Source organism: Cervus elaphus, chromosome 26 (genome assembly GCF_910594005.1).
Source record: "Cervus elaphus chromosome 26, mCerEla1.1, whole genome shotgun sequence".
In the NCBI taxonomy this organism is placed as follows: Eukaryota; Metazoa; Chordata; class Mammalia; order Artiodactyla; family Cervidae; genus Cervus; species Cervus elaphus.
In genome coordinates this window covers 3,277,848-3,422,026 of record NC_057840.1, presented here as the reverse complement: position 1 = coordinate 3,422,026, position 144,179 = coordinate 3,277,848, and positions in this window count along the sequence as shown.

The window sequence follows — 144,179 nt, the reverse complement described above, 5'->3', positions numbered from 1 at the left end:
AGGAGGCTTCTCTCAGCTCTAGGTATGTGAGAGGGACACTGAGTTTGCGGCCTCAAGTGGAATGGACACCGCGATGCCCTGACTCGAAATAAGGCCGTATATCCCTGCAGTGACTTGAAGGCAGGCTCGTCTTGCATCTCCCAAGACGAAAGAATGTCTGAATCCCCTGTGGAGACCAAAGAGAAAGACCTAGTTCCCCACCTCATCGCGACCGGAGGCCTCACATCCTTTGAAATCTCCAGAGGTACGCGGAGATCAGTGCCTCCAAAGGAGACAATGCCTGACTCCTCGTGAAACTTGATAGGAGTCCCAGGATTCCTGTGGCACGTGGAAAGGGACCCTTGGTCTCCCGCCTCAGCTGGAGAGGCGTCCCAATTGCCCTGCCAAGCCTCGAGGAGAATCCCGAGTTGTCCCTCGCAACTAGGCAGGAGTCCTGACGTCGCTGAACAAACACGTGGGTGGAAGGGCCATCCCCGTCGTAACTCGACAATATACCCCAGGTTCCCGCCGCAACTCGAGAAAAACCATGAGACTTCCCCCTCGCCGCGAGATGAGGCCCGATTCCACTGCACAGCGTGCAGAGCAATTCCGTGTTGCACATCACACATGAAAGGAGCCTTGATTTCCTTGATGGCACTCCAGAGAAACCCCAAGAACACTGTTTCAAGGCTAGAGGGATCCTGAGGTCACTGTAGCAACACGAAAGAGCTCCGTGGACCAAAAATCAACTCGAGATGAGAGGGTAGTCCCTGGCTTCGACTCCAGAGGAATACCACCTTACCACAAGCACCTCAAGAGGAGGCTTCTCTCATCTCTAGCTATGTGAGAGGGACCCTGAGTTTGTGGCCTCAAGTGGAATGGACACCGCGATGCCTTGACGTGAAATAAGGCCGGATATCCCTGCAGTGACTTGAATGCAGGCAGGTCTTGCATCTCCCAAGACTAAAGGATGTCTGAATCCCCTGTAGAGACCACAGAGAACGACCTAGTTCCCCACCTCATCACGACCGGAGGCCTCACATCCTTTGAAAACTCCAGAGGTAGGCGGAGATCAGTGCCTCCAAAGGAGACGATGCCTGACTCCTCGTGAAACTTGATAGGAGTTCCAGGATTCCTGTGGCACGTGGAAAGGGACCCTTGGTCTCCCGCCTCAGCTGGTGAGGCGTCCCTGTTGCCCTGCCAAGCCTCGAGGAGAATCCCGAGTTGTCCCTCGCAACTAGGCAGGAGTCCTGACGTCGCTGAACAAACACGTGTGTGGAAGGGCGATCCCCGTCGTAACTGGAGAATATACCCCAGGTTCCCACCGCAGCTCTAGAAAAACCATGAGACGTCCCCCTCGCCGCGAGATCAGGCCTGATTCCCCTGCAGTGCGTGCAGAGCAATTCCGTGCTGCAGATCACACATGAAAGGAGCCTTGATTTCCTTGATGGCACTCCAGAGAAACCTCAAGAACACTGTTTCAAGGCTAGAGGGATCCTGAGGTCACTGTAGCAACACGAAAGAGCTCCGTGGACCAAAAATCAACTCGAGATGAGAGGTTCGTCCCTGCCTTCGACTCCAGAGGAAACCACCTTACCACAAGCACCTCAAGAGGAGGCTTCTCTCAGCTCTAGGTATGTGAGAGGGTCCCTGAGTTTGCGGCCTCAAGTGGAAAGGACGCCGCGATGCCCTGACTCGAAATAAGGCCGGATATCCGTGCAGTGACTTGAATGCAGGCTCGTCTTGCATCTCCCAAGACGAAAGGATGTCTGAATCCCCTGTGGAGACCACAGAGAAAGACCTAGTTCCCCACCTCATCGCGACCGGAGGCCTCACATTCTTTGAAAACTCCAGAGGTACGCGGAGATCAGTGCCTCCAAAGGAGGCGATGCCTGACTTCTCGGGAAACTTGATAGGAGTCCCAGGATTCCTGTGGCACTTGGAAAGGGAAACTTGGTCTCCCGCCTCAGCTGGAGAGGCGTCCCAATTGCCCTGCCAAGCCTCGAGGAGAATCCCGAGTTGTCCCTCGCAACTAGGCAGGAGTCCTGACGTCGCTGAACAAACACGTGGGTGGAAGGGCCATCCCCGTCCTAACTCGTGAATATAGCCCACGTTCCCGCCGCAACTCGAGAAAAACCATGAGACTTCCCCCTCGCCGCAAGATGAGGCCCGATTCCCCTGCACTGCATTCAAAGCAATTCCGTATTGCACATCATACATGAAAGGAGCCTTGCTTTCCTTGATGGCACTCCAGAGAAACCCCAAGAACACTGTTTCAAGGCTAGAGGGATCCTGAGGTCACTGTAGCACCACAAAGGAGCTCCGTGGGCCAAAAATCAACTCGAGATGAGAGGTTAGTCCCTGGCTTCGACTCCAGAGGAATACCACCTTAACACAAGCACCTCAAGAGGAGGCTTCTCTCAGCTCTAGGTATGTGAGAGGGACCCTGAGTTTGCGGCCTCAAGTGGAATGGACACCTCGATGCCCTGACTCGAAATAAGGCCGGATATCCCTGCAGTGACTTGAATGCAGGCTCTTCTTGCATCTCCCAAGATGAAAGGATGTCTGAATCCCCTGTGGAGACCACAGAGAAAGACCTAGTTCCCCACCTCATCGCGACCGGAGGCCTCACATCCTTTGAAAACTCCAGAGGTAGGCGGAGATCAGTGGCTCCAAAGGAGACGATGCCTGACTCGTCGTGAAACTTGATAGGAGTCCCAGGATTCCTGTGGCACGTGGAAAGGGACCCTTGGTCTCCCGCCTCAGCTGGAGAGGCGTCCCAATTGCCCTGCCAAGCCTCGAGGAGAATCCCAAGTTGTCCCTCGCAAGTAGGCTGGAATCCTGACGAGGCTGAACAAACACGTCGGTGGAAGGGCCATCCCCGTCGTAACTCGAGAATGTACCCCAGGGTCCCGCAGCAACTCGATAAAAACAATGAGACTTCCCCCTCGCCGCGAGATGAGGCCCGATTCCCCTGCACTGCATGCAGAGCAATTCCGTGTTGCACATCACGCATGAAAGGAGCTTTGATTTCCTTGATGGCACTCCAGAAAAATCCCAAGAACACTGTTTCAAGGCTAGAGGGATCCTGAAGTCACTGTAGCAACACGAAAGAGCTCCGTGGACCAAAAATCAATTCGAGATGAGAGGTTAGTCCCTGTCTTTGACTGCAGAGAACTACCACCTTACCACAAGCACCTCAAGAGGAGGCTTCTCTCAGCTCTAGGTATGGGAGAGGGACCCTGAGTTTGCGGCCTCAAGTGGAATGGACACCACGATGCCCTGACTCGAAATAAGGCCAGATATCTCTGCAGTGACTTGAATACCAGCTCGTCTTGCATCTCCCAAGACGAAAGGATGTCTGAATCCCCTGTGGAGACCACAGAGAAAGACCTAGTTCCCCACCTCATCGCGACCGGAGGCCTCACATCCTTTGAAAACTCCAGAGGTACGCGGAGACCAGTGCCTCCAAAGGAGACGATGCCTGACTCCTCGTGAAACTTGATAGGAGTCCCAGGATTCCTGTGGCACGTGAAAAGGGACCCTTGGTCTCCCGCATCAGCTGGAGAGGCGTCCCAATTGCCCTGCCAAGCCTCGAGGAGAATCCCGAGTTGTCCCTCGCAAGTAGGCAGCAGTCCTTTCGTCACGGAACAAACACGTGTGTGGAAGGGCCATCCCCGTCGTAACTCGAGAATATACCCCAGGTTCCCGCCGCAACTCGAGAAAAACCATGAGACTTCCCCCTCGCCGCGAGATGAGGCCCGATTCCCCTGCACTGCGTGCAGAGCAATTCCGTGTTGCACATCACACATGAAAGGAGCCTTGATTTCCTTGATGGCACTCCAGAGAAACCCCAAGAACACTGTTTCAAGGCTAGAGGGATCCTGAGGTCAGTGTAGCTACACGAAAGACTTCCGTGGACCAAAAATCAACTCAAAATGAGAGGTTAGTCCCCATCTTCGACTCCAGAGGAAATCACCTTAACACAAGCACCTCAAGAGGAGGCTTCTCTCAGCTCTAGGTATGTGAGAGGGACCCTGAGTTTGCGGCCTCAAGTGGAATGGACGCCGCGATGCCCTGACTCGAAATAAGGCCGGATATCCCTGCAGTGACTTGAATGCAGGCTCGTCTTGCATCTCCCAAGACGAAAGGATGTCTGAATCCCCTGTGGAGACCACAGAGAAAGACCTAGTTCCCCACCTCATCGCGACCGGAGGCCTCACATTTGAAAACTCCAGAGGTACGCGGAGATCAGTGCCTCCAAAGGAGGCGATGCCTGACTCCTCGGGAAACTTGATAGGAGTCCCAGGATTCCTGTGGCACGTGGAAAGGGACCCTTGGTCTCCTGCCTCGGATGGAGAGGCGTCCCAATTTCCCTGCCAAGCCTCGAGGAGAATCCCGAGTTGTCCCTCGCAACTAGGCAGGAGTCCTGCCGTCACTGAACAAACACGTGGGTGGAAGGGCCATCCCCGTCGTAACTCGAGAATATACCCCAGGTTCCCGCCGCAACTCGAGAAAAACCATGAGAGTTACCCCTCGCCGCGAGATGAGGCCCGATTCCCCTGCACTGCGTGCAGAGCAATTCCGTGTTGCACATCACACATGAAAGGAGCCTTGATTCCCTTGATGGCACTCCAGAGAAACCCCAAGAACACTCTTTCAAGGCTAGAGGGATCCTGAGGTCACTGTAGCAACACGAAAGAGCTCCGTGGACCAAAAATCAACTCGAGATGAGAGGGTAGTCCCTGGCTTCGACTCCAGAGGAATACCACCTTACCACAAGCACCTCAAGAGGAGGCTTCTCTCATCTCTAGCTATGTGAGAGGGAAACTGAGTTTGTGGCCTCAAGTGGAAAGGACACCGCGATGCCTTGACGTGAAATAAGGCCGGATATCCCTGCAGTGACTTGAATGCAGGCTCGTCTTGCATCTCCCAAGACGAAAGGATGTCTGAATCCCCTGTAGAGACCACAGAGAACGACCTAGTTCCCCACCTCATCACGACCGGAGGCCTCACATCCTTTGAAAACTCCAGAGGTAGGCGGAGATCAGTGCCTCCAAAGGAGACGATGCCTGACTCCTCGTGAAACTTGATAGGAGTCCCAGGATTCCTGTGGCACGTGGAAAGGGACCCTTGGTCTCCAGCCTCAGCTGGTGAGGCGTCCCAATTGCCCTGCCAAGCCTCGAGGAGAATCCCGAGTTTTCCCTCGCAACTAGGCAGGAGTCCTGACGTCGCTGAACAAACACGTGTGTGGAAGGGCCATCCCCGTCGTAACTCGAGAATATACCCCAGGTTCCCGCCGCAACTCGAGAAAAACCATGAGACTTCCCCCTCGCCGCGAGATGAGGCCCGATTCCCCTGCACTGCGTGCAGAGCAATTCCGTGTTGCACATCACACATGAAAGGAGCCTTGATTTCCTTGATGGCACTCCAGAGAAACCCCAAGAACACTGTTTCAAGGCTAGAGGAATCCTGAGGTCACTGTAGCCACACAAAAGAGCTCCATGGACGAAAAATCAACTCGAGATGAGAGGTTAGTCCCAGACTTCGACTTCAGAGGAATACCACCTTACCACAAGCACCTCAAGAGGAGGCTTCTCTCAGCTCTAGGTATGTGAGAGGGACCCTGAGTTTGCGGCCTCAAGTGGAATGGACACCGCGATGCCCTGGCTCGAAATAAGGCCGGATATCCCTGCAGTGACTTGAATGCAGGCTCGTCTTGCATCTCCCAAGACGAAAGGATGTCTGAATCCCCTGTGGAGACCACAGAGAAAGACCTAGTTCCCCATCTCATCGCGACCGGAGGCCTCACATCCTTTGAAAACTCCAGAGGTACGCGGAGATCAGTGCCTCCAAAGGAGATGATGCCTGACTCCTCGTGAAACTTGATAGGAGTCCCAGGATTCCTGTGGCACATTGAAAGGGAGCCTTGGTCTCCCGCCTCAGCTGGAGAGGCGTCCCAATTGCCCTGCCAAGCCTCGAGGAGAATCCCGAGTTGTCCCTCGCAACTAGGCAGGAGTCCTGCCGTCGCTGAACAAACACGTGTGTGGAAGGGCCATCCCCGTCGTAACTCGAGAATATACCCCAGGTTCCCGCCGCAACTCGAGAAAAACCATGAGACTTCCCCCTCGCCGCGAGATGAGGCCCGATTCCCCTGCACTGCGTGCAGAGCAATTCCGTGTTGCACATCACACATGAAAGGAGCCTTGATTTCCTTGATGGCACTCCAGAGAAACCCCAAGAACACTGTTTCAAGGCTAGAGGGATCCTGAGGTCACTGTAGCAACACGAAAGAGCTCCGTGGACGAAAAATCAACTCGAGATGAGAGGTTAGTCCCTGGCTTCGACTCCAGAGGAATACCACCTTACCACAAGCACCTCAAGAGGAGGCTTCTCTCAGCTCTAGGTATGTGCGAGGGACCCTGAGTTTGCGGCCTCAAGTGGAATGGACACCGCGATGCCCTGGCTCGAAATAAGGCCGGATATCCCTGCAGTGACTTGAATGCAGGCTCGTCTTGCATCTCCCAAGAAGAAAGGATGTCTGAATCCCCTGTGGAGACCACAGAGAAAGACCTAGTTCCCCACCTCATCGCGACCGGAGGCCTCACATCCTTTGAAAACTCCAGAGGTACGCGGATATCACTGCCTCCAAAGGAGACGATGCCTGACTCCTCGTGAAACTTGATAGGAGTCCCAGGATTCCTGTGCACGTGGATAGGGACCCTTGGTCTCCCGCCTCAGCTGGAGAGGCGTCCCAATTGCCCTGCCAAGCCTCGAGGAGAATCCCGAGTTGTCCCTCGCAACTAGGCAGGAGTCCTGACGTCGCTAAACAAACACGTGGTTGAAACGGCCATCCCCGTCGTACCTCGAGAATATACCCCAGGTTCCCGCCGCAACTCGAGAAAAACAATGAGACTTCCCCCTCGCTGCGAGATGAGGCCCGATTCCCCTGCACTGCGTGCAGAGCAATTCCGTTTTGCACATCAAACATGAAAGGAACCTTGATTTCCTTGGTGGCACTCCAGAGAAACCCCAAGAACACTGTTTCAAGGATAGAGGGATCCTGAGGTCACTGTAGCAACACGAAAGAGCTCCGTGGACCACAAATCAACTGGAGATGAGAGGTTAGTCCCTGGCTTCGACTCCAGAGGAATACCACCTTAACACAAGCACCTCAAGAGGAGGCTTCTCTCAGCTCTAGGTATGTGAGAGGGACCCTGAGTTTGCGGCCTCAAGTGGAATGGACACCGCGATGCCCTGACTCGAAATGAGGCTGGATATCCCTGCAGTGACTTCAATGTAGGCTCGTCTTGCATCTCCCAAGAGGAAAGGATGTCTGAAACCCCTGTGTAGACCACAGAGAAAGACATATTTCCCCACCTCATCGCGACCGGAGGCCTCACATCCTTTGAAAACTCCAGAGGTATGCGGAGATCAGTGCCTCCAAAGGAGACAATGCCTGACTCCTCGTGAAACTTGATAGGAGTCCCAGGATTCCTGTGGCACGTGGAAAGGGACACTTGGTCTCCCGCCTCAGCTGGAGAGGTGTCCCAATTGCCCTGCCAAGCCTCGAGGAGAATCCCGAGTTGTCCCTCGCAACTAGACAGGAGTCCTGACATCGCTGAACAAACACGTGTGTGGAAGGGCCATCCCCGTCGTAACTCGAGAATATACCCCAGGTTCCCGCCGCAACTCGAGAAAAACCATGAGACTTCCCCCTCGCCGCGAGATGAGGCCCGATTCCCCTGCACTGCGTGCAGAGCAATTCCGTGTTGCACATCACACATGAAAGGAGCCTTGATTTCCTTGATGGCATTCCAGAGACACCCCAAGAACACTGTTTCAAGGCTAGAGGGATCCTGAGGTCACTGTAGCAACACGAAAGAGCTCCGTGGACCACAAATCAACTCGAGATGAGAGGTTAGTCCCTGGCTTCGACTCCAGAGGAATACCACCTTACCACAAGCACCTCAAGAGGAGGCTTCTCTCAGCTCTAGGTATGTGAGAGGGACCCTGAGTTTGCGGCCTCAAGTGGAATGGACACCGCGATGCCCTGGCTCGAAATAAGGCCGGATATCCCTGCAGTGACTTGAATGCAGGCTCGTCTTGCATCTCCCACGACGAAAGGATGTCTGAATCCCCTGTGGAGACCACAGAGAAAGACCTAGTTCCCCACCTCATTGCGACCGGAGGCCTCACATCCTTTGAAAACTCCAGAGGTACGCGGATATCAGTGCCTCCAAAGGAGATGAAGCCTGACTCCTCGTGAAACTTGATAGGAGTCCCAGGATTCCTGTGCACGTGGATAGGGACCCTTGGTCTCCCGCCTCAGCTGGAGAGGCGTCCCTATTGCCCTGCCAAGCCTCGAGGAGAATCCCGAGTTGTCCCTCACAACTAGGCAGGAGTCCTGACGTCGCTAAACAAACATGTGGTTGAAAGGGCCATCCCCGTCGTAACTCGACAATATACCCCAGGTTCCCGCCGCAACTCGAGAAAAACCATGAGACTTCCCCCTCGCTGCGAGATGAGGCCCGATTCCCCTGCACTGCATGCAGAGCAATTCCGTGTTGCACATCACACATGAAAGGAGCCTTGATTTCCTTGGTGGCACTCCAGAGAAACCCCAAGAACACTGTTTCAAGGATAGAGGGATCCTGAGGTCACTGTAGCAACACGAAAGAGCTCCGTGGACCACAAATCAACTGGAGATGAGAGGTTAGTCCCTGGCTTCGACTCCAGAGGAATACCACCTTAACACAAGCACCTCAAGAGGAGGCTTCTCTCAGCTCTAGGTATGTGAGAGGGACCCTGAGTTTGCGGCCTCAAGTGGAATGGACACCGCGATGCCCTGACTCGAAATGAGGCTGGATATCCCTGCAGTGACTTCAATGTAGGCTCGTCTTGCATCTCCCAAGAGGAAAGGATGTCTGAAACCCCTGTGTAGACCACAGAGAAAGACATATTTCCCCACCTCATCGCGACCGGAGGCGTCACATCCTTTGAAAACTCCAGAGGTATGCGGAGATCAGTGCCTCCAAAGGAGACGATGCCTGACTTCTCCTGAAACTTGATAGGAGTCCCAGGATTCCTGTGGCACGTGGAAAGGGACACTTGGTCTCCCGCCTCAGCTGGAGAGGCGTCCCAATTGCCCTGCCAAGCCTCGAGGAGAATCCCGAGTTGTCCCTCGCACCTAGGCAGGAGTCCTGACATCGCTGAACAAACACGTGTGTGGAAGGGCCATCCCCGTCGTAACTCGAGAATATACCCCAGGTTCCCGCCGCAACTCGAGAAAAACCATGAGACTTCCCCCTCGCCGCGAGATGAGGCCCGATTCCCCTGCACTGCGTGCAGAGCAATTCCGTGTTGCACATCACACATGAAAGGAGCCTTGATTTCCTTGATGGCACTCCAGAGACACCCGAAGAACACTGTTTCAAGGCTAGAGGGATCCTGAGGTCACTGTAGCAACACGAAAGAGCTGCGTGGACGAAAAATCAACTCGAGATGAGAGGTTAGTCCCTGGCTTCGACTCCAGAGGAATACCACCTTACCACAAGCACCTCAAGAGGAGGCTTCTCTCAGCTCTAGGTATGTGAGAGGGACCCTGAGTTTGCGGCCTCAAGTGGAATGGACACCGCGATGCCCTGACTCGAAATGAGGCCGGATGTCCCTGCAGTGACTTGAATGCAGGCTCGTCTTGCATCTCCCAAGACGAAAGGATGTCTGAATCCCCTGTGTAGACCACAGAGTAAGACATAGTTCCCCACCTCATCGCGACCGGAGGCCTCACATCCTTTGAATACTCCAGAGGTACGCGGAGATCAGTGCCTCCAAAGGAGACGATGCCTGACTCCTCGTGAAACTTGATAGGAGTCCCAGGATTCCTGTGGCACGTGGAAAGGGACCCTTGGTCTCCCGCCTCAGCTGGAGAGGCGTCCCAATTGCCCTGCCAAGCCTCGAGGAGAATCCCGAGTTGTCCCTCGCAACTAGTCAGGAGTCCTGACGTCGCTAAACAAACACGTGGTTGAAAGGGCCATTCCCGTCGTAACTCGAGAATATACCCCAGGTTCCCGCCGCAACTCGAGAAAAACCATGAGACTTCCCCCTCGCTGCGAGATGAGGCCCGATTCAACTGCACTACGTGCAGAGCAATTCCGTGTTGCACATCACACATGAAAGGAGCCTTGATTTCCTTGATGGCACTCCAGAGAAACCCCAAGAACACTGTTTCAAGGCTAGAGGGATCCTGAAGTCACTGTAGCAACACGAAAGAGCTCCGTGGACCACAAATCAACTGGAGATGAGAGGTTAGTCCCTGGCTTCGACTCCAGAGGAATACCACCTTACCACAAGCACCTCAAGAGGAGGCTTCTCTCAGCTCTATGTATGTGAAGGGACACTGAGTTTGCGGCCTCAAGTGGAATGAACACCGCGATGCCCTGACTCGAAATAAGGCCGGATATCCCTGCAGTGACTTGAATGTAGGCTCGTCTTGCATCTCCCAAGACGAAAGGATGTCTGAATCCCCTGTGGAGACCACAGAGAAAGACATAGTACCCCACCTCATGGCGACCGGAGGCCTCACATCCTTTGAAAACTCCAGAGGTACGCGGAGATTAGTGCCTCCAAAGGAGACGATGCCTGACTCCTCGTGAAACTTGATAGGAGTCCCAGGATTCCTTTGGCACGTGGAAAGGGACCCTTGGTCTCCCGCCTCAGCTGGAGAGGCGTCCCAATTGCCCTGCCAAGCCTCGAGGAGAATCCCGAGTTGTCCCTCGCAACTAGGCAGGAGTCCTGCCGTCGCTGAACAAACACGTGTGTGGAAGGTCCATCCCCGTCGTAACTCGAGAATATACCCCAGGTTCCCGCCGCAACTCGAGAAAAACCATGAGACTTCCCCCTCGCTGCGAGATGAGGCCCGATTCCCCTGCACTGCGTGCAGAGCAATTCCGTGTTGCACATCACACATGAAAGGAGCCTTGATTTTCTTGATGGCACTCCAGAGAAACCCCAAGAACACTGTTTCAAGGCTAGAGGGATCCTGAGGTCACTGTAGCAACACGAAAGAGCTCCGTGGACGAAAAATCAACTCGAGATGAGAGGTTAGTCCCTGGCTTCGACTCCAGAGGAATACCACCTTACCACAAGCACCTCAAGAGGAGGCTTCTCTCAGCTCTAGGTATGTGAGAGGGACCCTGAGTTTGCGGCCTCAAGTGGAATGGACACCGCGATGCCCTGACTCGAAATAAGGCCGTATATCCCTGCAGTGACTTGAATGCAGGCTCGTCTTGCATCTCCCAAGACGAAAGGATGTCTGAATCCCCTGTGGAGACCAAAGAGAAAGACCTAGTTCCCCACCTCATCGCGACCGGAGGCCTCACATCCTTTGAAATCTCCAGAGGTACGCGGAGATCAGTGCCTCCAAAGGAGACAATGCCTGACTCCTCAGAAACTTGATAGGAGTCCCAGGATTCCTGTGGCACGTGGAAAGGGACCCTTGGTCTCCCGCCTCAGCTGGAGAGGCGTCCCAATTGCCCTGCCAAGCCTCGAGGAGAATCCCGAGTTGTCCCTCGCAACTAGGCAGGAGTCCTGACGTCGCTGAACAAACACGTGGGTGGAAGGGCCATCCCCGTCGTAACTCGAGAATATACCCCAGGTTCCCGCCGCAACTCGAGAAAAACCATGAGACTTCCCCCTCGCCGCGAGATGAGGCCCGATTCCACTGCACAGCGTGCAGAGCAATTCCGTGTTGCACATCACACATGAAAGGAGCCTTGATTTCCTTGATGGCACTCCAGAGAAACCCCAAGAACACTGTTTCTAGGCTAGAGGGATCCTGAGGTCACTGTAGCAACACGAAAGTGCTGCGTGGACGAAAAATCAACTCGAGATAAGAGGTTAGTCCCTGGCTTCGACTCCAGAGGAATACCACCTTACCACAAGCACCTCAAGAGGAGGCTTCTCTCATCTCTAGCTATGTGAGAGGGACCCTGAGTTTGTGGCCTCAAGTGGAATGGACACCGCGATGCCTTGACGTGAAATAAGGCCGGATATCCCTGCAGTGACTTGAATGCAGGCAGGTCTTGCATCTCCCAAGACGAAAGGATGTCTGAATCCCCTGTAGAGACCACAGAGAACGACCTAGTTCCCCACCTCATCACGACCGGAGGCCTCACATCCTTTGAAAACTCCAGAGGTAGGCGGAGATCAGTGCCTCCAAAGGAGACGATGCCTGACTCCTCGTGAAACTTGATAGGAGTTCCAGGATTCCTGTGGCACGTGGAAAGGGACCCTTGGTCTCCCGCCTCAGCTGGTGAGGCGTCCCTGTTGCCCTGCCAAGCCTCGAGGAGAATCCCGAGTTGTCCCTCGCAACTAGGCAGGAGTCCTGACGTCGCTGAACAAACACGTGTGTGGAAGGGCGATCCCCGTCGTAACTGGAGAATATACCCCAGGTTCCCGCCGCAGCTCTAGAAAAACCATGAGACGTCCCCCTCGCCGCGAGATCAGGCCTGATTCCCCTGCAGTGCGTGCAGAGCAATTCCGTGCTGCAGATCACACATGAAAGGAGCCTTGATTTCCTTGATGGCACTCCAGAGAAACCTCAAGAACACTGTTTCAAGGCTAGAGGGATCCTGAGGTCACTGTAGCAACACGAAAGAGCTCCGTGGACCAAAAATCAACTCGAGATGAGAGGTTCGTCCCTGCCTTCGACTCCAGAGGAAACCACCTTACCACAAGCACCTCAAGAGGAGGCTTCTCTCAGCTCTAGGTATGTGAGAGGGACCCTGAGTTTGCGGCCTCAAGTGGAAAGGACGCCGCGATGCCCTGACTCGAAATAAGGCCGGATATCCCTGCAGTGACTTGAATGCAGGCTCGTCTTGCATCTCCCAAGACGAAAGGATGTCTGAATCCCCTGTGGAGACCACAGAGAAAGACCTAGTTCCCCACCTCATCGCGACCGGAGGCCTCACATTCTTTGAAAACTCCAGAGGTACGCGGAGATCAGTGCCTCCAAAGGAGGCGATGCCTGACTTCTCGGGAAACTTGATAGGAGTCCCAGGATTCCTGTGGCACGTGGAAAGGGACCCTTGGTCTCCCGCCTCAGCTGGAGAGGCGTCCCAATTGCCCTGCCAAGCCTCGAGGAGAATCCCGAGTTGTCCCTCGCAACTAGGCAGGAGTCCTGACGTCGCTGAACAAACACGTGGGTGGAAGGGCCATCCCCGTCCTAACTCGTGAATATAGCCCACGTTCCCGCCGCAACTCGAGAAAAACCATGAGACTTCCCCCTCGCCGCAAGATGAGGCCCGATTCCCCTGCACTGCATTCAAAGCAATCCCGTATTGCACATCATACATGAAAGGAGCCTTGCTTTCCTTGATGGCACTCCAGAGAAACCCCAAGAACACTGTTTCAAGGCTAGAGGGATCCTGAGGTCACTGTAGCACCACAAAGGAGCTCCGTGGGCCAAAAATCAACTCGAGATGAGAGGTTAGTCCCTGGCTTCGACTCCAGAGGAATACCACCTTAACACAAGCACCTCAAGAGGAGGCTTCTCTCAGCTCTAGGTATGTGAGAGGGACCCTGAGTTTGCGGCCTCAAGTGGAATGGACACCTCGATGCCCTGACTCGAAATCAGGCCGGATATCCCTGCAGTGACTTGAATGCAGGCTCTTCTTGCATCTCCCAAGATGAAAGGATGTCTGAATCCCCTGTGGAGACCACAGAGAAAGACCTAGTTCCCCACCTCATCGCGACCGGAGGCCTCACATCCTTTGAAAACTCCAGAGGTAGGCGGAGATCAGTGGCTCCAAAGGAGACGATGCCTGACTCGTCGTGAAACTTGATAGGAGTCCCAGGATTCCTGTGGCACGTGGAAAGGGACCCTTGGTCTCCCGCCTCAGCTGGAGAGGCGTCCCAATTGCCCTGCCAAGCCTCGAGGAGAATCCCAAGTTGTCCCTCGCAACTAGGCTGGAATCCTGACGAGGCTGAACAAACACGTCGGTGGAAGGGCCATCCCCGTCGTAACTCGAGAATGTACCCCAGGGTCCCGCAGCAACTCGAGAAAAACAATGAGACTTCCCCCTCGCCGCGAGATGAGGCCCGATTCCCCTGCACTGCATGCAGAGCAATTCCGTGTTGCACATCACGCATGAAAGGAGCTTTGATTTCCTTGATGGCACTCCAGAAAAATCCCAAGAACACTGTTTCAAGGCTAGAGGGATCCTGAAGTCACTGTAGCAACACGAAAGAGCTCCGTGGACCAAAAATCAATTCGAGATGAGAGGTTAGTCCCTGTCTTTGACTGCAGAGAACTACCACCTTACCACAAGCACCTCAAGAGGAGGCTTCTCTCAGCTCTAGGTATGGGAGAGGGACCCTGAGTTTGCGGCCTCAAGTGGAATGGACACCACGATGCCCTGACTCGAAATAAGGCCAGATATCTCTGCAGTGACTTGAATACCAGCTCGTCTTGCATCTCCCAAGACGAAAGGATGTCTGAATCCCCTGTGGAGACCACAGAGAAAGACCTAGTTCCCCACCTCATCGCGACCGGAGGCCTCACATCCTTTGAAAACTCCAGAGGTACGCGGAGACCAGTGCCTCCAAAGGAGACGATGCCTGACTCATCGTGAAACTTGATAGGAGTCCCAGGATTCCTGTGGCACGTGAAAAGGGACCCTTGGTCTCCCGCATCAGTTGGAGAGGCGTCCCAATTGCCCTGCCAAGCCTCGAGGAGAATCCCGAGTTGTCCCTCGCAAGTAGGCAGCAGTCCTTTCGTCACGGAACAAACACGTGTGTGGAAGGGCCATTCCCGTCGTAACTCGAGAATATACCCCAGGTTCCCGCCGCAACTCGAGAAAAACCATGAGACTTCCCCCTCGCCGCGAGATGAGGCCCGATTCCCCTGCACTGCGTGCAGAGCAATTCCGTGTTGCACATCACACATGAAAGGAGCCTTGATTTCCTTGATGGCACTCCAGAGAAACCCCAAGAACACTGTTTCAAGGCTAGAGGGATCCTGAGGTCAGTGTAGCTACACGAAAGACTTCCGTGGACCAAAAATCAACTCAAAATGAGAGGTTAGTCCCCATCTTCGACTCCAGAGGAAATCACCTTAACACAAGCACCTCAAGAGGAGGCTTCTCTCAGCTCTAGGTATGTGAGAGGGACCCTGAGTTTGCGGCCTCAAGTGGAATGGACGCCGCGATGCCCTGACTCGAAATAAGGCCGGATATCCCTGCAGTGACTTGAATGCATGCTCGTCTTGCATCTCCCAAGACGAAAGGATGTCTGAATCCCCTGTGGAGACCACAGAGAAAGACCTAGTTCCCCACCTCATCGCGACCGGAGGCCTCACATTTGAAAACTCCAGAGGTACGCGGAGATCAGTGCCTCCAAAGGAGGCGATGCCTGACTCCTCGGGAAACTTGATAGGAGTCCCAGGATTCCTGTGGCACGTGGAAAGGGACCCTTGGTCTCCTGCCTCGGATGGAGAGGCGTCCCAATTTCCCTGCCAAGCCTCGAGGAGAATCCCGAGTTGTCCCTCGCAACTAGGCAGGAGTCCTGCCGTCACTGAACAAACACGTGGGTGGAAGGGCCATCCCCGTCGTAACTCGAGAATATACCCCAGGTTCCCGCCGCAACTCGAGAAAAACCATGAGAGTTACCCCTCGCCGCGAGATGAGGCCCGATTCCCCTGCACTGCGTGCAGAGCAATTCCGTGTTGCACATCACACATGAAAGGAGCCTTGATTCCCTTGATGGCACTCCAGAGAAACCCCAAGAACACTCTTTCAAGGCTAGAGGGATCCTGAGGGCACTGTAGCAACACGAAAGAGCTCCGTGGACCAAAAATCAACTCGAGATGAGAGGGTAGTCCCTGGCTTCGACTCCAGAGGAATACCACCTTACCACAAGCACCTCAAGAGGAGGCTTCTCTCATCTCTAGCTATGTGAGAGGGAAACTGAGTTTGTGGCCTCAAGTGGAAAGGACACCGCGATGCCTTGACGTGAAATAAGGCCGGATATCCCTGCAGTGACTTGAATGCAGGCTCGTCTTGCATCTCCCAAGACGAAAGGATGTCTGAATCCCCTGTAGAGACCACAGAGAACGACCTAGTTCCCCACCTCATCACGACCGGAGGCCTCACATCCTTTGAAAACTCCAGAGGTAGGCGGAGATCAGTGCCTCCAAAGGAGACGATGCCTGACTCCTCGTGAAACTTGATAGGAGTCCCAGGATTCCTGTGGCACGTGGAAAGGGACCCTTGGTCTCCAGCCTCAGCTGGTGAGGCGTCCCAATTGCCCTGCCAAGCCTCGAGGAGAATCCCGAGTTGTCCCTCGCAACTAGGCAGGAGTCCTGACGTCGCTGAACAAACACGTGTGTGGAAGGGCCATCCCCGTCGTAACTCGAGAATATACCCCAGGTTCCCGCCGCAACTCGAGAAAAACCATGAGACTTCCCCCTCGCCGCGAGATGAGGCCCGATTCCCCTGCACTGCGTGCAGAGCAATTCCGTGTTGCACATCACACATGAAAGGAGCCTTGATTTCCTTGATGGCACTCCAGAGAAACCCCAAGAACACTGTTTCAAGGCTAGAGGAATCCTGAGGTCACTGTAGCCACACAAAAGAGCTCCATGGACGAAAAATCAACTCGAGATGAGAGGTTAGTCCCAGACTTCGACTTCAGAGGAATACCACCTTACCACAAGCACCTCAAGAGGAGGCTTCTCTCAGCTCTAGGTATGTGAGAGGGACCCTGAGTTTGCGGCCTCAAGTGGAATGGACACCGCGATGCCCTGGCTCGAAATAAGGCCGGATATCCCTGCAGTGACTTGAATGCAGGCTCGTCTTGCATCTCCCAAGACGAAAGGATGTCTGAATCCCCTGTGGAGACCACAGAGAAAGACCTAGTTCCCCATCTCATCGCGACCGGAGGCCTCACATCCTTTGAAAACTCCAGAGGTACGCGGAGATCAGTGCCTCCAAAGGAGATGATGCCTGACTCCTCGTGAAACTTGATAGGAGTCCCAGGATTCCTGTGGCACATTGAAAGGGAGCCTTGGTCTTCCGCCTCAGCTGGAGAGGCGTCCCAATTGCCCTGCCAAGCCTCGAGGAGAATCCCGAGTTGTCCCTCGCAACTAGGCAGGAGTCCTGCCGTCGCTGAACAAACACGTGTGTGGAAGGGCCATCCCCGTCGTAACTCGAGAATATACCCCAGGTTCCCGCCGCAACTCGAGAAAAACCATGAGACTTCCCCCTCGCCGCGAGATGAGGCCCGATTCCCCTGCACTGCGTGCAGAGCAATTCCGTGTTGCACATCACACATGAAAGGAGCCTTGATTTCCTTGATGGCCCTCCAGAGAAACCCCAAGAACACTGTTTCAAGGCTAGAGGGATCCTGAGGTCACTGTAGCAACACGAAAGAGCTCCGTGGAAGAAAAATCAACTCGAGATGAGAGGTTAGTCCCTGGCTTCGAATCCAGAGGAATACCACCTTACCACAAGCACCTCAAGAGGAGGCTTCTCTCAGCTCTAGGTATGTGCGAGGGACCCTGAGTTTGCGGCCTCAAGTGGAATGGACACCGCGATGCCCTGGCTCGAAATAAGGCCGGATATCCCTGCAGTGACTTGAATGCAGGCTCGTCTTGCATCTCCCAAGAAGAAAGGATGTCTGAATCCCCTGTGGAGACCACAGAGAAAGACCTAGTTCCCCACCTCATCGCGACCGGAGGCCTCACATCCTTTGAAAACTCCAGAGGTACGCGGATATCACTGCCTCCAAAGGAGACGATGCCTGACTCCTCGTGAAACTTGATAGGAGTCCCAGGATTCCTGTGCACGTGGATAGGGACCCTTGGTCTCCCGCCTCAGCTGGAGAGGCGTCCCAATTGCCCTGCCAAGCCTCGAGGAGAATCCCGAGTTGTCCCTCGCAACTAGGCAGGAGTCCTGACGTCGCTAAACAAACACGTGGTTGAAACGGCCATCCCCGTCGTACCTCGAGAATATACCCCAGGTTCCCGCCGCAACTCGAGAAAAACAATGAGACTTCCCCCTCGCTGCGAGATGAGGCCCGATTCCCCTGCACTGCGTGCAGAGCAATTCCGTGTTGCACATCACACATGAAAGGAGCCTTGATTCCCTTGATGGCACTCCAGAGAAACCCCAAGAACACTGTTTCAAGGATAGAGGGATCCTGAGGTCACTGTAGCAACACGAAAGAGCTCCGTGGACCACAAATCAACTGGAGATGAGAGGTTAGTCCCTGGCTTCGACTCCAGAGGAATACCACCTTAACACAAGCACCTCAAGAGGAGGCTTCTCTCAGCTCTAGGTATGTGAGAGGGACCCTGAGTTTGCGGCCTCAAGTGGAATGGACACCGCGATGCCCTGACTCGAAATGAGGCTGGATATCCCTGCAGTGACTTCAATGTAGGCTCGTCTTGCATCTCCCAAGAGGAAAGGATGTCTGAAACCCCTGTGTAGACCACAGAGAAAGACATATTTCCCCACCTCATCGCGACCGGAGGCCTCACATCCTTTGAAAACTCCAGAGGTATGCGGAGATCAGTGCCTCCAAAGGAGACAAGGCCTGACTCCTCGTGAAACTTGATAGGAGTCCCAGGATTCCTGTGGCAAGTGGAAAGGGACACTTGGTCTCCCGCCTCAGCTGGAGAGGCGTCCCAATTGCCCTGCCAAGCCTCGAGGAGAATCCCGAGTTGTCCCTCGCAACTAGGCAGGAGTCCTGACATCGCTGAACAAACACGTGTGTGGAAGGGCCATCCCCGTCGTAACTCGAGAATATACCCCAGGTTCCCGCCGCAACTCGAGAAAAACCATGAGACTTCCCCCTCGCCGCGAGATGAGGCCCGATTCCCCTGCACTGCGTGCAGAGCAATTCCGTGTTGCACATCACACATGAAAGGAGCCTTGATTTCCTTGATGGCACTCCAGAGACACCCCAAGAACACTGTTTCAAGGCTAGAGGGATCCTGAGGTCACTGTAGCAACACGAAAGAGCTGCGTGGACGAAAAATCAACTCGAGATGAGAGGTTAGTCCCTGGCTTCGACTCCAGAGGAATACCACCTTACCACAAGCACCTCAAGAGGACGCTTCTCTCAGCTCTAGGTATGTGAGAGGGACCCTGAGTTTGCGGCCTCAAGTGGAATGGACACCGCGATGCCCTGGCTCGAAATAAGGCCGGATATCCCTGCAGTGACTTGAATGCAGGCTCGTCTTGCATCTCCCAAGACGAAAGGATGTCTGAATCCCCTGTGGAGACCACAGAGAAAGACCTAGTTCCCCACCTCATCGCGACCGGAGGCCTCACATCCTTTGAAAACTCCAGAGGTACGCGGATATCAGTGCCTCCAAAGGAGATGAAGCCTGACTCCTCGTGAAACTTGATAGGAGTCCCAGGATTCCTGTGCACGTGGATAGGGACACTTGGTCTCCCGCCTCAGCTGGAGAGGCGTCCCTATTGCCCTGCCAAGCCTCGAGGAGAATCCCGAGTTGTCCCTCACAACTAGGCAGGAGTCCTGACGTCGCTAAACAAACATGTGGTTGAAAGGGCCATCCCCGTCGTAACTCGAGAATATACCCCAGGTTCCCGCCGCAACTCGAGAAAAACCATGAGACTTCCCCCTCGCTGCGAGATGAGGCCCGATTCCCCTGCACTGCATGCAGAGCAATTCCGTGTTGCACATCACACATGAAAGGAGCCTTGATTTCCTTGGTGGCACTTCAGAGAAACCCCAAGAACACTGTTTCAAGGATAGAGGGATCCTGAGGTCACTGTAGCAACACGAAAGAGCTCCGTGGACCACAAATCAACTGGAGATGAGAGGTTAGTCCCTGGCTTCGACTCCAGAGGAATACCACCTTAACACAAGCACCTCAAGAGGAGGCTTCTCTCAGCTCTAGGTATGTGAGAGGGACCCTGAGTTTGCGGCCTCAAGTGGAATGGACACCGCGATGCCCTGACTCGAAATGAGGCTGGATATCCCTGCAGTGACTTCAATGTAGGCTCGTCTTGCATCTCCCAAGAGGAAAGGATGTCTGAAACCCCTGTGTAGACCACAGAGAAAGACATATTTCCCCACCTCATCGCGACCGGAGGCCTCACATCCTTTGAAAACTCCAGAGGTATGCGGAGATCAGTGCCTCCAAAGGAGACGATGCCTGACTTCTCGTGAAACTTGATAGGAGTCCCAGGATTCCTGTGGCACGTGGAAAGGGACACTTGGTCTCCCGCCTCAGCTGGAGAGGCGTCCCAATTGCCCTGCCAAGCCTCGAGGAGAATCCCGAGTTGTCCCTCGCAACTAGGCAGGAGTCCTGACATCGCTGAACAAACACGTGTGTGGAAGGGCCATCCCCGTCGTAACTCGAGAATATACCCCAGGTTCCCGCCGCAACTCGAGAAAAACCATGAGACTTCCCCCTCGCCGCGAGATGAGGCCCGATTCCCCTGCACTGCGTGCAGAGCAATTCCGTGTTGCACATCACACATGAAAGGAGCCTTGATTTCCTTGATGGCACTCCAGAGACACCCCAAGAACACTGTTTCAAGGCTAGAGGGATCCTGAGGTCACTGTAGCAACACGAAAGAGCTGCGTGGACGAAAAATCAACTCGAGATGAGAGGTTAGTCCCTGGCTTCGACTCCAGAGGAATACCACCTTACCACAAGCACCTCAAGAGGAGGCTTCTCTCAGCTCTAGGTATGTGAGAGGGACCCTGAGTTTGCGGCCTCAAGTGGAATGGACACCGCGATGCCCTGGCTCGAAATAAGGCCGGATATCCCTGCAGTGACTTGAATGCAGGCTCGTCTTGCATCTCCCAAGACGAAAGGATGTCTGAATCCCCTGTGGAGACCACAGAGAAAGACCTAGTTCCCCACCTCATCGCGACCGGAGGCCTCACATCCTTTGAAAACTCCAGAGGTACGCGGATATCAGTGCCTCCAAAGGAGATGAAGCCTGACTCCTCGTGAAACTTGATAGGAGTCCCAGGATTCCTGTGCACGTGGATAGGGACCCTTGGTCTCCCGCCTCAGCTGGAGAGGCGTCCCTATTGCTCTGCCAAGCCTCGAGGAGAATCCCGAGTTGTCCCTCACAACTAGGCAGGAGTCCTGACGTCGCTAAACAAACACGTGGTTGAAAGGGCCATCCCCGTCGTAACTCGAGAATATACCCCAGGTTCCCGCCGCAACTCGAGAAAAACCATGAGACTTCCCCCTCGCTGCGAGATGAGGCCCGATTCCCCTGCACTGCGTGCAGAGCAATTCCGTGTTGCACATCACACATGAAAGGAGCCTTGATTTCCTTGGTGGCACTCCAGAGAAATCCCAAGAACACTGTTTCAAGGCTAGAGGGATCCGGAGGTCACTGTAGCAACACGAAAGAGCTCCGTGGACCACAAATCAACTGGAGATGAGAGGTTAGTCCCTGGCTTCTACTCCAGAGGAATATCACCTTAACACAAGCACCTCAAGAGGAGGCTTCTCTCAGCTCTAGGTATGTGAGAGGGACCCTGAGTTTGCGGCCTCAAGTGGAATGGACACCGCGATGCCCTGACTCGAAATGAGGCCGGATGTCCCTGCAGTGACTTGAATGCAGGCTCGTCTTGCATCTCCCAAGACGAAAGGATGTCTGAATCCCCTGTGTAGACCACAGAGTAAGACATAGTTCCCCACCTCATCGCGACCGGAGGCCTCACATCCTTTGAATACTCCAGAGGTACGCGGAGATCAGTGCCTCCAAAGGAGACGATGCCTGACTCCTCGTGAAACTTGATAGGAGTCCCAGGATTCCTGTGGCACGTGGAAAGGGACCCTTGGTCTCCCGCCTCAGCTGGAGAGGCGTCCCAATTGCCCTGCCAAGCCTCGAGGAGAATCCCGAGTTGTCCCTCGCAACTAGTCAGGAGTCCTGACGTCGCTAAACAAACACGTGGTTGAAAGGGCCATTCCCGTCGTAACTCGAGAATATACCCCAGGTTCCCGCCGCAACTCGAGAAAAACCATGAGACTTCCCCCTCGCTGCGAGATGAGGCCCGATTCAACTGCACTACGTGCAGAGCAATTCCGTGTTGCACATCACACATGAAAGGAGCCTTGATTTCCTTGATGGCACTCCAGAGAAACCCCAAGAACACTGTTTCAAGGCTAGAGGGATCCTGAAGTCACTGTAGCAACACGAAAGAGCTCCGTGGACCACAAATCAACTGGAGATGAGAGGTTAGTCCCTGGCTTCGACTCCAGAGGAATACCACCTTACCACAAGCACCTCAAGAGGAGGCTTCTCTCAGCTCTATGTATGTGAAGGGACACTGAGTTTGCGGCCTCAAGTGGAATGAACACCGCGATGCCCTGACTCGAAATAAGGCCGGATATCCCTGCAGTGACTTGAATGTAGGCTCGTCTTGCATCTCCCAAGACGAAAGGATGTCTGAATCCCCTGTGGAGACCACAGAGAAAGACATAGTTCCCCACCTCATGGCGACCGGAGGCCTCACATCCTTTGAAAACTCCAGAGGTACGCGGAGATTAGTGCCTCCAAAGGAGACGATGCCTGACTCCTCGTGAAACTTGATAGGAGTCCCAGGATTCCTTTGGCACGTGGAAAGGGACCCTTGGTCTCCCGCCTCAGCTGGAGAGGCGTCCCAATTGCCCTGCCAAGCCTCGAGGAGAATCCCGAGTTGTCCCTCGCAACTAGGCAGGAGTCCTGCCGTCGCTGAACAAACACGTGTGTGGAAGGTCCATCCCCGTCGTAACTCGAGAATATACCCCAGGTTCCCGCCGCAACTCGAGAAAAACCATGAGACTTCCCCCTCGCTGCGAGATGAGGCCCGATTCCCCTGCACTGCGTGCAGAGCAATTCCGTGTTGCACATCACACATGAAAGGAGCCTTGATTTTCTTGATGGCACTCCAGAGAAACCCCAAGAACACTGTTTCAAGGCTAGAGGGATCCTGAGGTCACTGTAGCAACACGAAAGAGCTCCGTGGACGAAAAATCAACTCGAGATGAGAGGTTAGTCCCTGGCTTCGACTCCAGAGGAATACCACCTTACCACAAGCACCTCAAGAGGAGGCTTCTCTCAGCTCTAGGTATGTGAGAGGGACCCTGAGTTTGCGGCCTCAAGTGGAATGGACACCGCGATGCCCTGACTCGAAATAAGGCCGTATATCCCTGCAGTGACTTGAATGCAGGCTCGTCTTGCATCTCCCAAGACGAAAGGATGTCTGAATCCCCTGTGGAGACCAAAGAGAAAGACCTAGTTCCCCACCTCATCGCGACCGGAGGCCTCACATCCTTTGAAATCTCCAGAGGTACGCGGAGATCAGTGCCTCCAAAGGAGACAATGCCTGACTCCTCAGAAACTTGATAGGAGTCCCAGGATTCCTGTGGCACGTGGAAAGGGACCCTTGGTCTACCGCCTCAGCTGGAGAGGCGTCCCAATTGCCCTGCCAAGCCTCGAGGAGAATCCAGAGTTGTCCCTCGCAACTAGGCAGGAGTCCTGACGTCGCTGAACAAACACGTGGGTGGAAGGGCCATCCCCGTCGTAACTCGACAATATACCCCAGGTTCCCGCCGCAACTCGAGAAAAACCATGAGACTTCCCCCTCGCCGCGAGATGAGGCCCGATTCCACTGCACAGCGTGCAGAGCAATTCCGTGTTGCACATCACACATGAAAGGAGCCTTGATTTCCTTGATGGCACTCCAGAGAAACCCCAAGAACACTGTTTCAAGGCTAGAGGGATCCTGAGGTCACTGTAGCAACACGAAAGAGCTCCGTGGACCAAAAATCAACTCGAGATGAGAGGTTAGTCCCTGGCTTCGACTCCAGAGGAATACCACCTTACCACAAGCACCTCAAGAGGAGGCTTCTCTCATCTCTAGCTATGTGAGAGGGACCCTGAGTTTGTGGCCTCAAGTGGAATGGACACCGCGATGCCTTGACGTGAAATAAGGCCGGATATCCCTGCAGTGACTTGAATGCAGGCAGGTCTTGCATCTCCCAAGACGAAAGGATGTCTGAATCCCCTGTAGAGACCACAGAGAACTACCTAGTTCCCCACCTCATCACGACCGGAGGCCTCACATCCTTTGAAAACTCCAGAGGTAGGCGGAGATCAGTGCCTCCAAAGGAGACGATGCCTGACTCCTCGTGAAACTTGATAGGAGTTCCAGGATTCCTGTGGCACGTGGAAAGGGACCCTTGGTCTCCCGCCTCAGCTGGTGAGGCGTCCCTGTTGCCCTGCCAAGCCTCGAGGAGAATCCCGAGTTGTCCCTCGCAACTAGGCAGGAGTCCTGACGTCGCTGAACAAACACGTTTGTGGAAGGGCGATCCCCGTCGTAACTGGAGAATATACCCCAGGTTCCCGCCGCAGCTCTAGAAAAACCATGAGACGTCCCCCTCGCCGCGAGATCAGGCCTGATTCCCCTGCAGTGCGTGCAGAGCAATTCCGTGCTGCAGATCACACATGAAAGGAGCCTTGATTTCCTTGATGGCACTCCAGAGAAACCTCAAGAACACTGTTTCAAGGCTAGAGGGATCCTGAGGTCACTGTAGCAACACGAAAGAGCTCCGTGGACCAAAAATCAACTCGAGATGAGAGGTTCGTCCCTGCCTTCGACTCCAGAGGAAACCACCTTACCACAAGCACCTCAAGAGGAGGCTTCTCTCAGCTCTAGGTATGTGAGAGGGACCCTGAGTTTGCGGCCTCAAGTGGAAAGGACGCCGCGATGCCCTGACTCGAAATAAGGCCGGATATCCGTGCAGTGACTTGAATGCAGGCTCGTCTTGCATCTCCCAAGACGAAAGGATGTCTGAATCCCCTGTGGAGACCACAGAGAAAGACCTAGTTCCCCACCTCATCGCGACCGGAGGCCTCACATTCTTTGAAAACTCCAGAGGTACGCGGAGATCAGTGCCTCCAAAGGAGGCGATGCCTGACTTCTCGGGAAACTTGATAGGAGTCCCAGGATTCCTGTGGCACGTGGAAAGGGACCCTTGGTCTCCCGCCTCAGCTGGAGAGGCGTCCCAATTGCCCTGCCAAGCCTCGAGGAGAATCCCGAGTTGTCCCTCGCAACTAGGCAGGAGTCCTGACGTCGCTGAACAAACACGTGGGTGGAAGGGCCATCCCCGTCCTAACTCGTGAATATAGCCCACGTTCCCGCCGCAACTCGAGAAAAACCATGAGACTTCCCCCTCGCCGCAAGATGAGGCCCGATTCCCCTGCACTGCATTCAAAGCAATTCCGTATTGCACATCATACATGAAAGGAGCCTTGCTTTCCTTGATGGCACTCCAGAGAAACTCCAAGAACACTGTTTCAAGGCTAGAGGGATCCTGAGGTCACTGTAGCACCACAAAGGAGCTCCGTGGGCCAAAAATCAACTCGAGATGAGAGGTTAGTCCCTGGCTTCGACTCCAGAGGAATACCACCTTAACACAAGCACCTCAAGAGGAGGCTTCTCTCAGCTCTAGGTATGTGAGAGGGACCCTGAGTTTGCGGCCTCAAGTGGAATGGACACCTCGATGCCCTGACTCGAAATCAGGCCGGATATCCCTGCAGTGACTTGAATGCAGGCTCTTCTTGCATCTCCCAAGACGAAAGGATGTCTGAATCCCCTGTGGAGACCACAGAGAAAGACCTAGTTCCCCACCTCATCGCGACCGGAGGCCTCACATCCTTTGAAAACTCCAGAGGTACGCGGAGATCAGTGGCTCCAAAGGAGACGATGCCTGACTCGTCGTGAAACTTGATAGGAGTCCCAGGATTCCTGTGGCACGTGGAAAGGGACCCTTGGTCTCCCGCCTCAGCTGGAGAGGCGTCCCAATTGCCCTGCCAAGCCTCGAGGAGAATCCCAAGTTGTCCCTCGCAACTAGGCTGGAATCCTGACGAGGCTGAACAAACACGTCGGTGGAAGGGCCATCCCCGTCGTAACTCGAGAATGTACCCCAGGGTCCCGCAGCAACTCGAGAAAAACAATGAGACTTCCCCCTCGCCGCGAGATGAGGCCCGATTCCCCTGCACTGCATGCAGAGCAATTCCGTGTTGCACATCACGCATGAAAGGAGCTTTGATTTCCTTGATGGCACTCCAGAAAAATCCCAAGAACACTGTTTCAAGGCTAGAGGGATCCTGAAGTCACTGTAGCAACACGAAAGAGCTCCGTGGACCAAAAATCAATTCGAGATGAGAGGTTAGTCCCTGTCTTTGACTGCAGAGAACTACCACCTTACCACAAGCACCTCAAGAGGAGGCTTCTCTCAGCTCTAGGTATGGGAGAGGGACCCTGAGTTTGCGGCCTCAAGTGGAATGGACACCACGATGCCCTGACTCGAAATAAGGCCAGATATCTCTGCAGTGACTTGAATACCAGCTCGTCTTGCATCTCCCAAGACGAAAGGATGTCTGAATCCCCTGTGGAGACCACAGAGAAAGACCTAGTTCCCCACCTCATCGCGACCGGAGGCCTCACATCCTTTGAAAACTCCAGAGGTACGCGGAGATCAGTGCCTCCAAAGGAGACGATGCCTGACTCCTCGTGAAACTTGATAGGAGTCCCAGGATTCCTGTGACACGTGGAAAGGGACCCTTGGTCTCCAGCCTCAGCTGGTGAGGCGTCCCAATTGCCCTGCCAAGCCTCGAGGAGAATCCCGAGTTGTCCCTCGCAACTAGGCAGGAGTCCTGACGTCGCTGAACAAACACGTGTGTGGAAGGGCCATCCCCGTCGTAACTCGAGAATATACCCCAGGTTCCCGCGGCAACTCGAGAAAAACCATGAGACTTCCCCTCGCCGCGAGATGAGGCCCGATTCCCCTGCACTGCGTGCAGAGCAATTCCGTGTTGCACATCACACATGAAAGGAGCCTTGATTTCCTTGATGGCACTCCAGAGAAACCCCAAGAACACTATTTCAAGGCTAGAGGGATCCTGAGGTCACTGTAGCAACACGAAAGAGCTCCGTGGACCAAAAATCAACTCGAGATGAGAGGTTAGTCCCTGGCTTCGACTCCAGAGGAATACCACCTTACCACAAGCACCTCAAGAGGAGGCTTCTCTCAGCTCTAGGTATGTGAGAGGGACCCTGAGTTTGCGGCCTCAAGTGGAATGGACACCGCGATGCCCTGACTCGAAATAAGGCCGGATATCCCTGCAGTGACTTGAATGCAGGCTCGTCTTGCATCTCCCAAGACGAAAGGATGTCTGAATCCCCTGTGGAGACCACAGAGAAAGACCTAGTTCCCCATCTCATCGCGACCGGAGGCCTCACATCCTTTGAAAACTCCAGAGGTACGCGGAGATCAGTGCCTCCAAAGGAGATGATGCCTGACTCCTCGTGAAACTTGATAGGAGTCCCAGGATTCCTGTGGCACATTGAAAGGGAGCCTTGGTCTCCCGCCTCAGCTGGAGAGGCGTCCCAATTGCCCTGCCAAACCTCGAGGAGAATTCCGAGTTGTCCCTCGAATCTAGGCAGGAGTCCTGCCGTCGCTGAACAAACACGTGTGTGGAAGGGCCATCCCCGTCGTAACTCGAGAATATACCCCAGGTTCCCGCCGCAACTCGAGAAAAACCATGAGACTTCCCCCTCGCCGCGAGATGAGGCCCGATTCCCCTGCACTGCGTGCAGAGCAATTCCGTGTTGCACATCACACATGAAAGGAGCCTTGATTTCCTTGATGGCACTCCAGAGAAACCCCAAGAACACTGTTTCAAGGCTAGAGGGATCCGGAGGTCACTGTAGCAACACGAAAGAGCTCCGTGGACCACAAATCAACTGGAGATGAGAGGTTAGTCCCTGGCTTCTACTCCAGAGGAATATCACCTTACCACAAGCACCTCAAGAGGAGGCTTCTCTCAGCTCTAGGTATGTGAGAGGGACCCTGAGTTTGCGGCCTCAAGTGGAATGGACACCGCGATGCCCTGACTCGAAATGAGGCCAGATATCCCTGCAGTGACTTGAATGCAGGCTCGTCTTGCATCTCCCAAGACGAAAGGATGTCTGAATCCCCTGTGTAGACCACAGAGTAAGACATAGTTCCCCACCTCATCGCGACCGGAGGCCTCACATCCTTTGAAAACTCCAGAGGTACGCGGAGATCAGTGCCTCCAAAGAAGACGATGCCTGACTCCTGAAACTTGATAGGAGTCCCAGGATTCCTGTGGCACGTGGAAAGGGACCCTTGGTATCCCGCCACAGCTGGAGAGGCGTCCCAATGGCGCTGCCAAGCCTCGAGGAGAATCGCGAGTTGTCCCTCGCAATTACGTAGGAGTCCTGACGTGGCTGAACAAACACGTGGGTGGAAGGGCCATTTCCGTCGTACCTCGAGAATATACTCCAGGTTCCCGCCGCAACTCGAGAAAAACCATGAGACTTCCCCCTCGCCGCGAGATGAGGCCCGATTCCCCTGCACTGCATGCAGAGCAATTCCGTGTTTCACATCACACATGAAAGGAGCCTTGATTACCTTGATGGCACTCCAGAGAAACCCCAAGAACACTGTTTCAAGGCTAGAGGGATCCTGAGGTCACTGTAGCAACACGAAACAGCTCCGTGGAACATAAATAAACTCGAGATGAGAGGTTAGTCCCTGGCTTCGACTCCAGAGGAATACCAACTTACCACAAGCACCTCAAGAGGAGGCTTCTCCCAGATCTAGGTATGTGAGAGGGACCCTGAGTTTGCGGCCTCAAGTGGAATGGACACCGCGATGCCCTGACTCGAAATCATGCCGCATATCCCTGCAGTGACTTGAATGCCAGCCTGTCTTCCATCTCCCAAGACGGAAGACTGGCTGAATCCCCTGTGGAGGCCACAGAGAAAGACGTAGGTCCCCACCTCATCGCGACCGATAGCCTCACATCCTTTGAAAACTCCAGAGGTACGCGGAGATCAGTGCCTCCAAAGGAGACGATGCCTGACTCCTCGTGAAACTTGATAGGAGTCCCAGGATTCCTGTGGCACGTGAAAAGGGACCCTTGGTCTCCCGCATCAGCTGGAGAGGCGTCCCAATTGCCCTGCCAAGCCTCGAGGAGAATCCCGAGTTGTCCCTCGCAAGTAGGCAGCAGTCCTTTCGTCACGGAACAAACACGTGTGTGGAAGGGCCATTCCCGTCGTAACTCGAGAATATACCCCAGGTTCCCGCCACAACTCGAGAAAAACCATGAGACTTCCCCCTCGCCGCGAGATGAGGCCCGATTCCCCTGCACTGCGTGCAGAGCAATTCCGTGTTGCACATCACACATGAAAGGAGCCTTGATTTCCTTGATGGCACTCCAGAGAAACGCCAAGAACACTGTTTCAAGGCTAGAGGGATCCTGAGGTCAGTGTAGCTACACGAAAGACCTCCGTGGACCAAAAATCAACTCAAAATGAGAGGTTAGTCCCCGTCTTCGACTCCAGAGGAAATCACCTCACCACAAGCACCTCAAGAGGAGGCTTCTCTCAGCTCTAGGTATGTGAGAGGGACCCTGAGTTTGCGGCCTCAAGTGGAATGGACGCCGCGATGCCCTGACTCGAAATAAGGCCGGATATCCCTGCAGTGACTTGAATGCAGGCTCGTCTTGCATCTCCCAAGACGAAAGGATGTCTGAATCCCCTGTGGAGACCACAGAGAAAGACCTAGTTCCCCACCTCATCGCGACCGGAGGCCTCACATTCTTTGAAAACTCCAGAGGTACGCGGAGATCAGTGCCTCCAAAGGAGGCGATGCCTGACTCCTCGTGAAACTTGATAGGAGTCCCAGGATTCCTGTGGCACGTGGAAAGGGACCCTTGGTCTCCCGCCTCAGCTGGAGAGGCGTCCCAATTGCCCTGCCAAGCCTCGAGGAGAATCCCGAGTTGTCCCTCGCAACTAGGCAGGAGTCCTGACGTCGCTGAACAAACACGTGTGTGGAAGGGCCATCCCCGTCGTAGCTGAGAATATACCCCAGGTTCCCGCCGCAACTCGAGAAAAACCATGAGACTTCCCCCTCGCCGCGAGATGAGGCCCGATTCCACTGCACAGCGTGCAGAGCAATTCCGTGTTGCACATCACACATGAAAGGAGCCTTGATTTCCTTGATGGCACTCCAGAGAAACCCCAAGAACACTGTTTCAAGGCTAGAGGGATCCTGAGGTCACTATAGCAACACGAAAGAGCTCCGTGGACCAAGAATCAACTCGAGATGAGAGGTTTGTCCCTGGCTTCGACTCCAGAGGAATACCACCTCACCACAAGCACCTCAAGAGGAGGCTTCTCTCAGCTCTAGGTATGTGAGAGGGACCCTGAGTTTGCGGCCTCAAGTGGAAAGGGCAGCTCGATGCCCTGACTCTAAATAACGCCGGATATCCCTGCAGTGACTTGAATGCAGGCTCGTCTTGTATCTCCCAAGACGAAAGGATGTCTGAATCCCCTGTGGAGACCACAGAGAAAGACCTAGTTCCCCACCTCATCGCGACCGGAGGCCTCACATCCTTTGAAAACTCCAGAGGTACGCGGAGATCAGTGCCTCCAAAGGAGACGATGCCTGACTCCTCGTGAAACTTGATAGGAGTCCCAGGATTCCTGTGGCACGTGGAAAGGGACCCTTGGTCTCCCGCCTCAGCTGGAGAGGCGTTCCAATTGCCCTTGCAAGCCTCGAGGAGAATCCCGAGTTGTCCCTCGCAACTAGGCAGGAGTCCTGACGTCGCTGAACAAACACGTGGGTGGAAGGGCCATCCCCGTCGTAACTCGAGAATATACCCCAGGTTCCCGCCGCAACTCGAGAAAAACCATGAGACTTCCCCCTCGCCGCGAGATGAGGCCCGATTCCCCTGCACTGCGTGCAGAGCAATTCCGTGTTGCACATCACACATGAAAGGAGCCTTGATTCCCTTGATGGCACTCCAGAGAAACCCCAAGAACACTCTTTCAAGGCTAGAGGGATCCTGAGGGCACTGTAGCAACACGAAAGAGCTCCGTGGACCAAAAATCAACTCGAGATGAGAGGGTAGTCCCTGGCTTCGACTCCAGAGGAATACCACCTTACCACAAGCACCTCAAGAGGAGGCTTCTCTCAGCTCTAGGTATGTGATATGGACCCTGAGTTTGCGGCCTCAAGTGGAATGGACACCGTGATGCCCTGACTCGAAATAAGGCCAGATATCCCTGCAGTGACTTGAATGCAGGCTCGTCTTGCATCTCCCAAGACGAAAGGATGTCTGAATCCCCTGTGGAGACCACAGAGAAGACCTAGTTCCCCACCTCATCGCGACCGGAGGCCTCACATCCTTTGATAACCCCAGAGGTACGCGGAGATCAGTGCCTCCAAAGGAGACGATGCCTGACTCCTCCTGAAACTTGATAGGAGTCCCAGGATTCCTGTGGCACGTGGAAAGGGACCCTTGGTCTCCCGCCTCAGCTGGAGAGGCGTCCCAATTGCCCTGCCAAGCCTCGAGGAGAATCCCGAGTTGTCCCTCGCAACTAGGCAGGAGTCCTGACGTCGCTGAACAAACACGTGGGTGGAAGGGCCATCCCCGTCCTAACTCGTGAATATAGCCCACGTTCCCGCCGCAACTCGAGAAAAACCATGAGACTTCCCCCTCGCCGCAAGATGAGGCCCGATTCCCCTGCACTGCATTCAAAGCAATTCCGTATTGCACATCATACATGAAAGGAGCCTTGCTTTCCTTGATGGCACTCCAGAGAAACCCCAAGAACACTGTTTCAAGGCTAGAGGGATCCTGAGGTCACTGTAGCACCACAAAGGAGCTCCGTGGACCAAAAATCAACTCGAGATGAGAGGTTAGTCCCTGGCTTCGACTCCAGAGGAATACCAGCTTACCACAAGCATCTCAAGAGGAGGCTTCTCTCAGCTCTAGGTATGTGAGAGGGACCCTGAGTTTGCGGCCTCAAGTGGAATGGACACCTCGATGCCCTGACTCGAAATCAGGCCGGATATCCCTGCAGTGACTTGAATGCAGGCTCTTCTTGCATCTCCCAAGATGAAAGGATGTCTGAATCCCCTGTGGAGACCACAGAGAAAGACCTAGTTCCCCACCTCATCGCGACCGGAGGCCTCACATCCTTTGAAAACTCCAGAGGTAGGCGGAGATCAGTGGCTCCAAAGGAGACGATGCCTGACTCGTCGTGAAACTTGATAGGAGTCCCAGGATTCCTGTGGCACGTGGAAAGGGACCCTTGGTCTCCCGTCTCAGCTGGAGAGGTGTCCCAATTGCCCTGCCAAGCCTCGAGGAGAATCCCAAGTTGTCCCTCGCAACTAGGCTGGAATCCTGACGAGGCTGAACAAACACGTCGGTGGAAGGGCCATCCCCGTCGTAACTCGAGAATGTACCCCAGGGTCCCGCAGCAACTCGAGAAAAACAATGAGACTTCCCCCTCGCCGCGAGATGAGGCCCGATTCCCCTGCACTGCATGCAGAGCAATTCCGTGTTGCACATCACGCATGAAAGGAGCTTTGATTTCCTTGATGGCACTCCAGAAAAACCCCAAGAACACTGTTTCAAGGCTAGAGGGATCCTGAAGTCACTGTAGCAACACGAAAGAGCTCCGTGGACCAAAAATCAATTCGAGATGAGAGGTTAGTCCCTGTCTTTGACTGCAGAGTACTACCACCTTACCACATGCACCTCAAGAGGAGGCTTCTCTCAGCTCTAGGTATGGGAGAGGGACCCTGAGTTTGCGGCCTCAAGTGGAATGGACACCACGATGCCCTGACTCGAAATAAGGCCAGATATCTCTGCAGTGACTTGAATACCAGCTCGTCTTGCATCTCCCAAGACGAAACGATGTCTGAATCCCCTGTGGAGACCACAGAGAAAGACCTAGTTCCCCACCTCATCGCGACCGGAGGCCTCACATCCTTTGAAAACTCCAGAGGTATGCGGAGATCAGTGCCTCCAAAGGAGACGATGCCTGACTCCTCCTGAAACTTGATAGGAGTCCCAGGATTCCTGTGGCACGTGGAAAGGGACCCTTGGTCTCCCGCCTCAGCTGGAGAGGCGTCCCAATTGCCCTGCCAAGCCTCGAGGAGAATCCCGAGTTGTCCCTCGCAACTAGGCAGGAGTCCTGACGTCGCTGAACAAACACGTGGGTGGAAGGGCCATCCCCGTCCTAACTCGTGAATATAGCCCACGTTCCCGCCGCAACTCGAGAAAAACCATGAGACTTCCCCCTCGCCGCAAGATGAGGCCCGATTCCCCTGCACTGCATTCAAAGCAATTCCGTATTGCACATCATACATGAAAGGAGCCTTGCTTTCCTTGATGGCACTCCAGAGAAACCCCAAGAACACTGTTTCAAGGCTAGAGGGATCCTGAGGTCACTGTAGCACCACAAAGGAGCTCCGTGGACCAAAAATCAACTCGAGATGAGAGGTTAGTCCCTGGCTTCGACTCCAGAGGAATACCAGCTTACCACAAGCATCTCAAGAGGAGGCTTCTCTCAGCTCTAGGTATGTGAGAGGGACCCTGAGTTTGCGGCCTCAAGTGGAATGGACACCTCGATGCCCTGACTCGAAATCAGGCCGGATATCCCTGCAGTGACTTGAATGCAGGCTCTTCTTGCATCTCCCAAGATGAAAGGATGTCTGAATCCCCTGTGGAGACCACAGAGAAAGACCTAGTTCCCCACCTCATCGCGACCGGAGGCCTCACATCCTTTGAAAACTCCAGAGGTAGGCGGAGATCAGTGGCTCCAAAGGAGACGATGCCTGACTCGTCGTGAAACTTGATAGGAGTCCCAGGATTCCTGTGGCACGTGGAAAGGGACCCTTGGTCTCCCGTCTCAGCTGGAGAGGTGTCCCAATTGCCCTGCCAAGCCTCGAGGAGAATCCCAAGTTGTCCCTCGCAACTAGGCTGGAATCCTGACGAGGCTGAACAAACACGTCGGTGGAAGGGCCATCCCCGTCGTAACTCGAGAATGTACCCCAGGGTCCCGCAGCAACTCGAGAAAAACAATGAGACTTCCCCCTCGCCGCGAGATGAGGCCCGATTCCCCTGCACTGCATGCAGAGCAATTCCGTGTTGCACATCACGCATGAAAGGAGCTTTGATTTCCTTGATGGCACTCCAGAAAAACCCCAAGAACACTGTTTCAAGGCTAGAGGGATCCTGAAGTCACTGTAGCAACACGAAAGAGCTCCGTGGACCAAAAATCAATTCGAGATGAGAGGTTAGTCCCTGTCTTTGACTGCAGAGTACTACCACCTTACCACAAGCACCTCAAGAGGAGGCTTCTCTCAGCTCTAGGTATGGGAGAGGGACCCTGAGTTTGCGGCCTCAAGTGGAATGGACACCACGATGCCCTGACTCGAAATAAGGCCAGATATCTCTGCAGTGACTTGAATACCAGCTCGTCTTGCATCTCCCAAGACGAAACGATGTCTGAATCCCCTGTGGAGACCACAGAGAAAGACCTAGTTCCCCACCTCATCGCGACCGGAGGCCTCACATCCTTTGAAAACTCCAGAGGTACGCGGAGATCAGTGCCTCCAAAGGAGACGATGCCTGACTCCTCGTGAAACTTGATAGGAGTCCCAGGATTCCTGTGGCACGTGAAAAGGGACCCTTGGTCTCCCGCATCAGCTGGAGAGGCGTCCCAATTGCCCTGCCAAGCCTCGAGGAGAATCCCGAGTTGTCCCTCGCAAGTAGGCAGCAGTCCTTTCGTCACGGAACAAACACGTGTGTGGAAGGGCCATTCCCGTCGTAACTCGAGAATATACCCCAGGTTCCCGCCGCAACTCGAGAAAAACCATGAGACTTCCCCCTCGCCGCGAGATGAGGCCCGATTCCCCTGCACTGCGTGCAGAGCAATTCCGTGTTGCACATCACACATGAAAGGAGCCTTGATTTCCTTGATGGCACTCCAGAGAAACCCCAAGAACACTGTTTCAAGGCTAGAGGGATCCTGAGGTCAGTGTAGCTACACGAAAGACCTCCGTGGACCAAAAATCAACTCAAAATGAGAGGTTAGTCCCCATCTTCGACTCCAGAGGAAATCACCTTAACACAAGCACCTCAAGAGGAGGCTTCTCTCAGCTCTAGGTATGTGAGAGGGACCCTGAGTTTGCGGCCTCAAGTGGAATGGACGCCGTGATGCCCTGACTCGAAATAAGGCCGGATATCCCTGCAGTGACTTGAATGCAGGCTCGTCTTGCATCTCCCAAGACGAAAGGATGTCTGAATCCCCTGTGGAGACCACAGAGAAAGACCTAGTTCCCCATCTCATCGCGACCGGAGGCCTCACATTTGAAAACTCCAGAGGTACGCGGAGATCAGTGCCTCCAAAGGAGGCGATGCCTGACTCCTCGGGAAACTTGATAGGAGTCCCAGGATTCCTGTGTCACGTGGAAAGGGACCCTTGGTCTCCTGCCTCGGATGGAGAGGCGTCCCAATTTCCCTGCCAAGCCTCGAGGAGAATCCCGAGTTGTCCCTCGCAACTAGGCAGGAGTCCTGCCGTCACTGAACAAACACGTGGGTGGAAGGGCCATCCCCGTCGTAACTCGAGAATATACCCCAGGTTCCCGCCGCAACTCGAGAAAAACCATGAGAGTTCGCCCTCGCCGCGAGATGAGGCCCGATTCCCCTGCACTGCGTGCAGAGCAATTCCGTGTTGCACATCACACATGAAAGGAGCCTTGATTCCCTTGATGGCACTCCAGAGAAACCCCAAGAACACTCTTTCAAGGCTAGAGGGATCCTGAGGGCACTGTAGCAACACGAAAGAGCTCCGTGGACCAAAAATCAACTCGAGATGAGAGGGTAGTCCCTGGCTTCGACTCCAGAGGAATACCACCTTACCACAAGCACCTCAAGAGGAGGCTTCTCTCAGCTCTAGGTATGTGATATGGACCCTGAGTTTGCGGCCTCAAGTGGAATGGACACCGTGATGCCCTGACTCGAAATAAGGCCAGATATCCCTGCAGTGACTTGAATGCAGGCTCGTCTTGCATCTCCCAAGACGAAAGAATGTCTGAATCCCCTGTGGAGACCACAGAGAAGACCTAGTTCCCCACCTCATCGCGACCGGAGGCCTCACATCCTTTGATAACCCCAGAGGTACGCGGAGATCAGTGCCTCCAAAGGAGACGATGCCTGACTCCTCCTGAAACTTGATAGGAGTCCCAGGATTCCTGTGGCACGTGGAAAGGGACCCTTGGTCTCCCGCCTCAGCTGGAGAGGCGTCCCAATTGCCCTGCCAAGCCTCGAGGAGAATCCCGAGTTGTCCCTCGCAACTAGGCAGGAGTCCTGACGTCGCTGAACAAACACGTGGGTGGAAGGGCCATCCCCGTCCTAACTCGTGAATATAGCCCACGTTCCCGCCGCAACTCGAGAAAAACCATGAGACTTCCCCCTCGCCGCAAGATGAGGCCCGATTCCCCTGCACTGCATTCAAAGCAATTCCGTATTGCACATCATACATGAAAGGAGCCTTGCTTTCCTTGATGGCACTCCAGAGAAACCCCAAGAACACTGTTTCAAGGCTAGAGGGATCCTGAGGTCACTGTAGCACCACAAAGGAGCTCCGTGGACCAAAAATCAACTCGAGATGAGAGGTTAGTCCCTGGCTTCGACTCCAGAGGAATACCAGCTTACCACAAGCATCTCAAGAGGAGGCTTCTCTCAGCTCTAGGTATGTGAGAGGGACCCTGAGTTTGCGGCCTCAAGTGGAATGGACACCTCGATGCCCTGACTCGAAATCAGGCCGGATATCCCTGCAGTGACTTGAATGCAGGCTCTTCTTGCATCTCCCAAGATGAAAGGATGTCTGAATCCCCTGTGGAGACCACAGAGAAAGACCTAGTTCCCCACCTCATCGCGACCGGAGGCCTCACATCCTTTGAAAACTCCAGAGGTAGGCGGAGATCAGTGGCTCCAAAGGAGACGATGCCTGACTCGTCGTGAAACTTGATAGGAGTCCCAGGATTCCTGTGGCACGTGGAAAGGGACCCTTGGTCTCCCGTCTCAGCTGGAGAGGTGTCCCAATTGCCCTGCCAAGCCTCGAGGAGAATCCCAAGTTGTCCCTCGCAACTAGGCTGGAATCCTGACGAGGCTGAACAAACACGTCGGTGGAAGGGCCATCCCCGTCGTAACTCGAGAATGTACCCCAGGGTCCCGCAGCAACTCGAGAAAAACAATGAGACTTCCCCCTCGCCGGGAGATGAGGCCCGATTCCCCTGCACTGCATGCAGAGCAATTCCGTGTTGCACATCACGCATGAAAGGAGCTTTGATTTCCTTGATGGCACTCCAGAAAAACCCCAAGAACACTGTTTCAAGGCTAGAGGGATCCTGAAGTCACTGTAGCAACACGAAAGAGCTCCGTGGACCAAAAATCAATTCGAGATGAGAGGTTAGTCCCTGTCTTTGACTGCAGAGTACTACCACCTTACCACAAGCACCTCAAGAGGAGGCTTCTCTCAGCTCTAGGTATGGGAGAGGGACCCTGAGTTTGCGGCCTCAAGTGGAATGGACACCACGATGCCCTGACGCGAAATAAGGCCAGATATCTCTGCAGTGACTTGAATACCAGCTCGTCTTGCATCTCCCAAGACGAAACGATGTCTGAATCCCCTGTGGAGACCACAGAGAAAGACCTAGTTCCCCACCTCATCGCGACCGGAGGCCTCACATCCTTTGAAAACTCCAGAGGTATGCGGAGATCAGTGCCTCCAAAGGAGACGATGCCTGACTCCTCCTGAAACTTGATAGGAGTCCCAGGATTCCTGTGGCACGTGGAAAGGGACCCTTGGTCTCCCGCCTCAGCTGGAGAGGCGTCCCAATTGCCCTGCCAAGCCTCGAGGAGAATCCCGAGTTGTCCCTCGCAACTAGGCAGGAGTCCTGACGTCGCTGAACAAACACGTGGGTGGAAGGGCCATCCCCGTCCTAACTCGTGAATATAGCCCACGTTCCCGCCGCAACTCGAGAAAAACCATGAGACTTCCCCCTCGCCGCAAGATGAGGCCCGATTCCCCTGCACTGCATTCAAAGCAATTCCGTATTGCACATCATACATGAAAGGAGCCTTGCTTTCCTTGATGGCACTCCAGAGAAACCCCAAGAACACTGTTTCAAGGCTAGAGGGATCCTGAGGTCACTGTAGCACCACAAAGGAGCTCCGTGGACCAAAAATCAACTCGAGATGAGAGGTTAGTCCCTGGCTTCGACTCCAGAGGAATACCAGCTTACCACAAGCATCTCAAGAGGAGGCTTCTCTCAGCTCTAGGTATGTGAGAGGGACCCTGAGTTTGCGGCCTCAAGTGGAATGGACACCTCGATGCCCTGACTCGAAATCAGGCCGGATATCCCTGCAGTGACTTGAATGCAGGCTCTTCTTGCATCTCCCAAGATGAAAGGATGTCTGAATCCCCTGTGGAGACCACAGAGAAAGACCTAGTTCCCCACCTCATCGCGACCGGAGGCCTCACATCCTTTGAAAACTCCAGAGGTAGGCGGAGATCAGTGGCTCCAAAGGAGACGATGCCTGACTCGTCGTGAAACTTGATAGGAGTCCCAGGATTCCTGTGGCACGTGGAAAGGGACCCTTGGTCTCCCGTCTCAGCTGGAGAGGTGTCCCAATTGCCCTGCCAAGCCTCGAGGAGAATCCCAAGTTGTCCCTCGCAACTAGGCTGGAATCCTGACGAGGCTGAACAAACACGTCGGTGGAAGGGCCATCCCCGTCGTAACTCGAGAATGTACCCCAGGGTCCCGCAGCAACTCGAGAAAAACAATGAGACTTCCCCCTCGCCGCGAGATGAGGCCCGATTCCCCTGCACTGCATGCAGAGCAATTCCGTGTTGCACATCACGCATGAAAGGAGCTTTGATTTCCTTGATGGCACTCCAGAAAAACCCCAAGAACACTGTTTCAAGGCTAGAGGGATCCTGAAGTCACTGTAGCAACACGAAAGAGCTCCGTGGACCAAAAATCAATTCGAGATGAGAGGTTAGTCCCTGTCTTTGACTGCAGAGTACTACCACCTTACCACAAGCACCTCAAGAGGAGGCTTCTCTCAGCTCTAGGTATGGGAGAGGGACCCTGAGTTTGCGGCCTCAAGTGGAATGGACACCACGATGCCCTGACTCGAAATAAGGCCAGATATCTCTGCAGTGACTTGAATACCAGCTCGTCTTGCATCTCCCAAGACGAAACGATGTCTGAATCCCCTGTGGAGACCACAGAGAAAGACCTAGTTCCCCACCTCATCGCGACCGGAGGCCTCACATCCTTTGAAAACTCCAGAGGTACGCGGAGATCAGTGCCTCCAAAGGAGACGATGCCTGACTCCTCGTGAAACTTGATAGGAGTCCCAGGATTCATGTGGCACGTGAAAAGGGACCCTTGGTCTCCCGCATCAGCTGGAGAGGCGTCCCAATTGCCCTGCCAAGCCTCGAGGAGAATCCCGAGTTGTCCCTCGCAAGTAGGCAGCAGTCCTTTCGTCACGGAACAAACACGTGTGTGGAAGGGCCATTCCCGTCGTAACTCGAGAATATACCCCAGGTTCCCGCCGCAACTCGAGAAAAACCATGAGACTTCCCCCTCGCCGCGAGATGAGGCCCGATTCCCCTGCACTGCGTGCAGAGCAATTCCGTGTTGCACATCACACATGAAAGGAGCCTTGATTTCCTTGATGGCACTCCAGAGAAACCCCAAGAACACTGTTTCAAGGCTAGAGGGATCCTGAGGTCAGTGTAGCTACACGAAAGACCTCCGTGGACCAAAAATCAACTCGAGATGAGAGGGTAGTCCCTGGCTTCGACTCCAGAGGAATACCACCTTACCACAAGCACCTCAAGAGGAGGCTTCTCTCATCTCTAGCTATGTGAGAGGGACCCTGAGTTTGTGGCCTCAAGTGGAATGGACACCGCGATGCCTTGACGTGAAATAAGGCCGGATATCCCTGCAGTGACTTGAATGCAGGCTGGTCTTGCATCTCCCGAGACGAAAGGATGTCTGAATCCCCTGTAGAGACCACAGAGAACGACCTAGTTCCCCACCTCATCACGACCGGAGGCCTCACATCCTTTGAAAACTCCAGAGGTAGGCGGAGATCAGTGCCTCCAAAGGAGACGATGCCTGACTCCTCGTGAAACTTGATAGGAGTCCCAGGATTCCTGTGGCACGTGGAAAGGGACCCTTGGTCTCCAGCCTCAGCTGGTGAGGCGTCCCAATTGCCCTGCCATGCCTCGAGGAGAATCCCGAGTTGTCCCTCGCAACTAGGCAGGAGTCCTGAAGTCGCTGAACAAACACGTGTGTGGAAGGGCCATCCCCGTCGTAACTCGAGAATATACCCCAGGTTCCCGCCGCAACTCGAGAAAAACCATGAGACTTCCCCCTCGCCGCGAGATGAGGCCCGATTCCCCTGCACTGCGTGCAGAGCAATTCCGTGTTGCACATCACACATGAAAGGAGCCTTGATTTCCTTGATGGCACTCCAGAGAAACCCCAAGAACACTGTTTCAAGGCTAGAGGGATCCTGAGGTCACTGTAGCAACACGAAAGAGCTCCGTGGAAGAAAAATCAACTCGAGATGAGAGGTTAGTCCCTGGCTTCGACTCCAGAGGAATACCACCTTACCACAAGCACCTCAAGAGGAGGCTTCTCTCAGCTCTAGGTATGTGCGAGGGACCCTGAGTTTGCGGCCTCAAGTGGAATGGACACCGCGATGCCCTGGCTCGAAATAAGGCCGGATATCCCTGCAGTGACTTGAATGCAGTCTCGTCTTGCATCTCCCAAGACGAAAGGATGTCTGAATCCCCTGTGGAGACCACAGAGAAAGACCTAGTTCCCCACCTCATCGCGACCGGAGGCCTCACATCCTTTGAAAACTCCAGAGGTACGCGGATATCACTGCCTCCAAAGGAGACGATGCCTGACTCCTCGTGAAACTTGATAGGAGTCCCAGGATTCCTGTGCACGTGGATAGGGACCCTTGGTCTCCCGCCTCAGCTGGAGAGGCGTCCCAATTGCCCTGCCAAGCCTCGAGGAGAATCCCGAGTTGTCCCTCGCAACTAGGTAGGAGTCCTGACGTCGCTAAACAAACACGTGGTTGAAAGGGCCATCCCCGTCGTACCTCGAGAATATACCCCAGGTTCCCGCCGCAACTCGAGAAAAACAATGAGACTTCCCCCTCGCTGCGAGATGAGGCCCGATTCCCCTGCACTGCGTGCAGAGCAATTCCGTGTTGCACATCACACATGAAAGGAGCCTTGATTCCCTTGATGGCACTCCAGAGAAACCCCAAGAACACTGTTTCAAGGATAGAGGGATCCTGAGGTCACTGTAGCAACACGAAAGATCTGCGTGGACGAAAAATCAACTCGAGATGAGAGGTTAGTCCCTGGCTTCGACTCCAGAGGAATACCACCTTACCACAAGCACCTCAAGAGGAGGCTTCTCTCAGCTCTAGGTATGTGAGAGGGACCCTGAGTTTGCGGCCTCAAGTGGAATGGACACCGCGATGCCCTGGCTCGAAATAAGGCCGGATATCCCTGCAGTGACTTGAATGCAGGCTCGTCTTGCATCTCCCAAGACGAAAGGATGTCTGAATCCCCTGTGGAGACCACAGAGAAAGACCTAGTTCCCCACCTCATCGCGACCGGAGGCCTCACATCCTTTGAAAACTCCAGAGGTACGCGGATATCAGTGCCTCCAAAGGAGATGAAGCCTGACTCCTCGTGAAACTTGATAGGAGTCCCAGGATTCCTGTGCACGTGGATAGGGACCCTTGGTCTCCCGCCTCAGCTGGAGAGGCGTCCCAATTGCCCTGCCAAGCCTCGAGGAGAATCCCGAGTTGTCCCTCACAACTAGGCAGGAGTCCTGACGTCGCTAAACAAACACGTGGTTGAAAGGGCCATCCCCGTCGTAACTCGAGAATATACCCCAGGTTCCCGCCGCAACTCGAGAAAAACCATGAGACTTCCCCCTCGCTGCTAGATGAGGCCCAATTCCCCTGCACTGCGTGCAGTGCAATTCCGTGTTGCACATCACACATGAAAGGAACCTTGATTTCCTTGGTGGCACTCCAGAGAAATCCCAAGAACACTGTTTCAAGGCTAGAGGGATCCGGAGGTCACTGTAGCAACACGAAAGAGCTCCGTGGACCACAAATCAACTGGAGATGAGAGGTTAGTCCCTGGCTTCTACTCCAGAGGAATATCACCTTAACACAAGCACCTCAGGAGGAGGCTTCTCTCAGCTCTAGGTATGTGAGAGGGACCCTGAGTTTGCGGCCTCAAGTGGAATGGACACCGCGATGCCCTGACTCGAAATGAGGCCGGATATCCCTGCAGTGACTTGAATGCAGGCTCGTCTTGCATCTCCCAAGACGAAAGGATGTCTGAATCCCCTGTGGAGACCACAGAGAAAGACATAGTTCCCCACCTCATGGCGACCGGAGGCCTCACATCCTTTGAAAACTCCAGAGGTACGCGGAGATTAGTGCCTCCAAAGGAGACGATGCCTGACTCCTCGTGAAACTTGATAGGAGTCCCAGGATTCCTTTGGCACGTGGAAAGGGACCCTTGGTCTCCCGCCTCAGCTGGAGAGGCGTCCCAATTGCCCTGCCAAGCCTCGAGGAGAATCCTGAGTTGTCCCTCGCAACTAGGCAGGAGTCCTGCCGTCGCTGAACAAACACGTGTGTGGAAGGTCCATCCCCGTCGTAACTCGAGAATATACCCCAGGTTCCCGCCGCAACTCGAGAAAAACCATGAGACTTCCCCCTCGCTGCGAGATGAGGCCCGATTCCCCTGCACTGCGTGCACAGCAATTCCGTGTTGCACATCACACATGAAAGGAGCCTTGATTTTCTTGATGGCACTCCAGAGAAACCCCAAGAACACTGTTTCAAGGCTAGAGGGATCCTGAGGTCACTATAGCAACACGAAAGAGCTCCGTGGACCAAGAATCAACTCGAGATGAGAGGTTTGTCCCTGGCTTCGACTCCAGAGGAATACCACCTTACCACAAGCACCTCAAGAGGAGGCTTCTCTCAGCTCTAGGTATGTGAGAGGGACCCTGAGTTTGCGGCCTCAAGTGGAAAGGGCAGCTCGATGCCTGACTCTAAATAACGCCGGATATCCCTGCAGTGACTTGAATGCAGGCTCGTCTTGTATCTCCCAAGACGAAAGGATGTCTGAATCCCCTGTGGAGACCACAGAGAAAGACCTAGTTCCCCACCTCATCGCGACCGGAGGCCTCACATCCTTTGAAAACTCCAGAGGTACGCGGAGATCAGTGCCTCCAAAGGAGACGATGCCTGACTCCTCGTGAAACTTGATAGGAGTCCCAGGATTCCTGTGGCACGTGGAAAGGGACCCTTGGTCTCCCGCCTCAGCTGGAGAGGCGTTCCAATTGCCCTTGCAAGCCTCGAGGAGAATCCCGAGTTGTCCCTCGCAACTAGGCAGGAGTCCTGACGTCGCTGAACAAACACGTGGGTGGAAGGGCCATCCCCGTCGTAACTCGAGAATATACCCCAGGTTCCCGCCGCAACTCGAGAAAAACCATGAGACTTCCCCCTCGCCGCGAGATGAGGCCCGATTCCCCTGCACTGCGTGCAGAGCAATTCCGTGTTGCACATCACACATGAAAGGAGCCTTGATTCCCTTGATGGCACTCCAGAGAAACCCCAAGAACACTCTTTCAAGGCTAGAGGGATCCTGAGGGCACTGTAGCAACACGAAAGAGCTCCGTGGACCAAAAATCAACTCGAGATGAGAGGGTAGTCCCTGGCTTCGACTCCAGAGGAATACCACCTTACCACAAGCACCTCAAGAGGAGGCTTCTCTCAGCTCTAGGTATGTGATATGGACCCTGAGTTTGCGGCCTCAAGTGGAATGGACACCGTGATGCCCTGACTCGAAATAAGGCCAGATATCCCTGCAGTGACTTGAATGCAGGCTCGTCTTGCATCTCCCAAGACGAAAGAATGTCTGAATCCCCTGTGGAGACCACAGAGAAGACCTAGTTCCCCACCTCATCGCGACCGGAGGCCTCACATCCTTTGATAACCCCAGAGGTAGGCGGAGATCAGTGCCTCCAAAGGAGACGATGCCTGACTCCTCCTGAAACTTGATAGGAGTCCCAGGATTCCTGTGGCACGTGGAAAGGGACCCTTGGTCTCCCGCCTCAGCTGGAGAGGCGTCTCAATTGCCCTGCCAAGCCTCGAGGAGAATCCCGAGTTGTCCCTCGCAACTAGGCAGGAGTCCTGACGTCGCTGAACAAACACGTGGGTGGAAGGGCCATCCCCGTCCTAACTCGTGAATATAGCCCACGTTCCCGCCGCAACTCGAGAAAAACCATGAGACTTCCCCCTCGCCGCAAGATGAGGCCCGATTCCCCTGCACTGCATTCAAAGCAATTCCGTATTGCACATCATACATGAAAGGAGCCTTGCTTTCCTTGATGGCACTCCAGAGAAACCCCAAGAACACTGTTTCAAGGCTAGAGGGATCCTGAGGTCACTGTAGCACCACAAAGGAGCTCCGTGGACCAAAAATCAACTCGAGATGAGAGGTTAGTCCCTGGCTTCGACTCCAGAGGAATACCAGCTTACCACAAGCACCTCAAGAGGAGGCTTCTCTCAGCTCTAGGTATGTGAGAGGGACCCTGAGTTTGCGGCCTCAAGTGGAATGGACACCTCGATGCCCTGACTCGAAATCAGGCCGGATATCCCTGCAGTGACTTGAATGCAGGCTCTTCTTGCATCTCCCAAGATGAAAGGATGTCTGAATCCCCTGTGGAGACCACAGAGAAAGACCTAGTTCCCCACCTCATCGCGACCGGAGGCCTCACATCCTTTGAAAACTCCAGAGGTACGCGGAGATCAGTGCCTCCAAAGGAGACGATGCCTGACTCGTCGTGAAACTTGATAGGAGTCCCAGGATTCCTGTGGCACGTGGAAAGGCACCCTTGGTCTCCCGTCTCAGCTGGAGAGGTGTCCCAATTGCCCTGCCAAGCCTCGAGGAGAATCCCAAGTTGTCCCTCGCAACTAGGCTGGAATCCTGACGAGGCTGAACAAACACGTCGGTGGAAGGGCCATCCCCGTCGTAACTCGAGAATGTACCCCAGGGTCCCGCAGCAACTCGAGAAAAACAATGAGACTTCCCCCTCGCCGCGAGATGAGGCCCGATTCCCCTGCACTGCATGCAGAGCAATTCCGTGTTGCACATCACGCATGAAAGGAGCTTTGATTTCCTTGATGGCACTCCAGAAAAACCCCAAGAACACTGTTTCAAGGCTAGAGGGATCCTGAAGTCACTGTAGCAACACGAAAGAGCTCCGTGGACCAAAAATCAATTCGAGATGAGAGGTTAGTCCCTGTCTTTGACTGCAGAGTACTACCACCTTACCACAAGCACCTCAAGAGGAGGCTTCTCTCAGCTCTAGGTATGGGAAAGGGACCCTGAGTTTGCGGCCTCAAGTGGAATGGACACCACGATTCCCTGACTCGAAATAAGGCCAGATATCTCTGCAGTGACTTGAATACCAGCTCGTCTTGCATCTCCCAAGACGAAAGGATGTCTGAATCCCCTGTGGAGACCACAGAGAAAGACCTAGTTCCCCACCTCATCGCGACCGGAGGCCTCACATCCTTTGAAAACTCCAGAGGTACGCGGAGACCAGTGCCTCCAAAGGAGACGATGCCTGACTCCTCGTGAAACTTGATAGGAGTCCCAGGATTCCTGTGGCACGTGAAAAGGGACCCTTGGTCTCCCGCATCAGCTGGAGAGGCGTCACAATTGCCCTGCCAAGCCTCGAGGAGAATCCCGAGTTGTCCCTCGCAAGTAGGCAGCAGTCCTTTCGTCACGGAACAAACACGTGTGTGGAAGGGCCATTCCCGTCGTAACTCGAGAATATACCCCAGGTTCCCGCCGCAACTCGAGAAAAACCATGAGACTTCCCCCTCGCCGCGAGATGAGGCCCGATTCCCCTGCACTGCGTGCAGAGCAATTCCGTGTTGCACATCACACATGAAAGGAGCCTTGATTTCCTTGATGGCACTCCAGAGAAACCCCAAGAACACTGTTTCAAGGCTAGAGGGATCCTGAGGTCAGTGTAGCTACACGAAAGACTTCCGTGGACCAAAAATCAACTCAAAATGAGAGGTTAGTCCCCATCTTCGACTCCAGAGGAAATCACCTTAACACAAGCACCTCAAGAGGAGGCTTCTCTCAGCTCTAGGTATGTGAGAGGGACCCTGAGTTTGCGGCCTCATGTGGAATGGACGCCGCGATGCCCTGACTCGAAATAAGGCCGGATATCCCTGCAGTGACTTGAATGCAGGCTCGTCTTGCATCTCCCAAGACGAAAGGATGTCTGAATCCCCTGTGGAGACCACAGAGAAAGACCTAGTTCCCCACCTCATCGCGACCGGAGGCCTCACATTTGAAAACTCCAGAGGTACGCGGAGATCAGTGCCTCCAAAGGAGGCGATGCCTGACTCCTCGGGAAACTTGATAGGAGTCCCAGGATTCCTGTGGCACGTGGAAAGGGACCCTTGGTCTCCTGCCTCGGATGGAGAGGCGTCCCAATTTCCCTGCCAAGCCTCGAGGAGAATCCCGAGTTGTCCCTCGCAACTAGGCAGGAGTCCTGCCGTCACTGAACAAACACGTGGGTGGAAGGGCCATCCCCGTCGTAACTCGAGAATATACCCCAGGTTCCCGCCGCAACTCGAGAAACACCATGAGAGTTACCCCTCGCCGCGAGATGAGGCCCGATTCCCCTGCACTGCGTGCAGAGCAATTCCGTGTTGCACATCACACATGAAAGGAGCCTTGATTCCCTTGATGGCACTCCAGAGAAACCCCAAGAACACTCTTTCAAGGCTAGAGGGATCCTGAGGGCACTGTAGCAACACGAAAGAGCTCCGTGGACCAAAAATCAACTCGAGATGAGAGGGTAGTCCCTGGCTTCGACTCCAGAGGAATACCACCTTACCACAAGCACCTCAAGAGGAGGCTTCTCTCATCTCTAGCTATGTGAGAGGGAAACTGAGTTTGTGGCCTCAAGTGGAAAGGACACCGCGATGCCTTGACGTGAAATAAGGCCGGATATCCCTGCAGTGACTTGAATGCAGGCTCGTCTTGCATCTCCCAAGACGAAAGGATGTCTGAATCCCCTGTAGAGACCACAGAGAACGACCTAGTTCCCCACCTCATCACGACCGGAGGCCTCACATCCTTTGAAAACTCCAGAGGTAGGCGGAGATCAGTGCCTCCAAAGGAGACGATGCCTGACTCCTCGTGAAACTTGATAGGAGTCCCAGGATTCCTGTGGCACGTGGAAAGGGACCCTTGGTCTCCAGCCTCAGCTGGTGAGGCGTCCCAATTGCCCTGCCAAGCCTCGAGGAGAATCCCGAGTTGTCCCTCGCAACTAGGCAGGAGTCCTGACGTCGCTGAACAAACACGTGTGTGGAAGGGCCATCCCCGTCGTAACTCGAGAATATACCCCAGGTTCCCGCCGCAACTCGAGAAAAACCATGAGAGTTACCCCTCGCCGCGAGATGAGGCCCGATTCCCCTGCACTGCGTGCAGAGCAATTCCGTGTTGCACATCACACATGAAAGGAGCCTTGATTTCCTTGATGGCACTCCAGAGAAACCCCAAGAACACTGTTTCAAGGCTAGAGGAATCCTGAGGTCACTGTAGCCACACAAAAGAGCTCCATGGACGAAAAATCAACTCGAGATGAGAGGTTAGTCCCAGACTTCGACTTCAGAGGAATACCACCTTACCACAAGCACCTCAAGAGGAGGCTTCTCTCAGCTCTAGGTATGTGAGAGGGACCCTGAGTTTGCGGCCTCAAGTGGAATGGACACCGCGATGCCCTGGCTCGAAATAAGGCCGGATATCCCTGCAGTGACTTGAATGCAGGCTCGTCTTGCATCTCCCAAGACGAAAGGATGTCTGAATCCCCTGTGGAGACCACAGAGAAAGACCTAGTTCCCCATCTCATCGCGACCGGAGGCCTCACATCCTTTGAAAACTCCAGAGGTACGCAGAGATCAGTGCCTCCAAAGGAGATGATGCCTGACTCCTCGTGAAACTTGATAGGAGTCCCAGGATTCCTGTGGCACATTGAAAGGGAGCCTTGGTCTCCCGCCTCAGCTGGAGAGGCGTCCCAATTGCCCTGCCAAGCCTCGAGGAGAATCCCGAGTTGTCCCTCGCAACTAGGCAGGAGTCCTGCCGTCGCTGAACAAACACGTGTGTGGAAGGGCCATCCCCGTCGTAACTCGAGAATATACCCCAGGTTCCCGCCGCAACTCGAGAAAAACCATGAGACTTCCCCCTCGCCGCGAGATGAGGCCCGATTCCCCTGCACTGCGTGCAGAGCAATTCCGTGTTGCACATCACACATGAAAGGAGCCTTGATTTCCTTGATGGCACTCCAGAGAAACCCCAAGAACACTGTTTCAAGGCTAGAGGGATCCTGAGGTCACTGTAGCAACACGAAAGAGCTCCGTGGAAGAAAAATCAACTCGAGATGAGAGGTTAGTCCCTGGCTTCGAATCCAGAGGAATACCACCTTACCACAAGCACCTCAAGAGGAGGCTTCTCTCAGCTCTAGGTATGTGCGAGGGACCCTGAGTTTGCGGCCTCAAGTGGAATGGACACCGCGATGCCCTGGCTCGAAATAAGGCCGGATATCCCTGCAGTGACTTGAATGCAGGCTCGTCTTGCATCTCCCAAGAAGAAAGGATGTCTGAATCCCCTGTGGAGACCACAGAGAAAGACCTAGTTCCCCACCTCATCGCGACCGGAGGCCTCACATCCTTTGAAAACTCCAGAGGTACGCGGATATCACTGCCTCCAAAGGAGACGATGCCTGACTCCTCGTGAAACTTGATAGGAGTCCCAGGATTCCTTTGGCACGTGGAAAGGGACCCTTGGTCTCCCGCCTCAGCTGGAGAGGCGTCCCAATTGCCCTGCAAAGCCTCGACGAGAATCCCGAGTTGTCCCTCGCAACTAGGCAGGAGTCCTGCCGTCGCTGAACAAACACGTGTGTGGAAGGTCCATCCCCGTCGTAACTCGAGAATATACCCCAGGTTCCCGCCGCAACTCGAGAAAAACCATGAGACTTCCCCCTCGCTGCGAGATGAGGCCCGATTCCACTGCACTGCGTGCAGAGCAATTCCGTGTTGCACATCACACATGAAAGGAGCCTTGATTTTCTTGATGGCACTCCAGAGAAACCCCAAGAACACTGTTTCAAGGCTAGAGGGATCCTGAGGTCACTGTAGCAACACGAAAGAGCTCCGTGGACGAAAAATCAACTCGAGATGAGAGGTTAGTCCCTGGCTTCGACTCCAGAGGAATACCACCTTACCACAAGCACCTCAAGAGGAGGCTTCTCTCAGCTCTAGGTATGTGAGAGGGACCCTGAGTTTGCGGCCTCAAGTGGAATGGACACCGCGATGCCCTGACTCGAAATAAGGCCGTATATCCCTGTAGTGACTTGAATGCAGGCTCGTCTTGCATCTCCCAAGACGAAAGGATGTCTGAATCCCCTGTGGAGACCAAAGAGAAAGACCTAGTTCCCCACCTCATCGCGACCGGAGGCCTCACATCCTTTGAAATCTCCAGAGGTACGCGGAGATCAGTGCCTCCAAAGGAGACAATGCCTGACTCCTCAGAAACTTGATAGGAGTCCCAGGATTCCTGTGGCACGTGGAAAGGGACCCTTGGTCTCCCGCCTCAGCTGGAGAGGCGTCCCAATTGCCCTGCCAAGCCTCGAGGAGAATCCCGAGTTGTCCCTCGCAACTAGGCAGGAGTCCTGACGTCGCTGAACAAACACGTGGGTGGAAGGGCCATCCCCGTCGTAACTCGACAATATACCCCAGGTTCCCGCCGCAACTCGAGAAAAACCATGAGACTTCCCCCTCGCCGCGAGATGAGGCCCGATTCCACTGCACAGCGTGCAGAGCAATTCCGTGTTGCACATCACACATGAAAGGAGCCTTGATTTCCTTGATGGCACTCCAGAGAAACCCCAAGAACACTGTTTCAAGGCTAGAGGGATCCTGAGGTCACTGTAGCAACACGAAAGAGCTCCGTGGACCAAAAATCAACTCGAGATGAGAGGTTAGTCCCTGGCTTCGACTCCAGAGGAATACCACCTTACCACAAGCACCTCAAGAGGAGGCTTCTCTCATCTCTAGCTATGTGAGAGGGACCCTGAGTTTGTGGCCTCAAGTGGAATGGACACCGCGATGCCTTGACGTGAAATAAGGCCGGATATCCCTGCAGTGACTTGAATGCAGGCAGGTCTTGCATCTCACAAGACGAAAGGATGTCTGAATCCCCTGTAGAGACCACAGAGAACGACCTAGTTCCCCACCTCATCACGACCGGAGGCCTCACATCCTTTGAAAACTCCAGAGGTAGGCGGAGATCAGTGCCTCCAAAGGAGACGATGCCTGACTCCTCGTGAAACTTGATAGGAGTTCCAGGATTCCTGTGGCACGTGGAAAGGGACCCTTGGTCTCCCGCCTCAGCTGGTGAGGCGTCCCTGTTGCCCTGCCAAGCCTCGAGGAGAATCCCGAGTTGTCCCTCGCAACTAGGCAGGAGTCCTGACGTCGCTGAACAAACACGTGTGTGGAAGGGCGATCCCCGTCGTAACTGGAGAATATACCCCAGGTTCCCGCCGCAGCTCTAGAAAAACCATGAGACGTCCCCCTCGCCGCGAGATCAGGCCTGATTCCCCTGCAGTGCGTGCAGAGCAATTCCGTGCTGCAGATCACACATGAAAGGAGCCTTGATTTCCTTGATGGCACTCCAGAGAAACCTCAAGAACACTGTTTCAAGGCTAGAGGGATCCTGAGGTCACTGTAGCAACACGAAAGAGCTCCGTGGACCAAAAATCAACTCGAGATGAGAGGTTCGTCCCTGCCTTCGACTCCAGAGGAAACCACCTTACCACAAGCACCTCAAGAGGAGGCTTCTCTCAGCTCTAGGTATGTGAGAGGGACCCTGAGTTTGCGGCCTCAAGTGGAAAGGACGCCGAGATGCCCTGACTCGAAATAAGGCCGGATATCCGTGCAGTGACTTGAATGCAGGCTCGTCTTGCATCTCCCAAGACGAAAGGATGTCTGAATCCCCTGTGGAGACCACAGAGAAAGACCTAGTTCCCCACCTCATCGCGACCGGAGGCCTCACATTCTTTGAAAACTCCAGAGGTACGCGGAGATCAGTGCCTCCAAAGGAGGCGATGCCTGACTTCTCGGGAAACTTGATAGGAGTCCCAGGATTCCTGTGGCACGTGGAAAGGGACCCTTGGTCTCCCGCCTCAGCTGGAGAGGCGTCCCAATTGCCCTGCCAAGCCTCGAGGAGAATCCCGAGTTGTCCCTCGCAACTAGCCAGGAGTCCTGACGTTGCTGAACAAACACGTGGGTGGAAGGGCCATCCCCGTCCTAACTCGTGAATATAGCCCACGTTCCCGCCGCAACTCGAGAAAAACCATGAGACTTCCCCCTCGCCGCAAGATGAGGCCCGATTCCCCTGCACTGCATTCAAAGCAATTCCGTATTGCACATCATACATGAAAGGAGCCTTGCTTTCCTTGATGGCACTCCAGAGAAACCCCAAGAACACTGTTTCAAGGCTAGAGGGATCCTGAGGTCACTGTAGCACCACAAAGGAGCTCCGTGGGCCAAAAATCAACTCGAGATGAGAGGTTAGTCCCTGGCTTCGACTCCAGAGGAATACCACCTTAACACAAGCACCTCAAGAGGAGGCTTCTCTCAGCTCTAGGTATGTGAGAGGGACCCTGAGTTTGCGGCCTCAAGTGGAATGGACACCTCGATGCCCTGACTCGAAATCAGGCCGGATATCCCTGCAGTGACTTGAATGCAGGCTCTTCTTGCATCTCCCAAGATGAAAGGATGTCTGAATCCCCTGTGGAGACCACAGAGAAAGACCTAGTTCCCCACCTCATCGCGACCGGAGGCCTCACATCCTTTGAAAACTCCAGAGGTAGGCGGAGATCAGTGGCTCCAAAGGAGACGATGCCTGACTCGTCGTGAAACTTGATAGGAGTCCCAGGATTCCTGTGGCACGTGGAAAGGGACCCTTGGTCTCCCGCCTCAGCTGGAGAGGCGTCCCAATTGCCCTGCCAAGCCTCGAGGAGAATCCCAAGTTGTCCCTCGCAACTAGGCTGGAATTCTGACGAGGCTGAACAAACACGTCGGTGGAAGGGCCATCCCCGTCGTAACTCGAGAATGTACCCCAGGGTCCCGCAGCAACTCGAGAAAAACAATGAGACTTCCCCCTCGCCGCGAGATGAGGCCCGATTCCCCTGCACTGCATGCAGAGCAATTCCGTGTTGCACATCACGCATGAAAGGAGCTTTGATTTCCTTGATGGCACTCCAGAAAAATCCCAAGAACACTGTTTCAAGGCTAGAGGGATCCTGAAGTCACTGTAGCAACACGAAAGAGCTCCGTGGCCCAAAAATCAACTCGAGATGAGAGGTTAGTCCCTGTCTTTGACTGCAGAGAACTACCACCTTACCACAAGCACCTCAAGAGGAGGCTTCTCTCAGCTCTAGGTATGGGAGAGGGACCCTGAGTTTGCGGCCTCAAGTGGAATGGACACCACGATGCCCTGACTCGAAATAAGGCCAGATATCTCTGCAGTGACTTGAATACCAGCTCGTCTTGCATCTCCCAAGACGAAAGGATGTCTGAATCCCCTGTGGAGACCACAGAGAAAGACCTAGTTCCCCACCTCATCGCGACCGGAGGCCTCACATCCTTTGAAAACTCCAGAGGTACGCGGAGATCAGTGCCTCCAACGGAGACGATGCCTGACTCCTCGTGAAACTTGATAGGAGTCCCAGGATTCCTGTGACACGTGGAAAGGGACCCTTGGTCTCCAGCCTCAGCTGGTGAGGCGTCCCAATTGCCCTGCCAAGCCTCGAGGAGAATCCCGAGTTGTCCCTCGCAACTAGGCAGGAGTCCTGACGTCGCTGAACAAACACGTGTGTGGAAGGGCCATCCCCGTCGTAACTCGAGAATATACCCCAGGTTCCCGCGGCAACTCGAGAAAAACCATGAGACTTCCCCTCGCCGCGAGATGAGGCCCGATTCCCCTGCACTGCGTGCAGAGCAATTCCGTGTTGCACATCACACATGAAAGGAGCCTTGATTTCCTTGATGGCACTCCAGAGAAACCCCAAGAACACTATTTCAAGGCTAGAGGGATCCTGAGGTCACTGTAGCAACACGAAAGAGCTCCGTGGGCCAAAAATCAACTCGAGATGAGAGGTTAGTCCCTGGCTTCGACTCCAGAGGAATACCACCTTACCACAAGCACCTCAAGAGGAGGCTTCTCTCAGCTCTAGGTATGTGAGAGGGACCCTGAGTTTGCGGCCTCAAGTGGAATGGACACCGCGATGCCCTGGCTCGAAATAAGGCCGGATATCCCTGCAGTGACTTGAATGCAGGCTCGTCTTGCATCTCCCAAGACGAAAGGATGTCTGAATCCCCTGTGGAGACCACAGAGAAAGACCTAGTTCCCCATCTCATCGCGACCGGAGGCCTCACATCCTTTGAAAACTCCAGAGGTACGCGGAGATCAGTGCCTCCAAAGGAGATGATGCCTGACTCCTCGTGAAACTTGATAGGAGTCCCAGGATTCCTGTGGCACATTGAAAGGGAGCCTTGGTCTCCCGCCTCAGCTGGAGATGCGTCCCAATTGCCCTGCCAAACCTCGAGGAGAATTCCGAGTTGTCCCTCGAATCTAGGCAGGAGTCCTGCCGTCGCTGAACAAACACGTGTGTGGAAGGGCCATCCCCGTCGTAACTCGAGAATATACCCCAGGTTCCCGCCGCAACTCGAGAAAAACCATGAGACTTCCCCCTCGCCGCGAGATGAGGCCCGATTCCCCTGCACTGCGTGCAGAGCAATTCCGTGTTGCACATCACACATGAAAGGAGCCTTGATTTCCTTGATGGCACTCCAGAGAAACCCCAAGAACACTGTTTCAAGGCTAGAGGGATCCGGAGGTCACTGTAGCAACACGAAAGAGCTCCGTGGACCACAAATCAACTGGAGATGAGAGGTTAGTCCCTGGCTTCGACTCCAGAGGAATACCACCTTAACACAAGCACCTCAAGAGGAGGCTTCTCTCAGCTCTATGTATGTGAAGGGACACTGACTTTGCGGCCTCAAGTGGAATGGACACCGCGATGCCCTGACTCGAAATAAGGCCGGATATCCCTGCAGTGACTTGGATGTAGGCTCGTCTTGCATCTCCCAAGACGAAAGGATGTCTGAATCCCCTGTGGAGACCACAGAGAAAGACATAGTTCCCCACCTCATGGCGACCGGAGGCCTCACATCCTTTGAAAACTCCAGAGGTACGCGGAGATTAGTGCCTCCAAAGGAGACGATGCCTGACTCCTCGTGAAACTTGATAGGAGTCCCAGGATTCCTTTGGCACGTGGAAAGGGACCCTTGGTCTCCCGCCTCAGCTGGAGAGGCGTCCCAATTGCCCTGCCAAGCCTCGAGGAGAATCCCGAGTTGTCCCTCGCAACTAGGCAGGAGTCCTGCCGTCGCTGAACAAACACGTGTGTGGAAGGTCCATCCCCGTCGTAACTCGAGAATATATCCCAGGTTCCCGCCGCAACTCGAGAAAAACCATGAAACTTCCCCCTCGCTGCGAGATGAGGCCCGATTCCCCTGCACTGCGTGCAGAGCAATTCCGTGTTGCACATCACACATGAAAGGAGCCTTGATTTTCTTGATGGCACTCCAGAGAAACCCCAAGAACACTGTTTCAAGGCTAGAGGGATCCTGAGGTCACTGTAGCAACACGAAAGAGCTCCGTGGACGAAAAATCAACTCGAGATGAGAGGTTAGTCCCTGGCTTCGACTCCAGAGGAATACCACCTTACCACAAGCACCTCAAGAGGAGGCTTCTCTCAGCTCTAGGTATGTGAGAGGGACCCTGAGTTTGCGGCCTCAAGTGGAATGGACACCGCGATGCCCTGACTCGAAATAAGGCCGGATATCCCTGCAGTGACTTGAATGCAGGCTCGTCTTGCATCTCCCAAGACGAAAGGATGTCTGAATCCCCTGTGGAGACCAAAGAGAAAGACCTAGTTCCCCACCTCATCGCGACCGGAGGCCTCACATCCTTTGAAATCTCCAGAGGTACGCGGAGATCAGTGCCTCCAAAGGAGACAATGCCTGACTCCTCAGAAACTTGATAGGAGTCCCAGGATTCCTGTGGCACGTGGAAAGGGACCCTTGGTCTCCCGCCTCAGCTGGAGAGGCGTCCCAATTGCCCTGCCAAGCCTCGAGGAGAATCCCGAGTTGTCCCTCGCAACTAGGCAGGAGTCCTGACGTCGCTGAACAAACATGTGGGTGGAAGGGCCATCCCCGTCGTAAGTCGACAATATACCCCAGGTTCCCGCCGCAACTCGAGAAAAACCATGAGACTTCCCCCTCGCCGCGAGATGAGGCCCGATTCCACTGCACAGCGTGCAGAGCAATTCCGTGTTGCACATCACACATGAAAGGAGCCTTGATTTCCTTGATGGCACTCCAGAGAAACCCCAAGAACACTGTTTCAAGGCTAGAGGGATCCTGAGGTCACTGTAGCAACACGAAAGAGCTCCGTGGACCAAAAATCAACTCGAGATGAGAGGTTAGTCCCTGGCTTCGACTCCAGAGGAATGCCACCTTACCACAAGCACCTCAAGAGGAGGCTTCTCTCATCTCTAGCTATGTGAGAGGGACCCTGAGTTTGTGGCCTCAAGTGGAATGGACACCGCGATGCCTTGACGTGAAATAAGGCCGGATATCCCTGCAGTGACTTGAATGCAGGCAGGTCTTGCATCTCCCAAGACGAAAGGATGTCTGAATCCCCTGTAGAGACCACAGAGAACGACCTAGTTCCCCACCTCATCACGACCGGAGGCCTCACATCCTTTGAAAACTCCAGAGGTAGGCGGAGATCAGTGCCTCCAAAGGAGACGATGCCTGACTCCTCGTGAAACTTGATAGGAGTTCCAGGATTCCTGTGGCACGTGGAAAGGGACCCTTGGTCTCCCGCCTCAGCTGGTGAGGCGTCCCTGTTGCCCTGCCAAGCCTCGAGGAGAATCCCGAGTTGTCCCTCGCAACTAGGCAGGAGTCCTGACGTCGCTGAACAAACACGTGTGTGGAAGGGCGATCCCCGTCGTAACTGGAGAATATACCCCAGGTTCCCGCCGCAGCTCTAGAAAAACCATGAGACGTCCCCCTCGCCGCGAGATGAGGCCTGATTCCCCTGCAGTGCGTGCAGAGCAATTCCGTGCTGCAGATCACACATGAAAGGAGCCTTGATTTCCTTGATGGCACTCCAGAGAAACCTCAAGAACACTGTTTCAAGGCTAGAGGGATCCTGAGGTCACTGTAGCAACACGAAAGGGCTCCGTGGACCAAAAATCAACTCGAGATGAGAGGTTCGTCCCTGCCTTCGACTCCAGAGGAAACCACCTTACCACAAGCACCTCAAGAGGAGGCTTCTCTCAGCTCTAGGTATGTGAGAGGGACCCTGAGTTTGCGGCCTCAAGTGGAAAGGACGCCGCGATGCCCTGACTCGAAATAAGGCCGGATATCCGTGCAGTGACTTGAATGCAGGCTCGTCTTGCATCTCCCAAGACGAAAGGATGTCTGAATCCCCTGTGGAGACCACAGAGAAAGACCTAGTTCCCCACCTCATCGCGACCGGAGGCCTCACATTCTTTGAAAACTCCAGAGGTACGCGGAGATCAGTGCCTCCAAAGGAGGCGATGCCTGACTTCTCGGGAAACTTGATAGGAGTCCCAGGATTCCTGTGGCACGTGGAAAGGGACCCTTGGTCTCCCGCCTCAGCTGGAGAGGCGTCCCAATTGCCCTGCCAAGCCTCGAGGAGAATCCCGAGTTGTCCCTCGCAACTAGGCAGGAGTCCTGACGTCGCTGAACAAACACGTGGGTGGAAGGGCCATCCCCGTCCTAACTCGTGAATATAGCCCACGTTCCCGCCGCAACTCGAGAAAAACCATGAGACTTCCCCCTCGCCGCAAGATGAGGCCCGATTCCCCTGCACTGCATTCAAAGCAATTCCGTATTGCACATCATACATGAAAGGAGCCTTGCTTTCCTTGATGGCACTCCAGAGAAACCCCAAGAACACTGTTTCAAGGCTAGAGGGATCCTGAGGTCACTGTAGCACCACAAAGGAGCTCCGTGGACCAAAATTCAACTCGAGATGAGAGGTTAGTCCCTGGCTTCGACTCCAGAGGAATACCAGCTTACCACAAGCATCTCAAGAGGAGGCTTCTCTCAGCTCTAGGTATGTGAGAGGGACCCTGAGTTTGCGGCCTCAAGTGGAATGGACACCTCGATGCCCTGACTCGAAATCAGGCCGGATATCCCTGCAGTGACTTGAATGTAGGCTCTTCTTGCATCTCCCAAGATGAAAGGATGTCTGAATCCCCTGTGGAGACCACAGAGAAAGACCTAGTTCCCCACCTCATCGCGACCGGAGGCCTCACATCCTTTGAAAACTCCAGAGGTAGGCGGAGATCAGTGGCTCCAAAGGAGACGATGCCTGACTCGTCGTGAAACTTGATAGGAGTCCCAGGATTCCTGTGGCACGTGGAAAGGGACCCTTGGTCTCCCGCCTCAGCTGGAGAGGCGTCCCAATTGCCCTGCCAAGCCTCGAGGAGAATCCCAAGTTGTCCCTCGCAACTAGGCTGGAATCCTGACGAGGCTGAACAAACACGTCGATGGAAGGGCCATCCCCGTCGTAACTCGAGAATGTACCCCAGGGTCCCGCAGCAACTCGAGAAAAACAATGAGACTTCCCCCTCGCCGCGAGATGAGGCCCGATTCCCCTGCACTGCATGCAGAGCAATTCCGTGTTGCACATCACGCATGAAAGGAGCTTTGATTTCCTTGATGGCACTCCAGAAAAATCCCAAGAACACTGTTTCAAGGCTAGAGGGATCCTGAAGTCACTGTAGCAACACGAAAGAGCTCCGTGGACCAAAAATCAATTCGAGATGAGAGGTTAGTCCCTGTCTTTGACTGCAGAGAACTACCACCTTACCACAAGCACCTCAAGAGGAGGCTTCTCTCAGCTCTAGGTATGGGAGAGGGACCCTGAGTTTGCGGCCTCAAGTGGAATGGACACCACGATGCCCTGACTCGAAATAAGGCCAGATATCTCTGCAGTGACTTGAATACCAGCTCGTCTTGCATCTCCCAAGACGAAAGGATGTCTGAATCCCCTGTGGAGACCACAGAGAAAGACCTAGTTCCCCACCTCATCGCGACCGGAGGCCTCACATCCTTTGAAAACTCCAGAGGTACGCGGAGATCAGTGCCTCCAACGGAGACGATGCCTGACTCCTCGTGAAACTTGATAGGAGTCCCAGGATTCCTGTGACACGTGGAAAGGGACCCTTGGTCTCCAGCCTCAGCTGGTGAGGCGTCCCAATTGCCCTGCCAAGCCTCGAGGAGAATCCCGAGTTGTCCCTCGCAACTAGGCAGGAGTCCTGACGTCGCTGAACAAACACGTGTGTGGAAGGGCCATCCCTGTCGTAACTCGAGAATATACCCCAGGTTCCCGCCGCAACTCGAGAAAAACCATGAGACTTCCCCCTCGCCGCGAGATGAGGCCCGATTCCCCTGCACTGCGTGCAGAGCAATTCCGTGTTGCACATCACACATGAAAGGAGCCTTGATTTCCTTGATGGCACTCCAGAGAAACCCCAAGAACACTGTTTCAAGGCTAGAGGAATCCTGAGGTCACTGTAGCCACACAAAAGAGCTCCGTGGACGAAAAATCAACTCGAGATGAGAGGTTAGTCCCAGGCTTCGACTCCAGAGGAATACCACCTTACCACAAGCACCTCAAGAGGAGGCTTCTCTCAGCTCTAGGTATGTGAGCGGGACCCTGAGTTTGCGGCCTCAAGTGGAATGGACACCGCGATGCCCTGGCTCGAAATAAGGCCGGATATCCCTGCAGTGACTTGAATGCAGGCTCGTCTTGCATCTCCCAAGACGAAAGGATGTCTGAATCCCCTGTGGAGACCACAGAGAAAGACCTAGTTCCCCATCTCATCGCGACCGGAGGCCTCACATCCTTTGAAAACTCCAGAGGTACGCGGAGATCAGTGCCTCCAAAGGAGATGATGCCTGACTCCTCGTGAAACTTGATAGGAGTCCCAGGATTCCTGTGGCACATTGAAAGGGAGCCTTGGTCTCCCGCCTCAGCTGGAGAGGCGTTCCAATTGCCCTGCCAAGCCTCGAGGAGAATCCCGAGTTGTCCCTCGCATCTAGGCAGGAGTCCTGCCGTCGCTGAACAAACACGTGTGTGGAAGGGCCATCCCCGTCGTAACTCGAGAATATACCCCAGGTTCCCGCCGCAACTCGAGAAAAACCATGAGACTTCCCCCTCGCCGCGAGATGAGGCCCGATTCCCCTGCACTGCGTGCAGAGCAATTCCGTGTTGCACATCACACATGAAAGGAGCCTTGATTTCCTTGATGGCACTCCAGAGAAACCCCAAGAACACTGTTTCAAGGCTAGAGGGATCCTGAGGTCACTGTAGCAACACGAAAGAGCTCCGTGGAAGAAAAATCAACTCGAGATGAGAGGTTAGTCCCTGGCTTCGACTCCAGAGGAATACCACCTTACCAGAAGCACCTCAAGAGGAGGCTTCTCTCAGCTCTAGGTATGTGCGAGGGACCCTGAGTTTGCGGCCTCAAGTGGAATGTACACCGCGATGCCCTGGCTCGAAATAAGGCCGGATATCCCTGCAGTGACTTGAATGCAGGCTCGTCTTGCATCTCCCAAGACGAAAGGATGTCTGAATCCCCTGTGGAGACCACAGAGAAAGACCTAGTTCCCCACCTCATCGCGACCGGAGGCCTCACATCCTTTGAAAACTCCAGAGGTACGCGAATATCAGTGCCTCCAAAGGAGATGTTGCCTGACTCCTCGTGAAACTTGATAGGAGTCCCAGGATTCCTGTGCACGTGGATAGGGACCCTTGGTCTCCCGCCTCAGCTGGAGAGGCGTCCCAATTGCCCTGCCAAGCCTCGAGGAGAATCCCGAGTTGTCCCTCGCAACTAGGCAGGAGTCCTGACGTCGCTAAACAAACACGTGGTTGAAAGGGCCATCCCCGTCGTAACTCGAGAATATACCCCAGGTTCCCGCCGCAACTCGAGAAAAACAATGAGACTTCCCCCTCGCTGCGAGATGAGGCCCGATTCCCCTGCACTGCGTGCAGAGCAATTCCGTTTTGCACATCAAACATGAAAGGAACCTTGATTTCCTTGGTGGCACTCCAGAGAAACCCCAAGAACACTGTTTCAAGGATAGAGGGATCCTGAGGTCACTGTAGCAACACGAAAGAGCTCCGTGGACCACAAATCAACTGGAGATGAGAGGTTAGTCCCTGGCTTCGACTCCAGAGGAATACCACCTTACCACAAGCACCTCAAGAGGAGGCTTCTCTCAGCTCTAGGTATGTGAGAGGGACCCTGAGTTTGCGGCCTCAAGTGGAATGGACACCGCGATGCCCTGACTCGAAATGAGGCTGGATGTCCCTGCAGTGACTTCAATGTAGGCTCGTCTTGCATCTCCCAAGAGGAAAGGATGTCTGAATCCCCTGTGGAGACCACAGAGAAAGACATAGTTCCCCACCTCATCGCGACCGGAGGCCTCACATCCTTTGAAAACTCCAGAGGTACGCGGAGATCAGTGCCTCCAAAGGAGACGATGCCTGACTCCTCGTGAAACTTGATAGGAGTCCCAGGATTCCTGTGGCACGTGGAAAGGGACACTTGGTCTCCCGCCTCAGCTGGAGAGGCGTCCCAATTGCCCTGCCAAGCCTCGAGGAGAATCCCGAGTTGTCCCTCGCAACTAGGCAGGAGTCCTGACGTCGCTGAACAAACACGTGGGTGGAAGGGCCATCCCCGTCGTAACTCGAGAATATACCCCAGGTTCCTGCCGCAACTCGAGAAAAACCATGAGACTTCCCCCTCGCCGCGAGATGAGGCCCGATTCCCCTGCACTGCGTGCAGAGCAATTCCGTGTTGCACATCACACATGAAAGGAGCCTTGATTTCCTTGATGGCACTCCAGAGAAACCCCAAGAACACTGTTTCAAGGCTAGAGGGATCCTGAGGTCACTGTAGCAACACGAAAGAGCTGCGTGGACGAAAAATCAACTCGAGATGAGAGGTTAGTCCCTGGCTTCGACTCCAGAGGAATACCACCTTACCACAAGCACCTCAAGAGGAGGCTTCTCTCAGCTCTAGGTATGTGAGAGGGACCCTGAGTTTGCGGCCTCAAGTGGAATGGACACCGCGATGCCCTGGCTCGAAATAAGGCCGGATATCCCTGCAGTGACTTGAATGCAGGCTCGTCTTGCATCTCCCAAGATGAAAGGATGTCTGAATCCCCTGTGGAGACCACAGAGAAAGACCTAGTTCCCCACCTCATCGCGACCGGAGGCCTCACATCCTTTGAAAACTCCAGGGGTACGCGGATATCAGTGCCTCCAAAGGAGATGAAGCCTGACTCCTCGTGAAACTTGATAGGAGTCCCAGGATTCCTGTGGCACGTGGAAAGGGACCCTTGGTCTCCCGCCTCAGCTGGAGAGGCGTCCCTATTGCCCTGCCAAGCCTCGAGGAGAATCCCGAGTTTTCCTTCCAACTAGGCAGGAGTCCTGACGTCGCTGAAGAAACACGTGGTTGAAAGGGCCATCCCCGTCGTAACTCGAGAATATACCCCAGGTTCCCGCCGCAACTCGAGAAAAACCATGAGACTTCCCCCTCGCTGCGAGATGAGGCCCGATTCAACTGCACTACGTGCAGAGCAATTCCGTGTTGCACATCACACATGAAAGGAGCCTTGATTTCCTTGGTGGCACTCCAGAGAAACCCCAAGAACACTGTTTCAAGGCTAGAGGGATCCTGAGGTCACTGTAGCAACACGAAAGAGCTCCGTGGACGAAAAATCAACTCGAGATGAGAGGTTAGTCCCTGGCTTCGACTCCAGAGGAATACCACCTTACCACAAGCACCTCAAGAGGAGGCTTCTCTCAGCTCTAGGTATGTGAGAGGGACCCTGAGTTTGCGGCCTCAAGTGGAATGGACACCGCGGTGCCCTGACTCGAAATAAGGCCGTATATCCCTGCAGTGACTTGAATGCAGGCTCGTCTTGCATCTCCCAAGACGAAAGGATGTCTGAATCCCCTGTGGAGACCACAGAGAAAGACCTAGTTCCCCACCTTATCGCGACCTGAGGCCTCACATCCTTTGAAAACTCCAGAGGTACGCGGAGATCAGTGCCTCCAAAGGAGACGATGCCTGACTCCTCATGAAACTTGATAGGAGTCCCAGGATTCCTGTGGCACATGGAAAGTGACCCTTGGTCTCCCGCCTCAGCTGGAGAGGCGTCCCAATTGCCCTGCCAAGCCTCGAGGAGAATCCCGAGTTTTCCCTCGCAACTAGGCAGGAGTCCTGACGTCGCTGAAGAAACACGTGGGTGGAAGGGCCATCCCCGTCGTAACTCGAGAATATACCCCAGGTTCCCGCCGCAACTCGAGAAAAAACATGAGACTTCCCCCTCGGTGGAAGATGAAGCCCGATTCCCCTGCACTGCGTGCAGAGCAATTCCGTGTTGCACATCACACATGAAAGGAGCCTTGATTTCCTTGATGGCACTCCAGAGAAACCCCAAGAACACTGTTTCAAGGCTAGAGGGATCCTGAGGTCACTGTAGCAACACGAAAGGGCTCCATGGACCAAAAATCAACTCGAGATGAGAGGTTAGTCCCTGGCTTCGACTCCAGAGGAATACCACCTTACCACAAGCACCTCAGGAGGAGGCTTCTCTCAGCTCTAGGTATGTGAGAGGGACCCTGAGTTTGCGGCCTCAAGTGGAATGGAGACCGCGATGCCCTGACTCGAAATAAGGCCGGATATCCCTGCAGTGACTTGAATGCAGGCTCGTCTTGCATCTCCCAAGACGAAATGATGTCTGAATCCCCTGTGGAGACCACAGAGAAAGACCTAGTTCCGCACTTCATGGCGACCAGATGCCTCACATCCTTTGAAAACTCCAGAGGTACGCGGAGATCAGTGCCTCCAAAGGAGACGATGCCTGACTCCTCGTGAAACTTGATAGGAGTCCCAGGATTCCTGTGGCACGTGGAAAGGGACCCTTGTTCTCCCTCCTCAGCTGGAGAGGCGTCCCAATTGCCCTGCCAAGCCTCAAGGAGAATCCCGAGTTGTCCCTCGCAAATAGGCAGGAGTGCTGACGTCGCTGGACAAACACGTGGGTGGAAGGGCCATCCCCGTCGTAACTCGAGAGTATACCCCAGGTTCCCGCCGCAACTCGAGAAAAACCATGAGACTTCCCCCTCGCCGCGAGATGAGGCCCGATTCCCCTGCACTGCATTCAAAGCAATTCCGTGTTGCACATCAAACATGAAAGGAGCATTGATTTCCTTGATGGCACTCCAGAGAAACCCCAAGAACACTGCTTCAAGGCTAGAGGGATCCTGAGGTCACTGTAGCAAAAGGAAAAAGCTCCGTGGACCAAAAATCAACTCGAGATGAGAGGTTAGTCCCTGGTTTCGATTCCAGAGGAATACCACCTTACCACAAGCACCTCAAGAGGAGGCTTCTCTCAGCTCTAGCTATGTGAGAGGGACTCTGATTTTGCAGCCTCAAGTGGAATGGACACCGCAATGCCCTGACTCGAAATAAGGCCGGATATCCCTGCAGTGACTTGAATGCAGGCTCGTCTTGCATGTCCCAAGACGAAAGGATGTCTGAATCCCCTGTGGAGACCACAGAGAAACACCTAATTCCCCACCTCATCGCGACCGGAAGCCTCACATCCTTTGAAAACTCCAGAGGTACGCGGAGATCAGTGCCTCCAAAGGAGACGATGCCTTACTCCTCGTGAAACTTCTTAGGAGTCCCAGGATTCCTGTGGCACGTGGAAAGGGACCCTTGGTCTCCCGCCTCAGCTGGAGAGGCGTCCCAATTGCCCTGCCAAGCCTCGAGGAGAATTCCGAGTTGTCCCTCGCAACTAGGCAGGAGTCCTGACGTCGCTGAACAAACACGTGGGTGGAAGGGCCATCCCCGTCGTAACTCGAGAGTATACCCCAGGTTCCCTCCACAACTCGAGAAAAACCATGAGACTTCCCCCTCGCCGCGAGATGAGGCCAGATTCCTCTGCAGTGCGTGCAGAGCAATTCCGTGCTGCGCATCACACATGAAAGGAGCCTTGATTTCCTTGATGGCACTCCAGAGAAACCCCAAGAACACTGTTTCAAGGCTAGAGGGATCCTGAGGTCACTGTAGCAACACGAAAGAGCTCCGTGGACCAAATATCAACTCGAGATGAGAGGTTAGTCCCTGGCTTCGACTCCAGAGGAATACCACCTTACCACAAGCACCTCAAGAGGAGGCTTCTCTCAGCTCTAGGTATGTGAGAGGGAGCCTGAGTTTGTCGCCTCAATTTGAATGGACACCGCGATGCCCTGACTCGAAATAAGGCCGGTTATCCCTGCAGTGACTTGAATGCAGGCTCGTCTTGCATCTCCCAAGACGAAAGGGTGTCTGAATCCCCTGTGGAGACCACAGAGAAAGACCTAGTTCCCCACCTCATCGCGACCGGAGGCCTCACATCCTTTGAAAACTCCAGAGGTACGCGGAGATCAGTGCCTCCAAAGGAGACGATGCCTGACTCCTCGTGAAATTTGATAGGAGTCCCAGGATTCCTGTGGCACGTGGAAAGGGACCCTTGGTCTCCCGCTTCAGCTGGAGAAGCGTCCCAATTGCCCTGCCAAGCCTCGAGGAGAATCCCGAGTTGTCCCTCACAACTAGGCAGGAGTCCTGACGTCGCTGAACAAACACGTGGGTGGAAGGTCCATCCCCGTCGTAACTCGAGAATATACCCCAGGTTCCCGCCGCAAATCGAGAAAAACCATGAGACTTCCCCCTCGCCGCGAGATGAGGCCAGATTCCCCTGCAGTGCGTGCAGAGCAATTCCGTGCTCCACATCACACATGAAAGGAGCCTTGATTTCCTTGATGGCACTCCAGAGAAACCCCAGGAACACTGTTTCAAGGCTAGAGGGATCCTGAGGTCACTGTAGCCACACGAAAGAGCTCCGTGGACCAAAAATCAACTCGAGATGAGAGGTTAGTCCCTGGCTTCGACTCCAGAGGAATACCACCTTACCACAAGCACCTCAAGAGGAGGCTTCTCTCAGCTCTAGGTATGTGAGAGGGACCCTGAGTTTGCGGCCTCTAGTGGAATGGACACTGCGATGCCCTGACTCGAAATAAGGCCGGATATCCCTGCAGTGACTTGAATGCAGGCTCGTCTTGCATCTCCCAATATGAAAGGATGTCTGAATCCCCTGTGGAGACCACAGAGAAAGACCTAGTTCCCCACCTCAGGGCCACCGGAGGCCTCACATCTTTGAAAACTCCAGAGGAACGTGGAGATCAGTGCCTCCAAAGGAGACGATGCCTGACTCCTCGAGAAACTTGATAGGAGTCCCAGGATTCCTGTGGCACGTGGAAAGGGACCCTTGGTCTCGCGCCTCAGCTGGAGAGGCGTCCCAATTGCCCTGCCAAGCCTCGAGGAGAATCCCGAGTTGTCCCTCGCAACTAGGCAGGAGTCCTGACGTCGCTGAACAAACACGTGTGTGGAAGGGCCATTCCCGTCGTAACTCGAGAATACACCCCAGGTTTCCGCCGCAACTCGAGAAAAACCATGAGACTTCCCCCTCGCCACGAGATGAGGCCTGATTCCCCTGCACTGCGTGCAGAGCAATTCCGTGTTGCACATCACACATGAAAGGAGCCTTGATTTCCTTGATGGCACTCCAGAGAAACCCCAAGAACACTGTTTCAAGGCTAGAGGGATCCTGAGGTCACTGTAGCAACACGAAAGAGCTCCGTCGACCAAGAATCAACACGAGATGAGAGGTTAGTCCCTGTCTTCGACTCCTGAGGAATACCACCTTACCACAAGCACCTCAAGAGGAGGCTTCTCTCAGCTCTAGGTATGTGAGAGGGATCCTGAGTTTGCGGCCTCAAGTGGAATGGACACCGCGATGCCCTGACTCGAAATCAGGCCGGATATCCCTGCGGTGACTTGAATGCAGGCTCGTCTTGCATCTCCCAAGACGAAAGGGTGTCTGAATCCCCTGTGGAGACCACAGAGAAAGACCTAGTTCCCCACCTCATCGTGACAGGAGGCCTCACATCCTTTGAAAACTCCAGAGGTACGCGGAGATCAGTGCCTCCAAAGGAGACGATGCCTGACTCCTCGTGAAACTTCTTAGGAGTCCCAGGATTCCTGTGGCACGTGGAAAGGGACACTTGGTCTCCCGCCTCAGCTGGAGATGCGTCCCACTTGCCCTGCCAACCCTCGAGGAGAATCCCAAGTTGTCCCTCGCAACTAGGCAGGAGTCCTGACATGGCTGAACACACACGTGTGTGGAAGGTCCATCCCCGTCGTAACTCGAGAATATACCCCAGGTTCCCGCCGCAACTCGAGAAAAACCATGAGACTTCCCCCTCGCCGCGAGATGAGGCCCGATTCCCCTGCACTGCGTGCAGAGCAATTCCGTGTTGCACATCACACATGAAAGGAGCCTTGATTTCCTTGATGGCACTCCAGAGAAACCCCAAGAACACTGTTTCAAGGCTAGAGGTATCCTGAGGTCACTGTAGCAACACGAAAGAGCTCCGTCGACCAAGAATCAACACGAGATGAGAGGTTAGTCCCTGTCTTCGACTCCTGAGGAATACCACCTTACCACAAGCACCTCAAGAGGAGGCTTCTCTCAGCTCTAGGTATGTGAGAGGGATCCTGAGTTTGCGGCCTCAAGTGGAATGGACACCGCGATGCCCTGACTCGAAATAAGGCCGGATATCCCTGCGGTGACTTGAATGCAGGCTCGTCTTGCATCTCCCAAGAAGAAAGGATGTCTGAATCCCCTGTGGAGACCACAGAGAAAGACCTAGTTCCCCACCTCATCGTGACAGGAGGCCTCAAATCCTTTGAAAACTCCAGAGGTATGCGGAGATCAGTGCCTCCAAAGGAGACAATGCCTGACTCCTCGTGAAACTTGATAGGAGTCCCAGGATTCTTGTGGCACGTGGAAAGGGACCCTTGGTCTCCCGCCTCAGCTGGAGAGGCGTTCCAATTGCCCTGCCAAGCCTCGAGGAGAATCCCGAGTTGTCCCTCGCAACTAGGCAGGAGTCCTGACGTGGCTGAACAAACACGTGGGTGGAAGGGCCATCCACGTCGTAACTCGAGAATATACCCCAGGTTCCCGCCGCAACTCGAGAAAAACCATGAGACTTCCCCCTCGATGCGAGATGAGGCCCGATTCCCCTGTACTGCGTGCACAACAATTCCGTCTTGCACATCACACATGAAAGGAGCCTTGATTTCCTTGATGGCACTCCAGAGAAACCCCAAGAACACTGTTTCAAGGCTAGAGGGATCCTGAGGTCACTGTAGCAACACGAAAGAACTCTGTGGACCAAAAATCAACTCGAAAAGAGAGGTTAGTCCCGGGATTCGTCTCCAGAGGAATACCACCTTACCACAAGCACCTCAAGAGGAGGCTTCTCTCAGCTCTAGGTATGTGAGAGGGACCCTGAGTTTGCGGCCTCAAGTGGAATGGACACCACGATGCCCTGACTCGAAATAAGGCCGGATATCCCTGCAGTGACTTCAATGCAGGCTCCTCTTGCATCTCCCAGGACGAAAGGATGTCTGAATCCCCTGTGGAAAGCACAGAGAAAGAATTAGTTCCCCACCTCATCGCGACCGATAGCCTCACATCCTTTGAAAACTCCAGAGGTACGCGGAGATCAGTGCCTCCAAAGGAGACGATGCCTGACTCCTCGTGAAACTTGATAGGAGTCCCAGGATTCCTGTGGCACGTGGAAAGGGACACTTGGTCGCCCGCCTCAGCTGGAGAGGCGTCCCAATTGCCCTGCCAAGCCTCGAGGAGAATCCAGAGTTGTCCCTCGCAACTTGGCAGGAGTGCTGACGTCGCTGAAGAAACACGTGGGTGGAAGGGCTATCCCCGACGTAACTCGAGAATATACCCCAGGTTCCCGCCGCAACTCGAGAAAAACCATGAGACTTCCCCCCTCGCCGCGAGATGAGGCCCGATTCCCCTGCACTGCGTGCAGAGCAATTCCGTGTTGCACATCACACATGAAAGGAGCCTTTATTTCCTTGATGGCACTCCAGAGAAACCCCAAGAACACTGTTTCAAGGATAGAGGGATCCTGAGGTCACTGTAGCAACACCAAAGAGCTCCGTGGACCAAGAATCAACACGAGATGAGAGGTTAGTCCCTGGCTTCGACTCCTGAGGAATACCACCTTACCACAAGCACCTCAAGAGGAGGCTTCTCTCAGCTCTAGGTATGTGAGAGGGATCCTGAGTTTGCAGCCTCAAGTGGAATGGACACCGCGATGCCCTGACTCGAAATAAGGCCGGATATCCCTGCAGTGACTTGAATGCAGGCTCGTCTTGCATCTCCCAAGAAGAAAGGATGTCTGAATCCCCTGTGGAGACCACAGAGAAAGACCTAGTTCCCCACCTCATCGCGACCGGAGGCCTCACATCCTTTGAAAACTCCAGAGGTACGCGGAGATCAGTGCCTCCAAAGGAGACGATGCCTGACTCCTCGTGAAACTTGATAGGAGTCCCAGGATTCCTGTGGCACGTGGAAAGGGACCCTTGGTCTCCCGCCTCAGCTGGAGAGGCGTTCCAATTGCCCTGCCAAGCCTCGAGGAGAATCCCGAGTTGTCCCTCGCAACTAGGCAGGAGTCCTGACGTGGCTGAACAAACACGTGGGTGGAAGGGCCATCCCCGTCGTAACTCGAGAATATACCCCAGGTTCCCGCCGCAACTCGAGAAAAACCATGAGACTTCCCCCTCGATGCGAGATGAGGCCCGATTCCCCTGTACTGCGTGCAGAGCAATTCCGTCTTGCACATCACACATGAAAGGAGCCTTGATTTCCTTGATGGCACTCCAGAGAAACCCCAAGAACACTGTTTCAAGGCTAGAGGGATCCTGAGGTCACTGTAGCAACACGAAAGAGCTCCTTGGGCCCAAAATCAACTCGAGATGAGAGGTTAGTCCCTGGCTTCGACTCCAGAGGAATACCACCTTACCACAAGCACCTCAAGAGGAGGCTTCTCTCAGCTCTAGGTATGTGAGAGGGACCCTGAGTTTGCGGCCTCAAGTGGAATGGACACCGCGATGCCCTGACGCGAAATAAGGCTGGATATCCCTGCAGTGACTTGAATGCAGGCTCGTCTTGCATCTCCCAAGATGAAAGGATGTCTGAATCCCCTGTGGAAACCACAGAGAAAGACCTAGTTCCCCACCTCATCGCGACCGGAGGCCTCACATCCTTTGAAAACTCCAGAGGTACGCGGAGATCAGTGCCTCCAAAGGAGACGATGCCTGACTCCTCGTGAAACTTGATAGGAGTCCCAGGATTCCTGTGGCACTTGGAAAGGGACCCTTGGTCTCCCGCCTCAGCTGGAGAGGCGTCCCAATTGCCTTGCCAAGCCTCGAGGAGAATCCCGAGTTGTGTCTCGCAACTAGGCAGGAGTCCTGACATGGCTGAACACACACGTGTGTGGACGGGCCATCCCTGTCGTAACTCGAGAATATACCCCAGGTTCCCGCCGCAACTCGAGAAAAACCATGAGACTTCCCCCTCGCCGCGAGATGAAGTCTGATTCCCCTGCACTGCGTGCAGAGCAATTCCGTGTTGCACATCACACATGAAAGGAGCCTTGATTTCCTTGATGGCACTCCAGAGAAACCCCAAGAACACTGTTTCAAGGCTAGAGGGATCCTGAGGTCACTGTAGCAACACGAAAGAGCTCCGTGGACCAAGAATCAACACGAGATTAGAGGTTAGTCCCTGGCTTCGACTCCTGAGGAATACCACCTTACCACAAGCACCTCAAGAGGTGGCTTCTCTCAGCTCTAGGTATGTCAGAGGGATCCTGAGTTTGCGGCCTCAAGTGGAATGGACACCGCGATGCCCTGACTCGAAATAAGGCCGGATGTCCCTGCAGTGACTTGAATGCAGGCTCGTCTTGCATCTCCCAAGAAGAAAGAATGTCTGAATCCCCTGTTGAGACCACAGAGAAACACCTAGTTCCCGACCTCATCGCGACAGGAGGCCTCACATCCTTTGAAAACTCCAGAGGTACGCGGAGATCAGTGCCTCCAAAGGAGACGATGCCTGACTCCTCGTGAAACTTGATAGGAGTCCCAGGATTCCTGTGGCACGTGGAAAGGGACACTTGGTCGCCCGCCTCAGCTGGAGAGGCGTCCCAATTGCCCTGCCAAGCCTCGAGGAGAATCCAGAGTTGTCCCTCGCAACTTGGCAGGAGTGCTGACGTCGCTGAAGAAACACGTGGGTGGAAGGGCTATCCCCGACGTAACTCGAGAATATACCCCAGGTTCCCGCCGCAACTCGAGAAAAACCATGAGACTTCCCCCTCGCCGCGAGATGAGGCCCGATTCCCCTGCACTGCGTGCAGAGCAATTCCGTGTTGCACATCACACATGAAAGGAGCCTTTATTTCCTTGATGGCACTCCAGAGAAACCCCAAGAACACTGTTTCAAGGATAGAGGGATCCTGAGGTCACTGTAGCAACACCAAAGAGCTCCGTGGACCAAGAATCAACACGAGATGAGAGGTTAGTCCCTGGCTTCGACTCCTGAGGAATACCACCTTACCACAAGCACCTCAAGAGGAGGCTTCTCTCAGCTCTAGGTATGTGAGAGGGATCCTGAGTTTGCAGCCTCAAGTGGAATGGACACCGCGATGCCCTGACTCGAAATAAGGCCGGATATCCCTGCAGTGACTTGAATGCAGGCTCGTCTTGCATCTCCCAAGAAGAAAGGATGTCTGAATCCCCTGTGGAGACCACAGAGAAACACCTAGTTCCCCACCTCATCGCGACCGGAGGCCTCACATCCTTTGAAAACTCCAGAGGTACGCGGAGATCAGTGCCTCCAAAGGAGACGATGCCTGACTCCTCGTGAAACTTGATAGGAGTCCCAGGATTCCTGTGGCACGTGGAAAGGGACCCTTGGTCTCCCGCCTCAGCTGGAGAGGCGTTCCAATTGCCCTGCCAAGCCTCGAGGAGAATCCCGAGTTGTCCCTCGCAACTAGGCAGGAGTCCTGACGTGGCTGAACAAACACGTGGGTGGAAGGGCCATCCCCGTCGTAACTCGAGAATATACCCCAGGTTCCCGCCGCAACTCGAGAAAAACCATGAGACTTCCCCCTCGATGCGAGATGAGGCCCGATTCCCCTGTACTGCGTGCAGAGCAATTCCGTCTTGCACATCACACATGAAAGGAGCCTTGATTTCCTTGATGGCACTCCAGAGAAACCCCAAGAACACTGTTTCAAGGCTAGAGGGATCCTGAGGTCACTGTAGCAACACGAAAGAGCTCCTTGGGCCCAAAATCAACTCGAGATGAGAGGTTAGTCCCTGGCTTCGACTCCAGAGGAATACCACCTTACCACAAGCACCTCAAGAGGAGGCTTCTCTCAGCTCTAGGTATGTGAGAGGGACCCTGAGTTTGCGGCCTCAAGTGGAATGGACACCGCGATGCCCTGACGCGAAATAAGGCTGGATATCCCTGCAGTGACTTGAATGCAGGCTCGTCTTGCATCTCCCAAGATGAAAGGATGTCTGAATCCCCTGTGGAAACCACAGAGAAAGACCTAGTTCCCCACCTCATCGCGACCGGAGGCCTCACATCCTTTGAAAACTCCAGAGGTACGCGGAGATCAGTGCCTCCAAAGGAGACGATGCCTGACTCCTCGTGAAACTTGATAGGAGTCCCAGGATTCCTGTGGCACTTGGAAAGGGACCCTTGGTCTCCCGCCTCAGCTGGAGAGGCGTCCCAATTGCCTTGCCAAGCCTCGAGGAGAATCCCGAGTTGTGTCTCGCAACTAGGCAGGAGTCCTGACATGGCTGAACACACACGTGTGTGGACGGGCCATCCCTGTCGTAACTCGAGAATATACCCCAGGTTCCCGCCGCAACTCGAGAAAAACCATGAGACTTCCCCCTCGCCGCGAGATGAAGTCTGATTCCCCTGCACTGCGTGCAGAGCAATTCCGTGTTGCACATCACACATGAAAGGAGCCTTGATTTCCTTGATGGCACTCCAGAGAAACCCCAAGAACACTGTTTCAAGGCTAGAGGGATCCTGAGGTCACTGTAGCAACACGAAAGAGCTCCGTGGACCAAGAATCAACACGAGATTAGAGGTTAGTCCCTGGCTTCGACTCCTGAGGAATACCACCTTACCACAAGCACCTCAAGAGGTGGCTTCTCTCAGCTCTAGGTATGTCAGAGGGATCCTGAGTTTGCGGCCTCAAGTGGAATGGACACCGCGATGCCCTGACTCGAAATAAGGCCGGATGTCCCTGCAGTGACTTGAATGCAGGCTCGTCTTGCATCTCCCAAGAAGAAAGAATGTCTGAATCCCCTGTTGAGACCACAGAGAAACACCTAGTTCCCGACCTCATCGCGACAGGAGGCCTCACATCCTTTGAAAACTCCAGAGGTACGCGGAGATCAGTGCCTCCAAAGGAGACGATGCCTGACTCCTCGTGAAACTTGATAGGAGTCCCAGGATTCTTGTGGCACGTGGAAAGGGACCCTTGGTCTCCCGCCTCAGCTGGAGAGGCGTTCCAATTGCCCTGCCAAGCCTCGAGGAGAATCCTGAGTTGTCCCTCGCTACTAGGCAGGAGTCCTGACGTGGCTGAACAAACACGTGGGTGGAAGGGCTATCCCCGTCGTAACTCGAGAATATACCCCAGGTTCCCGCGCAACTCGAGAAAAACCATGAGACTTCCCCCTCGATGCGAGATGAGGCCCGATTCCCCTGTACTGCGTGCAGAGCAATTCGTCTTGCACATCACACATGAAAGGAGCCTTGATTTCCTTGATGGCACTCCAGAGAAACCCCAAGAACACTGTTTCAAGGATAGAGGGATCCTGAGGTCACTGTAGCAACACGAAAGAACTCTGTGGACCAAAAATCAACTCGAAAAGAGAGGTTAGTCCCTGGATTCGTCCCCAGAGGAATACCACCTTACCACAAGCACCTCAAGAGGAGGCTTCTCTCAGCTCTAGGTATGTGAGAGGGACCCTGAGTTTGCGGCCTCAAGTGGAATGGACACCGCGATGCCCTGACTCGAAATAAGGCCGGATATCCCTGCAGTGACTTCAATGCAGGCTCGTCTTGCATCTCCCAGGACGAAAGGATGTCTGAATCCCCTGTGGAAAGCACAGAGAAAGACTTAGTTCCCCACCTCATCGCGACCGATAGCCTCACATCCTTTGAAAACTCCAGAGGTACGCGGAGATCAGTGCCTCCAAAGGAGACGATGCCTGACTCCTCGTGAAACTTGATAGGAGTCCCAGGATTCCTGTGGCACGTGGAAAGGGACACTTGGTCGCCCGCCTCAGCTGGAGAGGCGTCCCAATTGCCCTGCCAAGCCTCGAGGAGAATCCAGAGTTGTCCCTCGCAACTTGGCAGGAGTGCTGACGTCGCTGAAGAAACACGTGGGTGGAAGGGCTATCCCCGACGTAACTCGAGAATATACCCCAGGTTCCCGCCGCAACTCGAGAAAAACCATGAGACTTCCCCCTCGCCGCGAGATGAGGCCCGATTCCCCTGCACTGCGTGCAGAGCAATTCCGTGTTGCACATCACACATGAAAGGAGCCTTTATTTCCTTGATGGCACTCCAGAGAAACCCCAAGAACACTGTTTCAAGGATAGAGGGATCCTGAGGTCACTGTAGCAACACCAAAGAGCTCCGTGGACCAAGAATCAACACGAGATGAGAGGTTAGTCCCTGGCTTCGACTCCTGAGGAATACCACCTTACCACAAGCACCTCAAGAGGAGGCTTCTCTCAGCTCTAGGTATGTGAGAGGGATCCTGAGTTTGCAGCCTCAAGTGGAATGGACACCGCGATGCCCTGACTCGAAATAAGGCCGGATATCCCTGCAGTGACTTGAATGCAGGCTCGTCTTGCATCTCCCAAGAAGAAAGGATGTCTGAATCCCCTGTGGAGACCACAGAGAAACACCTAGTTCCCCACCTCATCGCGACCGGAGGCCTCACATCCTTTGAAAACTCCAGAGGTACGCGGAGATCAGTGCCTCCAAAGGAGACGATGCCTGACTCCTCGTGAAACTTGATAGGAGTCCCAGGATTCCTGTGGCACGTGGAAAGGGACCCTTGGTCTCCCGCCTCAGCTGGAGAGGCGTTCCAATTGCCCTGCCAAGCCTCGAGGAGAATCCCGAGTTGTCCCTCGCAACTAGGCAGGAGTCCTGACGTGGCTGAACAAACACGTGGGTGGAAGGGCCATCCCCGTCGTAACTCGAGAATATACCCCAGGTTCCCGCCGCAACTCGAGAAAAACCATGAGACTTCCCCCTCGATGCGAGATGAGGCCCGATTCCCCTGTACTGCGTGCAGAGCAATTCCGTCTTGCACATCACACATGAAAGGAGCCTTGATTTCCTTGATGGCACTCCAGAGAAACCCCAAGAACACTGTTTCAAGGCTAGAGGGATCCTGAGGTCACTGTAGCAACACGAAAGAGCTCCTTGGGCCCAAAATCAACTCGAGATGAGAGGTTAGTCCCTGGCTTCGACTCCAGAGGAATACCACCTTACCACAAGCACCTCAAGAGGAGGCTTCTCTCAGCTCTAGGTATGTGAGAGGGACCCTGAGTTTGCGGCCTCAAGTGGAATGGACACCGCGATGCCCTGACGCGAAATAAGGCTGGATATCCCTGCAGTGACTTGAATGCAGGCTCGTCTTGCATCTCCCAAGATGAAAGGATGTCTGAATCCCCTGTGGAAACCACAGAGAAAGACCTAGTTCCCCACCTCATCGCGACCGGAGGCCTCACATCCTTTGAAAACTCCAGAGGTACGCGGAGATCAGTGCCTCCAAAGGAGACGATGCCTGACTCCTCGTGAAACTTGATAGGAGTCCCAGGATTCCTGTGGCACTTGGAAAGGGACCCTTGGTCTCCCGCCTCAGCTGGAGAGGCGTCCCAATTGCCTTGCCAAGCCTCGAGGAGAATCCCGAGTTGTGTCTCGCAACTAGGCAGGAGTCCTGACATGGCTGAACACACACGTGTGTGGACGGGCCATCCCTGTCGTAACTCGAGAATATACCCCAGGTTCCCGCCGCAACTCGAGAAAAACCATGAGACTTCCCCCTCGCCGCGAGATGAAGTCTGATTCCCCTGCACTGCGTGCAGGGCAATTCCGTGTTGCACATCACACATGAAAGGAGCCTTGATTTCCTTGATGGCACTCCAGAGAAACCCCAAGAACACTGTTTCAAGGCTAGAGGGATCCTGAGGTCACTGTAGCAACACGAAAGAGCTCCGTGGACCAAGAATCAACACGAGATTAGAGGTTAGTCCCTGGCTTCGACTCCTGAGGAATACCACCTTACCACAAGCACCTCAAGAGGTGGCTTCTCTCAGCTCTAGGTATGTCAGAGGGATCCTGAGTTTGCGGCCTCAAGTGGAATGGACACCGCGATGCCCTGACTCGAAATAAGGCCGGATGTCCCTGCAGTGACTTGAATGCAGGCTCGTCTTGCATCTCCCAAGAAGAAAGAATGTCTGAATCCCCTGTTGAGACCACAGAGAAACACCTAGTTCCCGACCTCATCGCGACAGGAGGCCTCACATCCTTTGAAAACTCCAGAGGTACGCGGAGATCAGTGCCTCCAAAGGAGACGATGCCTGACTCCTCGTGAAACTTGATAGGAGTCCCAGGATTCTTGTGGCACGTGGAAAGGGACCCTTGGTCTCCCGCCTCAGCTGGAGAGGCGTTCCAATTGCCCTGCCAAGCCTCGAGGAGAATCCTGAGTTGTCCCTCGCTACTAGGCAGGAGTCCTGACGTGGCTGAACAAACACGTGGGTGGAAGGGCTATCCCCGTCGTAACTCGAGAATATACCCCAGGTTCCCGCGCAACTCGAGAAAAACCATGAGACTTCCCCCTCGATGCGAGATGAGGCCCGATTCCCCTGTACTGCGTGCAGAGCAATTCGTCTTGCACATCACACATGAAAGGAGCCTTGATTTCCTTGATGGCACTCCAGAGAAACCCCAAGAACACTGTTTCAAGGATAGAGGGATCCTGAGGTCACTGTAGCAACACGAAAGAACTCTGTGGACCAAAAATCAACTCGAAAAGAGAGGTTAGTCCCTGGATTCGTCTCCAGAGGAATACCACCTTACCACAAGCACCTCAAGAGGAGGCTTCTCTCAGCTCTAGGTATGTGAGAGGGACCCTGAGTTTGCGGCCTCAAGTGGAATGGACACCGCGATGCCCTGACTCGAAATAAGGCCGGATATCCCTGCAGTGACTTCAATGCAGGCTCGTCTTGCATCTCCCAGGACGAAAGGATGTCTGAATCCCCTGTGGAAAGCACAGAGAAAGACTTAGTTCCCCACCTCATCGCGACCGATAGCCTCACATCCTTTGAAAACTCCAGAGGTACGCGGAGATCAGTGCCTCCAAAGGAGACGATGCCTGACTGCTCGTGAAACTTGATAGGAGTCCCAGGATTCCTGTGGCACTTGGAAAGGGACACTTGGTCTCCCGCCTCAGCTGGAGAGGCGTCCCAATTGCCCTGCCAAGCCTCGAGGAGAATCCAGAGTTGTCCCTCGCAATTAGGCAGGAGTCCTGACGTCGCTGAAGAAACACGTGGGTGGAAGGGCCATCCCCGTCGTAACTCGAGAATATACCCCAGGTTCCCGCCGCAACTCGAGAAAAACCATGAGACTTCCCCCTCGCCGCGAGATGAGGCCCGATTCCCCTGCACTGCGTGCAGAGCAATTCCGTGTTGCACATCACACATGAAAGGAGCCTTGATTTCCTTGATGGCACTCCAGAGAAACCCCAAGAACACTGTTTCAAGGCTAGAGGGATCCTGAGGTAACAGTAGCAACACGAAAGAGCTCCGTGGGCCAAAAATCAACTCGAGATGAGAGGTTAGTCCCTGGCTTCGACTCCAGAGGAATACCACCTTACCACAAGCACCTCAAGAGGAGGCTTCTCTCAGCTCTAGGTATGTGAGAGGGACCCTGAGTTTGCGGCCTCAAGTTAAATGGACACCGCGATGCCCTGACGCGAAATAAGGCTGGATATCCCTGCAGTGACTTGAATGCAGGCTCGTCTTGCATCTCCCAAGATGAAAGGATGTCTGAATCCCCTGTGGAGACCACAGAGAAAGACCTAGTTCCCCACCTCATCGCGACCGGAGGCCTCACATCCTTTGAAAACTCCAGAGGTACGCGGAGATCAGTGCCTCCAAAGGAGACGATGCCTGACTCCTCGTGAAACTTGATAGGAGTCCCAGGATTCTTGTGGCACGTGGAAAGGGACCCTTGGTCTCCCGCCTCAGCTGGAGAGGCGTTCCAATTGCCCTGCCAAGCCTCGAGGAGAATCCCGAGTTGTCCCTCGCAACTAGGCAGGAGTCCTGACGTGGCTGAACAAACACGTGGGTGGAAGGGCCATCCACGTCGTAACTCGAGAATATACCCCAGGTTCCCGCCGCAACTCGAGAAAAACCATGAGACTTCCCCCTCGATGCGAGATGAGGCCCGATTCCCCTGTACTGCGTGCACAACAATTCCGTCTTGCACATCACACATGAAAGGAGCCTTGATTTCCTTGATGGCACTCCAGAGAAACCCCAAGAACACTGTTTCAAGGCTAGAGGGATCCTGAGGTCACTGTAGCAACACGAAAGAACTCTGTGGACCAAAAATCAACTCGAAAAGAGAGGTTAGTCCCTGGATTCGTCTCCAGAGGAATACCACCTTACCACAAGCACCTCAAGAGGAGGCTTCTCTCAGCTCTAGGTATGTGAGAGGGACCCTGAGTTTGCGGCCTCAAGTGGAATGGACACCACGATGCCCTGACTCGAAATAAGGCCGGATATCCCTGCAGTGACTTCAATGCAGGCTCCTCTTGCATCTCCCAGGACGAAAGGATGTCTGAATCCCCTGTGGAAAGCACAGAGAAAGAATTAGTTCCCCACCTCATCGCGACCGACAGCCTCACATCCTTTGAAAACTCCAGAGGTACGCGGAGATCAGTGCCTCCAAAGGAGACGATGCCTGACTCCTCGTGAAACTTGATAGGAGTCCCAGGATTCCTGTGGCACGTGGAAAGGGACACTTGGTCGCCCGCCTCAGCTGGAGAGGCGTCCCAATTGCCCTGCCAAGCCTCGAGGAGAATCCAGAGTTGTCCCTCGCAACTTGGCAGGAGTGCTGACGTCGCTGAAGAAACACGTGGGTGGAAGGGCTATCCCCGACGTAACTCGAGAATATACCCCAGGTTCCCGCCGCAACTCGAGAAAAACCATGAGACTTCCCCCTCGCCGCGAGATGAGGCCCGATTCCCCTGCACTGCGTGCAGAGCAATTCCGTGTTGCACATCACACATGAAAGGAGCCTTGATTTCCTTGATGGCACTCCAGAGAAACCCCAAGAACACTGTTTCAAGGATAGAGGGATCCTGAGGTCACTGTAGCAACACCAAAGAGCTCCGTGGACCAAGAATCAACACGAGATGAGAGGTTAGTCCCTGGCTTCGACTCCTGAGGAATACCACCTTACCACAAGCACCTCAAGAGGAGGCTTCTCTCAGCTCTAGGTATGTGAGAGGGATCCTGAGTTTGCAGCCTCAAGTGGAATGGACACCGCGATGCCCTGACTCGAAATAAGGCCGGATATCCCTGCAGTGACTTGAATGCAGGCTCGTCTTGCATCTCCCAAGAAGAAAGGATGTCTGAATCCCCTGTGGAGACCACAGAGAAACACCTAGTTCCCCACCTCATCGCGACCGGAGGCCTCACATCCTTTGAAAACTCCAGAGGTACGCGGAGATCAGTGCCTCCAAAGGAGACGATGCCTGACTCCTCGTGAAACTTGATAGGAGTCCCAGGATTCCTGTGGCACGTGGAAAGGGACCCTTGGTCTCCCGCCTCAGCTGGAGAGGCGTTCCAATTGCCCTGCCAAGCCTCGAGGAGAATCCCGAGTTGTCCCTCGCAACTAGGCAGGAGTCCTGACGTGGCTGAACAAACACGTGGGTGGAAGGGCCATCCCCGTCGTAACTCGAGAATATACCCCAGGTTCCCGCCGCAACTCGAGAAAAACCATGAGACTTCCCCCTCGTTGCGAGATGAGGCCCGATTCCCCTGTACTGCGTGCAGAGCAATTCCGTCTTGCACATCACACATGAAAGGAGCCTTGATTTCCTTGATGGCACTCCAGAGAAACCCCAAGAACACTGTTTCAAGGCTAGAGGGATCCTGAGGTCACTGTAGCAACACGAAAGAGCTCCTTGGGCCCAAAATCAACTCGAGATGAGAGGTTAGTCCCTGGCTTCGACTCCAGAGGAATACCACCTTACCACAAGCACCTCAAGAGGAGGCTTCTCTCAGCTCTAGGTATGTGAGAGGGACCCTGAGTTTGCGGCCTCAAGTGGAATGGACACCGCGATGCCCTGACGCGAAATAAGGCTGGATATCCCTGCAGTGACTTGAATGCAGGCTCGTCTTGCATCTCCCAAGATGAAAGGATGTCTGAATCCCCTGTGGAAACCACAGAGAAAGACCTAGTTCCCCACCTCATGGCGACCGGAGGCCTCACATCCTTTGAAAACTCCAGAGGTACGCGGAGATCAGTGCCTCCAAAGGAGACGATGCCTGACTCCTCGTGAAACTTGATAGGAGTCCCAGGATTCCTGTGGCACTTGGAAAGGGACCCTTGGTCTCCCGCCTCAGCTGGAGAGGCGTCCCAATTGCCTTGCCAAGCCTCGAGGAGAATCCCGAGTTGTGTCTCGCAACTAGGCAGGAGTCCTGACATGGCTGAACACACACGTGTGTGGACGGGCCATCCCTGTCGTAACTCGAGAATATACCCCAGGTTCCCGCCGCAACTCGAGAAAAACCATGAGACTTCCCCCTCGCCGCGAGATGAAGTCTGATTCCCCTGCACTGCGTGCAGAGCAATTCCGTGTTGCACATCACACATGAAAGGAGCCTTGATTTCCTTGATGGCACTCCAGAGAAACCCCAAGAACACTGTTTCAAGGCTAGAGGGATCCTGAGGTCACTGTAGCAACACGAAAGAGCTCCGTGGACCAAGAATCAACACGAGATTAGAGGTTAGTCCCTGGCTTCGACTCCTGAGGAATACCACCTTACCACAAGCACCTCAAGAGGTGGCTTCTCTCAGCTCTAGGTATGTCAGAGGGATCCTGAGTTTGCGGCCTCAAGTGGAATGGACACCGCGATGCCCTGACTCGAAATAAGGCCGGATATCCCTGCAGTGACTTGAATGCAGGCTCGTCTTGCATCTCCCAAGAAGAAAGAATGTCTGAATCCCCTGTTGAGACCACAGAGAAACACCTAGTTCCCCACCTCATCGCGACAGGAGGCCTCACATCCTTTGAAAACTCCAGAGGTACCCGGAGATCAGTGCCTCCAAAGGAGACGATGCCTGACTCCTCGTGAAACTTGATAGGAGTCCCAGGATTCTTGTGGCACGTGGAAAGGGACCCTTGGTCTCCCGCCTCAGCTGGAGAGGCGTTCCAATTGCCCTGCCAAGCCTCGAGGAGAATCCTGAGTTGTCCCTCGCTACTAGGCAGGAGTCCTGACGTGGCTGAACAAACACGTGGGTGGAAGGGCTATCCCCGTCGTAACTCGAGAATATACCCCAGGTTCCCGCGCAACTCGAGAAAAACCATGAGACTTCCCCCTCGATGCGAGATGAGGCCCGATTCCCCTGTACTGCGTGCAGAGCAATTCCGTCTTGCACATCACACATGAAAGGAGCCTTGATTTCCTTGATGGCACTCCAGAGAAACCCCAAGAACACTGTTTCAAGGATAGAGGGATCCTGAGGTCACTGTAGCAACACGAAAGAACTCTGTGGACCAAAAATCAACTCGAAAAGAGAGGTTAGTCCCTGGATTCGTCTCCAGAGGAATACCACCTTACCACAAGCACCTCAAGAGGAGGCTTCTCTCAGCTCTAGGTATGTGAGAGGGACCCTGAGTTTGCGGCCTCAAGTGGAATGGACACCGCGATGCCCTGACTCGAAATAAGGCCGGATATCCCTGCAGTGACTTCAATGCAGGCTCGTCTTGCATCTCCCAGGACGAAAGGATGTCTGAATCCCCTGTGGAAAGCACAGAGAAAGACTTAGTTCCCCACCTCATCGCGACCGATAGCCTCACATCCTTTGAAAACTCCAGAGGTACGCGGAGATCAGTGCCTCCAAAGGAGACGATGCCTGACTCCTCGTGAAACTTGATAGGAGTCCCAGGATTCCTGTGGCACTTGGAAAGGGACACTTGGTCTCCCGCCTCAGCTGGAGAGGCGTCCCAATTGCCCTGCCAAGCCTCGAGGAGAATCCAGAGTTGTCCCTCGCAACTAGGCAGGAGTCCTGACGTCGCTGAAGAAACACGTGGGTGGAAGGGCCATCCCCGTCGTAACTCGAGAATATACCCCAGGTTCCCGCCGCAACTCGAGAAAAACCATGAGACTTCCCCCTCGCCGCGAGATGAGGCCCGATTCCCCTGCACTGCGTGCAGAGCAATTCCGTGTTGCACATCACACATGAAAGGAGCCTTGATTTCCTTGATGGCACTCCAGAGAAACCCCAAGAACACTGTTTCAAGGCTAGAGGGATCCTGAGGTAGCTGTAGCAACACGAAAGAGCTCCGTGGGCCAAAAATCAACTCGAGATGAGAGGTTAGTCCCTGGCTTCGACTCCAGAGGAATACCACCTTACCACAAGCACCTCAAGAGGAGGCTTCTCTCAGCTCTAGGTATGTGAGAGGGACCCTGAGTTTGCGGCCTCAAGTGGAATGGACACCGCGATGCCCTGACGCGAAATAAGGCTGGATATCCCTGCAGTGACTTGAATGCAGGCTCGTCTTGCATCTCCCAAGATGAAAGGATGTCTGAATCCCCTGTGGAGACCACAGAGAAAGACCTAGTTCCCCACCTCATCGCGACCGGAGGCCTCACATCCTTTGAAAACTCCAGAGGTACGCGGAGATCAGTGCCTCCAAAGGAGACGATGCCTGACTCCTCGTGAAACTTGATAGGAGTCCCAGGATTCCTGTGGCACGTGGAAATGGACCCTTGGTCTCCCGCCTCAGCTGGAGAGGCGTCCCAATTGCCCTGCCAAGCCTCGAAGAGAATCCCGAGTTGTGTCTCGCAACTAGGCAGGAGTCCTGACGTGGCTGAACAAACACGTGGGTGGAAGGGCCATCCCCGTCCTAACTCGTGAATATAGCCCACGTTCCCGCCGCAACTCGAGAAAAACCATGAGACTTCCCCCTCGCCGCAAGATGAGGCCCGATTCCCCTGCACTGCATTCAAAGCAATTCCGTATTGCACATCATACATGAAAGGAGCCTTGCTTTCCTTGATGGCACTCCAGAGAAACCCCAAGAACACTGTTTCAAGGCTAGAGGGATCCTGAGGTCACTGTAGCACCACAAAGGAGCTCCGTGGACCAAAATTCAACTCGAGATGAGAGGTTAGTCCCTGGCTTCGACTCCAGAGGAATACCAGCTTACCACAAGCATCTCAAGAGGAGGCTTCTCTCAGCTCTAGGTATGTGAGAGGGACCCTGAGTTTGCGGCCTCAAGTGGAATGGACACCTCGATGCCCTGACTCGAAATCAGGCCGGATATCCCTGCAGTGACTTGAATGTAGGCTCTTCTTGCATCTCCCAAGATGAAAGGATGTCTGAATCCCCTGTGGAGACCACAGAGAAAGACCTAGTTCCCCACCTCATCGCGACCGGAGGCCTCACATCCTTTGAAAACTCCAGAGGTAGGCGGAGATCAGTGGCTCCAAAGGAGACGATGCCTGACTCGTCGTGAAACTTGATAGGAGTCCCAGGATTCCTGTGGCACGTGGAAAGGGACCCTTGGTCTCCCGCCTCAGCTGGAGAGGCGTCCCAATTGCCCTGCCAAGCCTCGAGGAGAATCCCAAGTTGTCCCTCGCAACTAGGCTGGAATCCTGACGAGGCTGAACAAACACGTCGATGGAAGGGCCATCCCCGTCGTAACTCGAGAATGTACCCCAGGGTCCCGCAGCAACTCGAGAAAAACAATGAGACTTCCCCCTCGCCGCGAGATGAGGCCCGATTCCCCTGCACTGCATGCAGAGCAATTCCGTGTTGCACATCACGCATGAAAGGAGCTTTGATTTCCTTGATGGCACTCCAGAAAAATCCCAAGAACACTGTTTCAAGGCTAGAGGGATCCTGAAGTCACTGTAGCAACACGAAAGAGCTCCGTGGACCAAAAATCAATTCGAGATGAGAGGTTAGTCCCTGTCTTTGACTGCAGAGAACTACCACCTTACCACAAGCACCTCAAGAGGAGGCTTCTCTCAGCTCTAGGTATGGGAGAGGGACCCTGAGTTTGCGGCCTCAAGTGGAATGGACACCACGATGCCCTGACTCGAAATAAGGCCAGATATCTCTGCAGTGACTTGAATACCAGCTCGTCTTGCATCTCCCAAGACGAAAGGATGTCTGAATCCCCTGTGGAGACCACAGAGAAAGACCTAGTTCCCCACCTCATCGCGACCGGAGGCCTCACATCCTTTGAAAACTCCAGAGGTACGCGGAGATCAGTGCCTCCAACGGAGACGATGCCTGACTCCTCGTGAAACTTGATAGGAGTCCCAGGATTCCTGTGACACGTGGAAAGGGACCCTTGGTCTCCAGCCTCAGCTGGTGAGGCGTCCCAATTGCCCTGCCAAGCCTCGAGGAGAATCCCGAGTTGTCCCTCGCAACTAGGCAGGAGTCCTGACGTCGCTGAACAAACACGTGTGTGGAAGGGCCATCCCCGTCGTAACTCGAGAATATACCCCAGGTTCCCGCCGCAACTCGAGAAAAACCATGAGACTTCCCCCTCGCCGCGAGATGAGGCCCGATTCCCCTGCACTGCGTGCAGAGCAATTCCGTGTTGCACATCACACATGAAAGGAGCCTTGATTTCCTTGATGGCACTCCAGAGAAACCCCAAGAACACTGTTTCAAGGCTAGAGGGATCCTGAGGTCACTGTAGCAACACGAAAGAGCTCCTTGGGCCCAAAATCAACTCGAGATGAGAGGTTAGTCCCTGGCTTCGACTCCAGAGGAATACCACCTTACCACAAGCACCTCAAGAGGAGGCTTCTCTCAGCTCTAGGTATGTGAGAGGGACCCTGAGTTTGCGGCCTCAAGTGGAATGGACACCGCGATGCCCTGACGCGAAATAAGGCTGGATATCCCTGCAGTGACTTGAATGCAGGCTCGTCTTGCATCTCCCAAGATGAAAGGATGTCTGAATCCCCTGTGGAAACCACAGAGAAAGACCTAGTTCCCCACCTCATCGCGACCGGAGGCCTCACATCCTTTGAAAACTCCAGAGGTACGCGGAGATCAGTGCCTCCAAAGGAGACGATGCCTGACTCCTCGTGAAACTTGATAGGAGTCCCAGGATTCCTGTGGCACTTGGAAAGGGACCCTTGGTCTCCCGCCTCAGCTGGAGAGGCGTCCCAATTGCCTTGCCAAGCCTCGAGGAGAATCCCGAGTTGTGTCTCGCAACTAGGCAGGAGTCCTGACATGGCTGAACACACACGTGTGTGGACGGGCCATCCCTGTCGTAACTCGAGAATATACCCCAGGTTCCCGCCGCAACTCGAGAAAAACCATGAGACTTCCCCCTCGCCGCGAGATGAAGTCTGATTCCCCTGCACTGCGTGCAGAGCAATTCCGTGTTGCACATCACACATGAAAGGAGCCTTGATTTCCTTGATGGCACTCCAGAGAAACCCCAAGAACACTGTTTCAAGGATAGAGGGATCCTGAGGTCACTGTAGCAACACGAAAGAGCTCCGTGGACCAAGAATCAACACGAGATTAGAGGTTAGTCCCTGGCTTCGACTCCTGAGGAATACCACCTTACCACAAGCACCTCAAGAGGTGGCTTCTCTCAGCTCTAGGTATGTCAGAGGGATCCTGAGTTTGCGGCCTCAAGTGGAATGGACACCGCGATGCCCTGACTCGAAATAAGGCCGGATATCCCTGCAGTGACTTGAATGCAGGCTCGTCTTGCATCTCCCAAGAAGAAAGAATGTCTGAATCCCCTGTTGAGACCACAGAGAAACACCTAGTTCCCCACCTCATCGCGACAGGAGGCCTCACATCCTTTGAAAACTCCAGAGGTACCCGGAGATCAGTGCCTCCAAAGGAGACGATGCCTGACTCCTCGTGAAACTTGATAGGAGTCCCAGGATTCTTGTGGCACGTGGAAAGGGACCCTTGGTCTCCCGCCTCAGCTGGAGAGGCGTTCCAATTGCCCTGCCAAGCCTCGAGGAGAATCCTGAGTTGTCCCTCGCTACTAGGCAGGAGTCCTGACGTGGCTGAACAAACACGTGGGTGGAAGGGCTATCCCCGTCGTAACTCGAGAATATACCCCAGGTTCCCGCGCAACTCGAGAAAAACCATGAGACTTCCCCCTCGATGCGAGATGAGGCCCGATTCCCCTGTACTGCGTGCAGAGCAATTCCGTCTTGCACATCACACATGAAAGGAGCCTTGATTTCCTTGATGGCACTCCAGAGAAACCCCAAGAACACTGTTTCAAGGATAGAGGGATCCTGAGGTCACTGTAGCAACACGAAAGAACTCTGTGGACCAAAAATCAACTCGAAAAGAGAGGTTAGTCCCTGGATTCGTCTCCAGAGGAATACCACCTTACCACAAGCACCTCAAGAGGAGGCTTCTCTCAGCTCTAGGTATGTGAGAGGGACCCTGAGTTTGCGGCCTCAAGTGGAATGGACACCGCGATGCCCTGACTCGAAATAAGGCCGGATATCCCTGCAGTGACTTCAATGCAGGCTCGTCTTGCATCTCCCAGGACGAAAGGATGTCTGAATCCCCTGTGGAAAGCACAGAGAAAGACTTAGTTCCCCACCTCATCGCGACCGATAGCCTCACATCCTTTGAAAACTCCAGAGGTACGCGGAGATCAGTGCCTCCAAAGGAGACGATGCCTGACTCCTCGTGAAACTTGATAGGAGTCCCAGGATTCCTGTGGCACTTGGAAAGGGACACTTGGTCTCCCGCCTCAGCTGGAGAGGCGTCCCAATTGCCCTGCCAAGCCTCGAGGAGAATCCAGAGTTGTCCCTCGCAACTAGGCAGGAGTCCTGACGTCGCTGAAGAAACACGTGGGTGGAAGGGCCATCCCCGTCGTAACTCGAGAATATACCCCAGGTTCCCGCCGCAACTCGAGAAAAACCATGAGACTTCCCCCTCGCCGCGAGATGAGGCCCGATTCCCCTGCACTGCGTGCAGAGCAATTCCGTGTTGCACATCACACATGAAAGGAGCCTTGATTTCCTTGATGGCACTCCAGAGAAACCCCAAGAACACTGTTTCAAGGCTAGAGGGATCCTGAGGTCACTGTAGCAACACGAAAGAGCTCCGTGGGCCAAAAATCAACTCGAGATGAGAGGTTAGTCCCTGGCTTCGACTCCAGAGGAATACCACCTTACCACAAGCACCTCAAGAGGAGGCTTCTCTCAGCTCTAGGTATGTGAGAGGGACCCTGAGTTTGCGGCCTCAAGTGGAATGGACACCGCGATGCCCTGACGCGAAATAAGGCTGGATATCCCTGCAGTGACTTGAATGCAGGCTCGTCTTGCATCTCCCAAGATGAAAGGATGTCTGAATCCCCTGTGGAGACCACAGAGAAAGACCTAGTTCCCCACCTCATCGCGACCGGAGGCCTCACATCCTTTGAAAACTCCAGAGGTACGCGGAGATCAGTGCCTCCAAAGGAGACGATGCCTGACTCCTCGTGAAACTTGATAGGAGTCCCAGGATTCCTGTGGCACGTGGAAATGGACCCTTGGTCTCCCGCCTCAGCTGGAGAGGCGTCCCAATTGCCCTGCCAAGCCTCGAAGAGAATCCCGAGTTGTGTCTCGCAACTAGGCAGGAGTCCTGACGTGGCTGAACAAACACGTGGGTGGAAGGGCCATCCCCGTCCTAACTCGTGAATATAGCCCACGTTCCCGCCGCAACTCGAGAAAAACCATGAGACTTCCCCCTCGCCGCAAGATGAGGCCCGATTCCCCTGCACTGCATTCAAAGCAATTCCGTATTGCACATCATACATGAAAGGAGCCTTGCTTTCCTTGATGGCACTCCAGAGAAACCCCAAGAACACTGTTTCAAGGCTAGAGGGATCCTGAGGTCACTGTAGCACCACAAAGGAGCTCCGTGGACCAAAATTCAACTCGAGATGAGAGGTTAGTCCCTGGCTTCGACTCCAGAGGAATACCAGCTTACCACAAGCATCTCAAGAGGAGGCTTCTCTCAGCTCTAGGTATGTGAGAGGGACCCTGAGTTTGCGGCCTCAAGTGGAATGGACACCTCGATGCCCTGACTCGAAATCAGGCCGGATATCCCTGCAGTGACTTGAATGTAGGCTCTTCTTGCATCTCCCAAGATGAAAGGATGTCTGAATCCCCTGTGGAGACCACAGAGAAAGACCTAGTTCCCCACCTCATCGCGACCGGAGGCCTCACATCCTTTGAAAACTCCAGAGGTAGGCGGAGATCAGTGGCTCCAAAGGAGACGATGCCTGACTCGTCGTGAAACTTGATAGGAGTCCCAGGATTCCTGTGGCACGTGGAAAGGGACCCTTGGTCTCCCGCCTCAGCTGGAGAGGCGTCCCAATTGCCCTGCCAAGCCTCGAGGAGAATCCCAAGTTGTCCCTCGCAACTAGGCTGGAATCCTGACGAGGCTGAACAAACACGTCGATGGAAGGGCCATCCCCGTCGTAACTCGAGAATGTACCCCAGGGTCCCGCAGCAACTCGAGAAAAACAATGAGACTTCCCCCTCGCCGCGAGATGAGGCCCGATTCCCCTGCACTGCATGCAGAGCAATTCCGTGTTGCACATCACGCATGAAAGGAGCTTTGATTTCCTTGATGGCACTCCAGAAAAATCCCAAGAACACTGTTTCAAGGCTAGAGGGATCCTGAAGTCACTGTAGCAACACGAAAGAGCTCCGTGGACCAAAAATCAATTCGAGATGAGAGGTTAGTCCCTGTCTTTGACTGCAGAGAACTACCACCTTACCACAAGCACCTCAAGAGGAGGCTTCTCTCAGCTCTAGGTATGGGAGAGGGACCCTGAGTTTGCGGCCTCAAGTGGAATGGACACCACGATGCCCTGACTCGAAATAAGGCCAGATATCTCTGCAGTGACTTGAATACCAGCTCGTCTTGCATCTCCCAAGACGAAAGGATGTCTGAATCCCCTGTGGAGACCACAGAGAAAGACCTAGTTCCCCACCTCATCGCGACCGGAGGCCTCACATCCTTTGAAAACTCCAGAGGTACGCGGAGATCAGTGCCTCCAACGGAGACGATGCCTGACTCCTCGTGAAACTTGATAGGAGTCCCAGGATTCCTGTGACACGTGGAAAGGGACCCTTGGTCTCCAGCCTCAGCTGGTGAGGCGTCCCAATTGCCCTGCCAAGCCTCGAGGAGAATCCCGAGTTGTCCCTCGCAACTAGGCAGGAGTCCTGACGTCGCTGAACAAACACGTGTGTGGAAGGGCCATCCCCGTCGTAACTCGAGAATATACCCCAGGTTCCCGCCGCAACTCGAGAAAAACCATGAGACTTCCCCCTCGCCGCGAGATGAGGCCCGATTCCCCTGCACTGCGTGCAGAGCAATTCCGTGTTGCACATCACACATGAAAGGAGCCTTGATTTCCTTGATGGCACTCCAGAGAAACCCCAAGAACACTGTTTCAAGGCTAGAGGGATCCTGAGGTCACTGTAGCAACACGAAAGAGCTCCTTGGGCCCAAAATCAACTCGAGATGAGAGGTTAGTCCCTGGCTTCGACTCCAGAGGAATACCACCTTACCACAAGCACCTCAAGAGGAGGCTTCTCTCAGCTCTAGGTATGTGAGAGGGACCCTGAGTTTGCGGCCTCAAGTGGAATGGACACCGCGATGCCCTGACGCGAAATAAGGCTGGATATCCCTGCAGTGACTTGAATGCAGGCTCGTCTTGCATCTCCCAAGATGAAAGGATGTCTGAATCCCCTGTGGAAACCACAGAGAAAGACCTAGTTCCCCACCTCATCGCGACCGGAGGCCTCACATCCTTTGAAAACTCCAGAGGTACGCGGAGATCAGTGCCTCCAAAGGAGACGATGCCTGACTCCTCGTGAAACTTGATAGGAGTCCCAGGATTCCTGTGGCACTTGGAAAGGGACCCTTGGTCTCCCGCCTCAGCTGGAGAGGCGTCCCAATTGCCTTGCCAAGCCTCGAGGAGAATCCCGAGTTGTGTCTCGCAACTAGGCAGGAGTCCTGACATGGCTGAACACACACGTGTGTGGACGGGCCATCCCTGTCGTAACTCGAGAATATACCCCAGGTTCCCGCCGCAACTCGAGAAAAACCATGAGACTTCCCCCTCGCCGCGAGATGAAGTCTGATTCCCCTGCACTGCGTGCAGAGCAATTCCGTGTTGCACATCACACATGAAAGGAGCCTTGATTTCCTTGATGGCACTCCAGAGAAACCCCAAGAACACTGTTTCAAGGCTAGAGGGATCCTGAGGTCACTGTAGCAACACGAAAGAGCTCCGTGGACCAAGAATCAACACGAGATTAGAGGTTAGTCCCTGGCTTCGACTCCTGAGGAATACCACCTTACCACAAGCACCTCAAGAGGTGGCTTCTCTCAGCTCTAGGTATGTCAGAGGGATCCTGAGTTTGCGGCCTCAAGTGGAATGGACACCGCGATGCCCTGACTCGAAATAAGGCCGGATATCCCTGCAGTGACTTGAATGCAGGCTCGTCTTGCATCTCCCAAGAAGAAAGAATGTCTGAATCCCCTGTTGAGACCACAGAGAAACACCTAGTTCCCCACCTCATCGCGACAGGAGGCCTCACATCCTTTGAAAACTCCAGAGGTACCCGGAGATCAGTGCCTCCAAAGGAGACGATGCCTGACTCCTCGTGAAACTTGATAGGAGTCCCAGGATTCTTGTGGCACGTGGAAAGGGACCCTTGGTCTCCCGCCTCAGCTGGAGAGGCGTTCCAATTGCCCTGCCAAGCCTCGAGGAGAATCCTGAGTTGTCCCTCGCTACTAGGCAGGAGTCCTGACGTGGCTGAACAAACACGTGGGTGGAAGGGCTATCCCCGTCGTAACTCGAGAATATACCCCAGGTTCCCGCGCAACTCGAGAAAAACCATGAGACTTCCCCCTCGATGCGAGATGAGGCCCGATTCCCCTGTACTGCGTGCAGAGCAATTCCGTCTTGCACATCACACATGAAAGGAGCCTTGATTTCCTTGATGGCACTCCAGAGAAACCCCAAGAACACTGTTTCAAGGATAGAGGGATCCTGAGGTCACTGTAGCAACACGAAAGAACTCTGTGGACCAAAAATCAACTCGAAAAGAGAGGTTAGTCCCTGGATTCGTCTCCAGAGGAATACCACCTTACCACAAGCACCTCAAGAGGAGGCTTCTCTCAGCTCTAGGTATGTGAGAGGGACCCTGAGTTTGCGGCCTCAAGTGGAATGGACACCGCGATGCCCTGACTCGAAATAAGGCCGGATATCCCTGCAGTGACTTCAATGCAGGCTCGTCTTGCATCTCCCAGGACGAAAGGATGTCTGAATCCCCTGTGGAAAGCACAGAGAAAGACTTAGTTCCCCACCTCATCGCGACCGATAGCCTCACATCCTTTGAAAACTCCAGAGGTACGCGGAGATCAGTGCCTCCAAAGGAGACGATGCCTGACTCCTCGTGAAACTTGATAGGAGTCCCAGGATTCCTGTGGCACTTGGAAAGGGACACTTGGTCTCCCGCCTCAGCTGGAGAGGCGTCCCAATTGCCCTGCCAAGCCTCGAGGAGAATCCAGAGTTGTCCCTCGCAACTAGGCAGGAGTCCTGACGTCGCTGAAGAAACACGTGGGTGGAAGGGCCATCCCCGTCGTAACTCGAGAATATACCCCAGGTTCCCGCCGCAACTCGAGAAAAACCATGAGACTTCCCCCTCGCCGCGAGATGAGGCCCGATTCCCCTGCACTGCGTGCAGAGCAATTCCGTGTTGCACATCACACATGAAAGGAGCCTTGATTTCCTTGATGGCACTCCAGAGAAACCCCAAGAACACTGTTTCAAGGCTAGAGGGATCCTGAGGGTAACTGTAGCAACACGAAAGAGCTCCGTGGGCCAAAAATCAACTCGAGATGAGAGGTTAGTCCCTGGCTTCGACTCCAGAGGAATACCACCTTACCACAAGCACCTCAAGAGGAGGCTTCTCTCAGCTCTAGGTATGTGAGAGGGACCCTGAGTTTGCGGCCTCAAGTGGAATGGACACCGCGATGCCCTGACGCGAAATAAGGCTGGATATCCCTGCAGTGACTTGAATGCAGGCTCGTCTTGCATCTCCCAAGATGAAAGGATGTCTGAATCCCCTGTGGAGACCACAGAGAAAGACCTAGTTCCCCACCTCATCGCGACCGGCGGCCTCACATCCTTTGAAAACTCCAGAGGTACGCGGAGATCAGTGCCTCCAAAGGAGACGATGCCTGACTCCTCGTGAAACTTGATAGGAGTCCCAGGATTCCTGTGGCACGTGGAAATGGACCCTTGGTCTCCCGCCTCAGCTGGAGAGGCGTCCCAATTGCCCTGCCAAGCCTCGAAGAGAATCCCGAGTTGTGTCTCGCAACTAGGCAGGAGTCCTGACGTGGCTGAACAAACACGTGGGTGGAAGGGCCATCCCCGTCCTAACTCGTGAATATAGCCCACGTTCCCGCCGCAACTCGAGAAAAACCATGAGACTTCCCCCTCGCCGCAAGATGAGGCCCGATTCCCCTGCACTGCATTCAAAGCAATTCCGTATTGCACATCATACATGAAAGGAGCCTTGCTTTCCTTGATGGCACTCCAGAGAAACCCCAAGAACACTGTTTCAAGGCTAGAGGGATCCTGAGGTCACTGTAGCACCACAAAGGAGCTCCGTGGACCAAAATTCAACTCGAGATGAGAGGTTAGTCCCTGGCTTCGACTCCAGAGGAATACCAGCTTACCACAAGCATCTCAAGAGGAGGCTTCTCTCAGCTCTAGGTATGTGAGAGGGACCCTGAGTTTGCGGCCTCAAGTGGAATGGACACCTCGATGCCCTGACTCGAAATCAGGCCGGATATCCCTGCAGTGACTTGAATGTAGGCTCTTCTTGCATCTCCCAAGATGAAAGGATGTCTGAATCCCCTGTGGAGACCACAGAGAAAGACCTAGTTCCCCACCTCATCGCGACCGGAGGCCTCACATCCTTTGAAAACTCCAGAGGTAGGCGGAGATCAGTGGCTCCAAAGGAGACGATGCCTGACTCGTCGTGAAACTTGATAGGAGTCCCAGGATTCCTGTGGCACGTGGAAAGGGACCCTTGGTCTCCCGCCTCAGCTGGAGAGGCGTCCCAATTGCCCTGCCAAGCCTCGAGGAGAATCCCAAGTTGTCCCTCGCAACTAGGCTGGAATCCTGACGAGGCTGAACAAACACGTCGATGGAAGGGCCATCCCCGTCGTAACTCGAGAATGTACCCCAGGGTCCCGCAGCAACTCGAGAAAAACAATGAGACTTCCCCCTCGCCGCGAGATGAGGCCCGATTCCCCTGCACTGCATGCAGAGCAATTCCGTGTTGCACATCACGCATGAAAGGAGCTTTGATTTCCTTGATGGCACTCCAGAAAAATCCCAAGAACACTGTTTCAAGGCTAGAGGGATCCTGAAGTCACTGTAGCAACACGAAAGAGCTCCGTGGACCAAAAATCAATTCGAGATGAGAGGTTAGTCCCTGTCTTTGACTGCAGAGAACTACCACCTTACCACAAGCACCTCAAGAGGAGGCTTCTCTCAGCTCTAGGTATGGGAGAGGGACCCTGAGTTTGCGGCCTCAAGTGGAATGGACACCACGATGCCCTGACTCGAAATAAGGCCAGATATCTCTGCAGTGACTTGAATACCAGCTCGTCTTGCATCTCCCAAGACGAAAGGATGTCTGAATCCCCTGTGGAGACCACAGAGAAAGACCTAGTTCCCCACCTCATCGCGACCGGAGGCCTCACATCCTTTGAAAACTCCAGAGGTACGCGGAGATCAGTGCCTCCAACGGAGACGATGCCTGACTCCTCGTGAAACTTGATAGGAGTCCCAGGATTCCTGTGACACGTGGAAAGGGACCCTTGGTCTCCAGCCTCAGCTGGTGAGGCGTCCCAATTGCCCTGCCAAGCCTCGAGGAGAATCCCGAGTTGTCCCTCGCAACTAGGCAGGAGTCCTGACGTCGCTGAACAAACACGTGTGTGGAAGGGCCATCCCCGTCGTAACTCGAGAATATACCCCAGGTTCCCGCCGCAACTCGAGAAAAACCATGAGACTTCCCCCTCGCCGCGAGATGAGGCCCGATTCCCCTGCACTGCGTGCAGAGCAATTCCGTGTTGCACATCACACATGAAAGGAGCCTTGATTTCCTTGATGGCACTCCAGAGAAACCCCAAGAACACTGTTTCAAGGCTAGAGGAATCCTGAGGTCACTGTAGCCACACAAAAGAGCTCCGTGGACGAAAAATCAACTCGAGATGAGAGGTTAGTCCCAGGCTTCGACTCCAGAGGAATACCACCTTACCACAAGCACCTCAAGAGGAGGCTTCTCTCAGCTCTAGGTATGTGAGAGGGACCCTGAGTTTGCGGCCTCAAGTGGAATGGACACCGCGATGCCCTGGCTCGAAATAAGGCCGGATATCCCTGCAGTGACTTGAATGCAGGCTCGTCTTGCATCTCCCAAGACGAAAGGATGTCTGAATCCCCTGTGGAGACCACAGAGAAAGACCTAGTTCCCCATCTCATCGCGACCGGAGGCCTCACATCCTTTGAAAACTCCAGAGGTACGCGGAGATCAGTGCCTCCAAAGGAGATGATGCCTGACTCCTCGTGAAACTTGATAGGAGTCCCAGGATTCCTGTGGCACATTGAAAGGGAGCCTTGGTCTCCCGCCTCAGCTGGAGAGGCGTTCCAATTGCCCTGCCAAGCCTCGAGGAGAATCCCGAGTTGTCCCTCGCATCTAGGCAGGAGTCCTGCCGTCGCTGAACAAACACGTGTGTGGAAGGGCCATCCCCGTCGTAACTCGAGAATATACCCCAGGTTCCCGCCGCAACTCGAGAAAAACCATGAGACTTCCCCCTCGCCGCGAGATGAGGCCCGATTCCCCTGCACTGCGTGCAGAGCAATTCCGTGTTGCACATCACACATGAAAGGAGCCTTGATTTCCTTGATGGCACTCCAGAGAAACCCCAAGAACACTGTTTCAAGGCTAGAGGGATCCTGAGGTCACTGTAGCAACACGAAAGAGCTCCGTGGAAGAAAAATCAACTCGAGATGAGAGGTTAGTCCCTGGCTTCGACTCCAGAGGAATACCACCTTACCAGAAGCACCTCAAGAGGAGGCTTCTCTCAGCTCTAGGTATGTGCGAGGGACCCTGAGTTTGCGGCCTCAAGTGGAATGTACACCGCGATGCCCTGGCTCGAAATAAGGCCGGATATCCCTGCAGTGACTTGAATGCAGGCTCGTCTTGCATCTCCCAAGACGAAAGGATGTCTGAATCCCCTGTGGAGACCACAGAGAAAGACCTAGTTCCCCACCTCATCGCGACCGGAGGCCTCACATCCTTTGAAAACTCCAGAGGTACGCGAATATCAGTGCCTCCAAAGGAGATGTTGCCTGACTCCTCGTGAAACTTGATAGGAGTCCCAGGATTCCTGTGCACGTGGATAGGGACCCTTGGTCTCCCGCCTCAGCTGGAGAGGCGTCCCAATTGCCCTGCCAAGCCTCGAGGAGAATCCCGAGTTGTCCCTCGCAACTAGGCAGGAGTCCTGACGTCGCTAAACAAACACGTGGTTGAAAGGGCCATCCCCGTCGTAACTCGAGAATATACCCCAGGTTCCCGCCGCAACTCGAGAAAAACAATGAGACTTCCCCCTCGCTGCGAGATGAGGCCCGATTCCCCTGCACTGCGTGCAGAGCAATTCCGTTTTGCACATCAAACATGAAAGGAACCTTGATTTCCTTGGTGGCACTCCAGAGAAACCCCAAGAACACTGTTTCAAGGATAGAGGGATCCTGAGGTCACTGTAGCAACACGAAAGAGCTCCGTGGACCACAAATCAACTGGAGATGAGAGGTTAGTCCCTGGCTTCGACTCCAGAGGAATACCACCTTACCACAAGCACCTCAAGAGGAGGCTTCTCTCAGCTCTAGGTATGTGAGAGGGACCCTGAGTTTGCGGCCTCAAGTGGAATGGACACCGCGATGCCCTGACTCGAAATGAGGCTGGATATCCCTGCAGTGACTTCAATGTAGGCTCGTCTTGCATCTCCCAAGAGGAAAGGATGTCTGAATCCCCTGTGGAGACCACAGAGAAAGACATAGTTCCCCACCTCATCGCGACCGGAGGCCTCACATCCTTTGAAAACTCCAGAGGTACGCGGAGATCAGTGCCTCCAAAGGAGACGATGCCTGACTCCTCGTGAAACTTGATAGGAGTCCCAGGATTCCTGTGGCACGTGGAAAGGGACACTTGGTCTCCCGCCTCAGCTGGAGAGGCGTCCCAATTGCCCTGCCAAGCCTCGAGGAGAATCCCGAGTTGTCCCTCGCAACTAGGCAGGAGTCCTGACGTCGCTGAACAAACACGTGGGTGGAAGGGCCATCCCCGTCGTAACTCGAGAATATACCCCAGGTTCCTGCCGCAACTCGAGAAAAACCATGAGACTTCCCCCTCGCCGCGAGATGAGGCCCGATTCCCCTGCACTGCGTGCAGAGCAATTCCGTGTTGCACATCACACATGAAAGGAGCCTTGATTTCCTTGATGGCACTCCAGAGAAACCCCAAGAACACTGTTTCAAGGCTAGAGGGATCCTGAGGTCACTGTAGCAACACGAAAGAGCTGCGTGGACGAAAAATCAACTCGAGATGAGAGGTTAGTCCCTGGCTTCGACTCCAGAGGAATACCACCTTACCACAAGCACCTCAAGAGGAGGCTTCTCTCAGCTCTAGGTATGTGAGAGGGACCCTGAGTTTGCGGCCTCAAGTGGAATGGACACCGCGATGCCCTGGCTCGAAATAAGGCCGGATATCCCTGCAGTGACTTGAATGCAGGCTCGTCTTGCATCTCCCAAGATGAAAGGATGTCTGAATCCCCTGTGGAGACCACAGAGAAAGACCTAGTTCCCCACCTCATCGCGACCGGAGGCCTCACATCCTTTGAAAACTCCAGGGGTACGCGGATATCAGTGCCTCCAAAGGAGATGAAGCCTGACTCCTCGTGAAACTTGATAGGAGTCCCAGGATTCCTGTGGCACGTGGAAAGGGACCCTTGGTCTCCCGCCTCAGCTGGAGAGGCGTCCCTATTGCCCTGCCAAGCCTCGAGGAGAATCCCGAGTTTTCCTTCCAACTAGGCAGGAGTCCTGACGTCGCTGAAGAAACACGTGGTTGAAAGGGCCATCCCCGTCGTAACTCGAGAATATACCCCAGGTTCCCGCCGCAACTCGAGAAAAACCATGAGACTTCCCCCTCGCTGCGAGATGAGGCCCGATTCAACTGCACTACGTGCAGAGCAATTCCGTGTTGCACATCACACATGAAAGGAGCCTTGATTTCCTTGGTGGCACTCCAGAGAAACCCCAAGAACACTGTTTCAAGGCTAGAGGGATCCTGAGGTCACTGTAGCAACACGAAAGAGCTCCGTGGACGAAAAATCAACTCGAGATGAGAGGTTAGTCCCTGGCTTCGACTCCAGAGGAATACCACCTTACCACAAGCACCTCAAGAGGAGGCTTCTCTCAGCTCTAGGTATGTGAGAGGGACCCTGAGTTTGCGGCCTCAAGTGGAATGGACACCGCGATGCCCTGACTCGAAATAAGGCCGTATATCCCTGCAGTGACTTGAATGCAGGCTCGTCTTGCATCTCCCAAGACGAAAGGATGTCTGAATCCCCTGTGGAGACCACAGAGAAAGACCTAGTTCCCCACCTTATCGCGACCTGAGGCCTCACATCCTTTGAAAACTCCAGAGGTACGCGGAGATCAGTGCCTCCAAAGGAGACGATGCCTGACTCCTCATGAAACTTGATAGGAGTCCCAGGATTCCTGTGGCACATGGAAAGTGACCCTTGGTCTCCCGCCTCAGCTGGAGAGGCGTCCCAATTGCCCTGCCAAGCCTCGAGGAGAATCCCGAGTTGTCCCTCGCAACTAGGCAGGAGTCCTGACGTCGCTGAAGAAACACGTGGGTGGAAGGGCCATCCCCGTCGTAACTCGAGAATATACCCCAGGTTCCCGCCGCAACTCGAGAAAAAACATGAGACTTCCCCCTCGGTGGAAGATGAAGCCCGATTCCCCTGCACTGCGTGCAGAGCAATTCCGTGTTGCACATCACACATGAAAGGAGCCTTGATTTCCTTGATGGCACTCCAGAGAAACCCCAAGAACACTGTTTCAAGGCTAGAGGGATCCTGAGGTCACTGTAGCAACACGAAAGGGCTCCATGGACCAAAAATCAACTCGAGATGAGAGGTTAGTCCCTGGCTTCGACTCCAGAGGAATACCACCTTACCACAAGCACCTCAGGAGGAGGCTTCTCTCAGCTCTAGGTATGTGAGAGGGACCCTGAGTTTGCGGCCTCAAGTGGAATGGAGACCGCGATGCCCTGACTCGATATAAGGCCGGATATCCCTGCAGTGACTTGAATGCAGGCTCGTCTTGCATCTCCCAAGACGAAATGATGTCTGAATCCCCTGTGGAGACCACAGAGAAAGACCTAGTTCCGCACTTCATGGCGACCAGATGCCTCACATCCTTTGAAAACTCCAGAGGTACGCGGAGATCAGTGCCTCCAAAGGAGACGATGCCTGACTCCTCGTGAAACTTGATAGGAGTCCCAGGATTCCTGTGGCACGTGGAAAGGGACCCTTGTTCTCCCTCCTCAGCTGGAGAGGCGTCCCAATTGCCCTGCCAAGCCTCAAGGAGAATCCCGAGTTGTCCCTCGCAAATAGGCAGGAGTGCTGACGTCGCTGGACAAACACGTGGGTGGAAGGGCCATCCCCGTCGTAACTCGAGAGTATACCCCAGGTTCCCGCCGCAACTCGAGAAAAACCATGAGACTTCCCCCTCGCCGCGAGATGAGGCCCGATTCCCCTGCACTGCATTCAAAGCAATTCCGTGTTGCACATCAAACATGAAAGGAGCATTGATTTCCTTGATGGCACTCCAGAGAAACCCCAAGAACACTGCTTCAAGGCTAGAGGGATCCTGAGGTCACTGTAGCAAAAGGAAAAAGCTCCGTGGACCAAAAATCAACTCGAGATGAGAGGTTAGTCCCTGGTTTCGATTCCAGAGGAATACCACCTTACCACAAGCACCTCAAGAGGAGGCTTCTCTCAGCTCTAGCTATGTGAGAGGGACTCTGATTTTGCAGCCTCAAGTGGAATGGACACCGCAATGCCCTGACTCGAAATAAGGCCGGATATCCCTGCAGTGACTTGAATGCAGGCTCGTCTTGCATGTCCCAAGACGAAAGGATGTCTGAATCCCCTGTGGAGACCACAGAGAAACACCTAATTCCCCACCTCATCGCGACCGGAAGCCTCACATCCTTTGAAAACTCCAGAGGTACGCGGAGATCAGTGCCTCCAAAGGAGACGATGCCTTACTCCTCGTGAAACTTCTTAGGAGTCCCAGGATTCCTGTGGCACGTGGAAAGGGACCCTTGGTCTCCCGCCTCAGCTGGAGAGGCGTCCCAATTGCCCTGCCAAGCCTCGAGGAGAATTCCGAGTTGTCCCTCGCAACTAGGCAGGAGTCCTGACGTCGCTGAACAAACACGTGGGTGGAAGGGCCATCCCCGTCGTAACTCGAGAGTATACCCCAGGTTCCCTCCACAACTCGAGAAAAACCATGAGACTTCCCCCTCGCCGCGAGATGAGGCCAGATTCCTCTGCAGTGCGTGCAGAGCAATTCCGTGCTGCGCATCACACATGAAAGGAGCCTTGATTTCCTTGATGGCACTCCAGAGAAACCCCAAGAACACTGTTTCAAGGCTAGAGGGATCCTGAGGTCACTGTAGCAACACGAAAGAGCTCCGTGGACCAAATATCAACTCGAGATGAGAGGTTAGTCCCTGGCTTCGACTCCAGAGGAATACCACCTTACCACAAGCACCTCAAGAGGAGGCTTCTCTCAGCTCTAGGTATGTGAGAGGGAGCCTGAGTTTGTCGCCTCAATTTGAATGGACACCGCGATGCCCTGACTCGAAATAAGGCCGGTTATCCCTGCAGTGACTTGAATGCAGGCTCGTCTTGCATCTCCCAAGACGAAAGGGTGTCTGAATCCCCTGTGGAGACCACAGAGAAAGACCTAGTTCCCCACCTCATCGCGACCGGAGGCCTCACATCCTTTGAAAACTCCAGAGGTACGCGGAGATCAGTGCCTCCAAAGGAGACGATGCCTGACTCCTCGTGAAATTTGATAGGAGTCCCAGGATTCCTGTGGCACGTGGAAAGGGACCCTTGGTCTCCCGCTTCAGCTGGAGAAGCGTCCCAATTGCCCTGCCAAGCCTCGAGGAGAATCCCGAGTTGTCCCTCACAACTAGGCAGGAGTCCTGACGTCGCTGAACAAACACGTGGGTGGAAGGTCCATCCCCGTCGTAACTCGAGAATATACCCCAGGTTCCCGCCGCAACTCGAGAAAAACCATGAGACTTCCCCCTCGCCGCGAGATGAGGCCAGATTCCCCTGCAGTGCGTGCAGAGCAATTCCGTGCTCCACATCACACATGAAAGGAGCCTTGATTTCCTTGATGGCACTCCAGAGAAACCCCAGGAACACTGTTTCAAGGCTAGAGGGATCCTGAGGTCACTGTAGCCACACGAAAGAGCTCCGTGGACCAAAAATCAACTCGAGATGAGAGGTTAGTCCCTGGCTTCGACTCCAGAGGAATACCACCTTACCACAAGCACCTCAAGAGGAGGCTTCTCTCAGCTCTAGGTATGTGAGAGGGACCCTGAGTTTGCGGCCTCTAGTGGAATGGACACTGCGATGCCCTGACTCGAAATAAGGCCGGATATCCCTGCAGTGACTTGAATGCAGGCTCGTCTTGCATCTCCCAATATGAAAGGATGTCTGAATCCCCTGTGGAGACCACAGAGAAAGACCTAGTTCCCCACCTCAGGGCCACCGGAGGCCTCACATCTTTGAAAACTCCAGAGGAACGTGGAGATCAGTGCCTCCAAAGGAGACGATGCCTGACTCCTCGAGAAACTTGATAGGAGTCCCAGGATTCCTGTGGCACGTGGAAAGGGACCCTTGGTCTCGCGCCTCAGCTGGAGAGGCGTCCCAATTGCCCTGCCAAGCCTCGAGGAGAATCCCGAGTTGTCCCTCGCAACTAGGCAGGAGTCCTGACGTCGCTGAACAAACACGTGTGTGGAAGGGCCATTCCCGTCGTAACTCGAGAATACACCCCAGGTTTCCGCCGCAACTCGAGAAAAACCATGAGACTTCCCCCTCGCCACGAGATGAGGCCTGATTCCCCTGCACTGCGTGCAGAGCAATTCCGTGTTGCACATCACACATGAAAGGAGCCTTGATTTCCTTGATGGCACTCCAGAGAAACCCCAAGAACACTGTTTCAAGGCTAGAGGGATCCTGAGGTCACTGTAGCAACACGAAAGAGCTCCGTCGACCAAGAATCAACACGAGATGAGAGGTTAGTCCCTGTCTTCGACTCCTGAGGAATACCACCTTACCACAAGCACCTCAAGAGGAGGCTTCTCTCAGCTCTAGGTATGTGAGAGGGATCCTGAGTTTGCGGCCTCAAGTGGAATGGACACCGCGATGCCCTGACTCGAAATCAGGCCGGATATCCCTGCGGTGACTTGAATGCAGGCTCGTCTTGCATCTCCCAAGACGAAAGGGTGTCTGAATCCCCTGTGGAGACCACAGAGAAAGACCTAGTTCCCCACCTCATCGTGACAGGAGGCCTCACATCCTTTGAAAACTCCAGAGGTACGCGGAGATCAGTGCCTCCAAAGGAGACGATGCCTGACTCCTCGTGAAACTTCTTAGGAGTCCCAGGATTCCTGTGGCACGTGGAAAGGGACACTTGGTCTCCCGCCTCAGCTGGAGATGCGTCCCACTTGCCCTGCCAACCCTCGAGGAGAATCCCAAGTTGTCCCTCGCAACTAGGCAGGAGTCCTGACATGGCTGAACACACACGTGTGTGGAAGGTCCATCCCCGTCGTAACTCGAGAATATACCCCAGGTTCCCGCCGCAACTCGAGAAAAACCATGAGACTTCCCCCTCGCCGCGAGATGAGGCCCGATTCCCCTGCACTGCGTGCAGAGCAATTCCGTGTTGCACATCACACATGAAAGGAGCCTTGATTTCCTTGATGGCACTCCAGAGAAACCCCAAGAACACTGTTTCAAGGCTAGAGGTATCCTGAGGTCACTGTAGCAACACGAAAGAGCTCCGTCGACCAAGAATCAACACGAGATGAGAGGTTAGTCCCTGTCTTCGACTCCTGAGGAATACCACCTTACCACAAGCACCTCAAGAGGAGGCTTCTCTCAGCTCTAGGTATGTGAGAGGGATCCTGAGTTTGCGGCCTCAAGTGGAATGGACACCGCGATGCCCTGACTCGAAATAAGGCCGGATATCCCTGCGGTGACTTGAATGCAGGCTCGTCTTGCATCTCCCAAGAAGAAAGGATGTCTGAATCCCCTGTGGAGACCACAGAGAAAGACCTAGTTCCCCACCTCATCGTGACAGGAGGCCTCAAATCCTTTGAAAACTCCAGAGGTATGCGGAGATCAGTGCCTCCAAAGGAGACAATGCCTGACTCCTCGTGAAACTTGATAGGAGTCCCAGGATTCTTGTGGCACGTGGAAAGGGACCCTTGGTCTCCCGCCTCAGCTGGAGAGGCGTTCCAATTGCCCTGCCAAGCCTCGAGGAGAATCCCGAGTTGTCCCTCGCAACTAGGCAGGAGTCCTGACGTGGCTGAACAAACACGTGGGTGGAAGGGCCATCCACGTCGTAACTCGAGAATATACCCCAGGTTCCCGCCGCAACTCGAGAAAAACCATGAGACTTCCCCCTCGATGCGAGATGAGGCCCGATTCCCCTGTACTGCGTGCACAACAATTCCGTCTTGCACATCACACATGAAAGGAGCCTTGATTTCCTTGATGGCACTCCAGAGAAACCCCAAGAACACTGTTTCAAGGCTAGAGGGATCCTGAGGTCACTGTAGCAACACGAAAGAACTCTGTGGACCAAAAATCAACTCGAAAAGAGAGGTTAGTCCCGGGATTCGTCTCCAGAGGAATACCACCTTACCACAAGCACCTCAAGAGGAGGCTTCTCTCAGCTCTAGGTATGTGAGAGGGACCCTGAGTTTGCGGCCTCAAGTGGAATGGACACCACGATGCCCTGACTCGAAATAAGGCCGGATATCCCTGCAGTGACTTCAATGCAGGCTCCTCTTGCATCTCCCAGGACGAAAGGATGTCTGAATCCCCTGTGGAAAGCACAGAGAAAGAATTAGTTCCCCACCTCATCGCGACCGATAGCCTCACATCCTTTGAAAACTCCAGAGGTACGCGGAGATCAGTGCCTCCAAAGGAGACGATGCCTGACTCCTCGTGAAACTTGATAGGAGTCCCAGGATTCCTGTGGCACGTGGAAAGGGACACTTGGTCGCCCGCCTCAGCTGGAGAGGCGTCCCAATTGCCCTGCCAAGCCTCGAGGAGAATCCAGAGTTGTCCCTCGCAACTTGGCAGGAGTGCTGACGTCGCTGAAGAAACACGTGGGTGGAAGGGCTATCCCCGACGTAACTCGAGAATATACCCCAGGTTCCCGCCGCAACTCGAGAAAAACCATGAGACTTCCCCCTCGCCGCGAGATGAGGCCCGATTCCCCTGCACTGCGTGCAGAGCAATTCCGTGTTGCACATCACACATGAAAGGAGCCTTTATTTCCTTGATGGCACTCCAGAGAAACCCCAAGAACACTGTTTCAAGGATAGAGGGATCCTGAGGTCACTGTAGCAACACCAAAGAGCTCCGTGGACCAAGAATCAACACGAGATGAGAGGTTAGTCCCTGGCTTCGACTCCTGAGGAATACCACCTTACCACAAGCACCTCAAGAGGAGGCTTCTCTCAGCTCTAGGTATGTGAGAGGGATCCTGAGTTTGCAGCCTCAAGTGGAATGGACACCGCGATGCCCTGACTCGAAATAAGGCCGGATATCCCTGCAGTGACTTGAATGCAGGCTCGTCTTGCATCTCCCAAGAAGAAAGGATGTCTGAATCCCCTGTGGAGACCACAGAGAAACACCTAGTTCCCCACCTCATCGCGACCGGAGGCCTCACATCCTTTGAAAACTCCAGAGGTACGCGGAGATCAGTGCCTCCAAAGGAGACGATGCCTGACTCCTCGTGAAACTTGATAGGAGTCCCAGGATTCCTGTGGCACGTGGAAAGGGACCCTTGGTCTCCCGCCTCAGCTGGAGAGGCGTTCCAATTGCCCTGCCAAGCCTCGAGGAGAATCCCGAGTTGTCCCTCGCAACTAGGCAGGAGTCCTGACGTGGCTGAACAAACACGTGGGTGGAAGGGCCATCCCCGTCGTAACTCGAGAATATACCCCAGGTTCCCGCCGCAACTCGAGAAAAACCATGAGACTTCCCCCTCGATGCGAGATGAGGCCCGATTCCCCTGTACTGCGTGCAGAGCAATTCCGTCTTGCACATCACACATGAAAGGAGCCTTGATTTCCTTGATGGCACTCCAGAGAAACCCCAAGAACACTGTTTCAAGGCTAGAGGGATCCTGAGGTCACTGTAGCAACACGAAAGAGCTCCTTGGGCCCAAAATCAACTCGAGATGAGAGGTTAGTCCCTGGCTTCGACTCCAGAGGAATACCACCTTACCACAAGCACCTCAAGAGGAGGCTTCTCTCAGCTCTAGGTATGTGAGAGGGACCCTGAGTTTGCGGCCTCAAGTGGAATGGACACCGCGATGCCCTGACGCGAAATAAGGCTGGATATCCCTGCAGTGACTTGAATGCAGGCTCGTCTTGCATCTCCCAAGATGAAAGGATGTCTGAATCCCCTGTGGAAACCACAGAGAAAGACCTAGTTCCCCACCTCATCGCGACCGGAGGCCTCACATCCTTTGAAAACTCCAGAGGTACGCGGAGATCAGTGCCTCCAAAGGAGACGATGCCTGACTCCTCGTGAAACTTGATAGGAGTCCCAGGATTCCTGTGGCACTTGGAAAGGGACCCTTGGTCTCCCGCCTCAGCTGGAGAGGCGTCCCAATTGCCTTGCCAAGCCTCGAGGAGAATCCCGAGTTGTGTCTCGCAACTAGGCAGGAGTCCTGACATGGCTGAACACACACGTGTGTGGACGGGCCATCCCTGTCGTAACTCGAGAATATACCCCAGGTTCCCGCCGCAACTCGAGAAAAACCATGAGACTTCCCCCTCGCCGCGAGATGAAGTCTGATTCCCCTGCACTGCGTGCAGAGCAATTCCGTGTTGCACATCACACATGAAAGGAGCCTTGATTTCCTTGATGGCACTCCAGAGAAACCCCAAGAACACTGTTTCAAGGCTAGAGGGATCCTGAGGTCACTGTAGCAACACGAAAGAGCTCCGTGGACCAAGAATCAACACGAGATGAGAGGTTAGTCCCTGGCTTCGACTCCTGAGGAATACCACCTTACCACAAGCACCTCAAGAGGTGGCTTCTCTCAGCTCTAGGTATGTCAGAGGGATCCTGAGTTTGCGGCCTCAAGTGGAATGGACACCGCGATGCCCTGACTCGAAATAAGGCCGGATGTCCCTGCAGTGACTTGAATGCAGGCTCGTCTTGCATCTCCCAAGAAGAAAGAATGTCTGAATCCCCTGTTGAGACCACAGAGAAACACCTAGTTCCCGACCTCATCGCGACAGGAGGCCTCACATCCTTTGAAAACTCCAGAGGTACGCGGAGATCAGTGCCTCCAAAGGAGACGATGCCTGACTCCTCGTGAAACTTGATAGGAGTCCCAGGATTCTTGTGGCACGTGGAAAGGGACCCTTGGTCTCCCGCCTCAGCTGGAGAGGCGTTCCAATTGCCCTGCCAAGCCTCGAGGAGAATCCTGAGTTGTCCCTCGCTACTAGGCAGGAGTCCTGACGTGGCTGAACAAACACGTGGGTGGAAGGGCTATCCCCGTCGTAACTCGAGAATATACCCCAGGTTCCCGCGCAACTCGAGAAAAACCATGAGACTTCCCCCTCGATGCGAGATGAGGCCCGATTCCCCTGTACTGCGTGCAGAGCAATTCGTCTTGCACATCACACATGAAAGGAGCCTTGATTTCCTTGATGGCACTCCAGAGAAACCCCAAGAACACTGTTTCAAGGATAGAGGGATCCTGAGGTCACTGTAGCAACACGAAAGAACTCTGTGGACCAAAAATCAACTCGAAAAGAGAGGTTAGTCCCTGGATTCGTCTCCAGAGGAATACCACCTTACCACAAGCACCTCAAGAGGAGGCTTCTCTCAGCTCTAGGTATGTGAGAGGGACCCTGAGTTTGCGGCCTCAAGTGGAATGGACACCGCGATGCCCTGACTCGAAATAAGGCCGGATATCCCTGCAGTGACTTCAATGCAGGCTCGTCTTGCATCTCCCAGGACGAAAGGATGTCTGAATCCCCTGTGGAAAGCACAGAGAAAGACTTAGTTCCCCACCTCATCGCGACCGATAGCCTCACATCCTTTGAAAACTCCAGAGGTACGCGGAGATCAGTGCCTCCAAAGGAGACGATGCCTGACTCCTCGTGAAACTTGATAGGAGTCCCAGGATTCCTGTGGCACTTGGAAAGGGACACTTGGTCTCCCGCCTCAGCTGGAGAGGCGTCCCAATTGCCCTGCCAAGCCTCGAGGAGAATCCAGAGTTGTCCCTCGCAATTAGGCAGGAGTCCTGACGTCGCTGAAGAAACACGTGGGTGGAAGGGCCATCCCCGTCGTAACTCGAGAATATACCCCAGGTTCCCGCCGCAACTCGAGAAAAACCATGAGACTTCCCCCTCGCCGCGAGATGAGGCCCGATTCCCCTGCACTGCGTGCAGAGCAATTCCGTGTTGCACATCACACATGAAAGGAGCCTTGATTTCCTTGATGGCACTCCAGAGAAACCCCAAGAACACTGTTTCAAGGCTAGAGGGATCCTGAGGTAACTGTAGCAACACGAAAGAGCTCCGTGGGCCAAAAATCAACTCGAGATGAGAGGTTAGTCCCTGGCTTCGACTCCAGAGGAATACCACCTTACCACAAGCACCTCAAGAGGAGGCTTCTCTCAGCTCTAGGTATGTGAGAGGGACCCTGAGTTTGCGGCCTCAAGTTAAATGGACACCGCGATGCCCTGACGCGAAATAAGGCTGGATATCCCTGCAGTGACTTGAATGCAGGCTCGTCTTGCATCTCCCAAGATGAAAGGATGTCTGAATCCCCTGTGGAGACCACAGAGAAAGACCTAGTTCCCCACCTCATCGCGACCGGAGGCCTCACATCCTTTGAAAACTCCAGAGGTACGCGGAGATCAGTGCCTCCAAAGGAAACGATGCCTGACTCCTCGTGAAACTTGATAGGAGTCCCAGGATTCTTGTGGCACGTGGAAAGGGACCCTTGGTCTCCCGCCTCAGCTGGAGAGGCGTTCCAATTGCCCTGCCAAGCCTCGAGGAGAATCCCGAGTTGTCCCTCGCAACTAGGCAGGAGTCCTGACGTGGCTGAACAAACACGTGGGTGGAAGGGCCATCCACGTCGTAACTCGAGAATATACCCCAGGTTCCCGCTGCAACTCGAGAAAAACCATGAGACTTCCCCCTCGATGCGAGATGAGGCCCGATTCCCCTGTACTGCGTGCACAACAATTCCGTCTTGCACATCACACATGAAAGGAGCCTTGATTTCCTTGATGGCACTCCAGAGAAACCCCAAGAACACTGTTTCAAGGCTAGAGGGATCCTGAGGTCACTGTAGCAACACGAAAGAACTCTGTGGACCAAAAATCAACTCGAAAAGAGAGGTTAGTCCCTGGATTCGTCTCCAGAGGAATACCACCTTACCACAAGCACCTCAAGAGGAGGCTTCTCTCAGCTCTAGGTATGTGAGAGGGACCCTGAGTTTGCGGCCTCAAGTGGAATGGACACCACGATGCCCTGACTCGAAATAAGGCCGGATATCCCTGCAGTGACTTCAATGCAGGCTCCTCTTGCATCTCCCAGGACGAAAGGATGTCTGAATCCCCTGTGGAAAGCACAGAGAAAGAATTAGTTCCCCACCTCATCGCGACCGACAGCCTCACATCCTTTGAAAACTCCAGAGGTACGCGGAGATCAGTGCCTCCAAAGGAGACGATGCCTGACTCCTCGTGAAACTTGATAGGAGTCCCAGGATTCCTGTGGCACGTGGAAAGGGACACTTGGTCGCCCGCCTCAGCTGGAGAGGCGTCCCAATTGCCCTGCCAAGCCTCGAGGAGAATCCAGAGTTGTCCCTCGCAACTTGGCAGGAGTGCTGACGTCGCTGAAGAAACACGTGGGTGGAAGGGCTATCCCCGACGTAACTCGAGAATATACCCCAGGTTCCCGCCGCAACTCGAGAAAAACCATGAGACTTCCCCCTCGCCGCGAGATGAGGCCCGATTCCCCTGCACTGCGTGCAGAGCAATTCCGTGTTGCACATCACACATGAAAGGAGCCTTGATTTCCTTGATGGCACTCCAGAGAAACCCCAAGAACACTGTTTCAAGGATAGAGGGATCCTGAGGTCACTGTAGCAACACGAAAGAGCTCCGTGGACCAAGAATCAACACGAGATGAGAGGTTAGTCCCTGGCTTCGACTCCTGAGGAATACCACCTTACCACAAGCACCTCAAGAGGAGGCTTCTCTCAGCTCTAGGTATGTGAGAGGGATCCTGAGTTTGCAGCCTCAAGTGGAATGGACACCGCGATGCCCTGACTCGAAATAAGGCCGGATATCCCTGCAGTGACTTGAATGCAGGCTCGTCTTGCATCTCCCAAGAAGAAAGGATGTCTGAATCCCCTGTGGAGACCACAGAGAAACACCTAGTTCCCCACCTCATCGCGACCGGAGGCCTCACATCCTTTGAAAACTCCAGAGGTACGCGGAGATCAGTGCCTCCAAAGGAGACGATGCCTGACTCCTCGTGAAACTTGATAGGAGTCCCAGGATTCCTGTGGCACGTGGAAAGGGACCCTTGGTCTCCCGCCTCAGCTGGAGAGGCGTTCCAATTGCCCTGCCAAGCCTCGAGGAGAATCCCGAGTTGTCCCTCGCAACTAGGCAGGAGTCCTGACGTGGCTGAACAAACACGTGGGTGGAAGGGCCATCCCCGTCGTAACTCGAGAATATACCCCAGGTTCCCGCCGCAACTCGAGAAAAACCATGAGACTTCCCCCTCGTTGCGAGATGAGGCCCGATTCCCCTGTACTGCGTGCAGAGCAATTCCGTCTTGCACATCACACATGAAAGGAGCCTTGATTTCCTTGATGGCACTCCAGAGAAACCCCAAGAACACTGTTTCAAGGCTAGAGGGATCCTGAGGTCACTGTAGCAACACGAAAGAGCTCCTTGGGCCCAAAATCAACTCGAGATGAGAGGTTAGTCCCTGGCTTCGACTCCAGAGGAATACCACCTTACCACAAGCACCTCAAGAGGAGGCTTCTCTCAGCTCTAGGTATGTGAGAGGGACCCTGAGTTTGCGGCCTCAAGTGGAATGGACACCGCGATGCCCTGACGCGAAATAAGGCTGGATATCCCTGCAGTGACTTGAATGCAGGCTCGTCTTGCATCTCCCAAGATGAAAGGATGTCTGAATCCCCTGTGGAGACCACAGAGAAAGACCTAGTTCCCCACCTCATCGCGACCGGAGGCCTCACATCCTTTGAAAACTCCAGAGGTACGCGGAGATCAGTGCCTCCAAAGGAGACGATGCCTGACTCCTCGTGAAACTTGATAGGAGTCCCAGGATTCCTGTGGCACTTGGAAAGGGACCCTTGGTCTCCCGCCTCAGCTGGAGAGGCGTCCCAATTGCCTTGCCAAGCCTCGAGGAGAATCCCGAGTTGTGTCTCGCAACTAGGCAGGAGTCCTGACATGGCTGAACACACACGTGTGTGGACGGGCCATCCCTGTCGTAACTCGAGAATATACCCCAGGTTCCCGCCGCAACTCGAGAAAAACCATGAGACTTCCCCCTCGCCGCGAGATGAAGTCTGATTCCCCTGCACTGCGTGCAGAGCAATTCCGTGTTGCACATCACACATGAAAGGAGCCTTGATTTCCTTGATGGCACTCCAGAGAAACCCCAAGAACACTGTTTCAAGGCTAGAGGGATCCTGAGGTCACTGTAGCAACACGAAAGAGCTCCGTGGACCAAGAATCAACACGAGATTAGAGGTTAGTCCCTGGCTTCGACTCCTGAGGAATACCACCTTACCACAAGCACCTCAAGAGGTGGCTTCTCTCAGCTCTAGGTATGTCAGAGGGATCCTGAGTTTGCGGCCTCAAGTGGAATGGACACCGCGATGCCCTGACTCGAAATAAGGCCGGATATCCCTGCAGTGACTTGAATGCAGGCTCGTCTTGCATCTCCCAAGAAGAAAGAATGTCTGAATCCCCTGTTGAGACCACAGAGAAACACCTAGTTCCCCACCTCATCGCGACAGGAGGCCTCACATCCTTTGAAAACTCCAGAGGTACCCGGAGATCAGTGCCTCCAAAGGAGACGATGCCTGACTCCTCGTGAAACTTGATAGGAGTCCCAGGATTCTTGTGGCACGTGGAAAGGGACCCTTGGTCTCCCGCCTCAGCTGGAGAGGCGTTCCAATTGCCCTGCCAAGCCTCGAGGAGAATCCTGAGTTGTCCCTCGCTACTAGGCAGGAGTCCTGACGTGGCTGAACAAACACGTGGGTGGAAGGGCTATCCCCGTCGTAACTCGAGAATATACCCCAGGTTCCCGCGCAACTCGAGAAAAACCATGAGACTTCCCCCTCGATGCGAGATGAGGCCCGATTCCCCTGTACTGCGTGCAGAGCAATTCCGTCTTGCACATCACACATGAAAGGAGCCTTGATTTCCTTGATGGCACTCCAGAGAAACCCCAAGAACACTGTTTCAAGGATAGAGGGATCCTGAGGTCACTGTAGCAACACGAAAGAACTCTGTGGACCAAAAATCAACTCGAAAAGAGAGGTTAGTCCCTGGATTCGTCTCCAGAGGAATACCACCTTACCACAAGCACCTCAAGAGGAGGCTTCTCTCAGCTCTAGGTATGTGAGAGGGACCCTGAGTTTGCGGCCTCAAGTGGAATGGACACCGCGATGCCCTGACTCGAAATAAGGCCGGATATCCCTGCAGTGACTTCAATGCAGGCTCGTCTTGCATCTCCCAGGACGAAAGGATGTCTGAATCCCCTGTGGAAAGCACAGAGAAAGACTTAGTTCCCCACCTCATCGCGACCGATAGCCTCACATCCTTTGAAAACTCCAGAGGTACGCGGAGATCAGTGCCTCCAAAGGAGACGATGCCTGACTGCTCGTGAAACTTGATAGGAGTCCCAGGATTCCTGTGGCACTTGGAAAGGGACACTTGGTCTCCCGCCTCAGCTGGAGAGGCGTCCCAATTGCCCTGCCAAGCCTCGAGGAGAATCCAGAGTTGTCCCTCGCTACTAGGCAGGAGTCCTGACGTCGCTGAAGAAACACGTGGGTGGAAGGGCCATCCCCGTCGTAACTCGAGAATATACCCCAGGTTCCCGCCGCAACTCGAGAAAAACCATGAGACTTCCCCCTCGCCGCGAGATGAGGCCCGATTCCCCTGCACTGCGTGCAGAGCAATTCCGTGTTGCACATCACACATGAAAGGAGCCTTGATTTCCTTGATGGCACTCCAGAGAAACCCCAAGAACACTGTTTCAAGGCTAGAGGGATCCTGAGGTAACTGTAGCAACACGAAAGAGCTCCGTGGGCCAAAAATCAACTCGAGATGAGAGGTTAGTCCCTGGCTTCGACTCCAGAGGAATACCACCTTACCACAAGCACCTCAAGAGGAGGCTTCTCTCAGCTCTAGGTATGTGAGAGGGACCCTGAGTTTGCGGCCTCAAGTGGAATGGACACCGCGATGCCCTGACGCGAAATAAGGCTGGATATCCCTGCAGTGACTTGAATGCAGGCTCGTCTTGCATCTCCCAAGATGAAAGGATGTCTGAATCCCCTGTGGAGACCACAGAGAAAGACCTAGTTCCCCACCTCATCGCGACCGGAGGCCTCACATCCTTTGAAAACTCCAGAGGTACGCGGAGATCAGTGCCTCCAAAGGAGACGATGCCTGACTCCTCGTGAAACTTGATAGGAGTCCCAGGATTCCTGTGGCACGTGGAAATGGACCCTTGGTCTCCCGCCTCAGCTGGAGAGGCGTCCCAATTGCCCTGCCAAGCCTCGAAGAGAATCCCGAGTTGTGTCTCGCAACTAGGCAGGAGTCCTGACGTGGCTGAACAAACACGTGGGTGGAAGGGCCATCCCCGTCGTAACTCGAGAATATACCCCAGGTTCCCGCCGCAACTCGAGAAAAACCATGAGACTTCCCCCTCGCCGCGAGATGAGGCCCGATTCCCCTGCACTGCGTGCAGAGCAATTCTGTGTTGCACATCACACATGAAAGGAGCCTTGATTTCCTTCATGGCACTCCAGAGAAACCCCAAGAACACTGTTTCAAGGCTAGAGGGATCCTGAGGTCACTGTAGCAACACGAAAGAGCTCCGTGGACGAAAAATCAACTCGAGATGAGAGGTTAGTCCCTGGCTTCGACTCCAGAGGAATACCACCTTACCACAAGCACCTCAAGAGGAGGCTTCTCTCAACTCTAGGTATGTGAGAGGGACCCTGAGTTTGCGGCCTCAAGTAGAATGGACACCGCGATGCCGTGACTCGAAATAAGGCCAGATATCCCTGCAGTGACTGGAATGCAGGCTCGTCTTGCATCTCCCAAGACGAAAGGGTGTCTGAATCCCCTGTGGAGACCACAGAGAAAGACCTAGTTCCCCACCTCATCGCCACAGGAGGCCTCAAATCCTTTGAAAACTCGAGAGGTATGCGGAGATCAGTGCCTCCAAAGGAGACGATGCCTGACTCCTCGTGAAACTTGATAGGAGACCCAGGATTCCTGTGGCACGTGGAAAGGGACCCTTGGTCTCCCGTCTCAGCTGGAGAGGCGTCCCAATTGCCCTGCCAAGCCTCGCGGAGAATCCAGAGTTGTCCCTCGCAACTAGGCAGGAGTCCTGACGTGGCTGAACAAACACGTGGGTGGAAGGGCCATCCCCGTCGTAACTCGAGAATATACCCCAGGTTCCCGCCGCAACTCGAGAAAAACCATGAGACTTCCCCCTCGATGCGAGATGAGGCCCGATTCCCCTGTACTGCGTGCAGAGTAATTCCGTCTTGCACATCACACATGAAAGGAGCCTTGATTTCCTTGATGGCACTCCAGAGAAACCCCAAGAACACTGTTTCAAGGCTAGAGGGATCCTGAGGTCACTGTAGCAACACGAAAGAACTCTGTGGACCAAAAATCAACTCGAAAAGAGAGGTTAGTCCCTGGATTCGTCTCCAGAGGAATACCACCTTTGCACAAGCACCTCAAAAGGAGGCTTCTCTCAGCTCTAGGTATGTGAGAGGGACCCTGAGTTTGCGGCCTCAAGTGGAATGGACACCGCGATGCCCTGACTCGAAATAAGGCCGGATATCCCTGCAGTGACTTCAATGCAGGCTCGTCTTGCATCTCCCAAGACGAAAGGATGTCTGAATCCTCTGTGGAAAGCACAGAGAAAGACTTAGTTCCCCACCTCATCGCGACCGATAGCCTCACATCCTTTGAAAACTCCAGAGGTACGCGGAGATCAGTGCCTCCAAAGGAGACGATGCCTGACTCCTCGTGAAACTTGATAGGAGTCCCAGGATTCCTGTGGCACTTGGAAAGGGACACTTGGTCTCCCGCCTCAGCTGGAGAGGCGTCCCAATTGCCCTGCCAAGCCTCGAGGAGAATCCAGAGTTGTCCCTCGCAACTAGGCAGGAGTCCTGACGTCGCTGAAAAAACACGTGGGTGGAAGGGCCATCCCCGTCGTAACTCGAGAATATACCCCAGGTTCCCGCCGCAACTCGAGAAAAACCATGAGACTTCCCCCTCACCGCGAGATGAGGCCCGATTTCCCTGCACTGCGTGCAGAGCAATTCCGTGTTGCACATCACACATGAAAGGAGCATTGATTTCCTTCATGGCACTCCAGAGAAACCCCAAGAACACTGTTTCAAGGCTAGAGGGATCCTGAGGTCACTGTAGCAACACGAAAGAGCTCCGTGGACCAAAAATCAACTCGAGATGAGAGGTTAGTCCCTGGCTTCGACTCCAGAGGAATACCACCTTACCACAAGCACCTCAAGAGGAGGCTTCTCTCAGCTCTAGGTATGTGAGAGGTACCCTGAGTTTGCGGCCTCAAGTGGAATGGACACCGCGATGCCCTGACTCGAAATAAGGCCAGATATCCCTGCAGTGACTGGAATGCAGGCTCGTCTTGCATCTCCCAAGACGAAAGGGTGTCTGAATCCCCTGTGGAGACCACAGAGAAAGACCTAGTTCCCCACCTCATCGCGACAGGAGGCCTCAAATCCTTTGAAAACTCCAGAGGTATGCGGAGATCAGTGCCTCCAAAGGAGACGATGCCTGATTCCTCGTGAAACTTGATAGGAGTCCCAGGATTCCTGTGGCACGTGGAAAGGGACCCTTGGTCTCCCGTCTCAGCTGGAGAGGCGTCCCAATTGCCCTGCCAAGCCTCGAGGAGAATCCAGAGTTGTCCCTCGCAACTAGGCAGGAGTCCTGACGTGGCTGAACAAACACGTGGGTGGAAGGGCCATCCACGTCGTAACTCGAGAATATACCCCAGGTTCCCGCCGCAACTCGAGAAAAACCATGAGACTTCCCCCTCGATGCGAGATGAGGCCTGATTCCCCTGTACTGAGTGCAGAGCAATTCCGTCTTGCACATCACACATGAAAGGAGCCTTGATTTCCTTGATGGCACTCCAGAGAAACCCCAAGAACACTGTTTCAAGGATAGAGGGATCCTGAGGTCACTGTAGCAACACGAAAGAACTCTGTGGACCAAAAATCAACTCGAAAAGAGAGGTTAGTCCCTGGATTCGTCTCCAGAGGAATACCACCTTACCACAAGCACCTCAAGAGGAGGCTTCTCTCAGCTCTAGGTATGTGAGAGGGACCCTGAGTTTGCGGCCTCAAGTGGAATGGACACCGCAATGCCCTGACTCGAAATAAGGCCGGATATCCCTGCAGTGACTTCAATGCAGGCTCGTCTTGCATCTCCCAAGACGAAAGGATGTCTGAATCCCCTGTGGAAAGCACAGAGAAAGACTTAGTTCCCCACCTCATCGCGACCGATAGCCTCACATCCTTTGAAAACTCCAGAGGTATGCGGAGATCAGTGCCTCCACAGGAGACGATCCCTGACTCCTCGTGAAACTTGATAGGAGTCCCAGGATTCCTGTGGAACTTGGAAAGGGACACTTGGTCTCCCGCCTCAGCTGGAGAGGCGTCCCAATTGCCCTGCCAAGCCTCGAGGAGAATCCAGAGTTGTCCCTCGCAACTAGGCAGGAGTCCTGACGTCGCTGAAAAAACACGTGGGTGGAAGGACCATCCCCGTCGTAACTCGAGAATATATCCCAGGTTCCCGTCGCAACTCGAGAAAAACCATGAGACTTCCCCCTCGCCGCGAGATGAGGCCCGATTCCCCTGCACTGCGTGCAGAGCAATTCCGTGTTGCACATCACACATGAAAGGAGCCTTGATTTCCTTGATGGCACTCCAGAGAAACCCCAAGAACACTGTTTCAAGGATAGAGGGATCCTGAGGTCACTGTAGCAACACGAAAGAACTCTGTGGACCAAAAATCAACTCGAAAAGAGAGGTTAGTCCCTGGATTCGTCTCCAGAGGAATACGACTTTACCACAAGCACCTCAAGAGGAGGCTTCTCTCAGCTCTAGGTATGTGAGAGGGACCCTGAGTTTGCGGCCTCAAGTGGAATGGACACCGCGATGCCCTGACTCGAAATAAGGCCGGATATCCCTGCAGTGACTTCAATGCAGGCTCGTCTTGCATCTCCCAAGACGAAAGGATGTCTGAATCCCCTGTGGAAAGCACAGAGAAAGACTTAGTTCCCCACCTCATCGCGACCAATAGCCTCACATCCTTTGAAAACTCCAGAGGTACGCGGAGATCAGTGCCTCCAAAGGAGACGATGCCTGACTCCTCGTGAAACTTGATAGGAGTCCCAGGATTACTGCGGCACATGGAAAGGGACACTTGGTCTCCCGCCTCAGCTGGAGAGGCGTCCCAATTGCCCTGCCAAGCCTGGAGGAGAATCCAGAGTTGTCCCTCGCAACTAGGCAGGAGTCCTGACGTCGCTGAACAAACACGTGGGTGGAAGGGCCATCCCCGTCGTAACTCGAGAATATACCCCAGGTTCCCGCCACAACTCGAGAAAAACCATGAGACTTCGCCCTCGCCGCGAGTTGAGGCCCGATCCCCTGTACTGCGTGCAGAGCAATTCCGTGTTGCACATCACACATGAAAGGAGCCTTGATTTCCTTGATGGCACTCCAGAGAAACCCCAAGAACACTGTTTCAAGGATAGAGGCATCCTGAGGTCACTGTAGCAACACGAAAGAGCTCCGTGGGCCAAAAATCAACTCGAGATGAGAGGTTAGTCCCTGGCTTCGACTCCAGAGGAATACCACCTTACCACAAGCACCTCAAGAGGAGGCTTCTCTCAGCTCTAGGTGTGTGAGAGGGACCCTGAGTTTGCGGCCTCAAGTGGAATGGACACCGCGATGCCCTGACGCGAAATAAGGCTGGATATCCCTGCAGTGACTTGAATACAGGCTCGTCTTGCATCTCCCAAGATGAAAGGATGTCTGAATCCCCTGTGGAGACCACAGAGAAACACCTAGTTCCCCACCTCATTGCGACCGGAGGCCTCACATCCTTTGAAAACTCCAGAGGTACGCGGAGATCAGTGCCTCCAAAGGAGACGATGCCTGACTCCTCGTGAAACTTGATAGGAGACCCAGGATTCCTGTGGCACGTGGAAAGGGACCCTTGGTCTCCCGTCTCAGCTGGAGAGGCGTCCCAATTGCCCTGCCAAGCCTCGAGGAGAATCCAGAGTTGTCCCTCGCAACTAGGCAGGAGTCCTGACGTGGCTGAACAAACCCGTGGTTGGAAGGGCCATCCACGTCGTAACTCGAGAATATAACCCAGGTTCCCGCCGCAACTCGAGAAAAACCATGAGACTTCCCCCTCGATGCGAGATGAGGCCTGATTCCCCTGTACTGCGTGCAGAGCAATTCCGTCTTCCACATCACACATGAAAGGAGCCTTGATTTCCTTGATGGCACTCCAGAGAAACCCCAAGAACACTGTTTCAAGGATAGAGGGATCCTGAGGTCACTGTAGCAACACGAAAGAACTCTGTGGACCAAAAATCAACTCGAAAAGAGAGGTTAGTCCCTGGATTCGTCTCCAGAGGAATACGACTTTACCACAAGCACCTCAAGAGGAGGCTTCTCTCAGCTCTAGGTATGTGAGAGGGACCCTGAGATTGCGGCCTCAAGTGGAATGGACACCGCGATGCCCTGACTCGAAATAAGGCCGGATATCCCTGCAATGACTTCAATGCAGGCTCGTCTTGCATCTCCCAAGACGAAAGGATGTCTGAATCCCCTGTGGAAAGCACAGAGAAAGACTTAGTTCCCCACCTCATCGCGACCGATAGCCTCACATCCTTTGAAAACTCCAGAGGTACGCGGAGATCAGTGCCTCCAAAGGAGACGATGCCTGACTCCTCGTGAAACTTGATAGGAGTCCCAGGATTCCTGTGGCACTTGGAAAGGGACACTTGGTCTCCCGCCTCAGCTGGAGAGGCGTCCCAATTGCCCTGCCAAGCCTCGAGGAGAATCCAGAGTTGTCCCTCGCAACTAGGCAGAAGTCCTGACGTCGCTGAAAAAACACGTGGGTGGAAGGGCCATCCCCGTCGTAACTCGAGAATATATCCCAGGTTCCCGCCGCAACTCGAGAAAAACCATGAGACTTCCCCCTCGCCGCGAGATGAGGCCCGATTTCCCTGCACTGCGTGCAGAGCAATTCCGTGTTGAACATCACACATGAAAGGAGCCTTGATTTCCTTGATGGCACTCCAGAGAAACCCCAAGAACACTGTTTCAAGGATAGAGGGATCCTGAGGTCACTGTAGAAACACGAAAGAACTCTGTGGACCAAAAATCAACTCGAAAAGAGAGGTTAGTCCCTGGATTCGTCTCCAGAGGAATACCACCTTACCACAAGCACCTCAAGAGGAGGCTTCTCTCAGCTCTAGGTATGTGAGAGGTACCCTGAGTTTGCGGCCTCAAGTGGAATGGACACCGCGATGCCCTGACTCGAAATAAGGCCGGATATCCCTGCAGTGACTTCAATGCAGGCTCGTCTTGCATCTCCCAAGACGAAAGGATGTCTGAATCCCCTGTGGAAAGCACAGAGAAAGACTTAGTTCCCCACCTCATCGCGACCAATAGCCTCACATCCTTTGAAAATTCCAGAGGTACGCGGAGATCAGTGCCTCCAAAGGAGACGATGCCTGACTCCTCGTGAAACTTGATAGGAGTCCCAGGATTCCTGTGGCACTTGGAAAGGGACCCTTGGTCTGCCGCCTCAGCTGGAGAGGCGTCCCAATTGCCCTGCCAAGCCTGGAGGAGAATCCAGAGTTGTCCCTCGCAACTAGGCAGGAGTCCTGACGTCGCTGAACAAACACGTGGGTGGAAGGGCCATCCCCGTCGTAACTCGAGAATATACCCCAGGTTCCCGCCGCAACTCGAGAAAAACCATGAGACTTCGCCCTCGCCGTGAGTTGAGGCCCGATCCCCTGTACTGCGTGCAGAGCAATTCCGTGTTGCACATCACACATGAAAGGAGCCTTGATTTCCTTGATGGCACTCCAGAGAAACCCCAAGAACACTGTTTCAAGGCTAGAGGGATCCTGAGGTCACTGTAGCAACACGAAAGAGCTCCGTGGGCCAAAAATCAACTCGAGATGAGAGGTTAGTCCCTGGCTTCGACTCCAGAGGAATACCACCTTACCACAAGCACCTCAAGAGGAGGCTTCTCTCAGCTCTAGGTATGTGAGAGGGACCCTGAGTTTGCGGCCTCAAGTGGAATGGACACCGCGATGCCCTGACGCGAAATAAGGCTGGATATCCCTGCAGTGACTTGAATGCAGGCTCGTCTTGCATCTCCCAAGATGAAAGGATGTCTGAATCCCCTGTGGAGACCACAGAGAAACACCTAGTTCCCCACCTCATCGCGACCGGAGGCCTCACATCCTTTGAAAACTCCAGAGGTACGCGGAGAGCAGTGCCTCCAAAGGAGACGATGCCTGACTCCTCGTGAAACTTGATAGGAGTCCCAGGATTCCTGTGGCACGTGGAAAGGGACCCTTGGTCTCCCGTCTCAGCTGGAAACGCGTCCCAATTGCCCTGCAAAGCCTCGAGGAGAATCCCGAGTTGTCCCTTGCAACTAGGCAGGAGTCCTGACGTGGCTGAACAAACACGTGGGTGGAAGGGCCATCCCCTTCGTAACTCGAGAATATACCCCAGGTTCCCGCCGCAACTCGAGAAAAACCATGAGACTTCCCCATCGCCGCGAGATGAGGCCCGATTCCCCTGCACTGGGTGCAGAGCAATTCCGTGTTGCACATCACACATGAAAGGAGCCTTGATTTCCTTGATGGCACTCCAGAGAAACCCCAAGAACACTGTTTCAAGGCTAGAGGGATCCTGAGGTCACTGTAGCAACACGAAAGAGCTCCGTTGGCCAAAAATCAACTCGAGATGAGAGGTTAGTCCCTGGCTTCGACTCCAGAGGAATACCACCTTACCACAAGCACTTCAAGAGGAGGCTTCTCTCAGCTCTAGGTATGTGAGAGGGACCCTGAGTTTGCGGCCTCAAGTGGAATGGACACCGCGATGCCCTGACGCGAAATAAGGCCGGATATCCCTGCAGTGACTGGAATGCAGGCTCGTCTTGCATCTCCCAAGACGAAAGGATGTCTGAATCCCCTGTGGAGACCACAGAGAAAGACCTAGTTCCCCACCTCATCGCGACAGGAGGCCTCAAATTCTTTGAAAACTCCAGAGGTACGCGGAGATCAGTGCCTCCAAAGGAGACGATGCCTGACTCCTCGTGAAACTTGATAGGAGTCCCAGGATTCTTGTGGCACGTGGAAAGGGACCCTTGGTCTCCCGCCTCAGCTGGAGAGGCGTTCCAATTGCCCTGCCAAGCCTCGAGGAGAATCCCGAGTTGTCCCTCGCAACTAGGCAGGAGTCCTGACGTGGCTGAAGAAACACGTGGGTGGAAGGGCCATCCCCGTCGTAACTCGAGAATATACCCCAGGTTCCCGCCGCAACTCGAGAAAAACCATGAGACTTCCCCTCGATGCGAGATGAGGCCCGATTCCCCTGTAATGCGTGCAGAGCAATTCCGTCTTGCACATCACACATGAAAGGAGCCTTGATTTCCTTCATGGCACTCCAGAGAAACCCCAAGAACACTGTTTCAAGGATAGAGGGATCCTGAGTTCACTGTAGCAACACGAAAGAACTCTGTGGACCAAAAATCAACTCGAAAAGAGAGGTTAGTCCCTGGATTCGTCTCCAGAGGAATACCTCCTTACCACAAGCACCTCAAGAGGAGGCTTCTCTCAGCTCTAGGTATGTGAGAGGGACCCTGAGTTTGCGGCCTCAAGTGGAATGGACACCGCGATGCCCTGACTCGAAATAAGGCCGGATATCCCTGCAGTGACTTCAATGCAGGCTCGTCTTGCATCTCCCAGGACGAAAGGATGTCTGAATCCCCTGTGGAAAGCACAGAGAAAGACTTAGTTCCCCACCTCATCGCGACCGATAGCCTCACATCCTTTGAAAACTCCAGAGGTACGCGGAGATCAGTGCCTCCAAAGGAGACGATGCCTGACTCCTCGAGAAACTTGATAGGAGTCCCAGGATTCCTGTGGCACGTGGAAAGGGACACTTGGTCTCCCGCCTCAGCTGGAGAGGCGTCCCAATTGCCCTGTCAAGCCTCGAGGAGAATCCAGAGTTGTCCCTCGCAACTAGGCAGGAGTCCTGACGTGGCTGAACAAACACGTGGGTGGAAGGGCCATCCCCGTCGTAACTCGAGAATATACCCCAGGTTCCCGCCGCAACTCGAGAAAAACCATGAGACTTCCCCCTCGCCGCGAGATGAGGCCCGATTTCCCTGCACTGCGTGCAGAGCAATTCCGTGTTGCACATCACACATGAAAGGAGCCTTGATTTCCTTGATGGCACTCCAGAGAAACCCCAAGAACACTGTTTCAAGGCTAGAGGGATCCTGAGGTCACTGTAGCAACACAAAAGAGCTCCGTGGACCAAGAATCAACACGAGATGAGAGGTTAGTCCCTGGCTTCGACTCCAGAGGAATACCACCTTACCACAAGCACCTCAAGAGGAGGCTTCTCTCAGATCTAGGTATGTGAGAGGGACCCTGAGTTTTCGGCCTCAAGTGGAATGAACACCGCGATGCCCTGACTCGAAATAAGGCCAGATATCCCTGCAGTGACTTGAATGCAGGCTCGTCTTGCATCTCCCAAGAAGAAAGGATGTCTGAATCCCCTGTGGAGACCACAGAGAAACACCTAGTTCCCCACCTCATCGCGACCGGAGGCCTCACATCCTTTGAGAACTCCAGAGGTACACGGAGATCAGTGCCTCCAAAGGAGACGATGCCTGACTCCTCGTGAAACTTGATAGGAGTCCCAGGATTCTTGTGGCACGTGGAAAGGAATCCTTGGTCTCCTGCCTCAGCTGGAGAGGCGTTCCAATTGCCCTGCCAAGCCTCGAGGAGAATCCCGAGTTGTCCCTCGCAACTAGGCAGGTGTCCTGACGTGGCTGAACAAACACGTGGGTGGAAGGACCATCCCCGTCGTAACTCGAGAATATACCCCAGGTTCCCGCCGCAACTCGAGAAAAACCATGAGACTTCCCCCTCGATGCGAGATGAGGCCCGATTCCCCTGTACTGCGTGCAGAGCAATTCCGTCTTGCACATCACACATGAAAGGAGCCTTGATTTCCTTGATGGCACTCCAGAGAAACCCCAAGAACACTGTTTCAAGGATAGAGGGATCCTGAGGTCACTGTAGCAACACGAAAGAACTCTGTGGACCAAAAATCAACTCGAAAAGAGAGGTTAGTCCCTGGATTCGTCTCCAGAGGAATACCACCTTACCCCAAGCACCTCAAGAGGAGGCTTCTCTCAGCTCTAGGTATGTGAGAGGGACCCTGAGTTTGCGGCCTCAAGTGGAATGGACACCGCGATGCCCTGACGCGAAATAAGGCTGGATATCCCTGCAGTGACTTGAATGCAGGCTCGTCTTGCATCTCCCAAGATGAAAGGATGTCTGAATCCCCTGTGGAGACCACAGAGAAAGACCTAGTTCCCCACCTCATCGCGACCGGAGGCCTCACATCCTTTGAAAACTCCAGAGGTACGTGGAGATCAGTGCCTCCAAAGGAGACGATGCCTGACTCCTCGTGAAACTTGATAGGAGACCCAGGATTCCTGTGGCTCGTGGAAGGGACCCTTGGTCTCCCGTCTCAGCTGGAGAGGCGTCCCAATTGCCCTGCCAAGCCTCGTGGAGAATCCAGAGTTGTCCCTCGCAACTAGGCAGGAGTCCTGACGTCGCTGAAGAAACACGTGGGTGGAAGGGCCATCCCCGACGTAACTCGAGAATATACCCCAGGTTCCCGCCGCAACTCGAGAAAAACCATGAGACTTCCCCCTCGATGCGAGATGAGGCCCGATTCCCCTGCACTGCGTGCAGAGCAATTCCGTGTTGCACATCACACCTGCAAGGAGCCTTGATTTCCTTGATGGCACTCCAGAGAAACCCCAAGAACACTGTTTCTAGGCTAGAGGGATCCTGAGGTCACTGTAGGAACACGAAAGAGCTCCGTGGGCCAAAAATCAACTCGAGATGAGAGGTTAGTCCCTGGCTTCGACTCCAGAGGAATACCACCTTACCACAAGCACCTCAAGAGGAGGCTTCTCTCAGCTCTAGGTATGTGAGAGGGACCCTGAGTTTCCGGCCTCAAGTGGAATGGACACCGCGATGCCCTGACGCGAAATAAGGCTGGATATCCCTGCAGTGACTTGAATGCAGGCTCGTCTTGCATCTCCCAAGATGAAAGGATGTCTGAATCCCCTGTGGAGACCACAGAGAAAGACCTAGTTCCCCACCTCATCGCGACCGGAGGCCTCACATCCTTTGAAAACTCCAGAGGTACGCGGAGATCAGTGCCTCCAAAGGAGACGATGCCTGACTCCTCGTGAAACTTGATAGGAGTCCCAGGATTCCTGTGGCACTTGGAAAGGGACCCTTGGTCTCCCGTCTCAGCTGGAGAGGCGTCCCAATTGCCCTGCAAAGCCTCGAGGAGAATCCCGAGTTGTCCCTCGCAACTAGGCAGGAGTCCTGACATGGCTGAACACACACGTGGGTGGAAGGGCCATCCCCGTCGTAACTCGAGAATATACCCCAGGTTCCCGCCGCAACTCGAGAAAAACCATGAGACTTCCCCCTCGCCGCGAGATGAGGCCCGATTCCCCTGCACTGGGTGCAGAGCAATTCCGTGTTGCACATCACACAAGAAAGGAGCCTTGATTTCCTTGATGGCACTCCAGAGAAACCCCAAGAACACTGTTTCAAGGCTAGAGGGATCCTGAGGTCACTGTAGCAACACGAAAGAGCTCCGTGGGCCAAAAATCAACTCGAGATGAGAGGTTAGTCCCTGGCTTCGACTCCAGAGGAATACCACCTTACCACAAGCACCTCAAGAGGAGGCTTCTCTCAGCTCTAGGTATGTGAGAGGGACCCTGAGTTTGCGGCCTCAAGTGGAATGGACACCGCGATGCCCTGACGCGAAATAAGGCTGGATATCCCTGCAGTGACTTGAATGCAGGCTCGTCTTGCATCTCCCAAGATGAAAGGATGTCTGAATCCCCTGTGGAGACCACAGAGAAAGACCTAATTCACCACCTCATCGCGACCGGAGGCCTCACATCCTTTGAAAACTCCAGAGGTACGCGGAGAGCAGTGCCTCCAAAGGAGACGATGCCTGACTCCTCGTGAAACTTGATAGGAGACCCAGGATTCCTGTGGCACGTGGAAAGGGACCCTTGGTCTCCCGTCTCAGCTGGAGAGGCGTCCCAATTGCCCTGCAAAGCCTCGAGGAGAATCCCGAGTTGTCCCTCGCAACTAGGCAGGAGTCCTGACGTGGCTGAACAAACACGTGGGTGGAAGGGCCATCCCCGTCGTAACTCGAGAATATACCCCAGGTTCCCGCCGCAACTCGAGAAAAACCATGAGACTTCCCCCTCGCCGCGAGATGAGGCCCGATTCCCCTGCACTGGGTGCAGAGCAATTCCGTGTTGCACATCACACAAGAAAGGAGCCTTGATTTCCTTCATGGCACTCCAGAGAAACCCCAAGAACACTGTTTCAAGGCTAGAGGGATCCTGAGGTCACTGTAGCAACACGAAAGAGCTCCGTGGGCCAAAAATCAACTCGAGATGAGAGGTTAGTCCCTGGCTTCGACTCCAGAGGAATACCACCTTACCACAAGCACTTCAAGAGGAGGCTTTTCTCAGCTCTAGGTATGTGAGAGGGACCCTGAGTTTGCGGCCTCAAGTGGAATGGACACCGCGATGCCCTGACCCGAAATAAGGCTGGATATTCCTGCAGTGACTTGAATGCAGGCTCGTCTTGCATCTCCCAAGATGAAAGGATGTCTGAATCCCCTGTGGAGACCACAGAGAAAGACCTAGTTCCCCACCTCATCGCGACCGGAGGCCTCACATCCTTTGAAAACTCCAGAGGTACGCGGAGATCAGTGCCTCCAAAGGAGACGATGCCTGACTCCTCGTGAAACTTGATAGGAGTCCCAGGATTCCTGTGGCACGTGGAAAGGGACCCTTGGTCTCCCGCCTCAGCTGGAGAGGCGTTCCAATTGCCCTGCCAAGCCTCGAGGAGAATCCCGAGTTGTCCCTCGCAACTAGGCAGGAGTCCTGACGTGGCTGAACAAACACGTGTGTGGAAGGGCCATCCCCGTCGTAACTCGAGAATATACCCCAGGTTCCCGCCGCAACTCGAGAAAAACCATGAGACTTCCCCCTCGATGCGAGATGAGGCCCGATTCCCCTGTACTGCGTGCAGAGCAATTCCGTCTTGCACATCACACATGAAAGGAGCCTTGATTTCCTTGATGGCACTCCAGAGAAACCCCAAGAACACTGTTTCAAGGCTAGAGGGATCCTGAGGTCACTGTAGCAACACGAAAGAACTCTGTGGACCAAAAATCAACTCGAAAAGAGAGGTTAGTCCCTGGATTCGTCTCCAGAGGAATACGACCTTACCACAAGCACCTCAAGAGGAGGCTTATCTCAGCTCTAGGTATGTGAGAGGGACCCTGAGTTTGCGGCCTCAAGTGGAATGGACACCGCGATGCCCTGACTCGAAATAAGGCCGGATATCCCTGCAGTGACTTCAATGCAGGCTCATCTTGCATCTCCCAGGACGAAAGGATGTCTGAATCCCCTGTGAAAAGCACAGAGAAAGACTTAGTTCCCCACCTCACTGCGACCGATAGCCTCACATCCTTTGAAAACTCCAGAGGTACACGGAGATCAGTGCCTCCAAAGGAGTCGATGCCTGACTCCTCGTGAAACTTGATAGGAGTCCCAGGATTCCTGTGGCACTTGGAAAGGGACACTTGGTCTCCCGCCACAGCTGGAGAGGCGTCCCAATTGCCCTGCCAAGCCTCGAGGAGAATCCCGAGTTGTCCCTCGCAACTAGGCAGAAGTCCTGACGTCGCTGAAGAAACACGTGTTTGGAAGGGCCCTCCCCGTCGTAACTCGAGAATATATCCCAGGTTCCCGCCGCAACTCGAGAAAAAACATGAGACTTCCCCCTCGCCGCGAGATGAGGCCCGATTCCCCTGCACTGCGTGCAGAGCAATTCCGTGTTGCACATCACACATGAAAGGAGCCTTGATTTCCTTGATGGCACTCCAGAGAAACCCCAAGAACACTGTTTCAAGGCTAGAGGGATCCTGAGGTCACTGTAGCAACACGAAAGAGCTCCGTGGGCCAAAAATCAACTCGAGATGAGAGGTTAGTCCCTGGCTTTGACTCCAGAGGAATACCACCTTACCACAAGAACCTCAAGAGGAGGCTTCTCTCAGCTCTAGGTATGTGAGAGGGACCCTGAGTTTGCGGCCTCAAGTGGAATGGACACCGCGATGCCCTGACGCGAAATAAGGCCGGATATCCCTACAGTGACTTGAATGCAGGCTTGACTTGCATCTCCCAAGATGAAAGGATGTCTGAATCCCCTGTGGAGACCACAGAGAAAGACCTAGTTCCCCACCTCATCGCGACCGGAGGCCTCAAATCCTTTGAAAACTCCAGAGGTACGCGGAGATCAGTGCCTCCAAAGGAGACGATGCCTGACTCCTCGTGAAACTTGATTGGAGTCCCAGGATTCCTGTGGCACGTGGAAAGGGATCCTTGGTCTCCCGCCTCAGCTGGAGAGGCGTCCCAATTGCCTTGCCAAGCCTCGAGGAGAATCCCGAGTTGTGTCTCGCAACTAGGCAAGAGTCCTGACGTGGCTGAACAAACACGTGGGTGGAAGGGCCATCCCCGTCGTAACTCGAGAATATACCCCAGGTTCCCGCCGCAACTCGAGAAAAACCATGAGACTTCCCCCTCACCGCGAGATGAGGCCCGATTCCCATGCACTGCGTGCAGAGCAATTCTGTGTTGCACATCACACATGAAAGGAGCCTTGATTTCCTTGATGGCACTCCAGAGAAACCCCAAGAACACTGTTTCAAGGCTAGAGGGATCCTGAGGTCACTGTAGCAACACGAAAGAGCTCCGTGGACCAAAAATCAACTCGAGATGAGAGGTTAGTCCCTGGCTTCGACTCCTGAGGAATACCACCTTACCACAAGCACCTCAAGAGGAGGCTTCTCTCAGCTCTAGGTATGTGAGAGGGATCCTGAGTTTGCGGCCTCAAGTGGAATGGACACCGCGATGCCCTGACTCGAAATAAGGCCGGATATCCCTGCAGTGACTGGAATGCAGGCTCGTCTTGCATCTCCCAAGACGAAAGGGTGTCTGAATCCCCTGTGGAGACCACAGAGAAAGACCTAGTTCCCCACCTCATCGCGACAGGAGGCCTCAAATCCTTTGAAAACTCCAGAGGTATGCGGAGATCAGTGCCTCCAAAGGAGACGATGCCTGACTCCTCGTGAAACTTGATAGGAGTCCCAGGATTCCTGTGGCACGTGGAAAGGGACCCTTGGTCTCCCGTCTCAGCTCGAGAGGCGTCCCAATTGCCCTGCAAAGCCTCGAGGAGAATCCCGAGTTGTCCCTCGCAACTAGGCAGGAGTCCTGACATGGCTGAACACGCACGTGTCTAGAAGGGCCATCCCCGTCGTAACTCGAGAATATACCCCAGGTTCCCGCCGCAACACGAGAAAAACCATGAGACTTCCCCAAGCTGCGAGATGGGGCCCGATTCCCCTGCACTGCGTGCAGAGCAATTCCGTGTTGCACATCACACATGAAAGGAGCCTTGATTTCCTTGATGGCACTCCAAAGAAACCCCAAGAACACTGTTTCAAGGCTAGAGGGATCCTGAGGTCACTGTAGCAACACGAAAGAGCTCCGTGGACCAAGAATCAACACGAGATGAGAGGTTAGTCCCTGGCTTCGACTCCTGAGGAATACCACCTTACCAGAAGCACCTCAAGAGGAGGCTTCTCTCAGCTCTAGGTATGTGAGAGGGATCCTGAGATTGCGGCCTCAAGTGGAATGGACACCGCGATGCCCTGACTCGAAATAAGGCCGGATATCCCTGCAGTGACTTGAATGCAGGCTCGTCTTGCATCTCCCAAGAAGAAAGGATGTCTGAATCCCCTGTGGAGACCACAGAGAAACACCTAGTTCCCCACCTCATCGCGACCGGAGGCCTCACATCCTTTGAAAACTCCAGAGGTATGCGGAGATCAGTGCCTCCAAAGGAGACGATCCCTGACTCCTCGTGAAACTTGATAGGAGTCCCAGGATTCCTGTGGCACGTGGAAAGGGACCCTTGGTCTCCCGCCTCAGCTGGAGAGGCGTCCCAATTTCCTTGCCAAGCCTCGAGGAGAATCCAGAGTTGTCCCTCGCAAGTAGGCAGGAGTCCTGACGTCGCTGAAGAAACACGTGGGTGGAAGGGCCATCCCCGTCGGAACTCGAGAATATACCCCAGGTTCCCGCCGCAACTCGAGAAAAACCATGAGACTTCCCCCTCGCCGCGAGATGAGGCCCGATTCCCCTGCACTGCGTGCAGAGCAATTCTGTGTTGCACATCACACATGAAAGGAGCCTTGATTTCCTTGATGGCACTCCAGAGAAACCCCAAGAACACTGTTTCAATGCTAGAGAGATCCTGAGGTCACTGTAGCAACACGAAAGAGCTCCGTGGACGCAAAATCAACTCGAGATGAGAGGTTAGTCCCTGGCTTCGACTCCTGAGGAATACCACCTTACCACAAGCACCTCAAGAGGAGGCTTCTCTCAGCTCTAGGTATGTGAGAGGGACCCTGAGTTTGCGGCCTCAAGTGGAATGGACACCGCGATGCCCTGACTCGAAATAAGGCCGGATATCCCTGCAGTGACTGGAATGCAGGCTCGTCTTGCATCTCCCAAGACGAAAGGGTGTCTGAATCCCCTGTGGAGACCACAGAGAAAGACCTAGTTCCCCACCTCATCGCGACAGGAGGCCTCAAATCCTTTGAAAACTCCAGAGGTATGCGGAGATCAGTGCCTCCAAAGGAGACGATGCCTGACTCCTCGTGAAACTTTATAGCAGACCCAGGATTCCTGTGGCACGTGGAAAGGGACCCTTGGTCTCCCGTCTCAGCTCGAGAGGCGTCCCAATTGCCCTGCAAAGCCTCGAGGAGAATCCCGAGTTGTCCCTCGCAACTAGGCAGGAGTCCTGACATGGCTGAACACACACGTGTCTAGAAGGGCCATCCCCGTCGTAACTCGAGAATATACCCCCGGTTCCCGCCGCAACTCGAGAAAAACCATGAGACTTCCCCCTCGCCGCGAGATGAGGCCCGATTCCCCTGCACTGCGTGCAGAGCAATTCCGTGTTGCACATCACACATGAAAGGAGCCTTGATTTCCTTGATGGCACTCCAAAGAAACCCCAAGAACACTGTTTCAAGGCTAGAGGGATCCTGAGGTCACTGTAGCAACACGAAAGAGCTCCGTGGACCAAGAATCAACACGAGATGAGAGGTTAGTCCCTGGCTTCGACTCCTGAGGAATACCACCTTACCACAAGCACCTCAAGAGGAGGCTTCTCTCAGCTCTAGGTATGTGAGAGGGATCCTGAGTTTGCGGCCTCAAGTGGAATGGACACCGCGATGCCCTGACTCGAAATAAGGCCGGATATCCCTGCAGTGACTTGAATGCAGGCTCGTCTTGCCTCTCCCAAGAAGAAAGGATGTCTGAATCCCCTGTGGAGACCACAGAGAAAGACCTAGTTCCCCACCTCATCGCGACCGGAGGCCTCACACCCTTTGAAAACTCCAGAGGTACGCGGAGATCAGTGCCTCCAAAGGAGACGATGCCTGACTCCTCGTGAAACTTGATAGGAGTCCCAGGATTCTTGTGGCACGTGGAAAGGGATCCTTGGTCTCCCGCCTCAGCTGGAGAGGCGTCCCAATTGCCCTGCCAAGCCTCGAGGAGAATCCCGAGTTGTCCCTCGCAACTAGGCAGGAGTCCTGACGTGGCTGAACAAACACGTGGGTGGAAGGGCCATCCCCGTCGTAACTCGAGAATATACCCCAGGTTCCCGCCGCAACTCGAGAAAAACCATGAGACTTCCCTCTCGATGCGAGATGAGGCCCGATTCCCCTGTACTGCGTGCAGAGCAATTCCGTCTTGCACATCACACATGAAAGGAGCCTTGATTTCCTTGATGGCACTCCAGAGAAACCCCAAGAACACTGTTTCAAGGCTAGAGGGATCCTGAGGTCACTGTAGCAACACGAAGGAGCTCCGTGGACCAAGAATCAACACGAGATGAGAGGTTAGTCCCTGGCTTCGACTCCAGAGGAATACCACCTTACCACAAGCACCTCAAGAGGAGGCTTCTCTCAGCTCTAGGTATGTGAGAGGGACCCTGAGTTTGCGGCCTCAAGTGGAATGGACACCGCGATGCCCTGACTCGAAATAAGGCCGGATATCCCTGCAGTGACTTGAATGCAGGCTCGTCTTGCATCTCCCAGGACGAAAGGATGTCTGAATCCCCTGTGGAAAGCACAGAAAAAGACTTAGTTCCCCACCTCATCTCGACCGATAGCCTCACATCCTTTGAAAACTCCAGAGGTACGCGGAGATCAGTGCCTCCAAAGGAGACGATGCCTGACTCCTCGTGAAACTTGATAGGAGACCCAGGATTCCTGTGGCACGTGGAAAGGGACCCTTGGTCTCCCGCCTCAGCTGGAGAGGCGTCCCAATTGCACTGCAAAGCCTCGAGGAGAATCCCGAGTTGGTCCTCGCAACTAGGCAGGAGTCCTGACATGGCTGAACACACAGGTGTGTGGAAGGGCCATCCCCGTCGTAACTCGAGAATATACCCCAGGTTCCCGCTGCAACTCGAGAAAAACCATGAGACTTTCCCCTCGCCGCGAGATGAGGCCCGATTCCCCTGCACTGCGTGCAGAGCAATTCCGTGTTGCACATCACACATGAAAGGAGCCTTGATTTCCTTGATGGCACTCCAGAGAAACCCCAAGAACACTGTTTCAAGGCTAGAGGGATCCTGAGGTCACTGTAGCAACACGAAAGAGCTCCGTGGGCCAAAAATCAACTCGAGATGAGAGGTTAGTCCCTGGCTTCGACTCCAGAGGAATACCACCTTACCACAAGCACCTCAAGAGGAGGCTTCTCTCAGCTCTAGGTATGTGAGAGGGACCCTGAGTTTGCGGCCTCAATTGGAATGGACACCGCGATGGCCTGACGCGAAATAAGGCTGGATATCCCTGCAGTGACTTGAATGCAGGCTCGTCTTGCATCTCCCAAGATGAAAGGATGTCTGAATCCCCTGTGGAGACCACAGAGAAAGACCTAGTTCCCCACCTCATCGCGACAGGAGGCCTCACATCCTTTGAAAACTCCAGAGGTACGCGGAAATCAGTGCCTCCAAAGGAGACGATGCCTGACTCCTCGTGAAACTTGATAGGAGTCCCAGGATTCCTGTGGCACGTGGAAAGGGACCCTTGGTCTCCCGCCTCAGCTGGAGAGGCGTCCCAATTGCCTTGCCAAGCCTCGAGGAGAATCCCGAGTTGTGTCTCGCAACTAGGCAAGAGTCCTGACGTGGCTGAACAAACACGTGTGTGGAGGGGCCATCCCCGTCGTAACTCGAGAATATACCCCAGGTTCCCGCCGCAACTCGAGAAAAACCATGAGACTTCCCCCTTGCCGCGAGATGAGGCCCGATTCCCCTGTACTGCGTGCAGAGCAATTCTGTGTTGCACATCACACATGAAAGGAGCCTTGATTTCCTTGATGGCACTCCAGAGAAACCCCAAGAACACTGTTTCAAGGCTAGAGGGATCCTGAGGTCACTGTAGCAACAAGAAAGAGCTCCGTGGACCAAAAACCAACTCGAGATGAGAGGTTAGTCCCTGGCTTCGACTCCAGAGGAATACCACCTTACCACAAGCACCTCAAGAGGAGGCTTCTCTCAGCTCTAGGTATGTGAGAGGGACCCTGAGTTTGCGGCCTCAAGTGGAATGGACACCGCGATGCCCTGACTCGAAATAAGGCCGGATATCCCTGCAGTGACTGGAATGCAGGCTCTTCTTGCATCTCCCAAGACGAAAGGGTGTCTGAATCCCCTGTGGAGACCACAGAGAAAGACCTAGTTCCCCACCTCATCGCGACAGAAGGCCTCAAATCCTTTGAAAACTCCAGAGGTATGCGGAGATCAGTGCCTCCAAAGGAGACGATGCCTGACTCCTCGTGAAACTTGATAGGAGTCCCAGGATTCCTGTGGCACGTGGAAAGGGACCCTTGGTCTCCCGCCTCAGCTGGAGAGGCGTCCCAATTGCCTTGCCAAGCCTCGAGGAGAATCCCGAGTTGTGTCTCGCAACTAGGCAAGAGTCCTGACGTGGCTGAACAAACACATGTGTGGAAGGGCCATCCCCGTCATAACTCGAGAATATACCCCAGGTTCCCGCCGCAACTCGAGAAAAACCATGAGACTTCCCCCTCGCCGCGAGATGAGGCCCGATTCCCCTGCACTGCGTGCAGAGCAATTCTGTGTTGCACATCACACATGAAAGGAGCCTTGATTTCCTTCATGGCACTCCAGAGAAACCCCAAGAACACTGTTTCAAGGCTAGAGGGATCCTGAGGTCACTGTAGCAACACGAAAGAGCTCCGTGGGCCAAAAATCAACTCGAGATGAGAGGTTAGTCCCTGGCTTCGACTCCAGAGGAGTACCACCTTACCACAGGCACCTCAAGAGGAGGCTTCTCTCAGGTCTAGGTATGTGAGAGGGACCCTGAGTTTGGGGCCTCAAGTGGAATGGACACCGCGATGCCCTGACTCGAAATAAGGCCGGATATCCCTGCAGTGACTGGAATGCAGGCTCGTCTTGCATCTCCCAAGACGAAAGGGTGTCTGAATCCCCTGTGGAGACCACAGAGAAAGACCTAGTCCCCCACCTCATCGCGACAGGAGGCCTCAAATCCTTTGAAAACTCCAGAGGTATGCGGAGATCAGTGCCTCCAAAGGAGACGATGCCTGACTTCTCGTGAAACTTGATAGAAGACCCAGGATTCCTGTGGCACGTGGAAAGGGACCCTTCGTCTCCCGTCTCAGCTGGAGAGGCGTCCCAATTGTCCTGCCAAGCCTCGAGGAGAATCCCGAGTTGTCCCTCGCAACTAGGCAGGAGTCCTGACATGGCTGAACACACACGTGTGTGGAAGGGCCATCCCCGTCGTAACTCGAGAATATACCCCAGGTTCCCGCCGCAACTCGAGAAAAACCATGAGACTTCCCCCTCGCCGCGAGATGAGGCCCGATTCCCCTGCACTGCGTGCAGAGCAATTCCGTGTTGCACATCACACATGAAAGGAGCCTTGATTTCCTTGATGGCACTCCAGAGAAACCCCAAGAACACTGTTTCAAGGCTAGAGGGATCCTGAGGTCACTGTAGCAACACGAAAGAGCTCCGTGGACCAAGAATCAACACGAGATGAGAGGTTAGTCGCTGGCTTCGACTCCTGAGGAATACCACCTTACCACAAGCACCTCAAGAGGAGGCTTCTCTCAGCTCTAGGTATGTGAGAGGGACCCTGAGTTTGCGGCCTCAAGTGGAATGGACACCGCGATGCCCTGACTCGAAATAAGGAAGGATATCCCTGCAGTGACTGGAATGCAGGCTCGTCTTGCATCTCCCAAGACGAAAGGGTGTCTGAATCCCCTGTGGAGACCACAGAGAAAGACCTAGTTCCCCACCTCATCGCGACAGGAGGCCTCAAATCCTTTGAAAACTCCAGAGGTATGCGGAGATCAGTGCCTCCAAAGGAGACGATGCCTGACTCCTCGTGAAACTTGATAGGAGTCCCAGGATTCCTGTGGCACGTGGAAAGGGACCCTTGGTCTCCCGTCTCAGCTCGAGAGGCGTCCCAATTGCCCTGCAAAGCCTCGAGGAGAATCCCGAGTTGTCCCTCGCAACTAGGCAGGAGTCCTGACATGGCTGAACACGCACGTGTCTAGAAGGGCCATCCCCGTCGTAACTCGAGAATATACCCCAGGTTCCCGCCGCAACACGAGAAAAACCATGAGACTTCCCCAAGCCGCGAGATGGGGCCCGATTCCCCTGCACTGCGTGCAGAGCAATTCCGTGTTGCACATCACACATGAAAGGAGCCTTGATTTCCTTGATGGCACTCCAAAGAAACCCCAAGAACACTGTTTCAAGGCTAGAGGGATCCTGAGGTCACTGTAGCAACACAAAAGAGCTCCGTGGACCAAGAATCAACACGAGATGAGAGGTTAGTCCCTGGCTTCGACTCCTGAGGAATACCACCTTACCAGAAGCACCTCAAGAGGAGGCTTCTCTCAGCTCTAGGTATGTGAGAGGGATCCTGAGATTGCGGCCTCAAGTGGAATGGACACCGCGATGCCCTGACTCGAAATAAGGCCGGATATCCCTGCAGTGACTTGAATGCAGGCTCGTCTTGCATCTCCCAAGAAGAAAGGATGTCTGAATCCCCTGTGGAGACCACAGAGAAACACCTAGTTCCCCACCTCATCGCGACCGGAGGCCTCACATCCTTTGAAAACTCCAGAGGTATGCGGAGATCAGTGCCTCCAAAGGAGACGATCCCTGACTCCTCGTGAAACTTGATAGGAGTCCCAGGATTCCTGTGGCACGTGGAAAGGGACCCTTGGTCTCCCGCCTCAGCTGGAGAGGCGTCCCAATTTCCTTGCCAAGCCTCGAGGAGAATCCAGAGTTGTCCCTCGCAAGTAGGCAGGAGTCCTGACGTCGCTGAAGAAACACGTGGGTGGAAGGGCCATCCCCGTCGGAACTCGAGAATATACCCCAGGTTCCCGCCGCAACTCGAGAAAAACCATGAGACTTCCCCCTCGCCGCGAGATGAGGCCCGATTCCCCTGCACTGCGTGCAGAGCAATTCTGTGTTGCACATCACACATGAAAGGAGCCTTGATTTCCTTGATGGCACTCCAGAGAAACCCCAAGAACACTGTTTCAATGCTAGAGAGATCCTGAGGTCACTGTAGCAACACGAAAGAGCTCCGTGGACGCAAAATCAACTCGAGATGAGAGGTTAGTCCCTGGCTTCGACTCCTGAGGAATACCACCTTACCACAAGCACCTCAAGAGGAGGCTTCTCTCAGCTCTAGGTATGTGAGAGGGACCCTGAGTTTGCGGCCTCAAGTGGAATGGACACCGCGATGCCCTGACTCGAAATAAGGCCGGATATCCCTGCAGTGACTGGAATGCAGGCTCGTCTTGCATCTCCCAAGACGAAAGGGTGTCTGAATCCCCTGTGGAGACCACAGAGAAAGACCTAGTTCCCCACCTCATCGCGACAGGAGGCCTCAAATCCTTTGAAAACTCCAGAGGTATGCGGAGATCAGTGCCTCCAAAGGAGACGATGCCTGACTCCTCGTGAAACTTTATAGCAGACCCAGGATTCCTGTGGCACGTGGAAAGGGACCCTTGGTCTCCCGTCTCAGCTCGAGAGGCGTCCCAATTGCCCTGCAAAGCCTCGAGGAGAATCCCGAGTTGTCCCTCGCAACTAGGCAGGAGTCCTGACATGGCTGAACACACACGTGTCTAGAAGGGCCATCCCCGTCGTAACTCGAGAATATACCCCCGGTTCCCGCCGCAACTCGAGAAAAACCATGAGACTTCCCCCTCGCCGCGAGATGAGGCCCGATTCCCCTGCACTGCGTGCAGAGCAATTCCGTGTTGCACATCACACATGAAAGGAGCCTTGATTTCCTTGATGGCACTCCAAAGAAACCCCAAGAACACTGTTTCAAGGCTAGAGGGATCCTGAGGTCACTGTAGCAACACGAAAGAGCTCCGTGGACCAAGAATCAACACGAGATGAGAGGTTAGTCCCTGGCTTCGACTCCTGAGGAATACCACCTTACCACAAGCACCTCAAGAGGAGGCTTCTCTCAGCTCTAGGTATGTGAGAGGGATCCTGAGTTTGCGGCCTCAAGTGGAATGGACACCGCGATGCCCTGACTCGAAATAAGGCCGGATATCCCTGCAGTGACTTGAATGCAGGCTCGTCTTGCCTCTCCCAAGAAGAAAGGATGTCTGAATCCCCTGTGGAGACCACAGAGAAAGACCTAGTTCCCCACCTCATCGCGACCGGAGGCCTCACACCCTTTGAAAACTCCAGAGGTACGCGGAGATCAGTGCCTCCAAAGGAGACGATGCCTGACTCCTCGTGAAACTTGATAGGAGTCCCAGGATTCTTGTGGCACGTGGAAAGGGATCCTTGGTCTCCCGCCTCAGCTGGAGAGGCGTCCCAATTGCCCTGCCAAGCCTCGAGGAGAATCCCGAGTTGTCCCTCGCAACTAGGCAGGAGTCCTGACGTGGCTGAACAAACACGTGGGTGGAAGGGCCATCCCCGTCGTAACTCGAGAATATACCCCAGGTTCCCGCCGCAACTCGAGAAAAACCATGAGACTTCCCTCTCGATGCGAGATGAGGCCCGATTCCCCTGTACTGCGTGCAGAGCAATTCCGTCTTGCACATCACACATGAAAGGAGCCTTGATTTCCTTGATGGCACTCCAGAGAAACCCCAAGAACACTGTTTCAAGGCTAGAGGGATCCTGAGGTCACTGTAGCAACACGAAGGAGCTCCGTGGACCAAGAATCAACACGAGATGAGAGGTTAGTCCCTGGCTTCGACTCCAGAGGAATACCACCTTACCACAAGCACCTCAAGAGGAGGCTTCTCTCAGCTCTAGGTATGTGAGAGGGACCCTGAGTTTGCGGCCTCAAGTGGAATGGACACCGCGATGCCCTGACTCGAAATAAGGCCGGATATCCCTGCAGTGACTTGAATGCAGGCTCGTCTTGCATCTCCCAGGACGAAAGGATGTCTGAATCCCCTGTGGAGACCACAGAGAAAGACCTAGTTCCCCACCTCATCGCGACAGGAGGCCTCACATCCTTTGAAAACTCCAGAGGTACGCGGAGATCAGTGCCTCCAAAGGAGACGATGCCTGACTCCTCGTGAAACTTGATAGGAGTCCCAGGATTCCTGTGGCACGTGGAAAGGGACCCTTGGTCTCCCGCCTCAGCTGGAGAGGCGTCCCAATTGCCTTGCCAAGCCTCGAGGAGAATCCCGAGTTGTGTCTCGCAACTAGGCAAGAGTCCTGACGTGGCTGAACAAACACGTGTGTGGAGGGGCCATCCCCGTCGTAACTCGAGAATATACCCCAGGTTCCCGCCGCAACTCGAGAAAAACCATGAGACTTCCCCCTTGCCGCGAGATGAGGCCCGATTCCCCTGTACTGCGTGCAGAGCAATTCTGTGTTGCACATCACACATGAAAGGAGCCTTGATTTCCTTGATGGCACTCCAGAGAAACCCCAAGAACACTGTTTCAAGGCTAGAGGGATCCTGAGGTCACTGTAGCAACAAGAAAGAGCTCCGTGGACCAAAAACCAACTCGAGATGAGAGGTTAGTCCCTGGCTTCGACTCCAGAGGAATACCACCTTACCACAAGCACCTCAAGAGGAGGCTTCTCTCAGCTCTAGGTATGTGAGAGGGACCCTGAGTTTGCGGCCTCAAGTGGAATGGACACCGCGATGCCCTGACTCGAAATAAGGCCGGATATCCCTGCAGTGACTGGAATGCAGGCTCTTCTTGCATCTCCCAAGACGAAAGGGTGTCTGAATCCCCTGTGGAGACCACAGAGAAAGACCTAGTTCCCCACCTCATCGCGACAGAAGGCCTCAAATCCTTTGAAAACTCCAGAGGTATGCGGAGATCAGTGCCTCCAAAGGAGACGATGCCTGACTCCTCGTGAAACTTGATAGGAGACCCAGGATTCCTGTGGCACTTGGAAAGGGACCCTTGGTCTCCCGTCTCAGCTGGAGAGGCGTCCCAATTGCCCTGCAAAGCTTCGAGGAGAATCCCGAGTTGTCCCTCGCAACTAGGCAGGAGTCCTGACATGGCTGAACACACACGTGTGTGGAAGGGCCATCCCCGTCGTAACTCGAGAATATACCCCAGGTTCCCGCCGCAACTCGAGAAAAACCATGAGACTTCCCCCTCGCCGCGAGATGAGGCCCGATTCCCCTGCACTGCGTGCAGAGCAATTCCGTGTTGCACATCACATATGAAAGGAGCCTTGATTTCCTTGATGGCACTCCAGAGAAACCCCAAGAACACTGTTTCAAGGCTAGAGGGATCCTGAGGTCACTGTAGCAACACGAAAGAGCTCCGTGGACCAAGAATCAACATGAGATGAGAGGTTAGTCCCTGGCTTCGACTCCAGAGGAATACCACCTTACCACAAGCACCTCAAGAGGAGGCTTCTCTCAGCTCTAGGTATGTGAGAGGGATCCTGAGTTTGCGGCCTCAAGTGGAATGGACACCGCGATGCCCTGACTCGAAATAAGGCCGGATATCCCTGCAGTGACTTGAATGCAGGCTCGTCTTGCATCTCCCAAGAAGAAAGGATGTCTGAATCCCCTGTGGAGACCACAGAGAAACACCTAGTTACCCACCTCATCGCGACCGGAGGCCTCACATCCTTTGAAAACTCCAGAGGTACGCGGAGATCAGTGCCTCCAAAGGAGACGATGCCTGACTCCTCGTGAAACTTGATAGGAGTCCCAGGATTCTTGTGGCACGTGGAAAGGGACCCTTGGTCTCCCGCCTCAGCTGGAGAGGCGTTCCAATTGCCCTGCCAAGCCTCGAGGAGAATCCCGAGTTGTCCCTCGCAACTAGGCAGGAGTCCTGACGTGGCTGAACAAACACGTGGGTGGAAGGGCCATCCCCGTCGTAACTCGAGAATATACCCCAGGTTCCCGCCGCAACTCGAGAAAAACCATGAGATTTCCCCCTCGATGCGAGATGAGGCCCGATTCCCCTGTACTGCGTGCAGAGCAATTCCGTCTTGTACATCACACATGAAAGGAGCCTTGATTTCCTTGATGGCACTCCAGAGAAACCCCAAGAACACTGTTTCAAGGCTAGAGGGATCCTGAGGTCACTGTAGCAACACGAAAGAACTCTGTGGACCAAAAATCAACTCGAAAAGAGAGGTTAGTCCCTGGATTCGTCTCCAGAGGAATACCACCTTACCACAAGCACCTCAAGAGGAGGCTTCTCTCAGCTCTAGGTATGTGAGAGGGACCCTGAGTTTGCGGCCTCAAGTGGAATGGACACCGCGATGCCCTGACGCGAAATAAGGCCGGATATCCCTGCAGTGACTTCAATGCAGGCTCGTCTTGCATCTCCCAGGACGAAAGGATGTCTGAATCCCCTGTGGAAAGCACAGAGAAAGACTTAGTTCCCCACCTCATCGCGACCGATAGTCTCACATCCTTTGAAAACTCCAGAGGTACGCGTAGATCAGTGCCTCCAAAGGAGACGATGCCTGACTCCTCGTGAAACTTGATAGGAGTCCCAGGATTCCTGTGGCACTTGGAAAGGGACACTTGGTCTCCCGCCTCAGCTGGAGAGGCGTCCCAATTGCCCTGCCAAGCCTCGAGGAGAATCCAGAGTTGTCCCTCGCAACTAGGCAGGAGTCCTGACGTCGCTGAAGAAACACGTGGGTGGAAGGGCCATCCCCGTCGTAACTCGAGAATATACCCCAGGTTCCCGCCGCAACTCGAGAAAAACCATGAGACTTCCCCCTCGGTGCGAGATGAGGCCCGATTCCCCTGCACTGCGTGCAGAGCAATTCCGTGTTGCACATCACACATGAAAGGAGCCTTGATTTCCTTCATGGCACTCCAGAGAAACCCCAAGAACACTGTTTCAAGGCTAGAGGGATCCTGAGGTCACTGTAGCAACACGAAAGAGCTCCGTGGACCCAAAATCAACTCGAGATGAGAGGTTAGTCCCTGGCTTCGACTCCTGAGGAATACCACCTTACCACAAGCACCTCAAGAGGAGGCTTCTCTCAGCTCTAGGTATGTGAGAGGGACCCTGAGTTTGCGGCCTCAAGTGGAATGGACACCGCGATGCCCTGACGCGAAATAAGGCTGGATATCCCTGCAGTGACTTGAATGCAGGCTCGTCTTGCATCTCCCAAGATGAAAGGATGTCTGAATCCCCTGTGGAGACCACAGAGAAAGACCTAGTTCCCCACCTCATCGCGACCGGAGGCCTCACATCCTTTGAAAACTCCAGAGGTACGCGGAGATCAGTGCCTCCAAAGGAGACGATGCCTGACTCCTCGTGAAACTTGATAGGAGTCCCAGGATTCCTGTGGCACGTGGAAAGGGACCCTTGGTCTCCCGCCTCAGCTGGAGAGGCGTCCCAATTGCCTTGCCAAGCCTCGAGGAGAATCCCGAGTTGTGTCTCGCAACTAGGCAAGAGTCCTGACGTGGCTGAACAAACACATGTGTGGAAGGGCCATCCCCGTCATAACTCGAGAATATACCCCAGGTTCCCGCCGCAACTCGAGAAAAACCATGAGACTTCCCCCTCGATGCGAGATGAGGCCCGATTCCCCTGCACTGCGTGCAGAGCAATTCTGTGTTGCACATCACACATGAAAGGAGCCTTGATTTCCTTCATGGCACTCCAGAGAAACCCCAAGAACACTGTTTCAAGGCTAGAGGGATCCTGAGGTCACTGTAGCAACACGAAAGAGCTCCGTCGGCCAAAAATCAACTCGAGATGAGAGGTTAGTCCCTGGCTTCGACTCCAGAGGAATACCACCTTACCACAGGCACCTCAAGAGGAGGCTTCTCTCAGGTCTAGGTATGTGAGAGGGACCCTGAGTTTGGGGCCTCAAGTGGAATGGACACCGCGATGCCCTGACTCGAAATAAGGCCGGATATCCCTGCAGTGACTGGAATGCAGGCTCGTCTTGCATCTCCCAAGACGAAAGGGTGTCTGAATCCCCTGTGGAGACCACAGAGAAAGACCTAGTCCCCCACCTCATCGCGACAGGAGGCCTCAAATCCTTTGAAAACTCCAGAGGTATGCGGAGATCAGTGCCTCCAAAGGAGACGATGCCTGACTTCTCGTGAAACTTGATAGAAGACCCAGGATTCCTGTGGCACGTGGAAAGGGACCCTTCGTCTCCCGTCTCAGCTGGAGAGGCGTCCCAATTGTCCTGCCAAGCCTCGAGGAGAATCCCGAGTTGTCCCTCGCAACTAGGCAGGAGTCCTGACATGGCTGAACACACACGTGTGTGGAAGGGCCATCCCCGTCGTAACTCGAGAATATACCCCAGGTTCCCGCCGCAACTCGAGAAAAACCATGAGACTTCCCCCTCGCCGCGAGATGAGGCCCGATTCCCCTGCACTGCGTGCAGAGCAATTCCGTGTTGCACATCACACATGAAAGGAGCCTTGATTTCCTTGATGGCACTCCAGAGAAACCCCAAGAACACTGTTTCAAGGCTAGAGGGATCCTGAGGTCACTGTAGCAACACGAAAGAGCTCCGTGGACCAAGAATCAACACGAGATGAGAGGTTAGTCGCTGGCTTCGACTCCTGAGGAATACCACCTTACCACAAGCACCTCAAGAGGAGGCTTCTCTCAGCTCTAGGTATGTGAGAGGGACCCTGAGTTTGCGGCCTCAAGTGGAATGGACACCGCGATGCCCTGACTCGAAATAAGGAAGGATATCCCTGCAGTGACTTGAATGCAGGCTCGTCTTGCATCTCCCAAGAAGAAAGGATGTCTGAATCCCCTGTGCAGATCACAGAGAAACACCTAGTTCCCCACCTCATCGCGACCGGATGCCTCACATCCTTTGAAAACTCCAGAGGTATGCGGAGATCAGTGCCTCCAAAGGAGACGATGCCTGACTCCTCGTGAAACTTGATAGGAGTCCCAGGATTCCTGTGGCACTTGGAAAGCGACACTTGGTCTCCCGCCTCAGCTGGAGAGGCGTCCCAATTGCCCTGCCAAGCCTCGAGGAGAATCCAGAGTTGTCCCTCGCAACTAGGCAGGAGTCCTGACGTCGCTGAAGAAACACGTGTGTGGAAGGGCCATCCCCGTCGTAACTCGAGAATATACCCCAGGTTCCCGCCGCAACTCGAGAAAAACCATGAGACTTCCCCCTCGCCGCGAGATGAGGCCCGATTCCCCTGCACTGCGTGCAGAGCAATTCCGTGTTGCACATCACACATGAAAGGAGCCTTGATTTCCTTGATGGCACTCCAGAGAAACCCCAAGAACACTGTTTCAAGGCTAGAGGGATCCTGAGGTCACTGTAGCAACACGAAAGAGCTCCGTGGGCCAAAAATCAACTCGAGATGAGAGGTTAGTCCCTGGCTTCGACTCCAGAGGAATACCACCTTACCACAAGCACCTCAAGAGGAGGCTTCTCTCAGCTCTAGGTATGTGAGAGGGACCCTGAGTTTGCGGCCTCAAGTGGAATGGACACCGCGATGCCCTGACGCGAAATAAGGCTGGATATCCCTGCAGTGACTGGAATGCAGGCTCGTCTTGCATCTCCCAAGAAGAAAGGATGTCTGAATCCCCTGTGGAGACCACAGAGAAAGACCTAGTTCCCCACCTCATCGCGACCGGAGGCCTCACATCCTTTGAAAACTCCAGAGGTATGCGGAGATCAGTGCCTCCAAAGGAGACGATGCCTGACTCCTCGTGAAACTTGATAGGAGTCCCAGGATTCCTGTGGCACGTGGAAAGGGACCCTTGGTCTCCCGCCTCAGCTGGAGAGGCGTTCCAATTGCCTTGCCAAGCCTCGAGGAGAATGCCGAGTTGTGTCTCGCAACTAGGCAAGAGTCCTGACGTGGCTGAACAAACACGTGTGTGGAAGGGCCATCCCCGTCGTAACTCGAGAATATACCCCAGGTTCCCGCCGCAACTCGAGAAAAACCATGAGACTTCCCCCTCGCCGCGAGATGAGGCCCGATTCCCCTGCACTGCGTGCAGAGCAATTCCGTGTTGCACATCACATATGAAAGGAGCCTTGATTTCCTTGATGGCACTCCAGAGAAACCCCAAGAACACTGTTTCAAGGCTAGAGGGATCCTGAGGTCACTGTAGCAACACGAAAGAGCTCCGTGGACCAAGAATCAACATGAGATGAGAGGTTAGTCCCTGGCTTCGACTCCAGAGGAATACCACCTTACCACAAGCACCTCAAGAGGAGGCTTCTCTCAGCTCTAGGTATGTGAGAGGGATCCTGAGTTTGCGGCCTCAAGTGGAATGGACACCGCGATGCCCTGACTCGAAATAAGGCCGGATATCCCTGCAGTGACTTGAATGCAGGCTCGTCTTGCATCTCCCAAGAAGAAAGGATGTCTGAATCCCCTGTGGAGACCACAGAGAAACACCTAGTTACCCACCTCATCGCGACCGGAGGCCTCACATCCTTTGAAAACTCCAGAGGTACGCGGAGATCAGTGCCTCCAAAGGAGACGATGCCTGACTCCTCGTGAAACTTGATAGGAGTCCCAGGATTCTTGTGGCACGTGGAAAGGGACCCTTGGTCTCCCGCCTCAGCTGGAGAGGCGTTCCAATTGCCCTGCCAAGCCTCGAGGAGAATCCCGAGTTGTCCCTCGCAACTAGGCAGGAGTCCTGACGTGGCTGAACAAACACGTGGGTGGAAGGGCCATCCCCGACGTAACTCGAGAATATACCCCAGGTTCCCGCCGCAACTCGAGAAAAACCATGAGATTTCCCCCTCGATGCGAGATGAGGCCCGATTCCCCTGAACTGCGTGCAGAGCAATTCCGTCTTGTACATCACACATGAAAGGAGCCTTGATTTCCTTGATGGCACTCCAGAGAAACCCCAAGAACACTGTTTCAAGGATAGAGGGATCCTGAGGTCACTGTAGCAACACGAAAGAACTCTGTGGACCAAAAATCAACTCGAAAAGAGAGGTTAGTCCCTGGATTCCTCTCCAGAGGAATACCACCTTACCACAAGCACCTCAAGAGGAGGCTTCTCTCAGCTCTAGGTATGTGAGAGGGACCCTGAGTTTGCGGCCTCAAGTGGAATGGACACCGCGATGCCCTGACGCGAAATAAGGCCGGATATCCCTGCAGTGACTTCAATGCAGGCTCGTCTTGCATCTCCCAGGACGAAAGGATGTCTGAATCCCCTGTGGAAAGCACAGAGAAAGACTTAGTTCCCCACCTCATCGCGACCGATAGTCTCACATCCTTTGAAAACTCCAGAGGTACGCGTAGATCAGTGCCTCCAAAGGAGACGATGCCTGACTCCTCGTGAAACTTGATAGGAGTCCCAGGATTCCTGTGGCACTTGGAAAGGGACACTTGGTCTCCCGCCTCAGCTGGAGAGGCGTCCCAATTGCCCTGCCAAGCCTCGAGGAGAATCCAGAGTTGTCCCTCGCAACTAGGCAGGAGTCCTGACGTCGCTGAAGAAACACGTGGGTGGAAGGGCCATCCCCGTCGTAACTCGAGAATATACCCCAGGTTCCCGCCGCAACTCGAGAAAAACCATGAGACTTCCCCCTCGGTGCGAGATGAGGCCCGATTCCCCTGCACTGCGTGCAGAGCAATTCCGTGTTGCACATCACACATGAAAGGAGCCTTGATTTCCTTGATGGCACTCCAGAGAAACCCCAAGAACACTGTTTCAAGGCTAGAGGGATCCTGAGGTCACTGTAGCAACACGAAAGAGCTCCGTGGACCCAAAATCAACTCGAGATGAGAGGTTAGTCCCTGGCTTCGACTCCTGAGGAATACCACCTTACCACAAGCACCTCAAGAGGAGGCTTCTCTCAGCTCTAGGTATGTGAGAGGGACCCTGAGTTTGCGGCCTCAAGTGGAATGGACACCGCGATGCCCTGACGCGAAATAAGGCTGGATATCCCTGCAGTGACTTGAATGCAGGCTCGTCTTGCATCTCCCAAGATGAAAGGATGTCTGAATCCCCTG